The sequence below is a fragment of the Parus major genome, chromosome 3, assembly GCF_001522545.3.
Source record: "Parus major isolate Abel chromosome 3, Parus_major1.1, whole genome shotgun sequence".
NCBI lineage: Eukaryota > Metazoa > Chordata > Aves > Passeriformes > Paridae > Parus > Parus major.
Window position 1 is genome coordinate 5548321 of NC_031770.1, and position 144179 is coordinate 5692499.

The 144179-nt window shown below is 40.5% G+C and overlaps 1 long non-coding RNA gene across 3 annotated transcripts; it reads left to right on the forward strand.

Annotated features, from left to right (window-relative positions):
• Positions 1-15453: 15453 nt before the first annotated feature.
• Positions 15454-78111, forward strand: LOC117244171. 3 transcript variants are annotated; one of them, XR_004496749.1, is made up of 4 exons: positions 15454-15858; positions 60114-60218; positions 71456-71548; positions 77799-78111. It is a non-coding gene; the product is annotated as an uncharacterized LOC117244171 (long non-coding RNA). The 3 variants fall into 3 exon arrangements; XR_004496750.1 differs by lacking the exon at positions 15454-15858 and adding an exon at positions 47680-47752; XR_004496748.1 differs by lacking the exon at positions 15454-15858 and adding an exon at positions 56962-57871.
• Positions 78112-144179: the final 66068 nt, after the last annotated feature.

Below are 144179 nucleotides of genomic sequence, written 5' to 3' on the forward strand. Positions count from 1 at the left end.
CATTACAGCCTGTGAAGAGCTTGGACTGAAAGCCTTAGGAGTTCTGTGGTGTCCTAATACACATATGTACTGCACCTTAAGGATTTTTGAGATGGAGATTTTTCTGTCTGTGTTGAGAGAATTCAGTGAAATCATAGATTATTGGGCAGCAATATACCTTCCCTTCTCCTTGCCTGAAGTGTGAACATGGAGTTTGATGCTGAAATATTTTTTGTTTTCTTGGATTGTACTCTGCCTTCCTCATTACTGTGGCATCAGTAGAAAGTCAGAATTTCTCCTTATCTTGCTTTGTGTGGGACTAACTCTTATTTAAGAGCTTGATATTGCCAAACTGCTGCTGGGGAAATCTTGAAGCCATTATTAATTAATCAACTAATAATGTATTTAATTTTGGGTTTTTTTCCAGAATTTGAGTCAATTACATAGGGGAAAATGCATGTGGGGATCTTGTTCTTATTGACAAGTTTTGAACCAGCTGATACTTTTATAAGGAGGGATAGTTACTCTCTGATTCTCCTATGAGTGTAGGTGATAATCTTTCCTACTGTTAGAGGTTCATTTTCTTAGGCTGCACTGCTGGTAAGTTGGAACAAAAACTTCAAATATTAGTATAGCCAAAATTCAATCAGCCTGACATTTGATCTAGATAAAATGAAAAATTTGTGTTTCAGTGTTCATCTTCTGGCTTCAAACTCTTCATGACTTTAGTGATTTTTTTATTTTTGAAGAAAAAAAATAAAAAATAATTGGATTTTGTGTTTCTGGAGGAAACATGCATTTAGAATGTTTTTCAGAGGGAGAACTAGGTTCTGTTTTATGAACAGAACTTTATTGTTGCCCAAAGACCACCTCTTGGTGAAAATTGTTTTCATAGTTGTTCAGACAAGACTTAAGTGCTGTGACTTGGATTTTACATTTTCAGTTTACACATATTGCCATTCTTTTCCGACCACAGGAATTGTTCTGTAGTTTGCTTTTCACTTTTATCTCTTTGCTTATGGTGATTATTTCTTATTAAAATGCTCACATCAACAGAGCAATTAATTCTCAGTAATTTCCAAGCTGTGTTGGCTTTGTTGGTGGTTAATCTGGTGCAGCATCAGTGGATCAAAGCAGTTGGTGCTGAGCCCCTGTAGCTGTGTGTGCTGAAGGGGAGATGTGCTCTGGATTGAATATATCCCAATGCCTGTGGTCCAAAACCTTTAAGAGAAGGTGCCATACTAAACCATGCTGAAGCAAGCCTGGATGTGATCCAGAATCATGAAATCAGCTAGGCTGGAAGAGATCACCAAGTCCAACCTGTGATCTAACACCACCTTATTGTCCATGGGGGACAATGGGTGCATTTGCTGCAAAATTGCGCTGTCGCTCTGAACACAAATGCTGGGATGGATGCAATGTTCGGTTCTCACAAATGCAGTCTGTGGTATGTAGACCAAAGCCTAGTGGTGGATATCATGTTCTGTGTTCTCTGGAAGCCAGACTATGCTAATCTTGGCTTTACTGGTCTGTGTGTTCTACAGTGATATCCCTCCCTTCTTGTCAGAGACAGGGAACTCTGTCAAACAGCTGGGCTGTCAGTGGCACTACAGATGTTACCTAAAGATTGGTTGGACGTCTCTGAACCAGGATCCTGGGCAATGTTTCCAGTTAGCTGCCAGACAATCAAGCCAGCTCTTTTCCTGCAGTTTTAAAAACCCTCTAATAGTGATTCCCAAAAATGCCACAGCTGCTGGGATTTCCTTGTACAGACACACCAGGTGTCTCCCCTGTGAACCTGCACAGCCAACACTCAAATCTGTTTGTACCTCCAGTGAGTGTTGAGCAGAGCTCATCATGAGATGTGGTGTTGCTCTCTGTGCCTGTCTCCACCTGTGTGTGTCTGGGGACATCTGATTCTTGGGCTCTCTCCTGTCACTCAGGGACAAATGTCTTTCTTATTTGGAGGGGATTTAGGAAACACAAGTTACCAAGTGTGTCAGTGACTCTTATCCCTCCCATTCTGCCTGTTCTTGTGGTTGACTCTTTAATGTATGTTTAGGGATTAAATCGACCCTCTATACAGGCTTAAAAAGCTTCCAGACTTGTATTATAAACTTTTTATCTGGATGGTAACGAGGTTCAAACTCATGTGGTGACTGTCCACAGCTCAGCGTGAAATGAAGACAGATGTGGTCACAGTCCTTGCCTCAAGGCATTTATGGTTTAAAACCAGTGAAGGAGAAGGGTTGGGGTGGCTTGCACAAAAGGAGTACAAGGAATCATCTGCCCACTTGCACTTGAATCCTTCATTCTCTGTCTCTGAGCTGCACTGTCTTCATGTTGGCCTATGCTGCTCTCTTTTCTCTAAAATCATCAGAACCAGCATTTTAAAGTGCTTCTTTAGGCTGCCTCCTTTTCTCCCGTGTCTTCAGCAGCTGGTGTTGATCAGGAAATTCTCACTGACCATTCTTCCCTGGGATTTTTCAGTGTGGTCCTTACTGAGGCCTCTGTTGCCAGCTCCGTCTCCTTGAGCCTAAGGAGGAGGATGTGAGCACTCATTTAGACAGTGGTCCTTTCTCTGCTGGATGGTTTCAAGAGCTGCAAGTTGATTTGGACCCTTCTGCACCTGTGAAGACGTGGGCTCCTCTGGGTGACCACCATCCACAGAAGCACTGACCCACAGAAACTCTTCCCCAGCTCTGGGAGTGGAGACTGCCTGCAGTGAGGAGGGGAACGGGGTGGAGTGAGAAATGTGGATTCATGCACTCACCCTGCAACAGCCTTCCTGGGTGGCCTTGAACATATCACTTACATCTTTCCTGCCCCTCCTTTGCTTCCTTGTGCTTCAGTCTCCCACCTGTAAAATCAGGATGGTAAAACTTCCTGCTGCCCTTCCTCTGGCTTAGCCATTCAGGCGGTCAGCTCTCCACAGCTGATGTTCTCTGTGCAGTGCTGCAGCATTGAAATCAATGAGGCTGTTCTTGGTCATGGGCTAAAGGCTTAAAGATATGCTCATAATGTAGATGTTCAGAAGCCAGGATTTACTGTAGGTTTCTGGGGTGGGATTTTCCATGTTCCTGAAGGCCATGTCAATGTATGGGGGAAACAACAAACTGATCACTTAGCCTAGGAAATTCAAATTTTAAATCCATATTCAGTCCCCTGAATCAGGGGCCTGACTTCAGAAGTGCTCACCACCCAGCAGTCTGCTGTGAATATGGCAGATGTGAATTTGGCAGGGGCTTAATATTTTGGCAGATGCCACAGACTTAGATGGGTTGGGAGCCTTGCTGTAGATGTGTGAGGTTGTGGGGTGGCAGTGGCTCTGTGTGCATATGTGTTTTCTTTTTCCCTTAAACCACTGCTTCAGTTCAAAAACCTAACTCATTCCCAAGGACAGAGTACATGCACTGAGTGCCTTGGTTCATCACTAGATTCCAGACTGCCAAATGCATTTGGTGGTCTTGGGTGTTTTCCAAGTGAAAGAGTCACAGAGACCTGACAGTGTGCACATGTATTTTCACACATAGATATTTTGGCATTTTAGCTGACTGTCTGTGCTCACTCGGTAGAAATGTGGCTCGAGTTGTTGCAGGAGTGAGGGGGTGGTCCCAGAAGGTCAGAGTTCATTCTAGTGGTAGGGCAGGGTGGGGAAGCTTGGATTGCAGCTGCCTACACAAAATTTGACCTCAGATTAACCAGACAGCTTCAGTTTCCACTGCCGCTGTCCCAAAGCCTTCATGAGCAAAAATAACCAAAGTACAAGCAAAGAAAATAGATTTTTGGAGTCCATACAAAATGAAGAAAAACTTATTTATTGTTCTTTATAATTTATGAATTGTCTCTCTCTTTGACTAGCCCCTGCTGAAAGCAAACCTTAGATATTCTGGGGCCAGCATCACAAGGGTGCACGCATTTGTTGGTGCTGAACAGGTTAGGCAAGATCCTGTGCTGATGTTAATCAACAGGGCCCTGTTGAAGTTGTGCCAGTTTGCACCAGTTAAGGATATAATTCCTGAATGTAATAATTTACTGCATTATTCCCTTTAAAGTTTAAACTCCTCTTCTTTATCTTCTAACTCTGAAAGCAGAGCTGTTTTTTATTAGCTAATGGGTTCATAGGAATGGGGTGTTTTTATTAAATATTAAAAATCCAACATTCACCTTGACTGAAAGGCTTGTCTTCATTTAGTCCTGGTTGAAGCTGACAGTGAAGAATGTAGGCTGTTCTTGCCAAGTCCTGATATGGTCCAGAAGCAGAGTTTTGTGAGTGGTGAAGAGTCTCCCTGCTCTGAACTGATCTTACTGAGTTTCCATAATGAAGGACAGACTTTTAGAAAGGCTCAAATTGGCTTGTTTTTCAGAAACTGCTGAGTATTGAGTGCTCATCTTCCTTTGAAAAACTTATGTTCAATTTTATGCCAGAAGCTTCTGAGTGCCAGGCATGCCTAAAAAGCCAGTCTCTGAGAGTCATTGAACGTTCCCACATAACAAATTCTATACATTTTCAGACAATCTGATTTTATTTTTAAACAACAGGGTTGTTAAATGAAGGGTGGCAGTGGTGTGAATAGCATTAAAAAAATCAGAATAGTCCTAAAACTTCATTCATGTCTTGCAGTGAACTTACCTGAACTCTCAGAATATTTTGAAGAACATCTGAGAAGAAAGTTCTGTTTCATGTCTTCATATACCTGTGTGCTCTGTTTGGTTAAAACTGGTGCAAAAACATTTTGCTGAAGAACTTTAATTTCTGGCCTAATCAGCAGGAAGATGCATCATGTAACTTGTTAGACCAATCCAAATGCCACTATATTTAAGCCCAGAAGGCTTTAATTTTTTGCATAATAATTTGTGAAGCTTTCAAAGTTTCTTCAGTAAAATTGGACATTGATCCCATAGACTGTGTGTTTTAGCCCTGCTGACTTTGCCTATAAGAAATTCAAATAATATTTTGGAAAGATATGTAATTGTCTTGTCCCACAGTGTATCAGACCTGATCACTCATCATGGCCTGCTATATTTAAGAACACTCCAGGAGGTGCTCAAACTTCTGCACCTTCTGAAAAATATGACACAAATTTAAATTAGGTGTTTTTTTGTGCACCAGAATTTCATTATTTGACAAAAAATGTAGTGAAACAAGTCCTTCCTTAGGCTTTCATGAATAACTGTTGTTTGAGTGGTGCCACAGACTGAAGCATCCTCAACTTCATATAAACAGGCTTTTTCATTAAAAAGATACTCGTAGACAGTAGATGCAATGAATTATAAAAATGTCTGATAAGAATTGTCAGTAGTCAGAAAATGAAATATTGAACTCTGATCTATATATTTAGATACAACCTAAACATGAAATTCTGCTTTCTAAATTGGCAATAATATTTGTGTTGACTTCATTACACAAAGTTGTTAAAATCAATAGATTTTTTCTCTTATTTTCAAATCAATCCTTCCTGGTTAATATTCAGTATGGTAGGAGTTAGGGAGAGAAATATTCTATTAGAAAGCTTTAAGGTGAAACTCTGAATTTGGTTTCTAGGAACATCTTTCATTGCTATAGCTGCAGGCTTTTCCAAAATTCAAAGTTACCTTCAGAAGTCATCAAGGATAGTAAGAGAGGAATAAATGCACTGGTGAAAGGTATTTGAGGTGAGAGTTTCCTATTCCCACAAAGATAGAATTAAATTTGAGGTACTGTTTTCTTTTCCTGGGGAGGTCTGAGTAAGATATCAGTTATTTATGTGGACAAATATGGTTGGATAGGATATGGTTTCATCCTTCACTCCTCTCCTTCCACAGTGCCCAGGAGCAATCATGGTAAGAATGTTCTTAAAATATGGATTTGTAGCTCTTATGATGCTTGGTCCAATAATCATCCAAAAGAGGATGAGTGACCAGTGCTGTGTTGTCAGGGAGTTGGATTTTGGAGATGGGTTTGAATAGAATTTTTTGGCTGAAATTAAATTGCTGAAATAAAGATCAAGAAATGGGTTTTCAAAAACAGTTTGCACCCAGCGATAACTCACTTGAAGACCATACTAAAGCTCCTTTACACTCATTTCAATCTAACACTTTTCAATACCTTTTCAATATTTTCTAATTGTTTTTTCTAATTTTATTGCTCATATTTGCACTGAATGATATAACTACAAGTTGGGGTTAATCTTCCTATGTCTTCATTATTTGTAAGTGGAAGAATTTATTTCTGCTCCCCTCTGCTTCCTCATCTCTTATTCTGTCTCCATTTGTGATTGTGTGCAACCATCATTTTGGGGGATGAAAGGGAAAATGTGATGTCCATTTACTTTCCTGCAGATAATTTATAAGAGCTCTGCTGCCTGGTATATTCCCACTTTCTAGACAGTGTGTCAGTGTGCAAAGGTGACTTCCAGGCTGTAGATATTTAGCAATGAAGGGAAATAAACAGCGAGTTTTGGCTGATATGTAGAAAAGTATTAGTTTTTAGAATACTAAAGCTGTTTCTTAATATAGAAAATCACCATATTTTTGAAAAATTATGTTGAAATACAATTTTTTTGTATTGACTGAAACAAAGCTAGAAAAGATCTGGGTGGAAAATCCATGATCTGAATGAATTACTCATCCCTACATCTCAGTGTGATGACATAACTTTACAGAGTATCTTAAAACAAAGCAAAGTATTTGCTGCTTCCTCCTTCATTGCTCTTTAACTCAGTAACATCTTCCTTCCCATGACTTGTTCCATTATCTTCAGCGTGGCAAGTTTAGCATGAATTTACTCCCTTCAACATGAGTGAAATGATTAAATCTGCTCTAATTAATTGTTTCAGTATGTTGGAAGAAAGATCTTTCTTCTTGTTTCTTCTCCCCCACCCTCCCCCTCCTTTCCCACATGTTTTTCCAGTAGTTTCTGTAATGGGCCAGGCTCTGCAAAGCATCCCAAAACACACCTGGAGCCAGGTGTTTGGAATTACCTTGGATGTACCTTCCTATCTCAGCACTTCCCTACATCCCTCACTCTCAAGTGTGCCCTGAGACTTCCTACTGCATCCTGGTTTGGGGCACTTTATTTTCTTCCCTTCTTGGGACAGAAATGAGATCTGACCATGCAATTCTCTGGGTGAGGGCCCAGGGCCACAAACCACCCCAGTTAGTTCAGTGGTGTGGGCTTGTGGAAGTTGCCACATGTGACATCTCCATAGGGTAAGGCACTGGCTGTCCAGGCAGACCCATGCCTGACCTTTTGCCCTGGAAAGTGGCAGCACAAGGGCAGTCAGACAGGCTCCCTCAAGATTTAAATGGCTTTAAAAATCTTGATTTACTGCCTGTATGTATGTGTACAGGAAGTAAAGATTTTGAGACAGTCATGTGGAAACCTATAAAATTCCTCCTGTTCAATTATTCTGCTTCAGATAAGTTGATCCACTTTTTGTCTTCCAGTGCAAAGTGCACCTAAACTTTTGAAAATGAAGTTTTAGTGGAACTGTGATTTCAGACAGACATTAATCCTCTGGAAAGGCAGAATCAGTTTTATTAATAAGCTTTCACTATTGTTTTTGTGCCTTTGTTTAATGTGCTTGAATGTTGAATTATGCTAAATTATGTACATGTTAAGTGATAAATTACGTAATGCTCCAATGTGGTGGAAATTAATAGTGGAACTTCCTTAATTTTCTCTTTTGTTTTTTTGCCATATACCCCATTAAATCTCTCTGTTATGTAGATGGCTTTGTCATAAGAAAGGGGAATGGGAAGAGGAGGAAAAACCCCCAAGCCCCAAACCAAGCAGAGCCTTGCTCCCCTTGGACAGATGGTGAGGGCTGAACCATCATAAAATTGTTATTGCCCTAATTGAAATCACATTGGTGTATTGTTCTCAGGCCGTGCCAGGGATGCTCCCTGGGATGGGGCTGCCAGGGGCGGGGAGAAGAGTCCCACCACAGAAATGCAGAGCTGTGAAAATCCTCCAGAAGGCTACGAGAGATTCCAGCACCTCCTGGGCTATTGCTGCTGACCCAGGGTCAGGCACGGGCAGACACCTCACAGCTGCATCGCTTCGCCTTCCTTTTCCCAGTGGAAATTCCTGCAGGGAACGGATCGCCCCAGACAGCGTAGCTGGAGCCTGGGAAAACACGTGCTGCTTCGGAGTAGTTCTTTTAAAATATGGTAAATTAGAGGCAGGTCTTGTAGTCACAAAACCCACTAAATGAAATAAATCAGGGCTAAGTTTGTGCAGCGTTTCAGTTTATCGCTGGTCGATGAATTATGAAAAGATGTTAATGGTGGGTGGGATAAAGAACAGCTTTGATTCCTAGGGCAAACTGTGGAGGTGATGCTCTAGGATGTTCTTCTGATTGCACATCTGGGAACGATATGGAAGTGTGGTTTAATCCTACATGTTGGCAGAATTCCCAGCAGCAGAGAAGGAGCAAGTGCATACATCTATGCATGTCTGTTGCTTGGATGTTGGAGGGACAGTTTTACACAAAAATATAGGATATTTTTAATTTTAGTTAATTCTGTTTATCTTCAATACCTGTGAATTTTGGCCTTAACCTAGTGTGCCCCTTCAAGAATGCTGGTATTGAATACATTATTTCATCATGATTCTGGTGCACATTTGAAGCCAGAGATGAGATTCAGGTCATTGTCACAGGCCTGTGCAATCCAGAGAGTTCAGTGGCTTGAGTTTACTTCCTTTTTCCTCCAGCAGGTCAGAAAAGTTATTCTGTAAGTCCATAAAGCTTAAACTTTGCACTTTAATATTTTTTTCTTTAGCTGACTTTCTTTTGATCATTAATCATCATGAATGGGTCTATCTTATATTCCTGCCAAAAAAAAAAAAAAAAAAAAAAAAAAGTGAGTTTAGGCTTAAAAACCACTAGAGGTTTTGGTATCTCTGATTTAAAATCTCACTGTGTTGCTCAGTCCTCTCCAAGTCCAAGGAAAGAGCAGAGAAAACAAACTACCTTTTTATCTCAGGGATAAAGAATGCTCTCACTGACACTTTATTTTTCATACAGAACTGATCTGTTTTATGGAGAATCTTCCTGTCTGGTAGAAACCAAGAACACACATTACTTAGGTATAAATGATGCAGTGCTCACATATCAGATGTACTTTAATCCTAAAAAGATGCCTTTTATTATAGCTCATATTTTATACATGGATGTTTTTTATGTCAATAACCTTACAGTTGTTGAGTCTTTGGTAATGGATTGCATTGTAACAAGCATAAGAGTACTAATAGTGCAAGTTCAGACTAGAAAAGTTTTCAAAATTAAGAGATATCAGAGTACTTTTCCTTTTTGAAGAAGCTCAGGAAAGAACTTCTTACACTTGGAAAATATCTGACAGAACTTCTGAGTTCTGATTTCAAATTTTGTTCCCTTCTTGATTTTTTTTTTCTTTCTCCTTTTTGTTTTTTGTCACCCTTTATCCTTTTCTCCTTAGTCCCATCATGGAAACAGAAAGAAAGAATAAAAGCGCCTTTCAAAGTTTGAAAGTTAAACTTCCCATTTCCATGGAGTAAAAAAAAAAACTTTCCAAAGTTGGATGCAAAGTTTTTCCATGCTCTTGGTGGCATGAACAGCTGTGTATGTATGTACATATTCATAAAGCTCTGATGGCAGTGTGGAAATTCTCTCCACAGTAGAACAATATAGTTACTTCAGTTTGCTTTCCTTGAAAAAAAAAACAAGCCCCAAGCTTGGCCCTGCCAGAATCAACCAAAAAAATCAGTAATACCAATCATGGAACAGGCATCTAATTTCCAAGTTTAATTAAAAAGGGGATGGATAGACTTATTATCCTTTGTTTTTCAAATTCAGTCATATTTTATGGATTGAAATATGCAGGTTGAGAATAAAACTGTATCTGTTGTATAGAACAAAGTTGAGATTACCCATTAGTGGAAGTACTTCTTTCAGGAATATTTTGAACATCAGATCAGCTACTGAATAAGACATATATATTAACTTTCTCTGTATCTTTTGCACAGCAGACCTCTTGGTGGCTTTTTGACTCTGGTTTATTGTAGTCCTGCTAGATGTATAATCTATCCAGCCAAACTGTAATGTCATGGTGCATTACTCTTGAGGCAGAGCTATGACACTTTTTTCTTACACATGCACCACAAGATGCCAAAAAGCTCAACTTCTTTAGGCTGTGCTTCCGATAAAAAAATGACAAGAAAACACTCTGGTGTGGGAAGCTCACAACTTCCAAGAGGGATCCAGTTTAAGTCACTTATTCCCCCACTACCAGATTACAGTTTGCTTCATGCCCTTCAGCCTTTGTATCTATGAGTTATTGGTGAATGTTGAGGTTGTAGCTAATTCCATGCAGTTCCTAAGAAGTCTTTTAGTATCCCACATCATCCCACAAATGAAGCTCTTTTAGAATGTCTTTCCTGTAGGAAAGTTCCCGCTCCTCTCAGAAGCCTGCCAGCTTCTCTTTGTGCTTTTTGCTTGCTGTCTAACAATTTTAGCTGGACCCACCCTGCTCTCTAGAATCTTCAAACTGACATTATGCAGCTATTCTCAGGAGAGACACAATATTTGCTTTGCCCTGTAGGATGCCACAACCCATGAAGGAGCAGGATGAGCACATGTTTTGACTCCCCCGTTCCTTATTTTAACAGCAAACATGATGCATAGCACCAATACAACAAACTGGAGACAAATTAAGCATTTTTTCCATCTGCTGCACCATCTGAAAACCTTTCAGGCAACAGATGAAGCTTTGCATTTGGATGGTGATTGGGCAAGGGGGCGGTGAATTGGCCTGATGCGTATGAAAGCGTGAATAGGTGCAAGGATGCGAGAGTAAGGGGGGGCTGGGGGAGTCACAGACCTCAAGTGCTACTTTGTCCAGGAAGCACTGCAAGAGGGCTCCTGTGCTGGGAAAGCTGCTGGATTTGCCTGCTGTGGGAGCTGAGATGATAGCTAAGGAAAGGTGGCTGGTGATACAAAACATGGCCCACTCAGCAAGAGGTTTAAAGTGGGAGGTTAAAGGAGTGTCTGTGAAACTGGCCTTAGGCTCTAACTAGAAGTGAGGGAACTGAATGCTATCCTGAATTTCCTGACAGCTCATCAAAAGCCAGAGATATGGGGGGGAGATATCTGGGTAGATTGCTCACTGAGCTGACACAGGCACTTATTTTGAAGTTATTATGAAAAATATGAAGTTAAACTTACTGCGCTGGTTGTCCAAGTCAGAGGCATGGGAGGAGCGCTGGGATTTACTGCCCAGTAAATGCAGAGGTGCTCCTGGAGTGGCACATTCCACAGTGGATGGCTGGTGTCACAGAGGACACTGTGCTGCTCCAGGGTGTTGCTGAATGTGGCCTGCTCCTCTCTTGACACTCAGCTGGAGCCTTGGGTGCTCTGCTCTCTCTGTTGTGTGGAAAAGTGTGCTCCAGGTTCTGAAGGTGACAGTTCACATAGCCCTGGGAGTCAGAGACTGGAAAACATCAGCTCAGGAGCTCCCATGGAGGAGCCATTTATTTGCAGATGCTGTCACCTGGTTTATTATTAGCTCTTGGATTTTCAGTATTTTTCTCTAGCTGTACATACACACACACACACACATTTAGGAAGATTAATGAACTCCAGCTCTATATTACTTTTACCAGTGATGCTTTGTCTGGGAAACTACTGTCCTTAAGAATTATGGATTGCAGGGACTCAAATCTTGGCAGGAACTGCTTAATGCACAGGAGAACACCTTAGCATTGACTATCAGGATTTTTTAATTTAAATTCCAGTTTTTCCCCAAGTTTCTTTTCAGGACAACAGTAGGTCAGTAGATATATTTTCCTCCATTTCCTCTCTCCTCTCCACCTGGAGTGGGCCTTGTCCAGCTCTGTTTATCTTTTTGAATGCTAATCCATATTGAGGTTCCAAGACAGTTTCTCCTCACAAGAAATGAAATTGGTGTGGGGATGCAGGTGTGTGTTTGTGTGTACTCAGTGTTGCTTGCTCATATTCTGCAAAATACCTCAGTCATCTCTCAGGGCCTCTGTAGAGTGTCCCTGTGCCTGCTCCCTTTGGAGCAAGAGCTCTGTGCAAATAGAGAAACCTTCCTCACTGCTTGCAAGACCTTTCCCATTGGAAATGTCTTAAAAATAATATCAATGCAGATTTCCTAAAGACTAAACATGACTCACTGCTGGCGCTTGTGAGACTGTTTCTAACAGCTCCATCCAGTGGCTTTGGCTGTAACATGAATGTGGGGTTTGCCTCACAGGGGTTCAAGACCTTTGGGGCTGGGAAATGCTGCTTTAAGACAGATGATTTGACAGTTATCACCTTGCAGAAGGAAGAGTAATTGATTTAAAATGAGAGATGTGGTGTTTACATTTTGAAATTACCTGTGAGGAATTTTTATTCTCCTTGCAATCAAATGGCTTCCACTTCTTGGTGTGCAAGGGGAGACCGTCCCTCTTCAGTGCCTAGAACATAAATTATGCTTGTTAGGAAGATGAATAGAGTTCCTGTGTACAAGGGATTTCTATTTTTAAAGAGCAAAATATCCCAGGTGAACTCACTCATGCAGGAAAGACCTGCTCTACAGTTCAGAAGAGAATGTTGGAATTGTTCAACAAGTTTTTGATGTCTCATTTTTGTTGAAAAAATGCCAATTTCTTAATACAAAGCCTTTGATTTTCAAAATTATCTTTAATTTTGAAATTTAGTTGTTTCCCTTCACTTCTGAACAAAATATTTTAATCAGTATTTAATTTTAAATCTTGTCACTTTTGTGGGAGTGATGCAAATAGATATTCAGGCTGCAAAAATTTGAGATTTCAATTTTACCGTCTTGGTCAGGATGGGAAAAAAGCTTTCAAAATCTCAAAAATTCTCATGGGTCAGGGGAAAATAAAGGTTTCCCACAGAGCTCTAGTCAATGGGAGTGTTACCATAAACTTCCCTGTGCCTTGGATCAGGCCCTGAGAGCGTATCGGAGATTTTGTCAGCCTCATTGATTGCACAAACCAGCCTTGTTATGAGGAAACATTCCTGGGCCAGACAGAATTCTGACATTTGTCTGTAGCCTTCACATTGAGGAGAGATTATTGTCTCCAGAGGGCCATTCTTAATGATTTAAATCTGAGGTAGATCGTTTTTTCTGGCAGTGTGTGTGTAATCTAATCCATATATTGTTGAAAATAATTGGCGTGAGCACAGAGTTGCTCTGCGGCTGTGGTCAGTCGCTATTGACTGCATCGAAACTTGCTGACTAGGTGGTAGAAATTATAAGAGGACCTGGAAAACCAAAGCAAATAATAACAATAAAAAAATAGTCAAGAAGATATTCAAAGTGGGGAAATGTGGAAGTAGAAATGCTTTCCGCTGGGATCCCTTTGGAAGCAAACAGTCTGAGCTTTAGAAAATTTCCTCCTGATAATTACACGTCAGATAACATCACACAGGCCGTATGACCAAGAGTATGTAAAATCTGTGTTTGTTTCCTTCCCAAAAAGCTGGATGGTGACTTAAGGCTCATCCTCTGAGCAAAGGATGGTGTGTAAACTGCACCACCCAAGGAGCAGCCCCGGGAGGCAGCGTGACTCACAGCCACGCTGCTGAGGCACAGATCCCTCCCTGCTTTCCCTCCACTCCTCAGGCTGTAAAACAGAAAGATTCTGCTCTTCGGGTTGGGTGTTTTCTATTTGTTTGTCCCCCTTAAAGATAAAGTGACTGCAGTGGCACAGCTATCCCAGCTTGTAGTTGGTGTTGGAGGGAGAATGCTTGGAGCAGGGACACCTTCCTTTAGACCAGGCTGCTCCAAGCTCCATCCAGCCAGGCTTTAAACACTTCCAGGGATGAGACAGCCACAGCTGCTCTGAAGAACCCTTTCCAGTGTCTCACCACTCCCAGAGTAAAACCCATGATATCCCATGTAAACCCAAACTCTCAATTTAAAGCCATCACCTCTTGTCCTTGTAAATAGTCCCTCTATCTTTCTTGTAGGTTCCCTTCAAGTACTGGAAAGTTGCAGTTACTTCACCCCAAAGCCTTCTCTTTTCCAGGCTGAAGAATTCCAATTCTCTCAGCCTTTTTTCATCTTCTGGAAGCAGGGATATGAGGACAACTCCAGTTTGTATCATACCCCAGTATCAGAGTAACTTATGGAAGTGAGTTATTTCTCAAGCCTGGCTTAGTAAAGCATTTCAACACACTCTTTAATGCTTTTAAATGTTGATTGGATTTAAATATGTGCTTAAAAATAAGTGCTCTAATGCTTCACCAGAGAAAAATGTTGCTATGAGATTATATTCCTTTGCAAATGTTCCGCACATTGCTTCCACCTCCTCTGCATTCCTGCCCTGTCCTGTGGTGAAAGGGCTTTTTGCTGACTTCAGGTTTGGACACCTCACTACTTGCTAATTAGAAAAATATTTTAGACATTGTTTATTAGGACTTGGCACTATCTGTTAGTGTTGCTTCTGTATACTAATCATATATTTGGATTAAAAACAGAGAAAGGCTGGGGTGGATGGAATATTCTTGGTAGTACCCTACAGAACAAGACATCAACAGCAATCTTTCCCCCTGAGGTACAAGGTCCAGTTTGAGACACATCTCACATGTTGAACTGATTAGAAAGGAAAAAGGCCAAATTTTAGCCAACAGGTTGAATTTTATTTCAGCCCCAAGAGTTAATTTTGCAAAAGAAATCAGGCCTCCCATTTCCTATCCCTTGGCATTCATGCTTCCTCCTTTTCTTTCCATGATTGCAGTAATTGTCAACTGAAAGAGACATTCAATCCATAGGTTAATTCCTTCAACATGAGTAGTTTTAGGGATACTGCTCTTAAACATTCATCATACTTCTAATTTAGCATAAATCTGTTTAAAACACAGCTTTAGGATGTTCTATTGAAACTGCAGTTATAAATATTTCACTCAAATTATTGATCAGTGCTGAAGACAACCTCTTATGCTTGTTAAAAATGTAATAATTTTTATTGACTCTGATTATTAATGAACATTAGCAAACTGAAAAAATCCTTGTCCTGCAGTTTGGTGGGTTTGTTTTGTTTTGGTTTTTTTAACCTTCCACCTATTGAATCTGTTGGTTGTTGAGCATGTAGATGATGGAACATTTGTGTAAAGAAGTGACAGGACCTGAGAGAAGACAGTCTGGAGTACACAACCACTGCTGTCACGTATGTAGGCACAGAAGTCACTTTCATACCAGTGCAAACTCTTTGCTGTGCTACTGTGCATGGTTACATGAGCTATGCCAAGGATTTAAACAGCCTGAGAGACTTTGAAACTATAGTCTTCTGTATTTTACTGGAGGGTAAGCTTGTAGCTGTGCTCTTGACCTCACTGGAGAGTGGTGTGTGGAGCTTCTGCTGCTCGGATCAGAGCATGAAGGAAATCCTGGGTTAGAGACACGTGGTTTTTTTACTGTGGTCCCTTTGCTTCAGAGAAAACTGGCTGTCCCTTTCAACACTCTGGTCCTGTAGTGTTCAGTCCTGAGACTGAATGCTGTGTATAAATCCCTAATTACATCTACCTACGTATTGCTGGGGGATTGCAACCAAGTTTTCCTTAATTGGAAAAGAAAATAATATTTCCTACTCATCTTATGGAGCAGCTTCCACGATGTGACTGATAAAATAAAGGCTTGGTTTAGCGTGATAAAAAGATGTGTTTGCACTGGGAAGTGGAGGGAACTGTGGAGTTTATGATGCTCTTACAGGAGAAAGTCACATTTGTTTACTTGAAATAATTCCTGTTTCCCTGCCTAACATAGGTGAGGACTTAGCTAATGCATTCCACCTGCCAGAGTCACCAGGGGAACTCCAGAGACAAGCTTCAAGCTGCTCTAAAACCGCTTCTAGTAAGACATCTATTGAACTGATAAACAGCAAAGGTATGTGCAAGACAAGATTAGTTAATTTATTGATTTATTTTTAGGTCAGTTTGTTTAAAAAAGAGAAGTTGTGCTCATTGTGGATTGAGCATTTCTCATTTTCAGGTATCACACTGGAGGTAAATGTCAATATTTGAATTTCCATTCACATAACTTTTGGAGCTAGTTAAAGTACAAAATCTTGCACTTTTATATTTAATGGAAACTTTAACTGCCTCCCTCTCCCCTACTCTCCCCTCTGCCCCTCTCATAACATCTCAATAGTTTGAATTTTCCCCTCTTTACACGTGGGACCTTTCAGAAAGGCACAGCTTGATGGATGTCACAAACTGAACAGTGAGTGTCTCATTATTGCACATCTCATATATGAGATTTTCTCCTCTTCCACACCTTGTAGGATTTTGCATCTGGGAGTAAAATTCTCCCATGTTCCCATCAGTGCTGGGTACACTCAGCCAGTACCAGAGTTGCAGAGCTCAGGTTGTAACAAAAGTGACAATGCTGCCATAAGGAAGAGGAATGGAAAGAATTAAGCTTGTGCTGGCTGCGTTGTGGGTATCTCTTAGCATGAGGTAGCAGTGGAGAACAATGTTTATTCATTAAGATATAATTGCTTGGAGCTAGATGCATTTCTGCCTTCCATGCTGGTTTGCTTTGAATGCCTTGTGCTTGGATTTTTCTTTCTCCTCGCTGTAATTTGCTGTGCACTGATGGGGATAAACGTCATCAAAGGTCTGAAGCTTTTGATGTTTCTCATATAAGATGCAAATGTTTAACAGATGAAAATTATTTGCTAATAAGTAAATAAATATCAAAAGCAGCAGTACAAATAAAACCCCCTTGTGTAATAGTGTCTAAAAATTCAAGTGACTTATTTAAACACTAGTCAGGCCCTTCTTTGATGTATGTGAATATTTTCAGGCAGAGGTATTCTCATATTGTTAGACCGTAACTGTTATTTTCATTTTCTTTAGACCTCACTTGAAGCATTCTGGGGCAGCGTAGAACCAGTGAATCTTTCTAGATATATTGGAGCTGAAGGGACAGAGGTAGGAGGGAGGCCTTCAAATGTCAGTGATTCCCATCCACTTATCTGTTCAACTTGGAAGACTTCCTGTCTCTCAAATCTGGCAGAAAGTCTCTGTGTGCTCTGTATAGACTCCTACAAACTTCTTGGATTCAATATTAAGCTCAGGGGGTCCTCATGCATCTCTGAAGCTTTCTGCAGGCTGCTATAATAAATACTGGGCAGCTGAAAACCATCTAAAATCAGGATTTCAGACTGAAAGGTGAACTTGCCTTGACTATGTCACTGGAAGACCTATTTTGCTGCTAATCATTGCAGCCGACTCCGAGCAAGCCAGAAGAGTTGCCTGGCCATTTTTTATCATGACAGCCTGAATCTTTGTAGTACTCCAGCTGAAATCTGGGAAAGGATGTTGGGCTGGACATGTTATATCTTGACTGTTTTTTGGCTGATTGCTGTTTAGGGGTCAAGGTGCTTTGCCCTTTGGGTTTATTCACTTGCAGCTTGGAATGGCTGAAGTATTAAAACCCGTAAGTGCATTTCTTGTCAAGGACCTCTTAAATCAAACACAGCTTAAACGAGTTACTGAAAAGAAACAGTTTCCACTTCCCCCTTAATCTGTCTCCCATGCTCAGTAATTGATGTCTCGTTTCATGAGTCACATTAGCTTGCCCCAGGTTAAATCTCTTGCAGCCTAATCCTGCACATCCTTCCGTAGTTGATGTCTGTGCTGGGAGATGGGGAAGATTTTGCATGAGTGAGGACTGCCAGATGGGTTTCTGCAGGAACTTGTGTTGTTTTTACCTAGAGGGGAAAGAAACTTCAGGAAAAAAAGAGCATCTATAATTCTTTGCCTCTTGGGTGACTGGAGAGGTGCCCTGGGTTGGTCTGGGGATTCCCATGGAGAATCTGTTGATGAGGGGTTCTGTTGTATGAACATGCAAGATATGGAAGCATTTGGGATCTGGTGTTTTAGCACCTAGGAAGCAGCTAAAAACACATGTGAGGCAGGTAAACCAAGCAGAGATTTCAGCAGGGCTAGAGTTAAAAACAGGCATGGCAGCCTGGACTTGATGATCCCTGCAATTGAGTGTGGACTGCCCTGTTTAGGGAGATGGAGTTGGGAATGTGTAAATTATGTTACTTTTGTTTTTGTCACTTCTGCAGGGAGGCTTTTCTGAGCAGGGAAAGATATTCTTAGAATTTCTCAAAATATCTAACAGCCATTCTCTTCTTTGATTTCTTCTGGTCTAGTATTTAGTTATGGAAAAGGGAGAAAAAAGCAGTGAGAAAAAAGCATCTAGTAATGAGAGTTTTGGGTTGTGTTTGGTGCAAAGAAAAATGTGACTGTAGTGCCCATTTTCATTACAAACCAAACTTTCAACAACAAAAATTTGTCATATCGTGGCTGTTTTCATTAATACTGCTGATGAAGAAACAAAATATATTGGAAGACAACAGAGCATCAACATTTTCCTGACTGCTGCCAATCACTCTAATTAACAAAGAGGAAGAAAGTTGTGCTCTTGTCTTCACTTGATTTGCTCCCTCAGTGCTATACATAGTAGAGAATCTGTGTCTCACCCCTTTTGTTTGTTTTATTTATTTTTTCTGTTGTCCCTGTGATTGTTTTCTTTCATAATCAGACCAATTAACTTGTTGACAGAAGAGAACCACTTGTGGAATTTTTTTTTCCCGAGTCTGGAGCAAAGTTGAACAGATAAATAGTCTTGTCTGTAGTGCAAGACAGGATGCTGTGGAGGGGGATTTCACCAGACACGTGTCATTAGTCACTCCCACAAGCCTTACAGGTGTGACATTAATCAGGTTGTGTGCCATGTTCCCAGAGTCTCACAGGGGTCTGACACCATCTGCATGGCTCCTGTGTTCAGGGTCACTAACTGGGTATGCAGAACAAGATCACTTCCTGAGGCATCCCTGCTTTGAACAGGCCCCTTCCACCCCGTGATGGATTCCTCCAACAGCCAGCACCTGAAGGGCATCTCTTTTCCTGCACTGATGGATGTGCCCACAGCTCAGTGAGCACCCCCTCCTCTCCTGAAACTGTCCTGTCATGTGGGCACTGTGTTTGGAGTGCTGAGTTAGTGTGGCAGCGTCTGAGGAAATCAAGCAGGATGCCAATGGTCATATCTAGAGACTTCTCACTTGTCCTACTTTCTTAGAGAATTTTGACAGACACTTATAAAGGGGCAAGGATATATCAGTTTGGGACTTGGTCCTCAGGTCTGTCATACCTTAGCAAGGCTTGGAGAAGAAGTACCTTTAAAAAGATTTTGCAGTGCTTGCTTGCAAAGAAATTTCCCCATGTTACATCACCTGTGGCATCAGAGCTGGGAACGGGCAAGTATTTCCTGCCTCACTTTTCCACCAACCATGTGCAATATCAGTTGTAGGCTAGACAAGTAATTAATTCCTAGTGTTCTCTGTCTTCCTTTCATATCTGACTGTGTATTCATCTCTTGAATTTGCCTGCTTAGTTGGTGGGGATTTTGAATGATGCACCTGCAGGTCAGACATGTCACAAGGTGATACAGAGGGTCCATCTCTTGGGCCATGATTCCCATCAGTTCTACCACAGTGAGATCACTTAGAGAGTCATGAGCATCCAGCCCCAGGCTGCACAGTGGAGAAAAAGCCATCTTTGAGGTAGTTATCTGTATTTTAATTCAATAAAATAACTTGCTGTATTTCTTCCCTTGGGAAAATATCCACTGATACAGATTTAGCTCCAGTCAAACCTTGCAGTGTCAGTATCTAAAGAGACAGACCTAGTTTCCTTTAGGCTTAGGAGTCTAACAACTTGGGAACGGTTTCTCTCCCTCCCTTCCCCCCGAGAGATCTTGCTTGCTAGACGGGCTTTCCCAAATTCTCACAGCTCTAATCTGGATACCATTTAGTGTGACAGCCTTCTTCCCGGGTTCCCACAGCTGGTTAGTGTTTTGAATTCCAGCCTCGTGAACTCATATCAGGCTACATGGGCTAATGCTCCGAGCACAACCTAGAGCAGATATCTCTGATGACAGAGTAATGGAGAAACTGCGGTGCTTTCTGCCTCTTTATTAATGCACAGTCATTTGTGGTGTTCTTCAATTTCTGTGGAGAGGAGCTGACTGCAATGCCTCACAGAGGCATTTAAATGGTAATGGAGGTGAAAGTAAAATCATTCAAGTGTGCTGCTTGCAAGACCAGTAAACCAACCTGCTGCAATGGGAAAAGTTTATCAAATCCCAAGGGTCACAAATATGGCTAAAAATATCACTTAAATAATTACTGTCATATCCAGCTGAATTCTTACAAAGGAAAACCCCAGGAAAATATGTCCTGTTTTCTCTCATAACATCCAGGCTTCATCTTGGCTAAACAGTGTTTCAAATAGCAGGAGGCAAGGGTTGTCAAAGAGTGCAATGGGCACAGCACCCTCTGTCCAAGCCTGATGTGGAAAATGGCATTGAATTCAGTGCCTTGGACTTGTTCAGGGCTGGTTTCAGAAGCAGCCCCTAGTTCAAGAGGGTACCACCAGCCTATGGCTGGATGTGGGGGGGTATTTTGACCCTCTTTGGGTCAAAATGTTAGTTCTGAGGTACAGCTGATTAAAGATGTGACAGAGGAAATTACATGGAGCTGGCTAATTCTTCACATCATCCAGAGTGTTTTGAGTCTGTATCAGGGCAATATCAAATATATGTTGTCCATGCTTTGAGTTTTCTGTTGTTTTTTCTTTAAATTACAAAACAACAACAACAACAAAATAAATCCCTCCTTTAGAATGAAAAGCCACTGTGCATCAAAATGGAAATGATTGGTGGCACGTGTTGAGAGCATGGGAAGCAGTGGGTGGAAGTCAAGCATTTTGCCTGCAATTACACCATTCAGAATGCTATTAGGGAGCTGTTCTACTTAAAATTTGTGGGGGTGAAACTACACTCAGGGCACATGAGAAATGAGACTTCACTCTGAAGCGTTTTCAAAACACTTGAATGTTTGTTTTTCCTTTGATGTTGACACAACTGCATCTTATGACTTGCTCATTCTAATCCAGTAAGTACCAGTCAGGAATCTTGAGTGCTGTGTGCATGGGAATCAGCTTTCTTCCATGGAGAGGATGTCAAGAAGATAGTTCACTGGGAATCTGTAAGTGGATCTCTCTATTTACCATATAAACCCACTCTGGGAGAAGGTCAGATACCTAGAATGTTGTCCAGTTTGTGGCCAGCTCCTGGACTGGATATTTGCTGGGCAGAGAGCAAAGATGATGTGGCCCAATAAAAAATATTACGTTAGTCAGAACTTCAGAGTCTGACCAGGTATAATAAATACCCAAAATTACAGCAAGAAACTAGACCTTTGTGCCTTGAAATACAATCTCCTTCTTTTGCTGTGTATTTGTAGGTTAGTAGAGGCTTTTCCATGTCACACCCTCTTGTATAATCAGGTAGTTCATCTTGAATTATTTTGTGAGTGAGAAATATGACTTACATATGATTGAAGGTAGGACTAGAAGGGATTTGTCCACCAAAAAAAAACCTCTCAGTAAATGATCTGCTCTACAATCCCACTTGTACATTTATCAGGCTGTTTAAATCTGGATGTTTGCCATCTATTGAGGGGCAGTTTCAGAACCTTGCTCCTTGGATACTTTAAAAATCTCATTTCCCCTCTAAATGTGGTAGCACTCAACCTTTTCCAGGTGACAGGATCATCCTGTGAAAACAGGGGTGTTTAACCTGGATATCCTTTAAAATGTGATACATCTCCTCAGCATTTGCGTCAGAGAGGAAGAAGGCGGCTGGTCCCAGTGCTGAATTCCAACCAGGAATTATTCAGGCCTTTAGGAAACATGGGAGAGCAAATGTTTACTGACCGTGTAATTAGCACGATGACTTGCTCTGTCTATTGGCCCTTAGCACCATATTTCCTGTCTGAGCAGTGGAAAGCAAAAATATTAGTTGCTGTTTTACTAGAGGAACAAGTGTCTTCCAAATGAACAAATGATCTATTACCAGTCCTGCAGACTCTTCCCATGGGAATGGGCATTTTGCTTCTTTTTCTACCAGCTAATTTCTTTCATACAGCAGGTTCCCAGACACATCAAATGCCTCACATGTTGAGCTGTTAGTTAAGATTTATGGTCTCTGTGTTATCAGAGTGAATTAAACTGTGGCTGGCAGTCAGACTTCTTCTCATGGGCTCCTGTAAAAATGTATACATAAATTAATAAATTAGGGCTTGATATTTAATGTCTTCCTAAAACACAAGACATTCCAAAGACCACTCTTCAGAGGTTTCTTGCATTTCTGGGCAGCCAATAATCAGTCAATATTAATCCTTTGCTTGTTGAAAGAATAATACATAGGCACAGCTTTGGTGGGTCTTCTGGAGCCAGATGAAAGCTGGTGAAATTTGGAGTGAAATTCCGTGGCTGTACATTACTTTGGTGTTAATAGAGCTCAGCTGGAGTCTTGAGAGGAAAACACAGATTTAGCAGTTTGAAGAAGAAACACTTTGTACATTAGTTTTTTAGTCTAGATCTTCATTACACAGTGGCAGAGTTGGAAGGATGTGAGTGCTTTAATATTAAACTAGGTCATATGAGCCTTCATCGAGTGCTTTTCATTTCTAGTTGTAAGTATGTCATGGAAACTTCTTTGTGGTAACATAAAACATAGAGATTAAAAGCAAAATTTGCTGTTTGAAAAGTGAAATTAGTTTTTTTTGAAAGGTCAAATGAGTTCTTTTAATGTTTCTGTGAAATTTTCTGTAAACTGATTTACTAATTTATGTTTAAATTTATGGGTCAGCTTGGAGCTGAATGGAATGTCACTTCTAAATGTAAGAATCAAGAATTACGTATGGAGGTGCAAGCAAATTGTTAGTTTGGGGGGAAATGGAGAGTAGAATCCATGAGCCTTTGTGGTTCCTCAGGCTCTGCACCTTTGTACCATCTGAGTGATAAGCCAAAAGGAATAAACTTCTTTAAAATAAAGGAAGCTAAGCCTGTACTTCTCTTTCCTCACATCTGTCCTTCAAATCCCTGCTGTCCTTCTGTCCTATCTGCTCTAAAAATTGAATTCTTTAACCTTTAGTTAAATATGTTCTTATGAAAACAAAATCCCCCCCAAAAAACCCAAACTGTATAAAATTTCAATATTTACAAATTTTTTTCAGGGGATTGGTGAGAAAAAGGGTGACACTTTCAAGCCAGAAATGTTCTACAAATTGCAACCAACAAGACTGGGTCATAGCTGACAACTTGGCTCTGCTTTTATCCATTTCAGACAAAGGAAGGAACATTTCTCATTAAAGCCATTCAGGCAGCACTGTGGTACCACATCACATCTGCTTCTGCTCTGCTTCTGTTCTCTGAAGTGTGACCACGAGATCGATTAGACCTGATAGTAAACCTCAGGTCTGAGCTGGTCCAGACCAACAGGGCTGAAGTGCTGATACTTTGGCCACTCATCTGCACTGCCCAGGTGTTTGCTGCCTTTCTTTCAGGTGAGATTTCACACTTGTTTGGTTTCTAAGAATTACACTTTTCAAGGAGCTCATGGCTGTGACATAGTTCCACACAGTTGACATAGTTTATGCAACTCTAAGTCACAATAAGAGTCCTACAGCAGTTCCACAGCATGTTCTACAAAGCTTTAGTGCTGTACACTGGGCTAGTTCAATCATCTTCAGGCCTGGAGACCAGATACTGCTTTAAGTAATAGGTCAAAACTGAGTCTGTTTCATTTGAGTCTTTAAAAGCCATGAACCTGTATCCCAAATGTCATTCCCTGCCTGCACTTCGCCCAGTGGATGATTCCAGCCAAAGAGAGGGCTGGAGGTTGTGGGGGAGTATTTTGCTGGGACCATTTGCCATCTGCCTTACACCTGCTCGCCTTGTTTGTGATTGCTTGCCCAATAATTTGGGGTCTTGATATGACAAAGCATTAAAGCACCTCTGCAGCTGGAGTAATCCAGGTAGCTGTGTTGGAAGTCAGTCATGTGATAGCTGATGCTGTGCTGTGTTGGTTTTTTGTTTTTTTCTTTTTTCAGAGATAGCTTGCTTTCTAATCTTTCTTCTTCTCTGACCCTTAGAGTAATAATAATTTTTGCTTATTTATTTTTATGCTTTTTTTTTCCATCCCCCACAGTTAATATGGTATTTCAGGATGGCCCTTCTTAAAGTGAATACTGTTTGAGAACTTGTTTCCTTATATTGGAGACAAAATAGGAATTTAGTCTAGTGATGTCTACACATGAATTTAAATTTTAATGAGTGAGAGACCCTGCATAAAAATGATCAAATTGTGTTATATAAGTATAGTGGGTTTTTTTTGGTTTGGCTAAATTGTATTCTAAACAAATATTTTATATTGTTCAAGCCTCATAGCACTGCAGAAATTATTCTGCAATAGAAGAACAACCAAAAGAAAGAGAAACAAACTAATACAGGGTTTATATTTGTGTAGGCTGTGTTTATTAGGATACTTCTTTATCTGTATTCTGCAATAATAAAAAATCTTATTTCTACTTTTTTATTGCTTGTAATATTTTGCAACTTGGTGGCATAATGTAAATATGCCAAAATTTGAGAGATTCATATACCACTTTTCAAGCAACAAAAATATATCTTAGTCCAGCAAAGTGAAAGAGAACAAGCAGAACCGGCAGAAAACCAGTATTTTTGTTACTGAAATCTCCCCAGAGTAACAGTTTAAAACCACAATAGATAAAAATTATATTACAGTATTCTACTGAGATGTGGCAGCAGGATTTTAAGAGGGACAGGAATAATAAGGAAAAAATGCCTGCAAGACTTTCCAAAAGGTGCATTTGTCCTCCCCTTTCTGAATTCCTCTCTAGAGTTGGGGAATTTATCGGTGGAAAACCTTGTGCAGTAGATAAGTAGTTCTTCCTTGCATCTAGGAGGGTTAGAAGCTGGATTTTCAACAGTAGCTCAATATGTGAAATCTGATGATTAGACAAAGTTTTGTTGAAGTCTGTGGCATAACCCAAAACCATGTCTTGGAACCACAGCCAGAGACCAAATTTCTGAGTATCTTCATTTGGCCTTCACTGAGAGCTGTCCCTGCCTTCCTTGAGCACTTTTGCTGTGTGTCACAGAGCTCGACAAGTTCATAAGCAACCTTAGAAGAGTCTTATGGGGACAAGAGTTGGACAGTCCTGGTGGCACCTGCCACCTCTCCTGGGGAGGTAATGCCTGGAGGATGATGTTCTGTCCCAAGGTGGTGGGATTTTATTGATGCAAGAGAGTGACTGTAGGAGTGGAAAGGGGAGAAAGTAACTGAATGAAGATGTCTGTAAAAAGGTATTTCATGGACAGAGCATCCAAGCAAAGTGAGGACGAGGTCAACAGAAGGAAAGGACCTCCAGCCTCTCTCTGGTGTGAGTGTGGTAGGAGAACCTCTGGCGGCAGCAGAGTTGCCATTCTCCTCTAATTCACCCTTTGTTTTGCAATGGTTGGCTTCTGGTGCAGGAGAATGTCAGCAATAGTGGGATATTTCAATATTTCTCTACCTCATAAATAATTATCCTGATCAGTTTAGGCAAGGAAATGTGCAAAATGGGATCCCCTAGCAATTTTCCAATTCACAGAAGCCCATGCCAGGTTTACCTCACTATCAGATGAGATAAACTGCGGGACAGAAAGCAAGGAAAAGCCACTTTGTCTTGTCAGGCAGCTTCTCCAACACATTCACTGGAGTGGGATTCTTCCCTCGCAGCGAACACACACGTCATGTGCCAGGCTCTTTCCAGAGGCTGGGAACCTTTCTGCCCCCCATCCTGTTTGGTTCCCAAACAAGTCAGACACCCCGTGAGCACTTGACACATGTAGTTAGTTGGTGGTCTGCCCGCTGCCTTGCACATGGGGCTCTTCCCAGGGGGGTGTGCTCACATGTGGTTTCCATCTCGGAACTCTCAAAACCTTCTCACAGTGCCCCACGTGCCCCTTGGAACAGCTTGGGTAGAGGGCAGCATCTTTCAGGTGCTGGGGCTTTGGTAGCCCTCCCCTTGCCTGGCTGCACCTCTGCAAGTGATGTTCAAAAAATGGGGGGAAGGCATTTTGATTCTCCTTTTGAATGCTGCTCTTGTCTGTGACTGGTGAGCAGTTTTAATCTGTAGCATCTGGTCTGCAGTCTTCTGCACTCTTGCACTGCCAGGTTGTTCTGACATCCCTTTAACATCTGTATTGCTGAGCTTCATATATTTTTTTTATTTTTTTTTTATTTTTTCTGAGGTGATGTGATTCACTGGGCAAGGGTATTGCCCTATAGACAATGTGAGAATATTGCTTTGTTTTTGTGTCTGCCACCTTCCCTTCTGTGTGTGGATATGATAAACCCATGCTTAACCCAATATGAACAGAGTATTCACTAAATATTAATTCATTAGGAGGTATCTTCTTATCCTCCCATTATGTGGCAAGATGTCAGATAAATGTTCTAAAATCAGATTTAATCCTGGATTGGCCCTCTACTGAGGGTGGCAGACCCCAAGAGAGAGGCACTGCTTTGCAGAACTTCTGCTTTTAGTTCTCAGTTCTGCCACTGTCTGTCTGCTCCTGTTGGAGAATCTCTGCTCTCACTGCTCCTCTTGAAGAGATGAATAATGGTTTTTCTTCTCTCCCATCTGTGGTTGCTCACGTCTGCCTTGACTTGCTGCTTGTTTACTTGTGTAATGCCAATCACCGCCTGTCTGTCATTGCATGTAATCTAGGTAATTGCTCTGATAGAAAAATTTTCTTTATGGGGAATGCTCCTCCATATGAGAAACTGCAGCCCTGAGAAAAGGCTAAGCTTTCAGAATCAGACCTTAGAAAGCCTGGGTAATACAAATTTTTGTGGTCTTAGTCAAGATATCTTGGAGCTTTTGCCATACTCTGAAATTACTGTTATTTTTTTTCCTCTCCTTCCCCCCCACCAGTCTTGCAGCTACATCACATTGCTTCTCTTTGGTTTTATGAATGGAATGTCATGATCTGCATCTGCATAAAGATCCTTTCATTAGATGCTCTCTCTGCTCTTAAGACATTTATGGAGGTTAATTTGGGGAAAAAATTCTTTGCGATACGTGACATTTTCCTTCCATTATACTTCAGCTGTCCTGCATTTATGTGAAAAGTTTGCACAAAACATCTTATTTATAAGAATATGTACACTCATCATTCACACAGACAAAACTATTACAATGTATTCTTTCTACAGGGGAAGAGCTCTGGCCAGCCAGCCCAAATTACATCATGGGACTAAACAGTTTGTACCAAAATCCAGAACTGACATAACTAATTTACAACCTTTCTTATGTGCTTTCCCTATCAACCTTACCAAAGAAACAGATGCACAGCTCAAATCATTGCTGACTTTGCCACTGTCTTTTGCCTTCACCTTGGGGTTTTTGGTAACACAAACATTTTCTTCCCAAACCTAGAAAGTCTTGTGGGAAATTGAACCAACTTTTTATTTTAGTTATTTCAGCAGCAGTTTGCTCATCCTTTTTTTTTTTCCCTCTGTTCCCAACATGTTAACAGATGTAAATATGAATCATATTTCATTCTCAGACTCCTTATAAAAATACACTCAGAACAAAAGTTTCTGAGTAATAAAAATTTCTGGATGCATCTCCAAACCACAATGAAACACCCTCTCCCCAAACGAGTCAAGGCTTGGCTTGCACACCTCTGTCTGAAAAGGAGAGGAGAAACCTTTTCGATAGCTTTGCTGTTTATTTTCCTTTTACAGACAAGCAGCACTGACAAACTGGTGCATGTGTGTAGCTTCATGCTTCTGTGTGTTTTTAGGTGTGTGGTTTCCTGCTCTCCTTATCTCCCCTGTCTGTTCTGGATGACTGATCAGCACTGTAGACATTTTTGTGGTTTCGATGGCTAAAATGAGCTGATATTCATTGTTTTCAGTCAGCCTCCTTCCCTTTTCTCTTCCATGCACTTCAAGGGAAATTCAGAATTAGTCTTTCTGAGCTTCTACACCAGGAAAATCAGGATATATTAGTGGTCAGGGATTGCATTTAGGCTACAGAATCTGCTGTGAGTTAGCACATTGCCCATTGTGCAGGGCCTGGGTGCTGGGACTTGGGTGTGAGGCTTGTTTGAATTATTGGAAGGAATCTTGCTGGCTTTGGGCTCATTGTAATGACCTCTAAGACAAAACCCTTCTTTTAAGCTCAAAAGAAACTATTTTCTTTGGTTAATGATCTCGGGATGGATGGGCTACATCCCATCCCAATAAATTGAAAAAGGCTGGGATGGATGTGAGTCTCAGTCCAGGCTCCTGTTGGTTGCTCATGGTGTCTAATTGTTCAACAGCTGAGCAGAGCTCCTGGCACACTTTTAATATTCAGCAAATATCAGTCACCCAAGTGACTTCTGGCCATCTTTTGGGAATAGAGAGTTGCCAAGGTCTGGTCCCAGTGGGTAATATGAATGAGACACCCTCCTGGCGAGGAAAAAAAATTCAGCTTACATGGATATGCATTGTACTGTGCATTCATTGGGCCTGAGGGCTGGAGAACAGGCCCAGCCCACTGTATTTGGTGGCACAGGCACAACTATTGATGTTTTCAATTGAATCTTTGTATTCTGAATATTCCTGTTCTGGGCTCTACATCCCCTTTTCCATGTCAGCAATACACAGAGCGTGGACACCCACATTTAAGGGTTTAGATTTGATACTCTGAGCTGGCAAGCTTCAGTCTCACCTGCTGAAAATATCAGCTGCGTTGAACAGAAAACTCTTAGAGTGGGCTTAATTAAGCATGGACTGTTTGACTTAACTGGGTTTTGATTGTAATGGGTTATTTTTTCTGGCATCAAGCCAGTGTAACAGAGGTTGTTCTTTAAGTGTAAGTGCTCACTTTCATCCTCCCTCACCAATACACAAGCATCTTGCTATTGTGTGTGACCCTGCGGCACTGAAAGGTTCTTGCTTTCTCTGTGGGCTTTGCACAGGCTAAATGTGTGCCTTGTGTCCCCAGAGCTCCAGGAATCCAGGTCAATAGTGGGAACAAACCACAGTCACGGGAGGCTGGGGTGTGCAGAAGCACTTCTGAGGTGAGGAGCAAACTATTCCTCTGTAGTACTTCCTTACATAACCTAAGCCTTCAGTCTTTGTTTAGAACTGAACCTTTAATTGCAGTGGGATTCAATGAAAACTCTTCCAGGAAGAAAAGGGTATTGCTATCACTTGGCTGTAAATGCTCTTGAGGGATTTTTAGTACATATATCTTAACCAAGAAAACACCCACCCTGCTTCACAATGCAACTCCCTTCCCCAAACTAAAAAACCTCTGCAACTCCCTCCCCTGAATCTGCAGAGTCAGGAAAAATGAAAAATGTTTTCTGCTTCATTATGCTCGTTGCATGGGCCAAGGCAAATGCATAGATACTGTCTCTATCCATGAGATAAAGCTGGTTTTTTAAAAAAAAGAAAGAGACAAGGCAATCAGCAATGATTCACTTCTGTGGGAAATGTGCTTCTTTGGTTATTTAGGGATTTAATGTAACTTTGGAATATGTGTGTCTGCAGAAAGAAATAAGGCAATAGGGAGGTTTTAGTCTTAAAAACTTGGTTTTCTAGACGTGGGGCCCAGATGCGATGTGTAGCAGTGTGACATGTCTGCTGGCAAAACAAACTGGAGTAGAGAAAATGTGTCCTGCTGGTTTTCTTCTCATATCAAATCAGTGTTCTGGGAATGCCTAGGATATCCCAGGCTTTATGTAATAAACTGAGTCATCTGAGGATTTTGCTGCTGTAACTGTAGAACATTCATATAGACAGATCTCTTGAAAGTGTTTGTTTTGTGCTTACCATGAACAAACAAGCCAGAGGAGTATGTGGTCAGCATGATGAGGAGGATTTGAAGTACAGAGAAAAGCCAAAATGAGTGTAGACATGATCAAAGCTTTACGCTAAACACGCTCACTAAAAGCACTTTCCCAGTGTTTATGGGAAATGCATTTAAGGACCCTGTGTTAACGGGAAAAGTGTTCGGTCCAGAGCCAGGTTAAATCTGTCCTTACGCAAAATGAGAATCTGGAAGTGAGGCCACCATTACTCCCTTGCTTTTCTCAATTCATTTTTGAATGCATGTCACTGCAAAATTGTAGGGTTTTGTTTTTTTTTTTTTCATGTGTCTTTTTATTAGTGCATGGGGATTGAGCAAGAAGGGAAAGCATTTGGAGGTTCCCTTCTGAAAGCTGTGCCTGGCTGGGCTGCCTGGGCTCAAAAGCTGTCACGAATAGTTTTTACAGGGAAACAGCAATTATTTATTTCACTGTGAACTGGAAGAAATAGCACCTCAGCAATGTGATTCTTAGTCATCATGTTTTGTAAGACCATTTTTTATAGAGCTTTTGTAACAACTCTGTCTATATCCAAATCTGAAATCTACTATTACTCTCATTTTTGCCTGCGAGTGGGTCAATGTGGTGATGAGTTGACTTTTCTCCCCAAAGGAAAAGATTTCTCTTTTTTTTTTTTTCCCCTCACTTGCTGACTTAAAAAATATGTTCCTCCTATCTCTATTGGGCAGACAGAGTGTCAAAATTAGGGCTGAACATTTTCCTCTCAGCACCACCCAACATCTGAGCAGGGAACTCTTTGATATGGACAAGGTTACAACGTTTCCAGAGCAGAGAGTCATCAACTTATTTTGCAATGAGGCAAAACTTCCTTTGGGACTGGTTTTCTCCAGGGCAATGAACCTCTGGAAAGCATCTTCATTAATGATACAGTCAGGAGGATTTTATGTATAGCTGTCTTCATCACCTCCCAAGATCCTCAACAGAGCAATTTATGTACTAGAGGCAAAAGGAATTGGGGAAAGATTGCAATCTTGGGAAAAAAAATCTGAGTGTAGCAGCCAGGCCAACAGTTTTTCCCCTTTCCACCACTTAAGATGCTGAATGGTTTTAAAGCAGTTCTGTGCAACTTAGAGTCTGGTGTTTGGAAGAATTGGTGCTCTGTGCTGCTGGCCTGGGCCTGTGCAGGAGGGAGTAGAGAGAAGATATAGTGACAAGTTTCCTGTTTTGTCTTTCTACTGCTTTGCCAACAGAATTTGGAGAGTAAAAAGTAACCCACAATTTCTATTTTCCATTTATTGAATATGTTCTGTCCACCATTTAACCTGTCAGAATATACCACCTTGGAAGCAGCAGGAATTTTTCTTTCCTCAGAAAGCTTTATAACATCTTTTTTTGTTGTATTTGGGATCTTTTGCTTATACAGAAAACAACATTTGGTGATGCAACAGAGTTTAGTATTCAGTGTGCTCCTGAAATAGTGATTGTATACCTTGGGACAGAATTTAGTAGGGAGTTTATTCAAATTTCTGTCTGGAAAATCTTGCTCAGCATCTGTTTGAGGCTCCTGTAACTCTACAACCCCATGTGGAAGAAGGATCTCATGAGGGCACCTTCCCCTCTGGAGCTGAAACCTGCTTTGATTCTGCTTTGTTTCATCAAAGACCACAGGAGAGCAGCTCCCTGCAGCTCCTGTGCTTCACCTCTGTGATGTAATTCCATTGAATGTCCCTGTCTGCAATGTCTCCCTGTGTCTGAGATGTGATATCACTGATCACTTCCCCTTGTGATGAGGCTTCCCAGCTCCATGGACCTCTCTGACTGCACAGAAGCTTCCCCAGTGTGGTTTTCACTGTTCTTGCACAGTGGCCTACAAGCTGGGATAACAAACCTTCTCTGCAGAATCCCAGGAAATGCAGTGTTGGGAAAACCTCTGCCCTGGCTTGGGGTCTTCCTGACCTAGAAGGCCTTTCCATCCCTCGTTATTGTAATTCTGTTATTTGCATTCTTTAAATTAAATAGCCAGAAGGAAGTTGTGCAAAACGCCTTGCCATTCCCTGGAGTTGCTAATCAAGACATCCATCCTCTTCATCATGAAGCTGCAGGACAGATATTAATGGGGGAAAACACTGGAGGGAGGAAAAATATATCCTCACCAGAGTTATGTATAGTTTTCCACCAACTTTCTTTTGCACTTAGAAATGCAAATTTAGGCCAATCAAAACTTTGGACTCATTTTGAATTCCCTACATTGTTCCACATAAACAGAAAATAAAGTATTAAAAGAATATTCCTTTTTTAATGCCAATAATATCTCAGGCAGCTTTTTCTCTGACAATATTCAATAGCTGAAATTGCAGTGTACAGCAGTGTCCCTTTTTTGTGACAGTGATCTTCTAGTAAATTCTGTGTAAATAAACTTTTCTCACTCATTATAAGATTATGCCCCAGCTGATGTTTTGAGCAAAGTATTGTAACATAAACACACAAATCTGCCTCTTCTGCAATTGCAATTGTGAAAAATCTCTGTTACCTATGTGCAAAATAATTGCACAAAATCCTTCTGCCCTGAGGTGTGTAATAAACACTCCAACCCCTTTGTCCCAGAGGGAAATGCACAAACAGTCATAAACAGAGAGTCTTTCTTTGAACCTGAGTAAGCAGTCTGAAAATACAGTCAATAATTCAGATAAAGCCAAATATGCATGGGGGGGAAAAATAGATGAGCACGAAGAATCTACCTTGATGGCAGGCAAAGCTTTTTTGGGAAATAGAAACTCTTCAAGTAAAAAATTCTTCACTTCCACTCTCCTCAAACCAAAAAACATTCTCTGAACCTGTATGTCTTGGCACAGAAATTGTCTAATTTCCATCATTACTTGGAACAAACGTGACAAATATGTATTTCTTGTCAGGTAGAGGGAGCAGAATCCCATGGAAGAATTGTGAGGAAAGAAGAATTTGAGAAAGTTTTGTTGAACATAGACGAATTCCCTTAAACCTGTGGAGGGCAGCAGCAAAGTCCTTCTGTGCCAGGTGAAAGAGTTCATTGTAATCTAGCAAGCCTTCAACAGGTGGAGAAGTGGGAAAACTCCTGCAGTTGATGCCTCCTGCACCTGAGCATCTGACTTGTTGATTTAATTTATCAAGCTGTGATTATGTACTAATAATTTGCTCCCTAGGATGTTATCAAAGCTGTTTAATTCTGCACCTGATCTGTGAGAGCTGCCCAGGTAATGGCTGGCTCATTTTAACAGTGCTTGCCAGGCCAGGTTTTGAAGGCTTTGTCAAAATATAGAAAAAAGGACACTTGGAGTGTCTGATTCTGTTCATTTATCTCTTCTGTGGTGTGATGGCCAAAGGGAGACAGCACTGACCCATAAGAGATTGTTGCAGGTGTCAAGGTTGCTGTAAAGGAGCATCTGATCCACCTGGAATGTAGCAGATGTGTGGTCTGCTCCAGAAATATTGGGATTCAAGGTCCTGAGACCATCTCACCCCACAGACATGATGTGGCAGCTGAGGGCAGCCTGCTACTAAATTTATCCTGGGCCACTGGTCCCATGCAAAGGATGAGCAAATCCTGTGGATCTTGAGGTTTTCTGCTGCATGACTTGAATTGTTTATCAGAACAGTAAAGACTGGTTTGAGATCAGAAACATTATTTTTCCTGTAATTCCAACCCGTGGTTGGATTAATTTTCTTTTCCTTAACCCTAGAAGTGATTCAACTCCAGATCAAAACTGTACTTTTCCTATATATTGGCTTAGGGTTAGAAAGGTCTCTACAAAGGTAAGCTGAGAGTGTGCCTATATATGTGGCCACCCACCTATCCACATTTTGTTTTCCACTGAATTTATCTGTCTTTCTGTGTCCATCTCCTACAGTAATTCTTTCCTGCCTCTCTTCACACTCAATTCTATTTTTAATTAATTTATATGTGGCTTAGACCATGAGGTATAGTACAAAATCAGTGAAATAAAGGGGATTTTTCCTTACTCTTTTATAGTGATCCTTAGTTGTGCTGCAGCTACTTTTTTTTTTTTTTCATTTTGAGGAGTTCTTCATTATAACTTTTTATTTTGTGTGTGTGAAAAGGATGACAGTCTCCTTGGTTATTTTCCTCAGAAGGTTCATATGAGAAGCACCCATGGAAAATCTAAGCAAATGATAATTCCAAGTTCATTCATATTTATACTCTGATTTTTTTAAAAAAGAGAGATTTAATATATTAGAAAGAAAATGTTTGCAGGATTTGTGCTAGCTGGGAATTTAGATGTTGTACAGCTCCATTCCTAGAAAAACACTCCGGTTAGCTTGAACTCATAACATCTGAGTTTTTACAGTGGTCATTTTTTACCTCCTGAAGCTCCTTTCTTAGGGAAAGTTTCCACTCTTCAACAGTATCAGCTCTTTCCAATTAATTTTTCTACTTATTTATTTGATGGTCCTTAGAGGAATGTCTGATATGTTTACATTTCTAATATTGCCTGTGATTTCTTCAAAGCCACTTCATTTTTCTGAAAAAGTGATGGTTTTTAACTGATTATTCTATGGGAAAATTCTCCATGGAATATGAATTTTTTCTAAGATGTTATGGAAGTGCAGAAGTTTTACTTCATATCATTCTCAATTAATTCAAATTCAGGCTATTAATTCAGAATTTTGGAAGGAGTAAAGGCTGATCCTCTGGAAATCTAGAGCTAACCTCTTTGCTTCTTGTTGCTGTAAGATTTTTGTGCCATCTGTCTTGGTGTCTTGGGACAGTTGTCCTTCAGGTTGTCCTAAGGCATCTGGCTACCTTTTGCTTTTCTCCTTTCCCATGAACTCGGCAATATTTGCGTCGCGTGCTACTTAAATTCTTCAGGCATGATTGCCATTCAGTATTTAGACGTGAATGCATTTGTGTTCTTTATCAGCCAACCAGATTAGGTTTATTTTTTCAGCCTCTCCTTTGTGGCAGGGGATGTCTGGAAGGAGGGCAAGAGAACATTTGTGGTCTGCAGAGCAGAAAACAGGTACCCAGCTGCCAGGTGCCAGTTCAGCCTCTGCAGATGTGACCAGAGAGGGATGTTCACCCCTTTTCTTGTGGAGCACTCTGACATTTGGGGATAGGAGGAAATATAAGATGAAAGTGTAATATAAATGTTGATCACCATATTAGGTACTTCTTTATCATCAGTGATGTTGAGGGTGATGTTTACCTTCCACTGAAAGCTCTGCTTGTTTTCCCAGAGGCTGGGAAATAATTGCAGATTTGACTACTTACCTACATTACAAATACATTAATCTGAAGCCTTGAAGTGCTTGCAGCTTATATGCAAAATGTCTGGCTAATCTTCAGTTTCTGATGTTGATATTGGCTGTCAACATTTAATGCTTTGGTTGTTACCTGCTGCTCTAAGAAAGAACATCTTGTCTATCCCAGCTGGATTTGGTAAAACAATAGATAAAATATTGTACCTACCCATTGAGAAGTTATTGGTAACTGTTCTGTCAAGATTACTTTTGGTAATTCTCACCTGCTTTTTAAAAAGTGTTTCTGTTTCCCAGCCTCCTTTCAACTGTTAGGAAAGACAACTTCTGACTTGATAATATTACAACATTTAACTGAAAAAAAGCCTTAGAACTCACTGATTTTTCTGCATTACCTTGGATGACATTCCATTTATCTTCTCCCCCATGCTCCAAAAATATTTAAAGATCCAAAGTCTCCTTTTGGCATGAGCCTCACTGAGAGAATCCATACAAAAAGCTTTCATGCCTTGTGATCTGACCACAAAGACTGTAGACTTTCCAGTCTCCTTTACTTCCAGCTATATTCTGGCAATATATTCTGGTAATTACTAACACAATATTATGTTTGTTAGGATTTGTAGCACTGCTTGGGCTGTCAGAACCTCCTGATTGCCAAACAGACCTACCAATGATATCAGGTGAGCAGGAACAGAGCAGAATGTGCTGTTTTAGAATGCTCTTTAGGAGCCTGAAAGATGCCAGAGTTTTCTGTAGTCAGAAGAAGTGTCTCTTGAATTCCAGGAGAATATAACTAAGATACACCTGAAGGAAGAAGAGACCCCTAAAGAAATTTGATTTCAGGGCCCTATGTGCTTATTATGCAATTTTGTCTTGGTTTTTGATCATGAGGGTATCTTCAGCTGGACCATGTTGCTCAGAACTCCACCCAACCCTTGTTTCCAGGGATGGGACATCTGCAGCTTCTCTGGGAAAACTGTTCCAGCGTCTCACCACACTCACAGTAAAGAATTTCTTCCTAATATCTAATCTAAACCCCATTGTTGTGTCAGTCTGAAGCCATCCCCCCCTGTCCTATCACTCCATGCCGTTGTAAAAAGTCCCTTTCCATATCTCTTAATGCCTTTTTAGGTACTGGAAGGTGCTCTAACATCCCCCCAGAGCCTTTCCTTCTCCAGGCTGAACATCTCCAACTCTCTCAGCCTGTCCTTGTAGGACAGGTCTTCAGCCTTCTGAGGGTCTCAGATGAAAATAAAGTGCTCTCCAAGTAGAACCAGGTATTTTTGCAACCACATTTTGTGTTTAGGAAGCATAAGACAACTATGAAAACATTTTAGAAGTCTATGTATTTCATATCTCTGAAGTGACTCTAGTAAATTTTGGCGTGTCAGAACTGCTAGAGGCTCTCACCTCAGCTGTTATCAGGCTGATAGTAACCTAGGTTAGAACCATGTCCTAATGCTCAAATAAACCAGAGATTCGTGGTGCACGAGATAACCACAAACTGACTTGCAAGTCTGCCAGCAAATCAAATCCATGTTTTTCTCTACCCTTTCCCCACTCTTCTGCTCATATCCTCATTACTCAAACTGATAGGAGCTTTAGCTGTGGATCTCCTCACACGAGTTAGCACTCACCTTTCATATCTTGGGGACAAGCTCTCTCGGGCAGGCTTTGCATCAGCTCTCTTATGGGCTTGTTGATCCTTGTCAGCTTTCAGCTGGTTGGATGCAAGATCCTCAGCTGATATGGAGGAGCTCGTGCCCAGCTCTGCTTTCTCTACTTGGATTTCTCCCTGTTTTTATTGGAATAGCGTGTTCTTCTGAAGCATCTTAAACTCTTGGGTAGTGGATATTTCAACTGCCAAATAGATAACACATTTCAAAACTGAATGCTGGCCAGGTTAACAGGTTTCTGGCAGATTTTCTGAAAGTCTCATTAGCTCTTGCTGATGAGTTGAATAAAAGATTGTGATTAACAGGAAACGAGCACCCTTAATACAGGCAGTGACCTTGAGATGCTTTTTACTTCACATGACATTAAACATCTGAAACATCTGGAGATCTGTCTGACTTTGGCCTTGCTGAAAGCCCATGAGAAAAAAACCCACCAAAATGAGAACTTTGATTGCCCAGACCTTACAACAGGCACCAAGCTTTGAACCACAATCCCTGAGCTTTATCTCCTTGAAGAGCTTTTTGTTTTATCTGCTCCGGTCACCAACAAGCCACCCTAAATATGACTGGGTTGTTATTTCACATTCTTGTGATAATTTATAGTACACCATGTCCCAAAATACTTTCTGTAGCTTGGAAGCTTTGCTTTTAGGGTCTGATCCAATACTCACTGAAGTCAATAAGTCTCCCTATTGATTTCAGTTGACTTTGGATTAGATCCTTATTTAGGGGCTATAAATACATCACTGGAGGGGAAAATCCCATCCCAGACTTCTTGATAGATTTTTTTCCCCTCAATTTTCTTCTTTCTCACTCGTGTTTTGGTCAAATGAAGTCTGTCAAGCTCCGTTACATTTCCTAATCTTTACTGTTCTGACAGACTTCAGGCCAGCAGAAAGACAAGCTTAAAAATATGGAAATTAAGTGCAATTTTTTATTTTTTCTAAGATGTTTTCAATAAAGCAGAGAGAAAGATCACTTTGCCAGATTGGTGTCATGGTGTTCCAAGGGTTTTGGCTAGTTAGCAGACTTCCAGTAAAAATGCATGTTGCTCTTCAGACCTCTTGTGGGTGATCCACACCTCTCTTGGAGCCTCCTCTTATTGTCTTGTGGCTTCAAATGGAAGAAAGCCTAAATTATTTTGGACCTGTACTAAGAGTTCTCAGTATTATTAATAGCATGCTGAGTGAACTTACTATGTAAAATGCTCTGATTGCCCCTCCTGCTTTTCATATACCGGGCACTTAGAAACCGAAAAATATTGGAGAAGACATGACTTGATGAACCAGCTTCACACAGAGCCAGAAAGTAGGTGAGTATCTGGGAGAGTGAGGCATTTCTGTGAGGAATAAAGAGCATGTGCTGTTCCTGAACTGTGGCAATCAGGCTGAAGCCACTTTCAAACTGATATCCAACATACCTTGGCATTGGAATAATGCTGCACACAACTGTCCACAGCATTCTCACTCCTTTTTCTTGGAGAAAGGAAGGGATTTCTCTTTGTTGTTTTGATTTCAACCTCCCCAAGATGTTTTTTTTTGGGGGGGGTTCTAGCCATTCCATTTTCATATTTTTATGATATAGAAATTAATCACCAGAAGCTTTGCAACCAGCAAAATGATTTCTATCACTTTTTGGTGCTATTGTAGAAGTAATAGGCCAAAAAACCTGCTAAACAGAGTTTATTTTAAGCATTCATAACATACGTGCTAATTGTGTCTGTATTTAGTTCTCCTGATAAATATTATTATCAGTATGTCTAAATCCTCTGCATTTGTATGCATGTGACCCATAATCATGTGATTTTTGATACATGGTTTAAAAAGGAGAAGGTGAAAGAAGAGGAATGTAACAGTTGGAATTAAAAAGGAGCACAAAACGAGAACCCGGACATTCCTCCCTCTAACTGCTGTGTTGGATGGATTTAAAACAGAATTTTTCACCATTATCCAGGGAAAGGAATCTGAAATGTAATAATACTTCTGGCACCACCTTTCAAAAATAAGGCAACTGCATTTACTTAGTAGGCATTCAAAATTCTGCAATAAGATACTTGTAGCACACTTCAGAGACTGCAGCTGACTTCAGAGACATCCTCACTGGACTCTGGGAAGCAGCCAGGATCACTGGAAAACATTTAGGAAGAAAGCAGCAGTATTATGACTTGTTAAAAACCCCCAAACAGCCAAAACAAAAGGCTTGGCCCAATGTGCTCCCCCCCATCCGTGCCCAGAGGCTCACCCAGGTTTCAATGTGTCCACTTGGTGTCCAGGAACTTCAGTACAAGCTGAGCTCCTTCGTGTTGAAGGCTGGATGTGATTTTGGGCAGTGCTTGTAGCTTTTAGGGTGAATGATAGTGTGGTGGAAGGAAAGTTGATTCTGTATATTTTGATGTGTCCCTGGATTCCAGGACTCATCCCTGTGCAGGTGTGGGAGAGACACAGAACATCAGTCTAACTGATAGGGCCTGAATACATTGAAACTTAAGGAACTGTCAAAAATCACTTTCTGCACAATTTTCAAACTACAGAATCACAGAATAGTTTGAAAGGTTCCCTGAAGACCATCTCATTTGAACCCCCACTGCCATGGACAGGACAGCTCCCACCGCACCAGGTTGCTCAGAGCCCCATCCAGCCTGGCCATGAGCACTTCCAGGGATGGGGCATCCACAGCTTCTCTGGAAAACATGTGCCAGGGCCTCAGCACCCTCACAGGGAAGAATTTCCTCCTAACACCTCATCTGGATCTACTCTGTGTCAGTTTGGACCCACTCCCCTTGTCCCATCACAACAGATCCTGATGAAGTGTTCCCTTCCAGCTTCCTGGTAGGACCCTGTGAGGTACTGGAAGGTGCTGTGAGGTTTGCACACAACCTTCTCTTCTCCAGGCTGAACAGCCCCAGCTTCCTCAGCCTGTTTTCTGATAACTACGCTTCAGAAAAGTGAGGGTTAATTGCAGCTTCACATCTAGAGATGATGTATTTATCAAAAGCTTGAGAGCAGAGAGAATACAAAGCCACATTGACAAAAAGGGGCTTGGTGACATCACAAACCCTTGTGACATCAGCAGATCTTCCGGAGTGAATTGCCATCTTTGTCTGCATGGCAGCAGCTTTGCTGGGAGTACAATGCTTTGTAAGAGAGAATGTTTTGCTGGTAGCCTGAAGTGGAGAATGAGGATTGAATCCTGGCTCAGTCAATGCTCACTTTGCTGGATTTGGGGTTTTTCATTAAATCTGTGGAAGATACAGGTAACATTTTATTGAGTTCAAGAGGGATATTGAAAGGTCTTTACAGAACTCTACAGAGAAGTTCTGTGGTTCAAATGTCCTCCTCATCCATGCAGAAATTCAATTATAGTGCTGCACTGAAGTACTGAGTTATTTACTACCTCCTAATGCTTAATTTTTTATAAGTATGTAAAATACATGTTAAGAGACCACTTTAATTGTTCACAAGTAAGACAAATGAGAATCCTTTAAGGTAGAGTATTCCAAGAGAAGCAAAACAACTTTTATTCCTCATCAATCACCCTGTAATCTGCTCAGCATTAAGAGAACAGCAAGTGCATAGCAGAAGAGAAATATTTTAGCACTTTGGGAAATCTGGAATGCAATCAAAACATGGGAGAAAATGATGGTAGTGCAAACAAAATACAAATAGTGTTTTGAATAACTTCTTGCTGCTTCTTTATGGACACCTTCATGGGTCCCCCTTTGTTTTGTTTTGTTTCATTTTTTTTCCTGTAGTGCTCATATTACATATTTTTCAAACAAATTCAGTGTATTGTGATTCCAGGAATTTCTGAGTCATGAATGTGCTCACAAATATTCAGACCCTCATGTACAAAACTTTAACCCCTCCTAAAAGAATTTATCATTAAGCAGGAACTAGTAAGAAGCTATGTAGTTTTCAGAGACAATCATCAAACATTTAAAGATTAAGGTCTTTATTTACAGATTAATCAGAAGCCACATCAAAATAATGATGTTATTACCACAACTACTACTACTAATTGATGTATGGATCACATTGCACATGTCTCAAGGTGCTTTGAAATACAACTGTAAAAATGACACAAAGCCACAAAGGCATAATAAAATGTAATTAGGACAAACAAGAAATCCAGAAGTTGTTAGGACAGTCACATAGAAAATAACTGTAGTTTTAGGAATTACCTTCAAACAGTGATGAGGCAATGGGAGCTGAATTTTCTCTAGCTCTCTTCTTTATTTCTGATGATTCTTCCTGTCAGAAAGGACCAGAATCAAAGAGTCTCAGATTCATTCCTGTTCCTTTTCACATTTCACAGTTGGAGGCTTGGTTTTCAACAACATTCTCCCTGAAATTAGGTAACTAATTTCCATTGCTCAAGGTCACAGAAGGTGTATCTTATACCTTTGGATTAGTGTGCAATATTGGCTCTTTTTATGTTTGAAGCCTTGATTTTCCAAGCATGGGATTTATTTCTCCTTTCTTTTCTTATGTTTATTTCCTGTTGTGACAGGGTTAATAAAATCCAAAAATGAGAGTGGATTTTTTTTCTTTTAATTGTCTATGAAAGTGTTGAGTACTTCCAGTTTTCTTGTTTCATCAAAAGTTCCTTTTTGTTTATTAAAACCTCCCATCTCTTACTATTGAAAGTAAAATTACTTAAATTTGACACTTGCTTGTTTTTGTTTTCTTCCTCTGAAAAAAGGTGGTAAGGTTTGCAATAACATCTTCATAAGAAATTTCTAGAGTACCTTCTGATACTTATATATCACATCTTTCTCAGGAGAGCTTTTCCATTCAATATTCTGAGATTATTTTTGATCACTGTAAATATTTCAGGGCTTCATGTCATCACTGAGATCATATTATTGTAGTTAGAGTTTGTCCTGGGTTACCCATGTCTCCAGGCTCTGTTTTATGCAGCTCTGCTTGCTCTTTCCACAGCCCTGATGTTGTTTGCCAGCTGTTGATAAGGTTGATCCTCTTCCCCTGCCCAGTCTAGGGAATTTTCTAGGGAAAATTCCTGTATTGGGCCACCTTGGGAGGAAAAGTGCTTGGAGCAAGATGGATGTAGAGAAGAACCAAGACCCTGAGCTTTTGGATGCATTTCTGGGTTTTGATTTGTTGTTCTAGTATTTTTCCTGCCTTTAGGTTTTATTTTAATGCATCTGATAATTCTAATCTTGGATGTTGAATCTGAATGTTTCCAGTAAAACAGAAGAAGAATTGGAGTTCATCTGTGCTGTCAAAGTAATGAGCTGACAGAGCCAAATTTTAAATACTATGAGATTTTATTGAGTTTTCCTAGACACAAATCCAAAGATGGCATTTGCATACAGACTTCCAGCAAGAGAAGAATAATGTGTACCAGTGTTTGAAAAGGAGAAAAAGCGTCAAAGCAAAAATTATACTTATTCTGCAGTAGCTCTTGCTTAATCTGAGCATCACTATCTTTGTACACTAGCAGTGTACTTCAGGAATGGAATGAAATCCTTAAGTAATTAAAGACCATGGTAAACTTCTTTCTGATACAAATGCAAAGCTTTTTGTTTTTTAATTATTATTTCTTTAATCTATGTAATTGTAGTTCCATGCACTTTAAATAACTGGGACAGTAGTGTATGGGAGTATTTCATCAGACACACAACTGTTCCCATAAATAATAAATTTTCTTTAGTCTATAAAAATCATAGTGTATGCACTCAAAGTTCAAATAAAACTGGGGCAGAGTGGTGTGATGAAATAGCTCATCAGGTCTGTAACCATCCCCATAAATAAAAATAAGGGGAGCATGAATGATGGAATTTGAGATATCAGACAATGTCACTTAATGCTTTTTGGGAAGGGCCATAGCCATGGTGAGAACCAAAACAGAATGGAAGAGTCATTTTAAAATTCTGATGTATCAATGAATTAACTTCGTTAAAATGGAAAAAAAAAATCAAAATAAAATTTAAAAAATCCATTAATTGCAAGAACTGTATAAAGGCAAAAACAATTATTGGATTTGCTCTGCTCCTGCTAATGCCAAGTAAATTTTTAGCTGTGTTTGACAAAGTGCAGGCATTGCAAAATCCAGGGAAGGTTATCATCTCATGCACTACATTCTTCCAAGCTGGTGAAAAAAATGCTGGTTTAATAAAGGTTTATGATTCAAGTCAGAGACATGACAGCAAGTGTATGATTGCAAAATGCCCCTGCTCTTGATTCTCTATGAACAGACTCAATCCATCTGTCATAAGTATCTGCTCAAGCAAGACTGCCCAGGACAGGTCTGAAACACTTGGAAATCCATGGGAAAATTCCTATCTGCTCTCTTGAGTCCTAGCCCAGCAGGCTGAGGCTTCATTTGTGTTTTATGGGTCTGCTTTTGCTACCCCTATGGAAGAGCTGTAATTAGATGCTCAAATGAACTCATCAAATAATTGCCAGTGATGTTCACAGATTCAGAAAATCAACTAGGTTGGAAATCAATAGTTTTGAGAGTGTTGATATGGTCCCTGATGTCCTCCTGTGAGCTGGTTCTCTTTTGGTGGTGGGGAACAGCTCAAGCCTTGAAGTCATCCAGGTATAAGTGTTCTGTGTGTGCCAGGAAATAAGCTTGGAATAAGGGTTTGGATTGTATTGGAAATTGTCTCCTCATTCCATGATGACTCTGCTTTATTTTATTCAATAATTAGTTTTTCTGTGGAGGTCAAATAAACCTTTCACTGTCATTGAAGAAGTAAATCCCTCTGGCAAAGGCAGAATGGTTTAAAAAAATCAGAACAACCTCAAAACAACAAAAGAAACAATCCTGTCCAGTGGGAGGTCAGCTGCTGGGATGGAGCTGTGGCATCTAAAGGCTGGGGAAGAGATTCAGACTAATCTACTATAATGCCATAGCTGTGAAAATACAGTGATCCTCCATGGTAAAAACATTCCTTGGGATCAGGAAAGCAGATAAAAATAGCTGCTGATAGGAGTCAAGTGTCTGCTGCCTTTTCCTGGGATGTTGTGGGGGCCACTAAGCTGGGAAAGGATAGAGGGGCTGTTACACTGCATTAGCTGAGCTGGCCTGTGATAGTGTGTGCAAGTTCTCTGCTGCTCTGTGATCAAGATCTTCAGTTTTGCACTAATATTTAAAATTTGGAGACTTTTGCCTTACAATCTTTTTGATCCCTTCAGGGTTTTGTGTGATTTTTAAATTATTTTTTTTTAAGTTCTGCAGATTTGGGTCCCATAAAACATCAAGTGAAAAAACTGGTGATTGATTAGAACTAAACCTGTTTGTCTTTAAACCTTTGCTGAAGAGTTTGAGATCATTCATGTAGCAGAATGGTAATTTTTTTAAACATAAATGTGAAGCTGACCATAAAGATACGTACCAGAGTTACTGGAAGAATGTGAGATTTCACTGAAATCACTTTTTTTACTGAAAATACAGTGAATTTGAGAGATATTTTGACAAGAATCTATCAAGGCAAACACATCATCCTTGTTTAATTCTGTAACATCATTAATTATAAAAATTATTTGAGAAGATAATTTTGACATATCTAGAAATCTTTGTCAGCTTGTAAAAAGTATTTCTCTCACTGCTTTATCTATTTAATTTACTTTTCAGATTTCCTTGTAGGAATTGAAATGCTACCATAATACCTCTGCATTTTCCTGGTCAGTTCAAATCTCTTGTTTCTCTTATTTAACACTAGGGACTCTAACTGAAATATTCTGATGTCAAACAACTGATAGAACACATTGGAATTATTGGCTCTAGACTGGTATTTTCTAGAACTATGCAGAAAGATGTCTTGGTCTTAATATTTTTGGGATAACTTCCATTTTTTTCCAACCCCAAAACCTTATATCCTCATCATTCTCCAATCACTGTATTTTCTATGAGCTGTAAAGAGAAAACACGCCTGAATTTCTCTTTGTACCATTATGTGTCTAGAACTAGAATCAGATGTTGTACTTTTACTCCAAACTTGTACATAGTACCCTTGCACCATAATACTGCACCCCTTTTATGTCAAGATGTCAAGTCTCTCTCTATTTTTACTTTCACCTATATGAAAATGTCATCAGGGCTAAAACTGAGCTGTTTTTCACACCCTGAGCCCTATAAAACACAGAAACATTACACTCATTAAATTTTACAGAAGGAATTCTTCTTTCTTATTCCACGGCAAGTAATATTTTGTGGTGTGTTTTTGGTGGTTAAAGGGCAACAGCACTTTGAGGACTAACACCCCATTCTTGCCTTACTAAATCAAGGATATTCCACTTGTTTTGAGTTACAACTTTGTTTTACACTTCAAGGGTGCCCTGGAGAATACTTGACTCGAGGAACACAGAGGATATATGTATATGTATGTATGCATTGAAAGATAACAGGAGTGTGATGAAACGTGGGACATAATGAAATCAGAATTTTTACTGCATAAATAATGACAAGTTCAGATAAGCAAGATTTAAGAAACTGGAAAAAATACTCAATATACTTTGTGAAGAAAGAAAAAGAAAATCACTGCAGTGCTATGAAACTTCATTGGAATGCAGTTATGTCAGCTTTTTGTGATGTGGAATAGCAGGAAAGTTTGAATAGTTATTGCTTGCATGTTTCTGAACACACCATATTATTTTATTGTTATAATATAAAAAATACCTGGTGATGTAAATATAATATCCATTTTAGGATAAAACATATTGAAAATTATCCCTCATTCCGAATGTTTCACTTATTCTGCTGCCAGGTTTGAAAAATGTAATAAATACTATGGCCTAATCTCTGTAGGCATTTTGGGAATAGCAAGCAACAGAAGCCAGCTCTATGCAGTGTATTCTTTTCCTTTAGTGGATAAGGAAGAGCAATTTTACCCTGGACCCCAAATTATCCATTGCTCTCCCTACAGCTTTTCCTCAAGTGAAGCAGCAGCTCTGTCACTGTGATAGTCCAGACTTCTGTGCCCTGGCTCCTGAACATGTCCATGACTTTGGGGTTTATTACTGGTACTGTGGAGTCTGGATTTATTCCAACTCTAGCTACTAGAGTATTGAGATTCTCTATTTGCAGTTATGACTTGAAATGAAACCACTGTTTTTCAAGGAAAATTGCAAAATAATGTGTAGATGAATCTAAAAGATCCAAACCCTGAAAGGGGAAGAATAATTCAGGACACTTGGCTTCTGCAGTTGTCAGATGTGCATTGACTTGATTAATGCTGTTCCAGGGCTTCATTTCAACAGCTCCAATTAGATTCTGCCTTTTGCTAGAAAATGTAAATAGTGTTGTAGCATTAAAGGCTTGGAACACCACGCTCTGAGGAGTTAAATGCCACCTAAAATAGGAATTTAAGAATTTGGCATCTAGACTAAGTGAAATGTTTCGGCTATCTTTGCAGTCACTGTAGAGGGATGACCACCTTTCCAGCCCTTGGGTGATGTTTTTCTCTCTTGAGTATAGAAGAGCCCCATTCTCTCTCTTAGACTGGGTGGTCAAGCTGTGGATGTGGGGAGCAAAAGGAGAATGTTTGGCAGATGGATTGTATGCTGCAAGCACCAGATCAGCAGGTCTGGCCGTGTGCCGTGAGGTTGATCCCTGGGCAGGACAGCTGGGACATGCAGAATGGGAGTTCCCTGCTCCTTGCCTGCTGTCCCAACACGCCTGAGCAGTGGAATTGCTGCAGGTGGGAGCTTTTTAGGCAACAACTGTGCTGGAGGCAGGACCTGGAATCTCTGCTCTTCCATGGAGAAGTTGTTGGATTTATGTCCTCTGCAACGATATGATGAGAAAACAACATCCTAAAGAAGCAAATGCATCCACGGCAGCATTTGGCTGTGAATCTACTAATTTAAGAAAAGTATTTCTAGGACTTTAAGAAGTTGCTATTAATACCTCATTCTTTAAAATTAACTGAGTGATGAGGGCATTTTTAAGAGTCATTAGAATCTATTGTACATAGAATCTGTTTGTTATTTTGGAGCACTTTAAATTGTGTGTTACTGACCTGGGGGACTCTATGGGCGCCACTGTAATGTTTTATATTACCTCATCAACCTTGTTTTATATAGTTAAAATGTTATTTTGCTCACAGCTAAATGCCAGGAGCTTGCCGATGTGGCAACTGGAAAATGTTACCCCCCTGTAACTAGCACAAGGAATTGTTGGCTTCCCCAGGCATCACTGACAAGGATCTTACTGCTAGGGGAGTAAAAGGCCAAGGATCAGTGGGATGGACTTGGGCAAGGTTAGGGCACATCCTCAGTGGCTGTACATTGATGTTGTCCCTGCTGAGGGTCTGTCCCAAAGGCATCACTCCCTGCAGACACACAGCCACCTGTGTAATTGTGAGTGAAACACACGAGCAGGGTGCAGCTATTGCTGCCAAGCTGGGATGAGACGCTGAACTCCATGGGGGGATGGGGTAGATAAGTCAAAAAACATTATGCAGTCATACATAATCTCTGCTTTCATGATATGTGGAGATACGTCATAAGACCTTGCACATTTTGAATATACATGTACTGCTTTGAAGAGCACCTCAGTGTTTTCTGTAACTAATTTAGAACACTTTCAAATAACAATGTTGCAGTTTCCAGAGATCACTGTGTGTGGAAGCAGAAGTATGAGCTGGACATAGAAAAAGGAGATGTCTGTGTTTTCAGTTCTCCAGTATGGGTTTGGCTTGTGAGGATGATAAAAGTGCCACAGGGACTGCAGAAGGTAAAGGCCCCTGTTCATGTCAGTGGGAGAAAGAACACCGTCAGCTTAGAAATAATTCCCTCCTCGTTCTGCCAGACAAAGCTTGTGTAACCTTTCATGGTTTTGTGCTCTCTCAGAGCCTAATGAGAGATTTAGTGAGAGTCCCTCTACTGACTCCAGTGATCTTTGGATCCCTGCAGCTTCACACAATGCAAATTTATGCAGTGAGAGCAAGATCCGTGTTAAAAATTACGTTCTGTTCCAACATTCAGTTGCTGGATTTTATGTCATTTAGTGACTTATTTATGCAAAATTCCAGACTGTCTGATAACACTGTTTTTTGGACCTGAGACTCTGAGAAGAAATAGGGATAAAGGGAATACCAAGGCTCAGTTTCTTGCAGCAAAGGTATTTTAAAGCAAATAAGAACACTTCTGCTTTGTAACTATCTGAATGATTCCATTGTAAATTCAGCTTTCAGATATTTATTTTAAAAGCTTCTGCTGCTTAAATGATTTTCAGTCTGTGCTGATGCATTGTTGCTTTATCTCCATAGTTTATACAGCTGTCAGATACCTGTGGAGGGTCCCTTATAAATCAATTCCCCAGCAGGAATGTGCAATTGGCCTGAAGGGAGGCTCAAGTCACTTAATCTGAGAGGTGCAAAGAGGCATCTTATGTATTATTTGGTTTTATTTATTTTTGTAAGACTTAAGGCTACTTGAAGCTTTTGTAAAATAAAAAGGGAGGTTTTTGCCTGAAGGAAATACTATGAACTGTCACTAAATCACTTTGCATTTTCTCAAAACATACCTTTCTTTATTTTGAAGCTCTCCACTTTTATTCTGGTCACGTGTCTGTCTCTGCCAGCTGCTGCAGTTGGGAAAAGGATCTGGATCCTGACTAGGATTCTCTCAGGAAAGCACCATGTTTAAGGAAGTACCTGCAGAAAATTCTGCAGCAACATAATTTTATGAGTGTCTGGGAAGAGGAGATTTGATCTCTTTACTTCCTAAATAACTTACTTTGTAGTGTGTCTGTCTCTGCATGCACTTATGTACAAGTAAAAGGAATTGAAAGGAGAAGCGGTAGAAAGAACCGCTGGAAAATTAAGGGCTGACTTTCCAGCATTTCCTTTTTATGATAGCATATTTTATTTTATTTTGTTTGGCACAGTATTTGCTTGGGAACTGCTGCTCAGAGGCAGCATTTGGCTTTAGTGGTGCCATGTGTGTGTCTGTGTGACCATTTTACAGATGGAAAAATGGAGGCACAGGAAGATAAAGACCTGCACAGGGTTCTGTGGTGAATCACTGGCTCAGCCAAAATTAGGGTTTTCCTTCTTACTCTTAATACTTCTTAGATCCAATTCATCCCACCTCTCAAACTCGACTGCTCAGCAGGTTTTTAAATTGAGGAATGATGGCCCAGGTTTAAAGAATGCAACCAGACTTTTATTTAATTTTTGGTTGGATTTGTCAAATGTGCTGTCATTCCATTCTTGTGCAAACTGTGTGTGTGTGTAAAACAATATGGATGTGCTGCAGAGCCCGCTCCAAAACTCAGTAAGGTACTGGGAACCTTCCCATGGAGTCCTCTGAGATTTGGACCAGACCTCAGCCATATATAAAAATTATTTCAAAGGGAGAACCAAGATGTAAACACAAATCATTTCACATCCATGTGTCACAAGAACCTTAATGTGCTGTGAACTTGAATATCTATTGTTCAAACCTCTTAATGTTTATCCTTTGTTTCTCTGGGTATTGTTGTACTTTGGAGACCCTATGTGTGGCTGAAGCATCACCACTGAAGTGTGCTCCTTTTAGGAACTGAATCCCATCAGAAGGCCACAACTTGTGTTAATTTGGCCTCATAAATGTCACCCTGATACATAAAAAGGACTGTAAAAATAGGGAAACATATGTACTAAACATGAACATTACTTGACATACAAATACTAGAATGCATTCCCACACACTGTATAGAAGATTTTATTGTTATCACAGTTTTCTTTTAGGAGTACTAATCCAGTGGTGATGAAAATAAGTTCCAAATTCAATGTTGTAAATAAATTCACATTCACAGGCAGAATAAGTTTCTGCTTTGTGACAGGAGAGAGTTTAGCCCTTGATCTTAAAGTCCAATTGCCCTTTTGCCATACTCTGTCAAATGGGACCAGTTCTCACCTGTGATGTTGGCATATGAGAGAAAACTGGGCTGCCCAGTGGCAGCTACTGGTAAGAAAAGAAATAAATGAGGTTTTCCATCCTTCAGCATGTTGCAAACACACACTACTCACTGTCTACCTTAGTGACCTTTGTTCTTTGAGAAATTCTGTAGGCTTAGATTATGACATACATTTAAATACATGAGCATGTTTTAATAGGCATTAAATAACATGTGGTATTAGTTCTGCAACTTTTATTGTATGAATTGATCTAGCAAAATATCTGAACTGAGCTCTAAGTATGTGAAGTCAATTAAGCTGCACACACACTTGTACTTGAGAGCACACGTGTTCTGGTAAATTAGAAACACAGTTTGAGGCAAGAAGGCAGATCTGGAGTTTGAAGCAGCTTTTTTCTGACTAGTGTTTCAAAACATCTATTACTTTTTTCCCCTTGTTTCTTGAAAATAAGGAATGGTAAAATGTGCTCTTGCATTTATAGCTCTACTGAATTTTTTTAGCAAATTTTTGGGCACAAAGGATGGTCAGAGTGGGAGGATACCTGCCTCTTAGCCCTGAAAGGTGAAGTCAGCAGGATTCAGTGGGGATGGTGGAGATGGACTTCTTGCTGCTATTGTGTAAATCCTGTGCTTCCCCACAGATGCACAGTGAAGATATTTTCGAATAACAGCTTCATAGAAAAAACACATAAGTAAATTTGGAGCTGTTCATAAAAGCCTATTTTGGTCCCTGTTATTTCTAACAGTTTGTTCCCAAACTTTTCTGATCAAGGTCTGTGTATTTCAGCTGATTTAGTTTCTAGGTATTTCAAATACTCCAAAAATATTACAGCAAACTAATTCTTTCTGACCTCTTGGGGAGGAGTAGGGATGATTAATTCTACAATGCCCTTTGGTAGTGAGTCAGCAAGTTTCTTACTCATTTGGTTTTCATACATGCTTTTTTGTTAGTGAATGGGAATTTCCTCTTTTCTCCCTTCTCACACCTAGTGAATAACCCCACAGCTGAGCAGGATTCTCTAAATACCTTGACCAGTCCTAAAACCCCCATATTATGTTCATCTTTTCCTAGCTGAATTGCCTGCTCCTAAGGAATATATCAAAATGTCCAAAACCTCCAAACTCCAAGAAAGTGCTCACATTTCTCTCTTCTTTTTTACTTCATTATCCCTTGAACTTGGAGCTCAACCAAGGAGAAGGGTCAATACTTCTTTGCATGTATTTACTTTTCCCCTGATGTAATAGTTTTGCCATGGGCAGTTATTTCCATTCTCACTTTCTAGGCTCCAGTTCTCGATACCTCCCTGTATATTATTTTCTTGAAGGGAATGAATAATCCTCCATAATGCTCTTTGCTGAGGTCGTTGCTGCTTTGAAACAATTAATGTGAATAGTGAACAGTCTTTCACCTTCATCAGGGGCTCCTGGCATGCTCTGAAAGAAGCACTGACTGCAGGAAATGTGGTGATAGTTGCTGTTACCTTCACAAATTAAATTTTCTGACACTTGATAAATCATGTCTGACACTTATAACAATGTTAAAAATTAAAATATTCCGTTTTCACAAAAACTGTGCAAAGACATGCAGGCACTGGATATGCTCACTAGAATTCCTTTGTAAATGTGGGTTGATGCTCTTAATTTCCCACTGGCTGTAAAGGAAAATGGCAAATGAGATTATACATTGGGTTAGAAATTTTCTGCTTTTTAGATTTTTTTTCTATGTAGTGATGTAAAATCTTATTTTGCCCAAGGAGATATTTGAATACACATTTGATTAAGCCATGCAACAGTTTTGTTATGTCACCTATTATTTACCCCTCTTTCTGTATCTATTTTAGCCCTGGGTTCTCATAGTTACTGCTTTTAGCCAAGTTAGTTGGTGTAAGGTTTTGTTAGTAAATGGCTTTTTTTCCTGCACATTTGGACTCATTCCACAGTGGAAATGATGATGATTATCATTATCATTATTATTGCTTGACAATAAGCTACACAAAACTTAATTCAAATTATACCCCACTTGAAACCTCTTCAGGTTCAGTCTTTTCCATGAAGCAGGGTTTCTATGTGTCCTAGATGATCTATACATTTGTTTGGGGTTTGAACTTTCCATCAGAATCTGGGATTCCTTCTGGATTCACTGTTAGAGGTTTCTCCACGTACTTTCGAGGTGAGAAAGGAAAAGTCTCCTCTGTTTTGAGCTTGGTTGTTGCATTCTAAATAAAGCATAAATACTGAGATTAACAATGACTTACTCCTATGCCCATCACACTCCTGGACTGCTGTTTGGAAAGTGAAAGACATTCTACTCATTCTGTTACAGCCACAACTAGAAGTATGAGAAGGGGATTTCTGCAAGAATAGAGAAGAGGTGTAGTTTATTAACACCCTTCTAGTTAGAATGAGGAAAGGGAGAAATGGTAAAATGCTGAATTTCAGGGACAGGAGATTTCTCTAGTGGTAGACACAATAAATAAAGTTTGTTTAAGAGAGAAAAAGAAGCCAAGAGGATATGCATGCCTGATGCCAGAGAACAGCCAGTGTGCTTGACACACTGGAGAAATTGTTTCAGAACCATCCATCCATGGGAAAATATGACCCTTATCATATTACCAAGGTCACTGAAATCCACAGTGGCTCGCTGAGGAAGGGGTTCACTGGGCAAATGAGAGATGCCTCGGGTGGGATGCTGTCCTGGGACCTGCTCCATGTAAGATTTTCAGAATTTAAAATACAGGGATGAATTTATAATTAATAGATTTTCTCTTTGTTCTCTCTTTCAAAATCCTACTGAATTTCTATAGGAAGAAAAAAATCCAGAGGAAAGAAGGAATTGTTACATATGTACTGAATCAAAGCAACGTTGGGGGAAATATCCCCTCAGTAGTTTTTAAGTTAATTTCATATTAATTAAATCTCTTGTAAATTTGCCTTGAAGAAGTTTGGCTGAAGCAAAATCTGGAATTAGGATAAGTCAAGGAATCATTTCAGGCAGTGAAAGGAAAATCTTAATTTTTATAAAGAAGAAAAATCTTTTTATGGAAAACCTCATGATGGGAAGCCTGTTAGATTAGAAAATTTACATAAATGCACTTTTGCATGCAATATAGAGGACGCAGCTTAGCAGCAGAAAAAAAGTCAAACTCTTGCAGAGTGTACTGTAGTGAAGGGTGATCTGTAAAGATTTTTGGTCTCATGGTTTCTAGGATTTGGTGCAAATTTTCTCTGTGACTCTTTGCTGTGACCTGCAGACAGTACAGACCTGTCAGAACACTATAGAAGAACATCTGTCACATAGAAGAAAGGCAGAATTCCATGGCAAAAGCAAGGAATACAAATAAAAAAAAACAAATTGAAAACCTCAGCATCTGCAAAAAGTAGGATTTCACTCAAGGGAACTGTGTGAAAAGTGCACTATTATCTGTTGTGCAAGTTGCCACAGGGATGGCTACACTGAATAATTAAAGCCTTGCAGTTTTAATCTACTTTAATTATTAAATATCTTTAGTGGCCTGTAATTCAGTGTAAACCCAGAAATGTAAGCATTTGGGTATATTTAGTCTATACTGGCACTTTGGTCAAGAGATAAAACGTTGTCATCAGTTGCCAGTGTACAGGTTGGATTTTTGGTGGTGCCTGTATGGTTTTTCCAGGCTCTGGAATAGCAGAAGTTTAGACTGACCCGAGGTTGTTATTCAGATTCCTGTGATGAGCACCCCACCTTGCTCATCAGTGGAGTTATGTTGGCATTATAATGAGGATTTTAAAGCTGGACTGAAGGTGGCAGAGTCTGGCCCAGCAGGCACAGGGTGGGAATTTGGGAAGTTCTTACCTTTGCCAGTGAACCATTGTGGTAGCAGGTCTGTGTAGGTCAAGTAGCACCGCAATCTCCAAGGATTCCTGTTTAAATCAACACCTTAGCCATGTGTTAGCATGAGCAGTGTGGGAAACAGGGCTGGAGTCTGGCTTGTAATAACTTGGGCTGCTGGGAATGGTATCCACACACTCACTGGGAGAAGTCATGTGGGACAGGAAAGTTTTTCCAGGATTTGGGCCACAATTAGATTAATGAATATTTTAGCATGTTCTTTGTGGCAGTTTTAGTATAAAGCACATGTCCATGTATTCAAATGCCAGGGATGTTTGAGTATTTTCTTGTCTTTTGAGTAGTGCTGCTATAAATACAAAATGCATGGTCTTGTCAACAAAGGGGTTTTCAGTTTAAATTAAAACTGAACAAAGAATCTGACCTACACTGTTCCACTTTTTATTTTTCAAGGAAGTTCCTTCTCTAAAAAAAAAAAAAAAAGATAAATAAAAAAAGGACTTTTTGTAGTGGTGAAAATGCAAGATTCAATTTTTTTCCTTCAGGAGGTTCGTGCAGTCACTGCCCATCAACCCTCTGATATCACCAAGAACGATTGCTAAATTCTTTTTAGACACTTCCATTTTTACAGAAGTTTTCTTGCTCTACTTTATCAGGAAAAGGTTTTGGCTTCAAACCAAGAGGGCCATTTGGATTTAAATTCTGACAGGTTTAAAAAAAAAAATAAATCTCATTTTGAAATACATAAACCCATAAATAAAAGATTAAGTTGTATTTTGAATAGGACTTTTCTTCCAGCTGAGGTAGAGGAGCTGGAGAAATGTACTGAACTGTGGAGTTTCTGCAGCTCCAGGGGTGGAAATCCCAAAATGTCCTGGAAGAACTCTGCAGTGGCATTAGAATGGGAAGGATTGGGAAGTACTTGTGCACCACTGGGCCAAGAGCTGATGTGAAATGCTGGTGCCATGAGAAAACTGCCAAGTTATCTTGGCATTAAGAAATGTTTCTGTGAGACATGGGTATCAGCCCACTGATAAGGTACCACAAAACAAAAGCCATCTCCACCCTTTGCAACAGCAGCTCTGGCTCAGTGGCTGAGAGAAGGCAGCAAGAGGAGCTTGGTGAGCTGAAAGGGAAAGGTGAGTTGCAGGCAGGATGAAATTTGATAAAGGAGGTGAGAGAGAAAATGATGTGAAAGTTTTGTTCTGGCCTTTGGGTGCCAGGGTTCACAGAGCTGAAATGTGTGAAGGTTCCCACTAGGAAATGAGTGTTTACACCTCCCTAGGCTCAGAAAACTGGACGGATAAGATGCCTTCCTTTTGACGTGAAAAAGACTGAAAAGGGAGTTGCTATTTTAGACAATGAGCAGCTGTTCTCTACAGCCCAAAAAGGGTGGGGAAGAAAACACAAAGTCGTAGGATGTGTTGCAGTTTCCCTCCAGGTTTTCTTCATGAATCATATAACATTTTCTGATTTTTTAAGCAAAGAGGATGAAGGAATACCACATTAACCCAAGCAGCCTAACTGACACATGCATTTATTCATTTGGAGAGTTTCTTTTTCATCATTCTGTATGCAAACAGATTGGCACTGTTTTAATGCTAAGTGTTTTCTTTGCTAATCTGGGTGAGATTGATGCATGAAATGCAGAGCTCTCTAGCCAAGTGCTCTTAGAGGAAAGAACCATGGCCCATGAATAATAAATTTTAGGCAAGACTAAAGATACAAGATGCTGCTCAAACCCAGGCCAAATGGTTTCTCCGCTCTGAACAACAGCTGTAAACATAGCATGGCTTCACTCACAGATTTAGGAGATTTAAATTACGCGATTTATGCCTGGGAATTTTGGAGCCATGGTGTTCATATCTACCTCTCCCTCCTCCTCAGCAAAATCTTACCTTTTATCTCTGGAATTTTAAAATTATGACTTCCTAATAATGCATAGAATTCAAAGAACTAAATCTTGTCCTTGCAGAGCAGTTGTCTTGAAAATAAATATGAAGGTTATGTTAACCATATTCAGGTCTGTGAATGCACAGCCCTGTGTTCATTTTTCCCAGTGTCTTAGCAGGAACATTTCTGGAAGTCTTCTCTTTCAGCTCATACCTGGCACAGCCAGAGCTCTGTGTCTCCATGGGCTGAAGGCTCAGTGTCCAAGGTACTGGTAGCAATAATTGCCCAGGTTTTTCTATTAGTTAACATTTTATAAATTAATATTTTTAATTTTTAACATTTTATAAATTAATTAACAATTTATAAATTTATATTAGTTAACATTAATAAAACATTTTGGTAGTCTTTCCAATGGTCCCCATCAGAGCTGCTGAGTGCTGCTCTCTCATTTTGATCCTTGTTTTGGATCCAGACAGAAATTCCATTGTGTTGGCATTTGCTTATCTAAAGACTTTATGTGCATATTCCATGCTCTGTTCCTCTTTCTTTTTGTGTTGGGAATTTTTGAATAATCAAATTTAATATCCAATTAAAGGGCATTTTGTGGCCTTTTTAAAGTTTCTCATAGGGTGCCCACTAGAAAAGGTATCGTTGGCTTTTCTAAATTGCTGAAATAAGAAATTCTAAATCCTTTCCATTACGGTTTATTAGGGTCTCTGTGGTTTTGGTTAATTGTCACAGTCTCGTTTACTGTAGGTGGAGGAATTTTAATGTATAGAGCAAGATGGTTTATTAAATCAAAAATATTTTATGGGAAGTTGCTATGAGCTGAAGGAAGTAGTGTAAAATGCACTCTTGGGGGCCCAGCTTTCTTAGTCTCATGTAAGAAACAAAGAAAGAACATCTATAAACTAAAAGTAGAAAACTCTAGGTCACAAACCAGGACTGCCTCTTCTTTCTTGGGTTGTTTGTGTACCAAAACTAATTTTTCATCACTGCCTACAATACTGAGCTGCAGCAGATCTTCCCAGTGTGGTGCCTGCACATTAAGGAATTGCTTTGTTTAATCCAAAGGCAGAATACAGCCCCAGTCAGCCAGAGAAAAACCAAAATTTCCGTGAAATCAGACCTGGAGTCTGGTGGTGATGAATTCACAGTGCTGATGGAAAAGGGCCTGGGAGAAGGGTCTGGTGTGTCCTTGGACCCCTGCCAGTAGGACCTTGGCCATGAACACCTTGGCTGCAGTTTGCCATTCCAGGTTTCCAAATCAGCTGCTGCTGATAGGAAGTAGTTGGTTTTATCTGGATTTTGGAGGGCAGAGGGGGAGGAAAGAAGAAAACAATTTACTTTTTGGTTTTCTGCTTAAATTAAGGCTGTCAGGTGGCTTTAACTGAGAGTGGGGAAATCCCCACTGTAGGTCCACATGGACCCACTTGACCCATTTTCCTAATGCACTTAAAAGAGGGTTATGTTTGTTTTTAATGAATCCCTTCAGAATACAGGAAAATTGAGGTTTTGTGACAGCCTGATAATAGAAGTGCACTCTCCTACATCAGTGGCTTTTCAAGGTGGGCCCTACATCTCCAGGCAAAGCAATCTGTCCTTTCTTTTATTTCTATAGAATAATTATTCCCAACTGCTTATGTTTTCCTGCATCTCTCATGTGGTTTTTGCTTTGTAATTCTGTAGGTATTTATAGAGCCTTCGCTGCTGTCCTCTGTGAACACCTCTGAGTGAGCCTTGAGTTTTATCCTGGGGATTTCCTATGGGGTAATGAAAAATTTCAAGAGAGATATGATGTATGGGAAATCTGTGTCCAACCTTGGAAGCAAGTGCTGTTCTCTGATCCCAGGCTAGTGCCTGCTGCAGTGAAGTATCGTTCTGTTCCACAGTGTGTGTCATTTCTTCTTGATATTTTTCTACTCAGTGGCTGATGTCATCTGCTTTTTTCCTCCTCAATTATGCTTCTAACATAGAAAATAATTGCAGGGAGCAAGAGATAAAAAGCTTCTGAGAATTCCCATGGATTCCCTTCTGCTTCAGACAAGTAAAGATCCCTCTGGCATCATTGGAATTTTCTTGCCTGCTGGTATTGAGAAGTCCTGAGGACTGTGTACAAAGAAATAGAAAGGCTGCATTTTAGTAGTGGGAATTTTAACAGTACAGTCTGACTCGAGTCAGAGACACTATCTCATCTGGGGCCCAATCCTGCTGTCAGTACAATTCAGAGGGATAAGATCAAGCCTTGAGCTGGTGGTGCAGTGACAACAGCCCTCACACAAAACCTTTTGAAGGGACTCTTTGTGTTCTACAGGCCCTGGCAAACTGAGTCCCAGTGGCAAGTATGGAGGGAAGACAGAGCTGATGAAGTTGCCAGGGTCTGTGATAAACCCAAGGACAGAACATAGCAAGCATCACAGTAGTCTACGAAGTACAGTAAAAAGGAAAAAAAAAAGGCTATAAATAAGTTGAAGATGATGTTTCAGATAGGAATGGGGCACAATTTGTCCCTGACAAGGCACCTGGAATGCTTGATCCTAAAGCTGCAGTGATTTGAATTGAATTCCTGTGATCTGCCTGTGGGAACAGCCAGGATGGCATTTTTCACCTTCCTCTGGGTAAGACACTGCTGTAGGGGAAAGAGGACCACACAATTTTTCAGCAGGATGAGCTGAGTGGGAAAACAGAGCAAAACTGAGGGGTTTACTTGCCTTACTCAGGTTTGAAGCTGGAACCAATCATTGATTTCACTTGCAAGTGAAAATTGAGGGCTTTGACTTGTCTCTCTTTTTTAATTTCTTTATATTTGTATGTAGGTAGCTTCAAACATCTCTTCTTTAAAGTGTAAATCAGACTGCTGTAATGAAAACACTGAAAACTTTTCATACACCTTGCAACAAAAAATGTCTTATTTACAAGCTGGCTGCTTTGTGCTGAAAGGCCACACATAAAATATTAAACCCCCATATTTATTGTCATTTTGGCATAGCATTTTGCTTCCCTATCCTCTTGCAAACATCATTGATAAATTTCAATGTATCAAGTACATAAATTTCAATGTAGCAGCACAGGGAGCATAACGCCACATATCTCTAAAAAACACCAAACAAAAACACTAAGGCAATTCAAATATGCAAATGATTCTCTAATGACTTTTTTTGCAGACAGTTAGAATTGAGGAGTAATACCCATTAAATCAGTTTGGGAATGTTGGCCCTATACAATACATATCAGAGGAAGGACTTTGGCTGAAATCAGTCATACTGCAGACACAGCAGGCAGGGCTCCATCCATCTTCTGGAAATTGTAATCCTGTGTGCTAAGTTTTTATGTAAATTTTGCTTGAATTGTTAATCAAATAAGATACTCACCAGCTGCTGCTCTTCATGGTATAATCAGCAGCTCTTAAAGGGAATTCCATAAAAGAGAAAGGCCAAAACTGTAATTATCTCACAGAAGCAGAATTTTTCTCTCATGAGAACAGATTTTTTTCCATTGAAAATGAATCCATTTGCAAACATAATGATTGTAATTCACATGAAGAAATTAATTTTCAGTTACATACTCAGCTGTACCTGTCACTGCCTTTTAATTCTGTTCCCAGGTCTCTAATGAGTCTGGTGATATATTTTAAGTGAAAGAAAGGTTCTCAGAAGAGATGGAAAATTTAAAATTAGCTCCAAGAGCTGGACATCAAACACCTACTTGGAGTTCCACTGAATCTTTCTCTGGTTCTTAGAAATAAGTAATTTACAATTGTAATGAGAATCTAAGGTGAAACTACAGAACAGAGGAGTGACAGGGATTTTTTTAGAAGGAACAAGGTTTTTCTCTGTTATTTTGAGCTCTGAGTATGTCTATGAGTGCACACATAATATATAATATTCTGCCTACATGTCAAAGCCAGGCTGATTCTCTTATTCACACCATAATCTCAGATACAGTAGTTGAATACTTCTGATTTGATCATGTGCAGAGGGATAGTTGGGAGCTGAAAACACAGATCAGGGTGAATTTTGCTATCAATTAATTCTGTGAGTGTCAGATCACACCTATACATTTCTTAATAAAGATAAAATTAATATATTCTTGCATAGCTCAGGTTTCTATGCAGCTGCTATGTAAAGCATAAACCTGATGAGAGGGAGCAAAATGCCAGCTGAGGTGAAACCAACTATATCTTGTCTGCAGAGGTTTTCTTCAAATTCAGTCTTCCTAGACAAGTTCCTAAACTCAGCAATACTCTTCAGGTCCTTCTCTGGATTAGTTTAACCCACATTACATATGGCAAAATAACCCCCACTACACGTGGCAGAACCCAACTCTTGCTTCACTTGGGTTCTGCCCTGGAGTCCAGCTCCTCTCTCACTGTAACATTGTGTATCTGTCACTCTGAGGAAAGAATGGGGAAACTTGTCACATCTTTTGTTTTCAAGTTCATCCTTTCCTGCTATTTTGAACTTTTTTTTAATTTTTTTTCCTCCTTTGAGGTCTGTTCTACACCTTGTGTCTGGTGTTTGGTTTCTACCATTTGACCTCTGTTCCATTCGCAAGGAAAAGAGATGCTGGTGGGACACATCTGCACCATGTTTGCTCTTTCCATATTTCATCTTTTTTATTCATGGTGAAAATAATGAAAACACAAAATGGCTTGGATTGGAGGGGACCTTAAGGATCATCCAGTTCCAACTCCCCTGCCATGGGCAGGGACACATTCCACTGGGGCAGGTTGCTCAGAGCCCCATCCAGCCTGGCCTGGAACACTTCCAGGGACAAGCCAGTCTGTAACTGAGGGCTGATGGATGTTTCATCTTTCTGCAAATAGACATAAATAAGTTGTTTGGTTTTTCTGTTTTACAGCCTTATTTCATAATTGGAATTAATGACTTTTCCTGGAAGAAAATCAGGCAGTGAGCAATGATTATCTTAGTCCTTGGTTAGGACTCCTGCACATTCTGATAATGGGTGAGTATCATTTCTTTTTACTGGCTTAAAAATTCCATTTCAGTTTTTAAAAAACTAAAATCTGAAAAAGAAAAAAAGCAAATGACATATCCCACGTTCCCAAACCCCCAAATCCCTCCATATGGTAAGTTTTGTTTTCTTGGACTGTTTGCTTTGCAAATTTGTTTTCAAAATATGAATTATCGCTCAGGCTAAAAAATAAAAGAACAAGTATTTTTAATTTAAGTCACTGAAAAACATTCTTTTCATCACAATTCTTGGCTTAAATAATGAGATGAAAAGTGGTAATTATCAAAATAAACATTTTGAAAAATTAATTTTTAAAAAGAAAATATTTATCCTTAGTTGTCCATAAGATTTTCTGGAGCACAGATGTATCTTGATGTAGTGTGTGATGAATGTGAAAAACAAGATAGAATTGTGTGCTATTTATCTTGTGAGTGGAAAAGAAATCCCACATCTAGCAATGCAGCAATAGTAGTAGATTATAAAAACATTTTGAAAAAGAACAAGTCACGTGTACTCTACAATTTTTTTAAAGAAAATATTCTTTGTTTTATAAACTCTGTGAAGCTTTTCAGAGTTGTGACATAGTCTATAAGCCACTTACACCAAATTTCTTGTCTTTACCCTATGAAACTTTAACCAGAGAGAGAGAGGTTTTACATGATTTTTCAAAAAACCTGGAAAGGTGTCATTGGAGGATGATCCAAAGTACAGTTTGTTACTGAAAGGATATGGCTTATTCTCTCAATATATGACTGGGAGAAATCTATGCAGATAAATGTGAATGAAACTTGCTGGCAAAGAGTGTTTGCAAACAAATTTTTCAACACTGTTTTGCAGAAAAATTAATCTTTCTTAGAATTGTTTGCAGTAGTGGTAGCTTAATCCAATTTTTCTGTGAATTGTATTTCTGTGAAGCAGTCCTCCCCATAAGCATTTTCTCCTAAATTGCTGAAGGAATGTGTTTAAAAAATTCTAAGAGCAATTAAAGCAGGAGGAATTTTTCTCTTCATTCTTGGAACCCCTTATTGGTAATGTCAAAAGAGGTTTATTTTTCCTGAATCTAATGATTAACAATAAAGCTATAGAAACAGCAAGTCCTACCTAAGGGGTCAACAATTAGTGAACTGCACATAGGTTTAGACAGATGGAAGCAGTTACAGCTCAACCATGGGGCAGCAGAAACTGAACTCAATGGCCACACTTCCAAAAAGACTGCAAGATATAAAATGCTCCACCTATAAAATATGTAATAAAATATTTACAGAATTCCACAAGATCATTCAAATCTCAGTATAAAAAAAAACCAAAAAAGGGTGTGGAAGGGGAAATAAAATCTGCCTCTTGCAAAACTTGCTGCTGATACCATGGAAGGGAACTCCATTTTCCTTTTAATTTCCAGGAGGGAATGTGCTCTGAGTCACAGGGTGCTATAGGGCAAACATCCTCATGGAACAAAGAGTGTTCCTGACACAAGTGAGAGCAGTTGCCAAGGTAAAAAAGCTACACAAAGACTCACCTGGTTCCATTGTGTAGAAGAATGTTGAAGCAATCTTTATGCATTAACTTGCTATCAAAAAAATACGAAGTCTAAAAAGGAAGAATGTCTTAAAGCCTGTGGAAATGTAACCAGTGAGCTAACACTGAGTAATCCTCCTGCCTCTGCCAAACTAAGCATTTCCTATCTGATAGATTAAATTCTAAAGATAAATGCTAAACATCAAGTGCAGCAGCCTAAAAATATCAGGCAGTGATTTGAACAAAACACTCAATTGTTTGTTCATACCTTCAAATGGGTGTTTTCCAGAGTGTTGTAGGAACAACCATCCCTTCCCTAACAATGAAATCCATAATGATAAATGATCTTCCCTCTTGCACACACAAAATGAGCTTTAATTCTGTCCATAGGATACACATTGCATGCTGTGCAGGTCGCTGCTGAGGATGTATTTTCCAGGGTAGCATTAATGAACTGTGTTTTGATGTGAGATGGGATGTTCAGGAGGAAAATCCTGAAGGATCAGAATGCCTAGTGAAAGAATCATTTTGGCTGTCTTGTAGTCTTCTGAGAAGTTCCACATCACTCTTGGCCAAGAACATTAGGAGGAGTAACAGAGATGAGTGTGAAGGAGTAGCCAACAGGAATTGCTCCCTTGCAGGTTATGGCATGATCCTACTTGGTTTTAACCCTTTCTGTGTGTCCAAGTGTTTTCAGAATGGGATAAGCTATAGGGTGATGACAGCTGGAGTACAATCCCAGGGAAATGCTTCTGCCCACTTCCCTCAAGACTTGTGATGAGCTTTAAACTTTGTTTCCTTCTTTTGGAGAAGAGAAGGTTGTGTGGAGAGCTCATAGTGGCCTGCCAGTATCTGAAGGGGTCCTATAAGGAAAGCTGGAGGACCCTTCATTCAGGCACTGGAGTGACAGGACAAGAGGGAAGCCCTGGGACATGGGACAGCCTGAGAGTAGGTTTAGAGTAGATGTTAGGAAGAAAGGTTTGACTCTGAGGGGAATGAAGCACTGGCACAGGTTGTCCAGATAATCTGTAGCTGCCCCATTCCTGGAAGTGCTTGAGGGCAGGCTGGGTCAGGCAGAGAGCAGCCATTGCTTAGTCTAGGGGAAGGTGTTCCTGCCCACAGCAGGGAGATTGGAACCAGATGATCCTTAAGGTTCCTTCCAGCCAAACCATTCTATGATCCTAAATTTAGCAAGAATTTGAAATGGAATCTTGATGGCCAAGTGAATCTATAAGCAGAATTGTCTCAATTCTGGGACTTTATCTTGATTTTCAAATGTATTCAAATGCTCCAAAATACAAGGTGCTGAAACCCAGACTCCCAGGCTGTTTGGATACCTACTTCTGCTTTAAATAAAGAGGAGTAAACCTAACTCTGAGAATTTTGTTCCAAGTGTGCTCTGTCAAGGAATCCATCGAAAAGCTACAGATTACCTTCAGCTCAATAATGCCTTTCTATCAGAAAAAGCAGCAAGAATGAACAATAATTGAAATAATTATTCCATGAGGTGTTTAGTTCTGTTTAGTTCTTTTTGAAGTTTAATTCTGTTTGTAAGGCATTGTACAAGCCATGGAAGGGAATTCCCACTGTTTCTCTTGTCAGGTGGATAACAGCTCCAACCAAATCCAATGGTCTCGTTTTCAGTGTGCCACAGCCACCACCCCGTGCCCCAAGTGACTGCACTGAGCTGAGCTGCACAGGGCTACAACCCAGTCAACTTTAAGGTCCAATCCCACAGTCAATGGGAGTGTTGTCTGTTTAAGGACTGCAGAATCTGGCCTGTCTCCAAGTTTTTACAGGTCAAATAACATAAGGGAATATTTTAGTCTGAACCACTTCCTGAATTCCCAATGAAGAATGTAGAGTCAAAATATAATGAATGGTGACGGCATTCTACTCTAAACAATAGCTGCTATTTACCAAACAGTGCGTAGTGTGTAAATTAAATGTGAGATTTCCCCCTGGTCTTTTGACTTCTTAGAAACTTTTCCTTCTTAACACTTGGGATTTGGACTGACTACAGAATTTCCTAGAGATGCATATGGATACTGCAGTGAAGGGTTTCAGAGACGTTAGCCTTCCGTGCAAGGCAGATTCCTGCATGATTTGAATACCACACATACAGAGCATACACTGACATAACCCATTCTCTTTTGCTCAAAATTTGTCTTCCTAATGAAAACAAGCACTTCATCACACTTTGCTGGATTTTTGTGCACACCCTCACAATCGTTGCTTCCCCAGTAGCTTTTTTCCTCAGTGAGAAAATAAATGGCAAATAAAATGAAGGGACAGCACTTTGATCTGCATGCAGGTCCATTACATCTTCATGGCATAGAACTCGTGTCTACCAGCTTTGGTTACAACACTGTAAACTGTGACATCCATTTTATGGAGGTAATGAGGGAATGCCCTAAGTACCTTACAGCAAGATTTGTGTGACCTCCTTCACTTCAAAATGGTATCAAGACTGAAGATGCTCTAGTGAACTCTGAGATTTAAATTAAACTCTGTCTGATTAGTTTTCTGCAGGAATTTTTAACTGTTATAGTCTTGCAGGTTGTATGAAAATAGGCAATATGTTTTTAGATTTAACAGAGCTGTGTGTGTCACTTCACACTAGTATAAATTTAAGGACTTGTGAAAATGACTACACAGAGTGGACAGGCAGAGCTTCAGGCCATCTTTGCACAACTTAAAAAAAAAAAAGTCTAATTACTTATTTACTGAATGTGTGTTTCAAAATATTACAGAAAAGCACGTAAGTGCCAGGTGAACTGTTGCTTCATTTCATGAAATGAATAATGATTGCATTAATGGGGGACTCATGCACTTGAAGGTGAGCGTGTGTTGAAGTACCTTGCCAAATCTGAAACAGTCATTAATTTTAGCTGCCAAACTATTTTTGTGGTTTTGGACTGCAAATTGGAATACTCAAAGAGATCAGATATCAGTATCCCATGGGAACAAATGAATACATAGGAATATCAATGTCTTCTTGGACTTAACACAGGGGATAAAAAATGAGCTATAGATCCAACATCTTAGGTCACTGTAAAGGGCTTTGGAATAAAAACCATGCAGGAGACATGCTTTGCCTGTAATGGTGTGAAGCTGGCGCCGTCCATAACATTTCTACAACGAATCCATTTCAATTAGTATGAACCAATATGGGATTTTAATATGGAGTTTATCCCTGGAAGTGTTCAAGGCCAGGTTGGATGGGGCATTGAGCAACATGGTCTAGTGGGAGGAGTCCCTGCCCATGGCAGGTGAGATACAAGATGAGCTTTAAGGCCCCTTCGGACCCAAAACATTCCATGAGTCTAAAGTGAGTGAGTCAATATTAATTTTCCTCTTGATGTGTTTTCTTAGTAGTGATTAACTCATTTTATGAAGCCTTCAGGATTGACCATCAAGTCAGGAGGTGCAGTTTTTTTGCCAGAGAAGGCTGGAACCTTCTGTTCAGTTTTTGCAATTGCCTCCTGGCAGTCCTGTGGATTGCAGTCCCTATAGTCATTATTCACTTGACCAATTCCAATGGTTTCAATGGATTTACTTACAGTAAGAAATGCTCTGCACCCTCTGGCAATGTCCTGTTTCTGTATGGATATGGATCTTTAATTGCTCTTTCAGAGGCAGAGGTGAGTGATGCAGCTGAACCACTTGTGGCTGGCACAGGCACGTGTCCCTGAAAAGCCATTTTTTTGATTTTAACACCAATATTTCTATCCAGAGTCTGCAATTTCATGTATAGATCTAGTTTATAAGTGTGTGATGTTACTTCCAGACTGCAGCACAAGTTTCTTCAGTGTAGCTTGGCTTTGAACTGTTTGACTTTTGTAAGCATGGTTTCCAGTTGTAGAGTACAGCTTTGAAAGACCACTGCATTATTGCTGAGCTGGTCAGGAAATCTTTCAATACCTGCATTAGAAGGTAAAACAGCAAATTAAATGACAATTTTAATTGGAAAGTCAAAACCCATGACTGTTTCTTCAGTTTGCAGCAAGCAAATGCATTTTCAGGTGAGAAGTGCCAAAGCCTGTAAAAGTTTGGAGGAAAAACACTTGAAGCAGAAAAGAGAAACATAATAGTAGCAAACACTTTTAAACAAAAGATTAATGGCTTATTTGGGAGCCAATCAGTCTCTCTCTGCAGTGCACAGCAAAAGAACAAATAAAAATATAATTTAAAAACGCCAATTTTCTGACACATGAAAGTTTAGTTTTCTAAGCAGCTTAGCAACAATTGCAAATGCTGCTAACCCCCAGACAGTTTGGGCTGGGTGGCAAGTTTTAATTTAAAGAGCAGCTATTTGGGCACACCAGCTTGATGGAGCTGCAAAAATGCATTGGCAGGAAACAAATCCCTCTCCCACCCTTTATTTGATCTTTCATCCCTTTTTCCTCAGTGATGGAGAGGTAAGGCCTGAACATCTCCCTCAGTCTTCTGTTTCAGGCTTTTTCAACTAAGTCAGGATTTTATTAACACTTACCATGACAGGAGAGGAATGATTTACCCATAAAATGGTATCCAAGAAGGTCCTGTGCTTCTTTCTGACAACTTTGCCTAAAATACATTCAGAATAATTTCTGATGAAAATCTAGCATTTCTATGACAAATCCAGTGTTTCCTGAAAGATTGCATCTCCTTTACAGAGCATAATGGAGTTTGTGGACTTCAAATGGGATTCTCAAGGGTTTTTCTCAGTCCTTTTGGTGAAATTGTTTTTTTAGTAGATCTGATGTTGAATATTTTAGGGTTAGATGGCAGCTTTCTCCTCAATCCGTGTGTGTGAGTGCTCAGCAAACACAACACCAAGACAGGGGTGCAGGATGCTCTCTGCAAGGGAACACATGGACCACACTGCTGCTTCCCTGATCATCCACATCAGCCACAGGGATGTGAAAAGAGAGCTCTTAAAATGTTTCCCTGTTGGTCTGGGTATAGGCACCCAGAGATTTGGCAGGGAACTTTGAGGGACCAAGTTGATGCACATCCATTGGTCAGGCACAGATCTGTGATGATTTGTTTGACATAATGGACATGGTAGAGGATTTGTCTGACATAGCTGAGTTATAAGGAACATATGACTGTAAACAGGAACATTATTCTTCTTTCATATGATTATTTTAATATATAGCCAGCTAAATATATAATAAAATACCCAACTTTGAAAGTTGTTTGTTTTTCTTTCCTCCTCATATTAGGCTTCATCTGCTTGTGCAGCTAATTCTTTGGGAAGGATTCTCCCCCACATTTAATTTTATAGGTCATTTGATGCAGACTTGCTACATCAGAGACATATAACAACATGAAAAAAATTGGTGTTTTTAAACTGTTTTCTTATTTATACATTTTTTTCTTTTTTGCTTTGTTCTTATGCAGCAGACTACAAACAGAGGTTTTATTTCTTTATATTCCAAACAGTGGCAGATCTATATTAGCATGGTCTCCATGCCAATTTTCTGTCTGCTGAGCTCATCTAACTTTTCTAAAGTGCCCATCAAACAATTTATCCAAAGAACAGAATATTCAATAAGTGCAACATTGCTTAAGATCTTTGATGCCTAATCAGCACAAGTAGCTCTAAAACATTTGTATGATATTGCCTTCTAAGCTTCTAGTTTGTGGCAGCAATGGTTTCAATTAATCTGCAGCTATCCATTAACATGTCATGTGTCTTTGATTAAATGTAGGCTTGGTTGTTGGTATTTTTCCTAAGGACTGCAGTTCATTGTCCCATCAGTACACTTGGTGTCATGTGGGTTTTATGCAATGGGAGCAGGAGTTGAAATAGGCTAGATTGCCAGAATCTGCTCTTGAATTCAGTGCAGTTAGATCAGGATTTTGCTTGACTTTTCCCCATCTTCTCATGGACACCCAGAATCAGTGTTACCCACAGGTGACATTTTTGGAGGCTTCATGTGGCTTTCTGGTATAGCATTTCAAGTGTATTACTCTGGCTTTAGGTTTCCTGAAGATTTCCATTAATGATTTTTCAGGCACTTTTTTTTTGAGATGCATTACAGAGGTTCATGCTTTTATACAGAAGCACAGGGATATTTAATTATTAGAGTAATAATAGCACTGTATTTCCTCCTTCCACAGAATGCCATTCAATAAAGGAAATGTTTCTCTTGGTCTGCTGGCATCAACATTGTTCTTTCCTCTCTCTTTTACTCCAGAACATCACTGTTTTTACAAAACACTATTATTCTGCTGAAGCTTGACCTAAAAATTGTTGCTGAACATTGATATCTCTTTGGACAGAGGGGTTTCCAGAGAGATGGACATTGTTATTTGAATATTTATATTAATTGTCAGTTCCATTATACATTAATAGATTAGGAAAAAATAATTATCTTGGCTCAAATGATACCTTGAGGTTTTGCTGTAACCTTTATGCTCCAGGCTGCTGTGATCACTACTTTGTACTGCTCTGCCTCTAGATCCTCATGGGAATGCATCAATCAATCTTGTCTCACAGCTAGCTGGATCACCCCCAAAATATCTCTGCCACCAAACTCCTCTTCCTGCCTTCCTGTAATCCATACAACCCAGCCCTCATTATTCTGTGTTGTCAAGATCTTTCTGCTTTATACTTGGCATGCTGCTCTGTAGAATTGGAAGTAATCTCAGTTTTTATTCCATCCTTTACAAGTTAGAAACATGTTATGATGTGGGCAGGTTTTTCTAGCAAGTGCACAAAGAGCAGTAATGTGCACATATGGATGTCTGCTTTAGAACAAATAAGGGTACAGAGACTGAGATGCCACCGGACAATCACAAGAGGGATGTTCAATCAATCTCTAAATCACATCCTCCTCCTCAGACCAGGAATAATTCTTGTCTCACACAAGTGGAAATTGAAGAAGATTAAATGAGTTTCCTAAAGCCATTCTGAGCACAGGTATTACACTGAATGTTCTGCTTTAAGGGTACAAAGTTCTGCCAGAGGACTAGACTTTTGGAAGTTTGCCCTGAATTATTCCCCTTCTCCTGTTATCCACTTTGTTGTAGTCAGTGCCAGGCTTTAGATTCATTAACTCTCTCTTACACAAACGGTGGCCAACACCAGGACAGCTCAGGTCCTTTGATTGAATAGCCTATCTAAAATAAAATTCAGATTTAATTCTATAATAAATGACATCCACTCTTAGAACAGTAGCTGGACTGAAAAAGAGAGTTGAGTTGCTGTCTGCTTTCCAGGATCTTGCTTCAGAAAAGAGGCAACAAATGGATCTCAATAAATGGAGTTGAGACATAAATTTCTGAACATGGTTTTCAGGGTAGCTGTATATGTTTTATGTGAAACACATGAGAAATGTTGTCATAAAAAGTCCAAATGGACAGTCCATACACATAATAACCATTTGGAAAGGCATGTCTGGGAATATCACCTTGATGTACTCGGCTGCACAGCAGCAGAGTTTTGTTTGAAAAAGACCTTTTATACTGACTGGGGGTCTTTAGTTGCCTGGAAGTGTAAAACTGGTTCTTGGGTAGCTGTTTTGACATGTGGCAAAAATGAAGAATAATGCTTTATAATCTCCCTGGAATTTGAAATCTGGTTAACTGGAAGCCCTTAGTATTTGCAGGTCCTTGGACGGCAGCCACTGCAGTTACATAAATGCAAAATATTATTGGAATAGGTAGTAGGTGTCCTTCCTTCCTTAGGAATTGCCCCACTTAAAACCTCAGTTCCTGTCCAGTCCCAAAAGTTCTTTTTAGTCTTGTTTTTTTAAGCTATGACTCAGTTCCCCTGCCTTCTCCTCTTCTAGGTTGAATCCAAGGTTGTCCAATTCTTTTCCCTACATGGTCTGGAGCAGTGGATATGATGTATTCTTGTTTACAGTATGCTAAAGCAGAATATTTCTGAGATGTTTACAGGTACTTCCTGCCCCAGAGGAAGAATATAGGATTTCCATCCTCCTCAGCAGCAGTGCCTTGGCCTTACTGGAGCCAAGGAACTCAAGCTGTGTGATCTCTCCCTTCCTGTTTCTTTTACTTGACGCAACGTGGTCGAGTTGTTTGATGTCTAGAGCGAAGGATACAGAAACTCCAGCTTGCTAAATTCACCACTTATTTCCTTTATTATGTTCCTTACTAGGAAGTTGTGAGGATTAACCTTTTTTCTTTGCAAGTTAAATGAGGTCCAAGATACACTTGAAACACTTAGCAGCTTTTCTCTTTTGTGTCAGGAAAGCTGGACTCTTAAGGCTGCCTGTCTTCACTTCATGCGAGTTTGGGGTATAACTAAACATTTTCAAACACTTTTGTGTATCTTCCTTCAGGGGATTTTTCCTTTAACTCTCACAGGAGACTTCTAGGTGGAACTGGCAGCTTAAGTACTTAAATACTCTGGAACTTCACCTCATATTTATTTTCAGCTTAACTTCTTTGCAGAAGAAGGTTTCTGTGTCCATTATTTGTAGGAAGGTTTTTTAAGCCCTTCTCAGACTCTAAATTATTCTGTCTGCTGTTACTCTGTAGTGCTCTGGGTCCCTGTTTCTCACTGTAGATTTCCTCATCCTGGTAAATATGGCATTTGACTGATCCTGCCCCACCCATCAAATCCTGCATCTCAGCCAAAGAGCCCAAGGATGCAAATGACAGGATGTGGCTTTCTAAATACTGAGTCTCTGTGTCAAATTGTTCCATGCTAATGACAAATATTTTCATTATCACTGCTGTAATCATTTGCCATCTGTGGCCATCGTCATCCTTGTGGCAGCCTGGCACCACTCCTGCCTTAAAAGGAAGGTTCAGACTTCAGGTTTGAGCAAGAGGGTGGACCTATGGAATTGAAGAATCAGTGTAGGAGTTGGCTTATGCATTTTAATCCCATCCTGCAGCAGTGAAGGGTTCAGTCCATGAAGTCCAAACCCATTGTCTTCCTGGTGTTTGACATTCTTGTGCAGGTAACAAAGACACCAACATAAAGCTCCAGATTTACCTTGGTGTTCCTCCCCTTGGAGCTGCAGTGCTGCTGCCTTCAGGGTTTAATATATCTCAGGGGAATATCCTGAGCAGTGTCCTATGAGGCATGGGCAGTACCAAATGGATCACTACTTCAGCCAAATCTGCTCGTATTTCATATCCGTACCTACATCAGCTTTAGGAACAGGATACCCAGACAAGCACTGCCACAAAAAATAATGCAAATTCATGAATTGTGGCTGTGTGGTATAGAAACAGTGTATATAACTCTGTGGAAGAAGGGTTGGTTTGTTGCACTCCTGCAACATGGCTCTTGCTGGCACATCAGCTTCTTTTATTGCAAGAATAATATATTAAGCTGACTTGTTTCTTTATTTGAGTGACTGCCTCAGCCATGCCTTACCTTGTGGTAAATTTGGGTCAAACCTTTGATAGTGTTTCCATTATAGTTAAGGAGTCCAAATAGGGCCTGAAACATTGTTCTGCATGTTTTCTGATTGTTTTTTCTTATCTCAAGTGTAAAATAAATTGCTTTGACATTTCCAGAAAGTCTTTCTAAAGCCAGACAGAAAAATAATAGAGAATATTTGATTCTGTTTTTTGGACAGAGATCTAAATGTGTGAGCTTGAATACTTATATGGGTGTGATTTTGGTTCAGATTCTTTTGGCACTAATACTGAAATATTTGGATTCTTCTACTCAGAACATTCTAAAGGATGCATCCTTTTCTTCAAGTCTGAGTGCTTAATGCCTTTTTCTGTTTTCATAGATCTGACCTTCTATCCAAGCAAGTTCATGCTCCCTCTGGATACTGAAGGAGACGTTTTGAGCACATTAGAAGGCTACTAGGAAGAAGCTGATGGTGATTACATCTGATGTAAAGAAAATAACGAGGCCTTTAGCTTGCTGCCTGCAGCCCTGTACTAGTTTGCCATACTGTATTGCTCTGGACTCCATATTCTGGAGCTGTTCAACCCACATCCAGATTTTATTTCCACCAACTTCCTTTCATGGTGTTTGTGTAGGGGTGTCAGGATGATGGATAACTTGGAACTGATTTGGAAGCTATTTTTTTTGATTGAGCCTTAAATCAGGACTGTTAGTGCAGCCCAGCTTCCCTGTGTGATGGTAACAAACATCCTTGGTGGGCACGGGTTCAGGTCCTAAGATTTTGCTGCTGTTGGAGAAAGGTCTCTTCAGCAAACACTGTTCAATGCTTCAGCTGGTAGAATTCAGCTGAATTTTGCAACAGCACTTAAGTGAATCCTGATGTTCTGTTGGACTTACCTCTGGCACATTTTCCATTTTGCAAACCTAGAGGATAAAAACACCATTGACAGAGAACAAGCCTTGGCATGGGTTGTGCAGAGTAAAAGGTGAAGGATTCAAAGGAAATTCAAATTGTGGGGGCTTTCCAATGTGAAAGGAAGGTCTAATGCAAACTACAGGATCCTTTTTGGGTGTTTTAAAGTAGTGTATGTGGGATGGCTTTCAGAGCAACATGGTGTCTTGTACAAATACACAGAGAGCTTTAAATGCTCCTAAATCTGCTGGGTCTTTGCTGAGAGCCTTTGTGCAAGAATTTTTGGTGTTTGTGATGAAAACAGGGTGTAATCATAGCTTAAGTGAAGAGCCATAACCATGATTAGACAGTATTAACTTCTAGCAAAAATTCCTGGCTTTTATGACTTTCTTCCTCATCACCTTTGGGATGTGATTTGTCTTGGTGACACCCAACACCACAGCACCAGAGATGGTCCATAGGTAGAGGATGATGTCTGATAAAGGAGAGGCAGATGGAGCCAGTGGAAACAGCCTCTGTGCAGGGGGAACTTGGGACATAATGACACAGGATGGGTTTCTGTAATAGGCAAATTAAATATGTTCTGAATTAACCAAACACCTGCAATAGTGTTTGCTTGATACAATATCAACAAAAAGTATAATCTCCCTTATCTGGTAGATATTTTCTCTATGTTTTCACATCCTTTGTGGATAGAAAGCACTTCAGGATGGCTTCTGTGGCAAGATTTCATTACTGCAGCTATGGCCAAAAAAAAAAATAAATCAGCTTTCCATCACTTAATTACAAAATACATCACAAAAATCTTTAATTCTTCAATTAAAGCTGGAGACTTTTTTATACTGCTGTTCCCATTAGTTCCCTACAAAGGGGGTGAGGTCTTGGCAATGTATGTCTCCATCTGTTTCTTACATGTGAATGCAGTGGTTTCAAAATCCATAATGTGCAGGACCTGCTTTACATTCTGCTCACAAATGCCTGAGTAATGCTATAAAATGATGTGGAAAAAAATAAGCTTCTTTTCATGCTGATGCACTGTAAGTCAGACATTTGGATAGATTCTGAGGTCAGAAAGGACCATTATGGTTATGGTGCCAGACCTACAGGCCATAGCATTTCACCTAGTGATTTCCATATGGAGCTGAAGAACTAGGAAATACTTATTTAAAGGAAAATCCACTCTAGTCTTGAAATGCATCAATGCAGTTCCTCTAAAAGGGATATCTTGAGTGTATTTTTATATAAAAGTACAAACTGGGAGCTTTTCATGTGAATATAACAATATCAAATTTAATAAATCATTGTTAGGTGTATTTTATGCTACATAGTAAGATGGTGACAAAAACAGGACAGAAAAAAAAAAGCTTTTAAATCAGAAAGCTCCTAACTTCAAAATATGGATGTAAATCCATATCATAACCAACTTGAAATAAGAGTGAAGGGTGATTGGGAGTGACCAGCACATCCTTTGTCAAGGTAGAAATGGCTCTGAGGTAATGAGAGAGCTGACACATGATTAAAAATTGCAAGAGATTCAACCCCTTTTTAAGTAACATAACCAGGATTCACATGTGTGTATATTTTCAGAAATGTTATCCTCTGTACAGTGGCAATACTCTCAAGTGTGATCAGTGATTATCAAGCATGATTTATCAAGATATTCAGATTCTATGGCTCATAGATGTGTAGATGAATTCCCAACCTCTTAAAATTCACCAGCAGCTTTGTCCTGAAGTGACACTCTTACACAAACAGCTAGCTGCATTTGAAGACTAAGTCTTAAATTTTATACTGCCTTGAGCATTTCTGTGATTCCCTGGCTTAATGGTTGATATTGAACATTGATAGACACAAATGCAGATGCAGTGTGTCATAGATGTCCAGACTTCTTTCACACAATTGAGTCATTCTTGAATAATAGGTCTATCATTTACTCATCATCAATTTATTTAATGAATAAAGAGTGAATTGGAAATTAGTGTTAGTAGAAGTTCAGAGCAAGAGGAATATTCTAATCCAAAATGCTAAAAATGATAGAATGTTTCCTACAAAATTCACCTGAAGAGATAAGAAAATACAAATTGCTTCCTAATAACACTCCCTAAAAACAAATTTTCTCCCTTGGAGGATGTACACATTTTAAAAGAAACTTGGGCAATGCTAGACTTTGTACAATCTCTCCTGATCCATAAAAGATGTAACAAGTCTTTTGGGTGGAGGAGCACCCAAACTTCTTTTTTGATTTCTGTGTGGCAGATGTTGTTGTCTCCTCTAACGTGACTCTAAAGTTACTCTTCAACCACTTTATCTGGAAGTTTTATGGCCAAATGTAGCAGCTTCTAACTTTCTGCAGAGTCAACATAGCAGGACAATTTGGCATTCCTGGAAAAACCTCTGTGAGCCCACACGGGATCATTTCCGCTTTGACAGAGCGATCTAATTGCAGGTTATGGCTTTGGATTTCCCATCCTTACCCATCCTGGACAAAAGCAGGGACTGGCCTTTCCTTGGGATGTTTCTGACTGACAGAACTTAAAGAGATACCACAATACTGCAACATGCCAGTGATTATATTGGTGTGCAGTAATTGGGAGAGGATTTTTGGACTGTTCTAGCTCAGCTGCACCAGACAGATCACTGTGCAGGGTGACACTGAGTGAGCCTTGCAGGAACTTTCCATCTTTGCTTCTGCTAAACAGATTGTCCCTCTTCTGCCCTGGAGGACATGGCCCTTTCTTTGGGGACAGCTATCAATCTTATTAAGCTCATTGCTGTAATCATTTCTGGTGGAGCCCACAGGCTAAATATAAGTTGCCTAAATATATGTTGTGTAATTACACATTGTGTTAAGAAAGACAGAAAGGAATAAGACTTGTTTTCTCCCCTCCCCATTTTAAATGTTTAAACATGAAATGTTGTGATGACTTTTTGGATTTCCTAGGAAGTTTTTGGGTACTTTTTTCCCTTCTCTTTGCTTAGAGAGCTTCCTTATGTCCTAGGGCATGTTTTGGAGTCTAGGTGTCTTTTTATTAATAAAGAGGCTTCCCCCTCTTCTGCTTCCTGGGAATTGCAAGGCATCTTCTCATGAATTTTTGTGTCATGACATTTGACAACAGAAAATATATAGATATATTTTTATATATATAAAAAACAGCCATGTGTTCCTTGGCTTCACCCGCCATGGCTGGTTGCCATATTTGTTTGTTGGCCTGAAGAGCTGCTTGAAGGACATGACAAGATCATAGAAATCCCCTTTCTGTCACGCTTCCTCTGGGAAGAAGCTCTTTAGGAGCTAAAGCCCTCAGAATAATTTAAAATAGAGGTATTCTTTCAGAGATCCACCCACTTAAATGGAACTCACTGTCTTTTCTTGGGAAGGAAAGTTCCCTAATATCTCCATCTTCCTTGCAAATACGTGTGATACAAGTCCTCTTTATAGCTGGCCTAACCCTGTTACTTTTTTATACTCTTCTTCCTCTAATTGCCAGGAAACCTTTTACAGCTCTTTGAGAGTCAAGCACTAGGGTTTTCCCAAACAGAGTTGTGCCAAGATATTTAGACCCTAATTCCCCCCACATTACGCAACTGTTAGTTGGGAAAGATCAGCAGCAGACAGCTCGCTGTGGGACATTCAATCCCCACTTCTTGTAGCAGCACGTATAATCTTTGGGAGATGGTTCACGGACTCTCTGCTTGCAATACTTGGCAGTTCCCAAGCAGTTGCTGGGCTGGGAAGAAGTATTGCTGATTGTCAACCTCAAGGGTTTAAGCAAATATGCCTGAAACGTCTATTTGTGGAAAGAAAAACTCTCGTCATTCTTACAGCACCAAGTCCTGGGAACGAGCGTGGATTTCAGAGATCTATACCAGCATGACCCTGTGCATCACAGGATGTTTCTGCAGCTTGTGTTGGGTAGAAACATTAAATCTGTGACTTTTGTGTACTGCAGTTACCAAAAGATCCTTGTCCGGGTGGCTGTGGCTGTACGATTGAAAGAATCTAGAGGATGATCTGAAAGAAACAGCTGAGAGGGGATCACATCAATGCCTGTCAGTGTCTGAAGGGAGGTGGCAGGGGATGGATCCAGGCTCTGTTCCATGGTGCCAAGCAATAGGACAAGAGGCAACGGGCAGAAACTGAGGCACAGGAAATTCCAGCTGAACATGAGGGAGAACTGCTTTACTGTGCAGAGGCTGAGCAGGAACAGATCACCCAGAGAGGGTGTGCAGTCTCCCTCACTGGAGATATTCCTGAGCCATCTGGACACAATCCTGTGCCATGTGCTCTGGCATGACCCAGCTTAAGCAGGGAGGTGGGACCAGATGACCCACCCTGTGATTCCTTCCAAACTGACCCATTCTGTGCAAGAAATGTCCTCATTGCAAGCTGCAGGAATAGCAGGTTATACTAGTTATAAAAGGTTATACTAGTGCTGCAGATGTAGAGGAAAAGGAAGCAGAGCGTGTCCAACAAAGCAAATTTTCCCAGTGAATCAGGTTTGATAGGTCACTGCTTTTTCTAGACTAATGTAAAAATGAAGCTTGGTTATTCTGCAACCAAGTGAACCTACAGAATCCTCCAAGATCAGATCCTGGCTCTAAGTGTCCATCTATGACTCAGAGTAATCTTCAGCTTTGTAGATGGCCTAGAGCAGGAGATTACTGGAATAACAGAGAACATGTAAAATGATAAATCTTCCAGAAAATGTGCATGTATTTTGGGATAAATTCTCTCCCAGTTTTGCTTCATCTCTTCAGGTTTACACACTCATCATCATCCATTCTTAAATTCGCTTCCATGATTGTCCTTTGATGCTTTCAGAGTTTTTGCAATATTGTCATGGCAGCTGGTACTAATAGTATTGTGAAACTTCCTCACACCAATTCCTGCACAGCCCTAATGCCCCTGTTCTCACTGGAGGGATCATCTGCATGATTCCATCCATGGGAGAGTGGAATCAGGCTCCTTAATGTGAATGCAATTGTAAATATGTTTATTTTACTCTCCCTTTATTTATCAGTGATGTAAAAAATAAATGGGAATCAGGTCTGCGGTAACCACCTGAAAGTTAGAAAAAATGTTATTTTTCTAAATTGTGATCTTATTTGTCTGTCTTCCTGCAAAAGAAAGTCTTTGAGAGCTGGTTAACTTCTATTTAATTATTTGCCTCTAAGGTTCAAATAACTAAGTGGAGTAAAAGAAAAAATAAAAAAAAAGAAGGAAAATTAATAATAATAAAAAAGTCTTTCCATGTCTTGCTAGCTGAAAAGAAAAAAAAACCCCAAGGAGTTGTGGCCTGAGGGATCCAGCTTCAAAACCAGTTTCTGATGTGACACAACCTTTCCTAAGCACATTTAGCTCTGCTGCTGCTAATAGCATCAAAATTGTTAAAATGGATTTAAGGGCATAAACTGTTGTTGCTACAGAAATAGCAGTAAGCAAGTAATTAAAATGCACAACTTTCTTAGGGGAATGGAAAGCATTGCAAGATACAGATGTAAGTCATTCTTCCTAAGTGCAATAGTCCGTGTTTAAAACAGATTTTGGACTTGAAATTCATCAATCTTCTGTAATAAGATGAGAGTGGGCTTTGGTATTGAGAGCCTAAGCTATTCCTTAGGCTTCACTGACAGAAACCAAATGAAAACCAGGCAAAAACTCCTCACTAAAAGTGAGTCCATCTGGGGCTGGGAGGTAACAAGAATAGTCTACATCATGGGGAAAAGCTGAAGGCCAGCCAGGACATCAACAGGTAGATCATGTTTCCACAGCAAATTTTTGAGTCATCAAAACCCTTTCCTCTCCCAGGGAGAAGATTGGACAGCAGTATCACCACTTGCTGTTCTTTGGAATTACGACCGTGAGCTCTGGGGACTGACACGTACCTGATACACAGAAGGGAAGGCTGTGCATATCAGCATCAGCCTGCTTCCACCTCATTATTCCCTCAGAATGGGTGTTTCCATCCAAGTGATTATTTGAGAGCTTTTGACTGAAATGTGGGCACACAGGTCTTTCCTCCCAAGCTTCCATTATAACCATGGTCTGGAATTTGTTATCGGTAAGTGCAGGATAAAATTGCACAAAATTAATTTTTTTTTAAGGTTGACCTTGATCTTTTCTTTCTGTTACCCTTGATTGCCTGTTGGTTGCCTTCCATTATTCTTGTTGAAATGACAGAAGAAGAGGGAACAGCTATTAATGTTGATATGTGAAGTAAGGGTCAGGTTGCAGAGGATGAGGAGGTGGGAGGGAGGCAATAGTGTTGGAAGGCAGCAAAAAAGACATTATTTTGGTACAGTGCATAATCAATTTATGGCTCTTGCCTCCCTCATACTTATGAGGCCTGAAATTTTGAAGGATTCTGTTTCTAAGGCTAATGAGATTGTTTGCAATTTAAAGATCAGGAATGAAAGAAAATCATGTTTATGAAGTCAGGGTAGAAGCCAAATGGTTTTTGGGGCATCATGGGGTGGAATGTGGCTCCCTCTCAGCATTTTTTCACTGGTTGTCTCTGGAATATCTTGCACCTTCCTCTGAAGGGCTTGTGTTGGTGGTGGTGTGATCATGCCAGACACATTGCTGCTCCAATCTGGGTTCCTGTAATTGTCTGTTTATTTAGGGCTTGGTTTCAGTTGCAGTGATTTGGAGCAGAGCTGTTATTTTGGTTTCAGAATTAAAGATTCTGAATAAATTAATTTGATCTGTCTGCCTGAGTTAATCTGTTGGACTGCCTGTAACTAGGCAGTCTGGAAAGGAGTGGAATGGCAATACCCACACTGTTCCCTACCCTTCTGGAGAGGGAGCCCCTTTTCCATTGGTAACTTCATACCAAGGAGGCCAATTTATCAAGGAAAGGAGAGGATTCTGGTTCTCTCTCACACACAGAACTCATTTTACTACATGCACAGCCTACACCCTTCCAGGAAACAATTGTGGAACCTGGAACTGTCCTAAGCAAACCAGGAGACCTGGTCATATTGAACTCTAATACTGAATTTTTCCACTGTAACTCAATTCCACTCTGACTTGCCAAAAGTTTCAGTCACTGGTTTCTTGCTTTCATGCTCTTATTCTGCAGTGCTCTTGACCATAGTAAAGAGTAATTTAAAAATACATGAATATGAAAGAGCAGAGGATTATAAACCAGGGTAATATTTGTTCAAAAATTGCATAATATGTTGAGGGATTTGAAACTGTTTTACAGCCATTAGTGAACTCTGCCTGACAATGAACTGATAGGGTGGGAAATCATTATTTTAAAGATCTACTGCAGTGGGTAAAAAGAAATATTTCTTTATTTCTTGGTAAAGGCAGATGAATAAACTCAATCTATTACATATACAGGGTATTTTAAAATCTCTCTGCCTGGTAGCCAGTGAGAGGTCAAAATCAGGTTTCCTATCTGCTAGTGCTTGGTCAAAGAAGTGTACAGGGTGTTAATTTAGCTCAAAGATGTCTGGGTAAATCTGTAGGAAGGAAGTTTGCAGACAGGAAGGAGGGGTGTGGATGGGAAAGGCTTGCCCTGTGCTGGGCTGCATTGAATGCAGTCTCAAATCACAGCACATGGATAAGAAAGAATTTAGAAATTAATGTGCAATCTTAAGAATTAAATTCTCTATCAAGCGACCTTAGAGTCTGGCAGCTGTTCTGGAGCTGATAAGGAGGGGACCAGCTGAAACGTTCCCATGGAAGGCTCTTGTCCCTGGCTGGCATTACAAGAGTGCAGAGCATGAATCAGAGTCTAATTCTGTCAGCCAGTGATAGGGCCTGCGAGGCACTGGCCTGTGCCTCAGCTGAACAATATACTCCCTTGAGTTATGGGAATCGTAGAGTCCCTTTTGCTTTTTGCTTTTTTCCTTGCTTTTTTTTTTCCCCTCTCTTTCCCCCCCACCCCCCTTCAGCCTGTTTTTCCCACACTGTCTCCTGTCCTTTTCATTCCAGAGCATGTAGTGCATAAATACATGTGTGCATTAGCTCATGTGTATAGTATATCAAAGTGCATTTGGAAATGACTTAGCACAACACTGTTATCGTAGCCAGTGGAAGCAGCCCAATGCCACAGGACATATTGACTGTGTTTTTGACAGCAGGGCTCCAAGGATAACAAAATCATGTGTCTTGGTTTATGGGTGGGCAAATCTTAAAAAGCTCAGCTTGCACAGGCAGTGAGATCGAAGTGAATCTCCTCCCTCCTCCCCCTTTTCCTGATTTTTCCGATCGACCCAGGTTCGGTGTCATCGGGCCTGCCAGGCTTTTATCGCGTGCGACAAAGTAAACACCAGTGTGGTGACAGCGAGTAAAAATGCTGTGGGAGAAATAATTTGGTTTATTTTAACCTCACAGAAACTAAACTGTATGAAACTGAAAGTGTTCAATTGACTCTGCCTGCAGCCAAATGCCAGAGACACATTAAAACATCTGTTTGCGTTTATAACCTGATTGACTTTGCCAGTGATAAAATGGATTTTAATATGATAATTTGAGTGCCCAGAGAAGTGGTATTAAATAGTTTGCTATTTTTGCCCCAGGTTACTAATCTTTTGAGTCCTAATCCAAAGCTCCCTGAAGTCAAAGGGTATTTTCTTGCTGTCGGTCATTGGGTGAGGTACATTTCTGCCTGAGTGCCATATAAATGTGCTCGATCACATTGTTGTTAGCACAGCAGTTCTGCTGGGTAAGGATTCATGCTGAGCAGAATTTCTGATGAGGTTTCAACATTTCTGACTTCCTACGTTTCAAAATAATCAGAATACAGAAAGCAGATACTGTGGCATGTTATCTTTACATAGAAACACTGAATTGGGGAAAATGTAACTGAAACATCATTTTGGTTTGCTTCAAAGTCGGATGAAGGTCAGTAATCAACTCATAATCAATTATCTAATCCTCTTTCTATAAGAAACCAGGCTGAAAATCCCATCAAAAAGGCCTTTCTCCAAATATGCTTTCTTTAATCTGTTATTCTGTTCTGGATCAAAGATGAATGGATTCTACCACAACTTGGGCCTAGTTCTGAAGGTGTTCTGGATTAGCAATGAATGATCATAATACAATGGAAATACAGACTCAATATTATGTCCTGCAGACAGTTTTTTTGGTTAGCAGTGTCTTATACAGGTGCTGTTCTGTAAGGGTAAACTCATTCCCAAATGCTGTGCCAAAGAAACCCCCCCTCTCCTCACCAGAACCATCTGTAAATTGAGTTTCCCAAATGCTGATAGGGATGGTTGAGTGTGAGAATGTGTGATGCTGGAAACTCGGTGAAGGCCTTGCAGAGCAGAGTACCACAGGTATTTTGTTGGTTTTTCTTGGCAGCAGTGTGTCTGCTTAGAATGTAGGATTCATGAAAGCCTCCAGCTCAGAGCAATGGGCTGTATCTTTCATTCAAAAGTGACATTATTCAAAGGTTCATGAGTCTGAATGGCATAGGGGAGATTTGGGACTACTCTCATCTGAATTCTGAGCACAAGGCAGAGATTGAATTCCTGATGGTTTAGGATGGGGCTGGAACTTCAGCTTGAGCTAAAATGTCAGCATCAGAAATGCATCAAACTTTCTGCTCAAGAAGTGACTGGAGAATCTCTAGGCAGGTTATTACTCTCTAGTAATGTGCTTGTGTGTTAACTTTGACTTTCCTCTTCTAATTTTTAGGACCAGGTTAAGTTTTTGTAGTAGACACTGTTAGCTAATGGTGTTGATGAAACTTTTTGATTCATGTGTAGTGTTAAACTTCTTCTACTCTTTAGATCATTCATCAACAGAATTAATATGAATGTGAATTTCATGCATGAGTATTTGCCAAATAGTTCAGAGGATTTATTTGCAATGAATGAATTATTTGCAGCCTACGCATTTTGATTCTGATGTATGATTTTAATAGGCTAAAATCTTCTATTTTATTAATACTTTCTAAATAATTTTCTGCTATAAAATGAAATAGAAAAATGAATAATAGCTACTCTGAAAAGAAAAATGAGTATTGAACTGAGTAAGTAGTTTAGGATGACTCATTACATGTGATGCACAAAAACACACAAAAAAAGAATGCCTTTAAAACAAGATCATGTAAACCTAAAGGAAATCAAGGCAAGCTGGGTAACTGAATCAGCTCTCTAACAAAGATATCTAATGATTACTAATATGCCATTAAAAAATCTAGTCAATTCAGTGTCCTTGCTAATCAATATGTTTGCATGGTCGTGAGTTACCTCTCTAACCAATGTCCATGGCCACCTTTAACACATGGGCTGGAATCACATGTCACTGCAGCCCAGCTTCCAGGCCCTTCACGTGGACAAGCTTTTCTCCTGGCTGGAGCCTGCCAGCGAGGCTTTCAGTCCTGCTTTAGCAGAACTGGTGCCAAGCACTTTTTTGGTGTGAATGTAACAGATCTTTACAGGACCCAGGCTGGGGAAACCCCATACAAGCTCTGCAGCAAAACCCATGGAAATCAGATTTTGATCAGGCTAAGGCTTTAAAAGGAAACAATCTGGACACAAATACTTTTCATTTTTTCCCCTTCCCCCTTTCTAACATGAGGCATCCCTTCTTTTTTCCCTGCATAGTTTGAGGGAAATATCTCAGTAAGCAATTACAGGATTTTATGCAGCGAACAGGGATCTCACAGTGTGATGTTTTTCATCTGGCATGTCTTTGTTACTCTCATTGTGGGCCGTTGTGCTGAGTAGAAGGCAGACATTACTCAGAATGAGAGTGGAGACTGTCTGTTTCTGAGTGCTGGGGCTTTATTTGAAATGCATGCTTTGCCAGTGAAGCCTGCATGTGCCTCTCTTTTATACTGCAGCCCCTCAGATGTTTGTTACAGGGCTGAAATAGTGCACAGATCCTCTGCCTTCCAACAGGCACAAACATTACACTTTTTACTAAATACACCATGAACAAGTGAGAGAGGGAATCACTGAAACTGAATCAACTTACCTGCTGCTCCTGCAGTGCACGAAATTGAGGTTTCTGCCAAACATTTGGCAGGACAAGAGGTACACTTTCTTTTTTTGAGCTGAAGCGGTTCTTGTTCCAATAAAAAATATATAGATTAAAAATGTGTAATTAAATAAACCTTGAAACACTTTCACAGCACTTACACATGTGTCAGTCTGCATGGACTCTGGCTTTAGCTACACAGTTGGATTAGCATGGGCCATGCTCACATCGGGGATTCTGAGTGGTAAAACATGGATTGTGCAATGGAAAGAACCAAAACCAGAGAACCCAAAATGTCTTGCTCACTCTTGTCACCTCTTATCACCTGGGTGCATTTACACCTGGTGTTCTTCTTTCTGTCTTTGGCCATGATAATGTGCCATTCATGAAAATGACTGGGGTTCATAAAACAGAACCAGGATGTGCCACAGGGAGAAATTGGACTTTGGTGCCATTGTTTGCTGGGACAGCCTGGCAATACAAAACAGCCTCAAATAGGACAGAGCTTGCCATAATGGCCAAAATTAGAAAATATAGGGATGGAAGAGTTATCTGTCCCACCTTCCTTTCTCTGTCTTTTTTTCCATTAAAATTCTTATTTTATTATTCTTATTTAATGCAATTTTAAAATAGACTTCCAGTACAAGCTATAGATACCCCTGGAACTTGTTTAAATAAAATTTATGCATGCTTTGCTCTTCTTTCTTACAAAAGAGTTCCCTTGCATCCAACATTTATTTGCAGCAAGAATACGTGCAGCTCATCAGAGTGTGTGCATAGCATAGCAAAAGGAAAAAATACATAAAAATTGGCAGTTGTCAGAGTTAGCATCAAGCCAAATGCACGAAGCTGAAGCTCTGTCAGTGACCCAAGAGTGGGTGTAGCACACAGAGGGGATGTGTGTCCCCAGCTGCCTCACACTTGTGCTTCAGAGCTGATCTGTGGCACTGATGTGAGCAGCAGCAACTCCTGTGACAATAATGACACTCACACCGGAGTCTGCATTTAGTGTTTTGACTCTTCCTTAGGAGCAATGGGCACCGGAGTGAATCATGCTCCTGAAATATATATATTTTTTCCTTATGTTCCTTATTGAAACCACAGGTTCATTTTACTCAGGTCAGTGAATGGTGCCATATTTTTGATGAGTCAGTTTGGGATAAACCTGAAAAGTTGCATCAATTTCAGCATTTTAGAAGGCAGTTGTCATTCAGACATCTCTGAACTGTCTGTATCTTTTGCAAAATACCTGAATTTTATCAACAATTTGGCCTGGGCTTTTTTCTCAGATAAGTAATTCATCAGTGTGATTCATTTTGCTTGTGTGGAGGTGTTGAACATAAACTTTTTTCATACAATGCTCTGAGACCTTACAAATGCTATCCAGGAGAAAAATGTTACCTTAGGCAGCTTGAAAACACAGAGCTGAATTCACTGTAGAGAGGACACATCTAATTCTTGGAAAGGCCAGTGAAGCTGGCAATGTCTAATAAAAATCCCAAGTACAGGACTTGGATTTAACTCAGGCTGCAGTGATTCATGGTTTAAGGTTCCTGGCTCAGTCCCTGGTGCTAGGCATGGTGAGAGACATCCTGCTGCTTAATAATCCTACAACTGAGCTGGATTTTGCTTGGCAAAATACAAGGTGTTGCAGATGATTTCATGTGCCCACCTTAATACCAGGTAAACAGATAAAGTATAGGTTAAAGGTTATTTAAAATGATATTTGAGAATGTCAGAGTGTTACAGAAGAAATGCAATGCTAATAGAGAGGCTTAGCCTGTATTTGTTAACTCTGAAGTGGAAGGAGCTGTTTTTTACACTGAACTGGAGAATTTGAAGGACTAGCAGGAAGTGATGGCTACAGGATACAAAGGGGTGGGGGAAGCCATCAAGTTTTATTGCTGTTCAGTAAAAATGATCACATCACTCCCAAGTGGCAGAGCTGCATATGTAGAATAGGTTTTCATCTAGCAAGCAACCTTGAAAATGCCATACCTGACTACATGATCCATGTTTTGTCCATGTCTTGCATCTGTGGTACCTCAGTGTCTTCTCTTTTCTTTCCTTTTTCCCTTTTCTTTTATTATGCAGGCATTATTACTGGATGAGTATGGTTATCACAGCATGAATTCAATTTATTTTAAGGTTTCTTTGCTAGAGATATTTATGTGCTCATTATTCTCATATTTCATATTCTTTTTGTTAGAGATGGGGCTGAATTCAGCTTATGAAGTTAATATTTCTGAACTTTACATTTCTTAATTCTGTGATGTTGTTTTTAGAGTTACTTGTGTGTGTCTCCATCTTAAGAGCTTAAAAAGCCCACCAAATGACTTTTCCTGTGAAGCCAACTGCACTTGGACTCCAGGCACTGGGTTTGCAAAGGATTCCCTTTCCCCAGGCAGGCTGTGTAATCAGGGCCATGCTAAGCACTGTGCAGTTTGGGATCACACAATCACACAAATTTAGCACGAACACAGCATGGGAAACCCAGCAGATCAGTCCACCTCAGGGTTTTAGTACTTTTTCCTCCTGTTCAGCTGCTTTTTTGCCAGAAAGCCAGCTTTCTTCAACCTTCCCTGTGACCCAGATCCCTTCCCCTATGGAGAGAGCTTTGGAAAACCCAGTCTGTTATTCTCCAACACCATGTTTCTTCTTTACTGATGGAACACATGAACTTGATTTTGACTGTTGGAAAACTTTACTTAGTTTCATTTTGGTTTGGCTGAAACCTTCCCCTCCTCCAATTAATGAACATGAGACTTTTCCTGAGATGTTTCCCTCCCATCTCAGGAGGGGAGAGGTGTCTTGGGTCTGTTGTTAGTCACTGGTGTAGGAGAGGGGAAAGCTTCGCACAGCAATTCTCTTTCCATTACAGACTCAAAGGGTGTGATTTGTTCCCTCTTTCTCTTTTGGAAACTGAAGTGTTCATCTCTGCTTTTCATTGGGGAAAGTGTCTTATGGTGAATATTTTCGAGCTGTTTCAGTGTTTCATGTTCAAACTTGGATAGATTAGAGCTTTTTGGGCTTCCTACCCATGCTTGACATCACTTTGGCAATGAGAACTCCTTGGGCCAGCCTGTGAGAGAGAGTCTGTAGAGAATTCCTGCTGGAATGCTGTGCTGCTCTGCTCTCTACTGAGTGATTCTTCCCGGCAAGATGTGCATTAGGAAAAATGTATTCCAGTTTCTTTGTAACTAGCAGTTTTATTATGTCTAGTAAAAAAAAAAAAAAAAAAAAAAAAAAGAAGAAAAAGGAAAAAGGAAAAGTGGAAAAAAAAATCTACTCTATTTATATTGAGAATATTGTAGCTCTTATACCTCAATTTCTTTAACCTATCAAGTGTTATTTTAACCGAAGAATCTCAGTTTTAGGGAAAAGCTTTATATCTAAAGAGGTAAAATACAGAAGGGGAATAAGAAAATATTGAGAATGTATTCACTGATAGATTTTGAGGCTTGAGTTTTTGAGGCTTTCAAGGTCAGGAGCACAAGCACAGCTCAGAAGAACTCATTTCAGTAAGGTCCATGAAGCATAGATTTAATACTCCTTGCATCTCTGACAGTTTTTTAACTTTATATCCCCAGTCAGAAACCATTTTCAGAGGATTATAGGTAAAATAGTTTTGAAATCAAGCCAGGAAGTTACAGACTTTGGCTGTTTTGGGCAAGAGAAGGGAGAAATTTCAGTGGCTGGTGGTCCATAGATAAAGCATTTTGCCAATAATCACCGTTTATTGCTTTGAATACAGATCTGAACTTCAGTCCCACATGAGTCATGGTCTCTAACATGGACAGTTTTCAGCTCAGAATCAACTGCTGGTATTTAAACTTGAGTGCAAACATTGTCAGAACATTGCAAAGATGAACATGTTTTGAAAATTGAGGGTTGCAACTGTTAATTTTACAGCCATAGCATTTTGGGTAGTATTTAAAAAGTCTAAAAGCTTAAAAGTGATGCATCAAAGAATGTTGTTGTGGAGGTTTCAGAGAAGAGGAACCTTATGCAAGAATACTAATAAAGTAATTCTGTGCCCTTTTAATCCTTTTCCATGATTCAGTATAACTTTGGGACTACTTGGGTAGAATAAATTGTATCCATTTGGTGAGTTGAAAGAATTTATTCTCTTGAGAGGGGGGAAATAGATTTTCTGGCACAGTTTTCAAGATGGTGATTGTTGATAGTGGTGTGCCAAGTCAGGTTCTAGCATAGTGATGATCACTGCCTGTCTCAAGGGAATTTTTTCTCAGGCTAAACTTCCAAGGCAGTTAGCTACTTGGACTTCAGCAGGAATTTTAATCTTCTCTGAACTCTACTGGAACTCAGTAGGAACTCTGCCTGACTTTGGATGCCTGTAAGAGCCTGAGCTGGTACTTTGGTGTGCTTCAGACACCTTTGGAAATCCATCCATTACAAACTGTTACAAACTGAGCAGAAGTTTTGGAGCACTGCCCCAGAATGGACACCATGTTTTAGCCAGGAGACTGCTCCATTTCTGTGGTGGGAGAAGGGATGCTTAGATAAATAGTCTGTCAATTTGTTAAGCATGAGGGATCCATAAAAATCAAAGTTATTATTGCAGCAGGAATTTTCCCACAGCAAAAACAAAACAGAACTGACTTTCATCCATAAAAATATTGCAAGTGAACCACTTGTTTGCCTCTTACCTCTGTTAGCTTGTTTTATATAAGCCGGTGTACTCCTTTATGAGGACTTAGGCACAGGCATGTTGATCCTTGCATCCACACAAGAATTCTATGAGCTAAACACACGTTCTGCCATTGGCACATTGCTGCTGTCCTGCCAAAACCCTCCTCCGTGCTTGGCTTCCGCAGCAATGAGCATGGGTGGAGGAAGGAAGGAACAGCTGGGAGGTGATTATGGTTTCCTGATGCCCTGCCCCACCCATGGCACAGGTTAGCTCAGTTCTGAGTCTCAGGCAGCTGGTAGAAATCCCCAGGAGACTCTCCATTCATCCCCTGCTTTATCTCCACCCAGTACCTGGCACGCATCCTCTGCAGCAGGCGGCTGCTGTTGCTGCTGCTGCTGCTGAAGGAATTGCTTTTCCCAGTTCCATCCTCCCTCCTTCAGCTCTTTCTCTCTTTGGGACGTTGCTTGGAAGAAGAACAGACTCAGTTCTGTTCTTTGGATTTCGGGATAAGTTTGATTTTAATAGGACTTGTGTGCATGAAGTTTTATCTGGAAGCCCAGGGGGCCCCAGCTGATTTATTCTAGTTATTTGAAGGGTATGTTTCTGGAACTAATTCCAGTTAAAAAGTTGAGGTCCAAGAAGAGCACAAAAGTATTCACTGAGGAGGGAGAGAAAATGTGCTGGGAGAAGCAGAATGAAATTTCCAAAGAACACTGTCTACCTCTGTCCTGTTGGAAAGTTCACCTTTCCCAACACAGAGGTTATCTTGAGCACTGAATGACAGATAAAGCTTGTGCCATTTAAAATACTCCTTGTATTGTCTGCAAATAATACACCCTGCCACAAATTTGTCAGCCATTTACAAGGCCAAATTCAGAATCAATCAATTTAGCAGTCTCTAATATCCCTTTGGCTGATAAATAAAGTATTTCAATACCAACAAAGTGGTGAGACCAGTTTCACAGACTGGTGCTGAACCATTTGACAGCCCAGCAGAAAGCAGAGTGAATTCTGGATCAAAGGGTGACCAGTGCTAAATCCAGGACTATGAGCTGCAGTTATCTGATGTCCTGGTGAAGGGCGAGCCACAAACAGAGCTATTGGCTGACACCCCTGGAAAGTAGTAGTAATAATAAACATCTGGAGGGTTTGACATACTCATGGTTGCCAGTAAATAATCCCTGGCTCTGAAGCAATTCCTTTGGAGAAGCAGTTGGAGATATGGAGAATCTAAAAAGTAATTGTGTGGTGGAATGATGGACAATATCCTGATAAATCAAGACTGCTTGTGTGTTGGTATAAGTAGTGAACAGGGTCATAGGAAAAGGGGGAAAAAGGGATCAGGTTGCAGCATTCAGTGATAGGAGTCAGCCATGGAGGGAGGGAGAAGAACCACCAAGTGGCACCTCATCCCTCTGGAGCAGCTACAAATGCAGCCCTTTGTTCCTCAGAGGGACCAACAGCAAAACCAATGGAGGGGGCCCGTGCAGCCAAGAAGAGAAATGTTTGTGTTCACTGAGGATTTGAAGCAGATTTGATTGAGTTCAGTATAAATCCCCAAGGAAGTGCTAAGAGACTGAGATCTGACCTGCAGAGTTGCCTGTTTACATCCCAACCTGCAAACATGAGTCCACATGCCCAAAGCAGCACTTCACACTTTGGTGTTTACTCCCAGCCATTCTCAGACACAGATTCCTTTTGATGAACTCCCCAATTATCTGCCTGCTGCAGCTTTCATCTAATTTTCTGTGGCTGTCTTTTCCACTGGATATCATGAACACACTGGTGGTGCTGCTGTCACGTATTGAGGACACCTTGGTCTGGTTTTCTCCTTTCTTCTCCCCCAGCAACCCATTTGAGGCAATCAGGGCGTATGTGCAGATGAAATCGGTCTCATGCACCCGCACCAGCGTTATTCTCTTGCATTATAGCCTCATACCCAAGGTATTCATAACGTAATTGAGGCTGGTGGGAGCCCTGCTGTGCAAACCCATGGGGCTGCTTCCCTTCTGGTAAACCCTGTTGACAGGCAAAAGGTTACTGCTTGTAGAGGCAAGTTCCTTGCCCCAGTGCACATAGTGCTGCAGATACATCATCAGATTAGTCAAATGTCTGTGGAAAGGAGTCTGTCTCCAAGGTTCCAGTTGCTCCTTGCCTGCCTTTGATATTCCTGTGCTTGCACAAGGAGTTTGACCATGCTAGCATTACGCAGGCCTCTCTCACAGAGAGCTCATTGTCTGTGTCCTTCTCCCAGCAAAGCGCTAAGGTGTGGGGCTTAAGCACAGGTGTGGGATGTGCTTCCCATTCCAATCAAAAATCAAAATATATTTGCTGCCTTTTAGCTGCAGTATCAATAACCTGATAAGATAGCTTTTACTGAAAGGAAAAAAAAAAATTGCTCTGTCCAGTGTTTGGGGTTACAGATGAAGCAATTTAGAGCTGGAAGGACACTGCTATCATTACAGCCATAGGGGTTTCCTGAAAAGAATCCTATGAATTTAATGAATCCCAATTATTCATTAAATGGCATGTAATAATAAAAAATAAAAAAACAAACCAAAAATGGTCTTACGACACTGATGATGTTTTATGCACTCACAAAAGTGCCATAGAGAGGTTCCAAGGTGTCCTCATCATTGCAAACAGCACTTGAATTCACACAGTCCACTGCCTGGGCTTGTTTAAGAGGTATATTTTTATTTATTTTGACATGGAATTTTGCTTATTCTTATTTTTCTTTTTCTTTTTTTTTTCTTTTACTTTTTTGTTGTAATTTAATATTAAATGCTATTGATAAAATTTAATACTCATACTGCATTTAGTATTCTATGTCTATATCATGCTCTGAGTAACATTATATTTAGATTTTAATGTTTTAAAGACAAGTCTTTTGAGGAAACCTTCATACTGGAAAAAAGTTTTATTTGTTCCGAGTCAGAGCACAAAACATGTTTAGGAACACTGGAATTTCCCATGGGGCAGAGATCCTGTTTTCCAACCAACTCTGGGCTAGGAGAACTCTTTCTGATTTGCCCAAAGAAGACTTGGCTCATGACCCCTTCTGAAGTTTATTCAAGGGCAAAAGATGGGGTGATTATTGTGAAGAAATCTCATTTTGGTTAATTCCCAGAAGACCAAAGTTAAAGCCAGCAAAGAGCTTGATGTTGTCTCACCCACCAGCTGTCATTTTGAACCCAGATGCTCCACATCCCTTGCCAGCTTCTTGCTGGGGAATGGGAGGAGGAAGGCAGGGCTCAAAAATAAAATAATTTTAAAAAGAAGAGAAGGAAAATTGCATATTGTTTGAACAAACTATGAGCTGATGCAAAGTGGAGCATAAATGGCAACCTGAGGTAGCCACATGAGCCACATGAGTATTTCCAACCTTATGACAAACTGTGTCCAGCTTTGCATATCAATGGAAGTGTTTAATGATGAATTCCTTCTAGCTTTTTGCTATGGATCTTTCCATTTCATGTTTTGAGGAATTCCTGTGTGTAGATACATATGTGGTTCCCATCACTTCATTAACTAAGCACAGATTAGCAGAGCTGTCCTTGCAACACTTGGGTGGTAAAATGTTACCTCCACTTTATGGATGCAGACCCAGAGATGCTGAGATTTTTAAAGGCCTCATCCAAAGCCTGTAGGAATTAGTGGGAATTTTTTCCTTGATTTCAATGGCTGTGGATCATGTCCCTAGTAACTTGCCTGAAGGAACTGCTGTGATGACTCAGTCAAGGTGCTCATTGAGCATTTCATATCTTTAAAAAGTTTTTTTTCTGTCCAGCAACAAAATCTGAGTATTTATTTTCTACAGTATATCTAAAATTATGTTTTAAACTCATAACTTTGTTCTTAATGCCTTTCCTCTCAACAGGAAGAGAGCAGAACAATTGATAAGGCCACTATCTTTCAAATTTTGTCAGTTATAATATAGTGCCTAAAAATACTGAAATATTTCAAAAATTACTAGTTCTGGTTAGCCTCAAAGCTGAGGATGTGTGAGGATAGCTCATTGTAAAGATAAAAATCAGAGTGGTCTGTCTTTCTCTTTTTCTGCATATCATGAGTCTACATACTTTTTCAAAACCATTATTAGGTTTACTAAAAATACTTGAAGAATTTATATTAAAATTATGCAGATGACAAATATCCTTTGTCCCAGCACTGGAAATTCAAATTACTTGCTTTACAAAACATTGTGCTACCAGTACAGCTTGCACTCAAGTCTTTAACAGAAGTCTAAAATGTGGTTCCTTGATGAAAGCTGGAGCAAGCCTGATCTTTTCCTGGTCTCTGAGCTTTGCTGTGTTTAGATGGTTGTCAGCTCTTAGCGGGTGTGAAGTGATGCACAGCCAGCTGCCCACGAGTAATAACTGAATGCAAAGCCTCCAGACTGAATGGATTTCACCTGATACACAGGAGTTTTAATTATAATTAATGGGGTAAAACTGAGAAAAAGGCATACTTAGGCTGGATGTCAGGAAAACGTTTCTGGTGGTAAAAGCTGTCATGGTATATTCTCCCAAGGGAAGCAGTAGTAGCAATTTAAATCACAAAACAATAGTTTGTAAAGATGGAACTATTTTTGGGCTGATGAGGACTGGTTGATTTGACTGCAAAGTTCATTACTAAGCTTTTTCCTCCTCGGTCCCACGATTCATTTTATATTCTGAGTGTACCATAGAATTATAGCTTGGTTTGGGACAATAAACCAAAATTGATAGGCCTGGAAATAAAATATTATGTATCTGTTCCATTATTCCATGTTTATAATGTTTGTTTAGGTAACTTAAAAAAAATAAATAAATCCCATGTAAACTTTTTCATGATTATTTCAATTGCTCATGGGTATTAATTCATAAAAAAGAACAAACTCCTCTGTGACACTGAGATTTTGTACCATGTGTGCTTAATGGTACAGACCTGACCAAAGAGAAAGATTGTGTTTCTTCAGCTTCATAGGATCTGTGGTAGAACCCCTTTCAGATGCTGACCTCAGCACCTAAACCATACATTCCCAGTGAGGTAACTGGTCTGGAGTGGGACAGAATGAAGCAGCAGTGACTAAGCAGTGTTTTTGGTGTTCACCAGGTTCCTTCTTTCATGCCCCAGATGCCTGAGGAGTGGTATAACCACGGCTCTGACTGTGACAAATGGTTACTGTCTCTACAGGGTGCAAAATAAAATGGTGCTGCTTTGTGAAGCTGCATTGTGAGCTCTTGGCTGAGACCGTGACGGAAATGCTTCCAGAGGAAAAAAACCCAGAGAAAAGAAAGGCTAAAGATGTCTTCATTAACTATGCAGATGAGTCAGTTTCCGTTTGAAAATGGAGAATCCCTGCTTTATTTCTCTTGCTGTGGAGGTTAGGGACCAGTTGTTCCAGCTGGAGTTACGAGGCAGTTTTAGTGAGGGCATATATTTATACAATATGTAGTTCAGTGACACTTGGAGTAAAGCATTTGAGGGTATGGAGAACAAATTATGTATAGCAGTAGCAATTGATTTGTCTGTGTGACATTTCAGTGTCACATGATAGGCCTTTCTTCAAAATCATGAAATGAAAATTGTGTTTTTTCTTATTTCTAGTAGGAAACACTCAATAGAAAGTAAACCCTGTTCTTTTGCAATGTCATATAATGAACTTGTTTTATCTACCCCAACTTTTATGCCATTAATCTTTTGCTTTCCATTAATATTTTCAGCCTTACTTTTCCCTTAGGTAGCACATCCCCTTTTTGTTGTCCCCAGAAAATAGCAGAAGTTTGGTAATTTCTATACCAGGACTATAAAACAGACCCAGTATCTTAATTTGAGAAGTCATGAAGCTGCTCATGTTGTAAGTCAAGCACTGACATTTTTGGACATGGCATTAGGATGCTCTGTTCTTCTCTGTTCTACCACAACCACCTCACAGAGCTGTTCTGTCTAATAAAATTGAAGGAAAAAAAAAAAAAAGAAAGAAAAAAAAAAGGAAAAAAGGAAAGGGACCTCTGAAATCTGGGATCCTGTTTGCATTTGCCCAGATTCACTGAGGCATATGGGAACATACATTGACTGTGCAAGAACTAAATGTCCTTGTGCCTCTGTCCCTGGGGGACCGTGGTGAGAGTCCTGGTAACACTGCAAATCAGGATCTAAGGAACAAAATGCTGGATTTTGTCTTAGCACTATTAAAAGAAATAACATTTTAATGATATGTGCTATTGGCGTAATCCTTCCAAAATGGACAATGATTTATATATTTCATGTGAGGACAGGATTCCTTAGGGGATGACTCATTGTTTTAGTCTGGAATAATTCCAGTGGGAACCTTTTTCAGAACTAGTTGATACATACCTTACATGGTCTTAGTTTGGGATTTTTTTGTCTTTCATTTTGTCTGATATGTGTGCTTGGCCTATTAAAATTAAACTGTCTCTTTCCCTTCCGAGTCAAATACAGTTAGTATTTACCAAGACCTTATATGGAGAGGGGAGTATACATATATACACACACATATATGTATATAGATATATATGTGTGTATATATATATATATATATACACATATATATATATAAAAAATACATGCATACATAAATGTTTTTATGTATGTACATAGACACGGCAGAAAAAAGAGCTGGATCTATTGCAAAGGCAATGTTTATTTTTTAGTAAAGGGGTGAATTTTGCTATAAGCACATCTTTTCACATCTTAGTTTGACCCAAAGACAACAATGGCCAGCATAACTTCTTCCATTTATAGAAATAATTCCATACTGTAGTTGTGGGACTGCATGGATGCTGTGGCCTCTAAACACTGAATTAACAGCCAGTGGAAGTAGGACAGACTTGGATCATCTGATCTGGGAACAGATTGGGTTCACTCACACTCCTGGTCGGGGTGGCACATTTTGTCCCCTTTCTAAATTCATGTTACCATTGTTATGGATCAGTGCAGCCAAGAGACTTCTGTAGCATGGACAATAAGGAACCAGGAAGCAGAGTTGCCCTGGGGAGTCCTCTAAAGTGTTCCAGTAAAGGCCCTACTGCATCAAGGATTTGAGGTCATCTCCCATTAGTTTCTCTTTCTGAAAACAGGCCAAATATTTGCCTTTCTTCAGTCATTGGGGGACCTCCCTCTGTCTCCATAACATTCCATCAATGATAGGAGAGTGTCCCTGCCAGTGGTCACTGCTCTCTTGCCTCCATCCCTTCTGGTAGAATGGGGTCATCATTTCTTAAGAGATCCCTGACTTTGCTTTGACTGCTTAGAACTTCTTCTGCTCTTGAGCCCTATTTGCAAGTGAAAAGGTTGGATAGGCCTTGCTGGTGAAACCTGAGGCATAGGAAACATTGGGCACCTCAGCCTTGCCTGCGTGTGCTCTTGTAAAATTCACCCACCCCTTTTGACAGCGGAACCACTTCCTTTTCTTCCTTCCGCTACTGAAGTGATTCTAGAAGCTCTTGTTGTTTTCAACATGCCAGTTTGGGCTCTTTGACTTTACTAAAAGCATCTTTTTGTGCCTGAGTAATGTTTCTGTGTTTGTCCTTTGTGGCCTGTCCTTGCCTCTGTCATGTGCAGTGGATTTTTGCACTGGAACTCTGTCAGGATTTCTCAGTTTAGCCAAGACGCTCTGCTGATATGCAGAGCACAGGGCTGGAACTTTCTTGTGCTGAGAAGAATGTGACTTTGGAGACAACCTCAGTCTTTCAGAGCCCACAGGATGCCACCCAACAGTTTCCTACAACAGAAATCATCTGCTTTCCTGAAGTTTGGGATCTGTGCTCTGCTACTTGCCCTCCTCATGCTCCTCAGGACCTTGAATTCTGCTGGATATTAGTGAAAGCCAAAGGTAATTCTTTTACATGTGGGTCAAAATGGTTAAAGTTCAATTAAAATGTTTTTAATATTGGTTGCAAATGTCAGATTTTTGTATGAAGTTCTTCCTATACATCACATTACACTGGTAGTGCTGGGTTAATGGTAGAACTTGATCGTAAAGGTCGCTTCCAGCCTCAATGATTCATGGAAAACAGTGAATGAGGAAGAGAAATGTGAAGAATCAGTTCCAAAAGACACATAGAAAATGATGGTGTCAGTCAACCAGCCCTAACTATAAAAAGATTTCCAGTCTTGGGGACCAAAATCTCAAGACAGCAGGTTACGAGATTTCATGCTACGTGATTCAAGTTTAGAAGGTTTCATCAACATCAGGTCTATACGAGAACCCCAGCCCTGATTTGGTCATGAAACCAAACCCCAAACCACGGGCTAAGCCTAGTTTAGATCTGTATCTGAGCACCCACTTCCTTCCCTTCATTTCCAATCAAAACAGGTTTCAGTTTTGGTTGGTTTGAATTCTTTGGTGAAATCTCTTGTTGGTTATTGTTGACTTTTTTCTCCCATCACTGTCTGCGATCTTAAAAAAACCCCAAACAAACAAACAAATGAAAATATCAGACCAGAAAACAATCCCCTCTCCTTTTCACAGGCCTCGTGTTTCAATTAACCAAAACCACTGTCAGCAAATGAAAGTATGACAAAGCAGTGGTGGTTTCCTAGCCTGTATTATTATCATTATTAATTATATTTGGTTTTGGTCCTAAAATGAGATGTAAATATTTCATAAATCAGGTGAATTTGGTTTTTTTATGCTTACACTTTATTGGATAAGTGACAGATATATTTAAGTGGGCATAGATTCTACCCAAATATTTTAAGTGGTTGTGTTAGCAGTCTGTCGCAGATGTGTTTATTAATTCTGGCATACAGATAAGGATTAAAAACTTGTTCTTCTCTCCATGTACTATGCCTTAAAAAAGCAAATCTTGGGACAACTGACACACATCTGACTTAAGGCCCAGTTTTGAGTATAAATCCTAATGACTTCATTAAAATGAGTAGGAGAATAGGACAGTCAATATAGCAATAGATTTATTGATCTTGTTCAGTCTTGTATACCCTCATGGAAATCACAGATGCTTTTATGGTATATTGATAAAAGGAATTGAAAGCCAAGTCCAATTGGTATTCTGTCTCTGATCTTATTACTGCCAAGCACCTTTGTTTTCAGACATCTCTATTTGTCTCTAATGAGCACCCATCATGAACTTCTTTTTTTAAAAAAAAAAAAAGTGTGCTTTTTCTTCCTTTGTTTTATGTGGTCATGCAAATAAATAGAATAATTGGCAACTAAAAAATTCTTTCTTTTATTGTGGTTCCCTTTGGAAACAGTAAAATGGATGCTCTAGAGGAGGTAGTCAGCTCCTTAGGCATCTCTGGAGTACCCACAAGGTGTTCTATTTGAACACATTTGTTTAAGAATTAATAGTACATTGGTGAGGAATAAAAATCTATCCTGAAGTGCAGATACAGGTAGGTAAGATACCTAATGTAACACACCAGAGGAAAACGTGGAAACCCAGAACATCAATCTGTTTAAGGGATTAAATAGATTTGGACACTGTCTCTTCCCAAAACAGGTGAAAGAAGCCGGCAAGATATGGCCAAAGTTTTTTCTTATTCACTGTGGGGAAGGAAGAACTTTGGCGAATAAAATAGAATAGAATACAATACAACATAATACAATAAAGTATTAGTCTGTGGTGTGAGGATATAATAAAGATTGTGGAGAAGGGAATCTGGAATTCCTGGTTGTTCCTAGTGGGGTGCAGCTTAATCCCCTCCCTTTACCTCCTAACACACCATTTAACCCTCACACAACAGCCTTAGCATGAAATTTTAACATTTTATTACTCAGGACAGAGGAAGCAGCTGTTTCTTTGGGCTCTGTTCTGATCTGTGTTTTGAGTGAGCCATCCCTTAACTTGGTGGAATTTGGTGATCAAGACCAGAGCCCACGCAGGGCTGCCAGGACCTGTTGCTGAGATGGAGGCACCGAGAACAGGGAGCCCGCGATTTGTTTTACATGACAAATCCACGGCCGCTAGAAAGCGTTTTTAAAAAATTATGATTTTTAGAGAGTCAGACAGTGTTTACATACACAATACTAGTCTGTATGCAGACAGAGGCTGGCATTATGCCAAATGCCTACAAATTCAGAACCCCATCCTCAGCTGGTACGTATCACTGTAGCTCCATTGACTTCAATGAACTGGCGCCAGTTTACATTAACTGAGGAGCTGTTGCATTATGTGGAACAATTTTTTATTTTTTTTAATGAAAAACGTGGATATGTCATTCTTGTTATCTCACAGAACCCCTTATTTGGGAGACCTTCCTCTTCTCCTTTGATATTCTTTCTTTTCTCCTTTGATTATTTCTATTTCTACCAAATTTAAGATACATTCACAATAGTTTTCTGAAGGTAGTGTATTGGGGGTGCCTTATGCTTCTCGAACTACCCCTGAGGGACTCACATAGAATTTTTTTAAGTTGAAATCTCAGAGCTGTAGGCTAATAATTCCTTACCCTGTGATTAAAATATGCATTATATCATTGAAGTGGTATCCCTTTCACATTGCTGTGATACTTAAGCATATCCCACAAAAGAGCAATCAGATGAATATTTTTGGTCATTTCCCAGGAGCTCATGGAAGCAGTGGCTGAAGGGAGGCTGCTGACCAAAAGCAGCCAAAAAAGATCCTTCTCCTAAATTTAAACTCTTTCAAGGCAATATATAATAAAATGAAAGCTGGCTCAAGCTATGATGCTGTTGGCTGAAATGGGTAATGAAATCTGTAATCAGCTTTGTCACACAGTGCTTTGGCCCAGGAAATGTACATTTATATGTGTAGCTTCCACTCCTGTCCTTTCATGTAAAAGTAAGTCTGACCTGTGTAAATATTTCCTCTACATAAACATATGTTCACATGTCCATTTAATGTCCAGCAGGTCTCACAAAAGAGAGAATCTTTCCTTTCCTGAACTGACTGAAGTGTTTTAATCTAGTAACTGGTGTGCAATTGCTTAAAGGATGTTTCATACTGGTTTTGAATTTCTTTTTAAAAGCTTTTTGAACTCTAAGGATGCCTTTTCATAAGTGTTTCTTCCTTAATCATTATGCTGTTGTCTGTTTTCCTTGAGAAGATGGATGTTTTGGATACTTTCTCTGTTCTATGTAAAAATTCTGCTTTATCTTTCTCTTTGCCATAACAGTTTTGGACGTTTTCCAATTTTAAATGAACTTGTAGTTAGCAATGAGTGTTTGAAGAAGGACTTCATGAATAATATTGAATGAGTGTCTGAATTTTTTCTCCTAATCTTTTGTTGCTCTCTTACCTACCCTGTATTTTCTCATGCAGTCATCTTGAGTCACATACCCACAGTCTGGCCAGATGTTCAGAAGAGCTCTGCTTCTATTTTGGCATTTTAATAAGTAGCCAGATTTTGTAAAGTCCCTGCCGTGTGCCTGAAATCAGAGTTTCTGGGCAACGTAAACTCTTGAAAATTAATGTTACATGCCTAAATAGAAGAGAATTTTTTTGAAAAGCAGGCTGAGATTAGGAGTTCCTGAATTACTCGAAATCTACGTCATATAATTTCCCTACTATAACTTTTCAACTTGAGGTATCAGCGGCCTTCTCACAAGTGTTGTGTTTTCCTCAAAACTTAAGTGCATGGAAAGAAATTCCTAGATATAGGGAGGCATGGAAAAAAAGCAACTGTTGACAACACAACAATTCATTCATTTCCTAACATCACAGGTCATGTACTGTATTTTAAGTCAAACAATAAGGCCATTGTTCGCACGGGAAAACAAGCACAGTTTGTGTAAAGGTTAAAAGACTGGAAAGGTTAAAGGCTGGTTTGTTTTTGGCAAGCTGTGGTTTGCTCCTCTCAGGTGAAATGGGGAGGTTTCATGCTCTGGCAATTTGCTGGAGTGCCTGCAGAGGAGAGGAGAGGCAGCTGATGTTCTTTGCCATGGCCAATCTCACCTCACTGTTTCCTCGTGCTGTATCCAGCCCCACAGTTTCCAGTTCTGTTGGAAACTTTGCATGAAGGGACTGCCTCCATCCTGTGTGTTTATGTGGTGCCTTATTCCATGCAAGCCAGATTTCATCCCAAAGCCTTCTTTTCCTTCATGACATTTTAATAGGTACAAGGAGGCTTTCAGTGTTATAAAGGGGGTGCAGGGATCAAAATCCTTGACATTTCGGTGAAATTGGCTGCTTAACTGCCCTTCAGAGTCTCTCTTCTTTGTTTTTTCCGCTGACAGGCAGCTTGGGGTGGGAGTTTTTATTGAGTCACTCTCTAAAGCCTGTTTCTTTAAGGGACTTTGGATGAGGACTTGTAGTTTTCCAGCCACTTGGATTTATCAGCATCTGAGAGGAATTATAAGGATCACCCCACATCAGAAATCGCTTGTGTCATGACTGATAAAGTGATATTAAAAGCTGCAGCAGTTTTCATCTATCAACTCCTATCTTCTCTATCAGCTGTACTTGTCAATTTCAACTGTTTTACCTTCTAGAGTATCCTGCAAATGATATTTTATAGCCAGGGTAAAAAACCCCCACAACTTAATTGTTAAAAACTGTTTTTGTTCTAGATGGAAATTACAGAAAATAATTTGTATTCCTAATTGGAAGTGAGGTATACAAGTATTGTTTATTCAGAGGTATGGATGGAGAGAAGAGCTCAAATGTAATATTGATGTTTATGCTAGCAAGAAAAATTTAATATTTTACATTGCATATATATTAAAAAAGTATAGGGAAGACTGGAAAACTGGAAGCCTGTAAGATACTGATTTTGAAATTTAGTGCTGATGGTGTTTATACTATTGTGTAAATATTACAATTCTGTCATTAAGTTTGCAAAAACAAGTGCTCAAATTTTGGCAGCATGAAGCAGATTTTCTAAGACATTTGTGAGTCTAATTGTGCAGAGACAAGGGTTTCAGTAGTTGTTTGTTCAGCCTGGCTATTATTGGCTCTGCCTTTTTGCTCCAGTGGTATCTGAGAGATCCCAGCACTTCTGAAAGTCAATCTACACTACTGTAGGTACTCCAACAGGTATGGAAAACTTGGGTTGCTTTCCAGACTTGGCTTAGCACCTGGGTATATCCAGTGTTTGTATGTTCTTGTACACAGCACTTTAAAGAATAAGAAAATGCACGGTTTAATAAACCTGGTTTAGACTTGCATCCGCCCTCCTGCCATGCAGGGCGAAGTACAATGACTCCCCTCTGTTCCAGCTGTATTTCCCACATACCACCGCCCTGTCCCACACACAACAGGTAAAAATAGAGCCAGGGCTTTGGAGGCTGGCCCTGCTGTGATGTGAAATTTCAGTATAGTCCCACTGCAGGCTGCTGTTTACACAGCCATACTGTCCTGGGACAGAGAGTCGCACAGATTGCAAGCATTCTTGCTGCGAGGAATCCGGCTCTGACAGGAATAGCCGATTCCCAAAGCTCAGCTCTGTCTAGAAAACTGGCTCTATTATCCAAGATTATGGCAGAAGAGCAAACACTCCTCCAGTTTACCATAGCTTTACCATCAAAAGGAGCTTTCTTTTAGGAGTCTGAGTTCCCAAACAGAGTGTGTTTTCCCAGGGATGTTTGGTTCAAAGTTGACAGGCAGGGTCTCACTATCAGTGCAGCATGGTTTAAGCTGGGTTTATTCCAAAGGCTCCCAGTGCAGCATGTGGCAGAGACATCTCACCAGACCACACCAGCTCCCTGCACAGGGAAGTAGCTGGCTGAGTACTTTTATGGATTCATCCTGGCTAATGATTCCTGCTGAGAGGGAGTTTTGGCACGTGCCCTTTCAGTGTTGGTTTGGCACTGGGCAGCCTCTCCCTGCTGTGGGTCAAACCCCACATTTAAAGGTACCCTCAGAGACATTTGCTCTGAGGGACATGATGCCATACATACAGTAACCAGAAAGCTGCTGACTTTAAATGCTATCTTTTATTGTCAAACATCCTCTTTCAAAACAAAAACCTTCTGTGATTTCTCTGGAGAAGCAGAGTGTGTTTGGTGTGCGAGGGGGGACTGCTGTATGTCAGCACACTCCACGTTCGGAGTATTGCCCCTCAGCCATATTCCTGCTGGGGAGAGATTACTGTTAGAATCATAGTTCAATGAAAATATGGTTCTTCTTAGCAGATGCTCAACCCCTACATAGCAATTACTGCCTAATGTTTATTTTGCAGTGGTTACTGAGAGCTGTTGAGTCACTGACATCTTTGTTGAGAGTCTTGGTTTAGGTTTTTTTTGTTTTTTTTTTACATAGTGCCATTTGATGAAGCCAAAATCCAGTTCTCAATGCCTATTGTTTCTCATGGGCTTTTGGAGAACTCCCCCCATAAAAGGCAGCATTAACTGGTTAGGGGCCAGTTAGCAAGGCCAGACAGAAACACCAGCAGAGTGTGTGAATTCTGACTGTCGTCTTCATACATGCAGAGGTCAAGAGACTGACACAGCATATGCAGATAACAAGCCTTAAATATTTGCAAAAAGCATAAATGTATTTTTAGCATGATCCTTGGTAACCCTCTGCTTATTTTCAAAAATGACTAAGTGAATTAAGAATCTATATTCCATTGTTTTCTTGAGATGTTATACCAAAATCCTTTGAAAAGGTGGTTTAGGATTCTGATTTGTTTATCTATTGCTGGACACGTTAGGCAGTGTGCCTAAGGGAAGAATAGGGCTGAGTCAAGAGATCTGGATGCAATTTTGAACTGTCACAGGGACTTTGTACTGCCTTGAATAAGTCATGCAGAGATTGCTTGAGAAAAGGATATGAACTTATGACTGGTGCCCACATTTTCTGTATTAGAAAATTTTTGAAAATCCCCATTTACCTGTCATACAAGCCTGAAGGTATCTCTCTTTCTGCTGATGATTTTCAGGGGAATTATCTGGGTATCTGATAATCCAGTGCCGTGGCCAGCACTGCTTGACTCTCAATGCTTGCAGCAATTGAGGAACTCATGACTCAGCTGCCCTTGTAGGCTCTGGGGCCTGGCTTCCCTGAGTGTTCCCTGCATGGACAGGGGCTCCCCTCAAAGGCAGGAGATAGATGGCTCTCCAAACTCAGAGCTAGGTTTGCTGATTTCTCTGAACATTTCTGAAGGAAAATAAACAGCAAGTAACCACTGTAGTGGGTATGAGATGGTTACTCACATGGTTCTTTCAGTTTCCTACTCTGGAGTCCATAATGTGCATTCTTCTGTCAAGAGCTACTGTTGATGCAGCACCACAATACCACAGATTTAAAAAAGGAAGTAAAAAGAATCAATTAGATGCAATTATAATTAAAGTCTACTGACTGCAAGTTTGTTCTGGCTGATTGGACAAGCTGAATGAGAAATTTCTTGATCATGAAATTTTGTATCATACCACCACATGTACGATTGTTTGTTTACACAGAAACCTCCATATTATGCTCTGTTTATTTTAAAAATCAAGTTCTATTTTTGCAATATAATGACATGTCAGTAAAACCAAAGGAAGCTTTGGCATATTCACTCACTCACAGCCTCCTTTAGTTACCGTCTTTCCCCCAGCAGATAAAATAGAAATTCATGCCTTCTAATAGGTTCATTTGTGAGCTCAGCGGATGTGGGAAAATGAGGGGCAAGCGAGGCAGCTGCATGATCAGGATTCCTGACTTGTGAAAGTAGATTTTTGGCAGTGGCAACCAGGTCTTTGGTTTGTTTTGCTTTGGCTGGTCTCTAATAAGGCCCCGATTTCCTCCTTGTTCTGGCTGCTGCTGAATCTGTAAGGGCATCTCGGGGTCATCTGGCTGAGGGTTTGAGGGAGCCTGAACACCCCAAAACGGACTGATTTCACTGGGTTTTACCTGGTTCCCTTAAGCAGGATAACCTGTCAGATGCTATTTTCCAATAACTCTTAGACACTTCTGGGGACTTGCAAACAAAATCCCCTGCTAGATTTTCCCACTGTGGTTTTATCTGCTCTTCTGTATTCCAGTCAAGATGCGGTGTCTTTCTCAAATGGCCACTTGGCTGAGCTGGGAGCTGTGGGGTTGGTGTTTGACTCAGTGAAACCATATCAGAGCTCTTCCACAGTGATACAGTTTAGGCTCCTTTGGTGCCAAGGATGAGATGGTATTTTTAGGAACTGCTGGAGACTTGACACTAAGAAGTGTAAGCTCAGCACTCCAGAAAACCTCCAGCAGGATCCTGTCGAGGACTGGTAAGCCTGGATCAGCCTGTACTTTTACAATAATTGCTCTGAGAAAGCTAATTCTCAACAGGCCTGTATTTGTGCAGTGTTGGTTGCTTTAAAAGGAAAAAAATAAAAAAAAGAAAAAATAGAAAAAATGTCAGAATTATTCTGTTAGACTGCAGTGACTGTGTGCTTGCCCAGCTCCAGGTGGTGTGGGCATTTGCCTTGTGAAACAACCCCACGTTTCAGAGGCTGGCACAATATGATTGCTGTATTCAGCAGCCCAGGCTTCTTGGAGTTGCAAAGGACCATCCATTGAAGAGTGACAAGAGATCATGAGAAAGTTTGTGGGTGTTTACAGGAATTTGCAAATTTCCCATTCATTTTCTATGAGATACTCACACGGGCTGGCATTTCCTGACCCAAAAAAAAAAAATAAAAAGGAGGGGGGTGCTGGGAGGGAAAGAAAGCACTTGTCATATCACTAATCATGTATTCAGAGCTGCAGGAGGTACAGAAAGACACTGAATAGGTCCATGTGGATAATGGGGCAGATACTCATGTGTCTGTACTCAAGCCAGGCTGGGATCTCGTGGCGTGCAGATGGACTGGACTGCTGTGGGATTTTCAGAGATGAGGTGGTCTGTGGCCCTGGCTCCTCCTGCACATTGCTGCTCTTGGATGTCAAGATTGCATTCACAGTTCCCAAGTTCAAACCTCAGCATACTACACACCCACAGATTCCCACAGCTTGGTGCTGCAAAATGTGCCCTCTAACAGAAACCTCCCAGTCTTTGTGTGCTTTTTGTTGTTTTTTTTCACCCCTGCAATGAACCATTTTGTTTTGAACAGAAGATTGAACACAGCTAATATTCCCACCTGTGATCTGGTCTCTCATGTGCTAAACTTGCAGTAAACAAGTATTAAATGATCCCACCACCTTGATTCTCACTTGCAGTGGGATGTTTATGACAGTGGCACGTCTAAATGACCTGGAAAATATTTCAGCCTTTTTGCCTGCCTCCCTCAGTTGTTCTTGAGAAAACAGGCACAGATTTTGCTTATTGCTCCTGAAGGAATATCTTCAAAGGAATAACTCAATTAGTACAAGAAAAACAAAACAAAACCAAAGCAAAAAATCACACCTATTCTTTCTTTACTTACCTCTGCTGGTTTAATTTTCCTGAACAGAATGTGTATTTACTGATCAGTCACAAACCACAAATCTTTAATAATATAAAATTTTGGGAACATCAATTAATGTTCACCAAGGTCCTTTTTAGTGAAACACAGGCCCATTGCTCTAAAGAACTGGAAACTTTAGTAGAAAAAGGCTGGTGTGTGAAGGGAAATAAGGAGCAGTGGCCAGAGCTGCAGAAACAATGACAGAATACATCCAAGTGTTGTTTGTGAAAATGTTGCTCTGTGTCCCTTTCATGTGACTCTGCTCACCTGTTTAGCACAGTGGATCTTGTTCTTTGCAAAGCACAGCCTTCTGCTCAGCTGAAGGACATGTACAGTCAGTCCATCTGGGGCTGAGGACTCTCCTTATGCAAAGAACCATATGTGGGTGTGGGATTTGTGAGATATTACAGCAGCACTTAGGCTCCTTCAAAATCAAAATCAGGAAAGAATATTTAGATAGTTTATCCATAGCAAATAACTCAGCAAGTCTGTCACCAGTGCCCTTCTGGTCTGTGCAGATACTGCACACAGTAATTCATCTCTATAGAAAGAGCCCATCAGTAAAGGCCACCCATTCTTTCCCAGTGAAGACCACCAATCCTTCGGTTGTCACGACTTCTCTGAGCCCATTGTTCCTCACTTCCTTTCTCATATAATAATTCTGACTTCCGTGACCTTTCTGTCTGCTCCTCCAACATGGATTTTAGAGCACCTACCACAGAAACAACACTGAATCCCAATGATTATTGGTCTTCATTCCTTTCACCCTAGATGGAATTGTATTTTCCTTTCACTCCATTTCCGTTTAGACTTTCTTTTCCAATTCCTTTAAACAGTCTGTCTTGGCTGCCGAGTTTGCAAAGGCCTCTTGTTCTCTTTACTGTGTTTTTCTCACACCCCTCTGAAAGCCACAGGGTCAAAACAATGCTTCTAATCTCATTTGAAATCCCTTGTGTACTTTGTTTAGTTACGTTTTTGTGCCAGTGTTTTTGACAGATTTTTTCTTGTAAGTGGGGGTTGCAGTTTCTTCTCTGGGGTTGAAATTCTGGTTTCATAGAAATCAATGTAAATCAGACCAGGATTATGTTGAGAATCCTGAAAGAAGAAAGATTGTTATTGCTTCTTGTTCCCACATTTCTAGAGTTTTAGTAGACTGTATAGAATTTTGAGAAATAGGAAAAACATTCTAGGTGAGAGTATAGGTAAGAACAAAATTTCTTTCACCTTGTCTCAGGAACATTGGTTTGAATTTTTTTCAGATGTATTGAACCACAGTGGATTTTTTTCCTTTAGCTATAAATAGTACATTTGTTTTTTCTGCCATTCTGCCATCTTTATTTATACTGAGTGTGCTCCAAACCCCTCTGTAGTTAGTGGAAACACTTTCAGTGAACTCAGTGAACTCATCTCAGAGTTTCCCTACTCCACCTGAAGTCAGAGGGAAATTAGAAAGGCTGCCTGTGGCATGAGAGACTGATGGTTTCAGGAGAGAGAAGTCTGCCTTTATTCAGTGCTCTTTTTCCCATTTGAGGGAATGTTGCTTTAGGATGTAAGAGGACTCTTCTTCTGCTTCAGTCCCAATCTGTCTCGATCTTATGTTTTGTACTAATGGCAGATACTAAATCCATATTCTTCTGATTCTTGTAAAATAGCTAAAGGCAATAAAGGCCAAAATACATTAAATTATATTTATTTTTACTCTTTTGGGCTTCAGTCTCCTTTTGCTGCTTTTTAAAACATTTTTTTTGTGTAATAAATCCATCTGGAATAGATAGATTACAGTCACATTTACATCTCCCTCTGAACCACGCAGGAAAAAATTAAGAGGTGATGCTTTGAGTGCAGGCAGAGGTAAGAAATGGTGGTGGGGACTCACCTGTCTATTTCTTTCTATATACCATGGAATTCTTATTTGGGACACTTGGCAAAAATTGTATAGTGGAAAAATAAGCATTATCATTATGAGCTCTCTCTAAACATGGACAAGAACAGGTGAGAAATTAAAAATTTAAAAAAAAATGCAGCAAGTCTTTCACAGGATGATTCTTTTGTAACAGGAAGCTCATTCCTAACTAGAACTGTGCATGAGACACCAGGCACTCCAAGCTGAATTTGTTGCACTAACTGTGCCCTGGGGGGCTGCTGACCAGTTAGGAGGATCAGCAGAAGAAACAATAAAGCATTTTTATTAGCCTTGAAGTCAGACCAGTGGGAATTTTCCAGAGAAGGGCCTACCCTAGTCCTCTTTCATTAACTTCCTCCAAACTATGAAAACAATCAGAAGAAGGGGGGCCAGAAAACCCCATCGTTTGTTAATTACGTGGGTGTTTTGGAACTGTCAAAATGTGGTAGCTCCACAGCACTTGTCTCAACCACTGGGTATAAGTGCTTGTGGATATCTTGTCCCCATGTCAGGAAACTGCACTGCTCTTTGGAGATGAACTGTATTTTGCTAATGGCTTATTATGGAATGGTTTGGGTCAGAAGGGACCTTAAACACCACATGGTTCCAGCTTCACCTTCCACCAGACCAGGTTGCTGAAAGCTTCGTCCAGTCTGCACTGGAACACCTCCAGGGATGGGACAGCATTCCACTTCCATCCACAGTTTCTCTGGGCTGTTCCAGTGTCTCACCACCCTCACAGTAGAGAATTTCTTCCTGGTACCTAATTTAACCTTGCCCTCTGTCAGTTTAAAGCCACCCCCCCTTGCCCTGCCACCTCATCATGATGATCATCGCGGCCAAAGGTCTCAGACAAAACAAAGGCACAGTGCAAATGTGCACTGAGAGACAGAGATTTCAACAGAAGAAATGCTTTGAGTTATTACTTGCATCTGATATTCTCACTGGTAGGGCTGTATCTGCTGCTGTCAGGTCAAAGAGTTTTTTGTTTCTCTCACTGTCCAGGAATGCTGCAGCAGCAGCAGCAGTCATCCCAGGTGAGGGATGATGGCCCTCTGCTTAGTTTGCTGCCCTCTGGTTCAAGCTCTGAGTATTTTAATCTGACAGAAATAAAGATCAGGAATCTCCAAGAGTGCTATTTGCTGACAGATAACAACACTTCTAGAAACTTCTGTGAGTTACAATTTTCCTCTTGTGTCTTACTCTGGTCTGCTGTAAAGGATAAACACCTAAACCCTTGATTTCATTGGGAAATAGATACATAAATACCTTTAAAGATTTGATTTAACACTGGATCTAATAGGCTCTGAAATAACAGCATGCCCTGAATTGATTTTTGCTGAGCATACTCAGATCCTTTTAAACTAATGCTGCAGCTGAAGCTTTAGGCACTGCAGAAATGTGATTCTAAACCAGGGTTCTTAAGGTCACCTGGTTTTTAGGATTGTCTTTCAGTGAAGGTGAAACTACTTTATTTTTTTTATATTTTTTTTTAAACCAAAGGCAAGTGCTTCTCAAAAGTTGTTACTACTTAAAGGTAGCATCAATGGTTCAGCAAAACTTTTACTGTGACTGCTGACTTGAATTTTGAGAGGTTTTCTTGTATATCAAAGCCAAGAGACAGCTTATGGGTAGCTCTGTGCAATTTCTTGACATTTGGTTTTGAAGATGACCATAAGGATTTCAGACCAATATAGTTAATCTAACTGTACACTATTCTTTCTTCAGTGTCTTTGCATGCTTAAAATAACCCAAAATTATTTCTGACTAAATATGCTTGTCAAAAAACTGGAAATACCACAGTTGATGAAATGAGAACAGGTTGGGCCAACTTTTTTTTTTTCTCTCCTTATAATTGCCAGTTATTGACTTCCTTTTTTTCAAGGTCACCAGAAAGCTATGGAAAACTTTATCCCAGAATATTGGGTTTACTGTCATTTTATGAAGAAAAAACTTAAAATACGTGAAGAACTTGCAGAGTCTCTGCCCTCAAGTCTCTTTACAAGAAACTATTTTTGTGATTAGATGCTGGACCAAGCTGCTCTGCAATTTTTCCACTGCTATTAACTGTAAATAACTTCCAGCCTTGGATTAACCCTTTTAGCTCCTGACAAGCAAAACTGTTCTGTATCTGCTGGGCATAATGAGAGAAACAGATGAGCTGGGAATTTGAAGCTGGGTCTGAGACAGAGCTCTTTTTTGTTGGAACTGTGTTTATGAACCCTTCTGTAACTTTCTCATTCCTGACTCCCCTTAGAGAGTGCAAGTATTTTTATCGGGTAGAACATTTTTGGGAAACACATCCATGGTCGTGGCTGGATTTTGATCTTGTGCCTGCTGAAGCAAATGACAACGTTCTTGCTGGCCTTTGGGAAATGGTTGTGTGCTCTGCAGACATTGACCTGAAAAGACTTTAGGATCTCTCTGATAGGCCCAAGCTGGAAAGCCGTAGCTCTGAATTCAGTTTTTAATTCTGTGTAGTTGTCCAAAGGCAGCAGGACCTCAGATATGAGTGGGAGTGGATCCCGTAAATGCTAAAAAAAAAATGCTGATAGGAATAAAAATAGGAATACTGGCTGAGTTAAGGAGTAAGGCAGCTCCTTTTGAGCAAGTCTTGAGAGGCAAATTATCTAGTCCTGTGCATTGCCTTCTGGAATGTTCATATAATGCCAAGATCATGTCTCAGTCCTGACTCCTAAATCCTCTACCATGGCTTAGTTACAGAGTGGAATCTGGCTGAGAATTTTCAGATGCCTTTGTGGACACTAAAGACGATGGAAATACAAGGAAAAAGTCCATGCTTCAAAGTGTGTGATGATTTGGACTCTAAACATTCCAAGATTAAAGATGCTGCAATACTATGGAGTCCTGTGTACCTGTCAGGCTGCAGCTGAGCTGATCTGTGTTTTAAATGCTCCAGTCACCCATACAAAGCTGAAGAGTGACCCTATCATGGATTTAAGAGATGCAGGCTTCCCTTTGCAGGGCAGGTTTCCACCTCTTCTTTATCCACACCAGTGCTGTGAGGTCTCCTATGAAACACAGAGAGTTCTTTTCACATTAAAACTCTTATCAGAGAAATACAGTATGAAATGGATTAATTGAAGATCAATCTTATGCCATATATTATGGGTTGAGAAAGTTTTATATCTACTCTCACTTTGCCACAAAAGAGGGGAAAAGACCATAAAAAAATTCTTGCGCTAAAAACATTCCCAGGCACTTTTGGGTTTTTGTTTGGTTTTTTTTTTTTTAATTTTCCTTTTTAATGGGAATTATGCCACAGACGAGCTGGCTTATAAAGTTCATTAGGTTTTAAAACTATGTTTCAGCCTCTCCGTCAGACAAAATTAAAAATTGGCAGGAGATCACGTGGGAAAATTCTGGCAGAGCTGGAAAGTGGTTCCAGTCTCCCCATGGTCTTTGGAGAAAGATTCTGGCTTTTCTCTTTCCTTCTGGGAGCTGGACAAAGTTCTCCAATTCAGCACCCATCAGCAGGACATTACCACTGGCTTGAATAAAAATCAGGTTGTGTATCAAAATGATGAATAAATGTGTTATCACTAATTACCTGAACTGCACCCAACTACCCTGGCTGGAATGCTGGTCCTTAGGGCTTTCCATAGGATTTTTTATTCTCATTCAGGTCATGAGCATCTGTAGTGGAACTTCTGGATTTTGCAACCAAAATGTGGCTTTTCTTTCAAAACTAAACCTGTCAGCTTTCTGTTTCAACTGTGAGGAGAGGACTGAGGCCTCTTAAGTCTGTCCTCTATGTCTCTGCCAGCTACTTTCCTTCCACAGTGTTCCGACCCCCAAAAAGAATCATGACAGCCAAAATAACTTGTCTTCATTGGAAGTTGTGATCAAAAAGAAATATTACTAAATCTATATTTTTACTGCTTGTTTTTTTTCAGAACACCACTCCCCAGGCTTCAGATCACTGCCTGGGACACTGCTATGGTTGGAGCTGGATAAATCTTCTGTCCCATCCTCTTTGTTTAATCTGGGATTCTGAAATATATTTACGCATCAGAAAAGGTAAATGTAAATCTTTTTGTGTTTTCATCCTGCAGCTTGGTTGTGCTGCTCATAAGGATGAGCCTGTAAGGTTTTGGGAGCCAGTTGGACTGGGGGTTCTGAGATGGAAATTGTTGTTTGTGCTGAGCCCCATGCAGCAGAACAGATCCCATTACAGGTTTGGGGCTGCATCACAGGGGAAACAGCAGATGGTTGAAATGGACATAAAGAGGAGGGGAGATCAAAGGAGAAGAACTGGGAAACGTTAAGGTTGACTTAGGCTGGCTCTCTCTAGCCCAATCCCAATATGATGTTTTGTTTTTCTGTCTTCTGTGGAGGAGTAGAAAGGAATAAACAATGAAAAAAAACTTTAAAGTGTGGTGGTGGTGGTGGGAAGTAGGGCAGATTGAAAACTATTAAGTTATATTATTGGTGCAGAAACCTTGGCTACATATGGAGCCCAAAACTGTTATAATTTTCCTTCTCAGAGGCAAGGCAACTGTGTATCCAAATTAAGCATCAAGGAGAAAATATTTTCTTTTCCAGATTAAGCTAGAAGACTAACATTTGGTGCTGGAAAGATACACTTCTCTGCTATGGTTTCTTCCTGATGAGTTTGCAAACCTTCCCTGAATTGTTAATTCACCCTTTCCATTTGAAATTTGAAAGGCAAAAGGTTTTATTTTACCATTTTGTCTATGCACACATGTCAGGGTGAAAAAGGGGGAAGGAGGAAGCAAGGCATGGAGATGGGCTCTTGTGTTTTGCTTTAAAGTCATGTGTTAAACATAATCCCTTTGCATTCATCTGTAGAAACAGTGTCAGTATCCACAGGGGGCTGCTGTGTCTGAACAAGACTGCTCAATTTGTTTTTGATTAAGCATAATTATTTATTGCAAGATATGGAGGTACTGGTAATACCATCTGAGTCCTGGCAGGGAAGGTGTGTGTTATGATTTGGGTTTGTTGTTTGTCTTGGCTTAAATTTATCTCCATCACCCAATTTTTTTTTGGACAAACAAACAGGGATGTATTTTTGGGATGCAACTTAAAAAGCATTATTTATCCTGATCCAAAGACCAGCAAAAAGAGCAACCTTCAAAGATTTTTCTATAATGGAAATGAAACAATCAACACAGAAATATGAGGAAGAAATTACACCCATTAAATACATCTAGACTGATGAATGATATGATGGCTGCCTATTCAAGTTGGAAATTTTACACATGATTGAAGCTTTATTTAGTCTAATGAAATGTGCTTCCTGAATGCTGCATCTGAGTGACGGCGTGACCTAGAGCACAAAAGAAAGTATTATGTGATTAGACTGAGATCATTCTCATTTAAAGTCATTGTGATATAATTTTACATTTTTAATTAGCAGCATATACTTTTGTGTCCATTGCCTCTTTTATTGCGAATACCTTTTCAGGTCTTGTCCTTCCACAGGCTTGTTTGAAGCTCAGAACAGATTAACAGCAAAGGGGTTTGGAGTTCATTGATCCTTTTTTTTTTAAATCCCCCCCCTGAAGTGGTGAATGGTGGGAGGGGAGAAAGCTGATCTTTCAGAATAGGCTCATCTTGTGCTGAATTTTTCCTGAGTTCCATAGGACACTCTATATATTTTAGCTTGAAATACAGCTTAAATACCTTGCTTGACCCATGAAAATATTGATAGTCACAAAATCAGTGAAATCAGAGTTACTGGTGAAGCAACTGATTCTAGAGATATTCCCCTCAGGATCTTGGCTCTGCCAGCTGGGATTTCATGAGGGTTGTGGCATTATGCTGACTTACATCACAGGGAGTTTGGACCTACATCCTCTACACCACACATTTCTTACCCAATTCACCTTTATGAGCTGGGCCTTTACTTTGAAGCTGTTTTGTGTACCAGGCTAGAAGGTAACTCCCCACACAGAAATCCAGTGTTTGGATTAAAAGCTATTAAAACACACTTGACTCGAGCAAAATTTAACGTGGTTCATAATACAATTTTATGAGCTATTGAGATTTCTGGCACCATAAAATGAGTTTGTTAATGGGTTTCATCAGTTGTTACTTAAAGTGATGTTAAAAAGTAATGAAGGGGGAAAAGTAAATGCAAGGGGTGGACTTGCTTCTCAAGTCTGCAGTTCTTTCCTTTCCTGGAGCATTAAGAGGGGTAAGCAAGCATTAAACAGGTTCAGTGTGCTGCCTTTGTGTGAAAGAGCTCGCTGCAGACCCCATATTTTCAGATGAATATGAACTTGCTGACCACAATCCTGACTTTTAGCTTGTTAGTGAAGTTGACTGATGAACACCCAGGACCAGACAGATAAGCCAGACACTTAATCTATCTACTGTATGTGTTCAGTCAGACTAAAGCTTTATCAACCATTTCAAACTGCATTTCAAGAGCATATTGTATAGCTTCTCATTACCATAAATCACTGAATTTGGAGGCAGTAGCAATTTAACCATCTCATTCATGAGGCATCTGAAGGTGTCCACAAACCTGTAAGTACCTTAATTTGTGCCTGTGTGGAAGATTCATAATTCCTTAGCACATTTCCTGTTTCTATTAGAGCCTGTAGTTGAAATTTGTGAGGGCAAAAGAAAAAGTCAGGAACAGCCTTTCAGTAACAGTGTTTAAAATATTTCAATTTGAAATTTAGGCTCATTTTCTTAGATCCTTTTTAATTCACTGCATAGTTATCTTCTTAATCTGGCTTGTATTTCCTGCTACAATGAAAGGAATAAAGTGAAAAAAGTATTATAAATGCATTTGTCAATTGCAGAATAAAATCTAATGCTGAGAGAGACAAAAATTTATCCTTTCTTAAATGAGACTTCCCTATTTTTTGCCTGTCTTTTTAAACTTTTTAAACTCTGTTTTTACACATACAGTTGTGTAGGCTAACCATATATTTCATGAAAGCAAGGCAGAATGTTTGCAGGTAGGGAGGGCAAATTTGCCTGATCATTTTTTGTGCTATTTATGGAATTTAAGCTTTAGATGTGCTCCGATCATTTTTGTTCTGTTTCAGTTATTGTGTGGCTTAAACTTCAAGACATGAGGTCCAATAGCCATTCCAAAATCTCATGTTAGCATTCCAAATCTCACATTAGCACTCTGGATTGGGACAGACTTAGGTACTTCCAACCAAGAGAGATTTGACTCCTTTTGGAGCCTTGCTGAGATGGCCACACCTACAGGCATAGACAACAGCCCAACCATTGGCTCCCAGGAATAAATTAAATACCATGGCCAAATTATTAGAAGCCTCCATATTTATGTCATCAGAATGTCATTGTTTTCATTGTTTTTTAGGTATTTTTGTACCTTTTTTTTCCTTGGTGACCGTAGTAAGTGTACATTGGCATGGTATGTGAGAAACTGGTGCAGCCTGTTTGAAGTCATAAAACAATTGCGTATGTTACAGCTTATCAAACCCAAGGGTTTTTTCATTATTTTCCCCTCAAATTACATTTTGCAGCCTATTAAGCATCATTTTCTGATAATTGGTGAAGTCTGAGTGCAGTCTCTGTAGTTTATGGCTGGTCTAGATTTGGGGCAGGCTTTGTGCATTATAAACCTGTCAACAAATCTTGTTTTCAGCTGTGGTGTAGCACTGAAGGGCAGCTGAGGAGGAGCCATGATAAAGTCTTTGGGACAAATTACACATCACAAATTAATTATATGTAATGCTTGGCATAACAAACATGAATTTTGGGCATGACCATAATACTTGTTTTTACTGCCAACGATTATCATCTGCTTTAAGTCATGTCTTGGATGAGGAGTGGATCTTGTGATGTTACGGTAAATGCACAGAATATGAATAAGCAGACACCTATGTGTTTAAGCTCTGCATGAGGAGATTAAGTACTTGACTGTGGATATACTTCAGGTGCATTCAGAGAAATTTGGTTTCCCATGTTAACTGCAGTGAACGAGGGGAATTATTTCCATGGGTTTCCGTGAACTTTTGGATTGAGGCCCAGAGCCTGATCTCATACTTTGCCTAGAGGAGATTTCTGAGAACATGCAGACTTGGGCATCCAAGGGACTAGCAATGCCAGAGTGGTTGTAAAGAGCCACAGCCAGGCCCTTTATTTACAAGTTAAATGACTTCCCCAATGTGTTCTGGGGAGCTTTAGGCAGCTCATGGTTTGTTTCACCTACTTAACATCACACTGAGGAAGAGTTGAGTCCCCGTCCTTTGACAGACAACAGATCAGCTGGTTACAAATGTTGATCAGCTGTATAAAAACAGAGGGTGAGAGTACACTAGGACTGAACTTTTGGCTCTGTGGACTGTGGGAAAATTAGTTATACAGAATTTTGGGTCTCCTCTGCTGAAATGCAGCTCTTGATCACTGTAATTTTGGATGATGCCTAAATGGTTTCTCGGACTGTGCAAACCACAGGCCATCCTGAGCTTTGCCAAAGAATGAAGAGTGGCTGAGTGGCTGTGCTTCTTCACAGCATGTTTCTGAGATTTGTCAGTTCTGTCACACTCCTCAGGCCTGTGGAAAGGAAGGGAAAGGGGTTTCCAGAGATATTCTGTTCATAATTATGAGGAAATTCACAGCCACACCACATAAAAACCTTCTAATGGTTCTTGCATTGGCACATAAATGGTAGTGAGAAGGATGTAGTTTAAAAATACAACACAGACTTTTTTTCTTATAAAACATTTCAGGAAATCCTGCATTTTAGTGGGAATCTCTCACCTTTGAAGAATGCTGCATTTGAAGAATTTATAATGCTCTATTATCTCTGAGCCTAATTTGCAGTGTACTTATGTAAAGTGAAACTCAGTCTGCAAAGATACTTCTTTCTGAGCGTTCTTATTGCATAGCTATGTAAATGTTCCTATGCAAGTAGAGACAATAATTATGGCTTAAGGCTGTATACATTACAAGCAGGGAATTCCTCATGCATTTAAATACATATTTTAGAAGCAAATCTGGATCTGGTTTCAAAATCCAGAGTGGATTGACACCAGTTTACATCATCAGTATCTGGCCTTTCGAAATTCAGAGAACCCATTACAAATAAAACTTGTGGTGGGGGGAGACTGGAGTTGTATCATATAGCAAGTGAGCACAGGAATGGCTGGCAGGAGAATGGTATGCTGCAGATGAACTGGATGGGGGACAGATTTGCACTGTTGTGAAACACATGGGAAAAGTCCCTTCTGTTTATTTCTTTTTTTTCACCCCCTTATTAATTTACCGCAACCACAGGCCATGTGTTCCAGTTCCTGTCTGGGAAAAGGGGCTGGGTAGGCTGTGTTGTGACTTAGTCAAACCAAGGATCTGAAAGCAGCCGGAAAACCCCAAGAAATTCTGAATTTCTCATAAAATTGCCCAGGAGAATTGTTTGTAAACCACTCAGCACTAGGGACAAGGCCACTCTGGTCATATTGTGCTCCCTGTTTGGTGTTCACAGCTGGAATGAAGGGCATCAGCTAAAGATCAAGTGGACCAAATATCTTCAATGAAAGCTTATGCCTTAAAATCGTTGGATTCATAGTGCAGCCAAAAATTTATGTTCAGTGTTAGCAGAGCAGTGATTTGTGTGAAATATCCCAGCACCTATGTACTTTGGAAAGAGCTGCTGTGCTTCATGTAGATCATATTGGTAATTGATAATACAAAATTGATAACTGATAATACAGAAGAGCTCCTGCTTAAGCTCCTCCTTTCCTTTCTTGCTCTCAAGGTGAGATGAGCATGTTGCTGTTCCTTATATAACACAGATAATTTCCTCTGATAAAGGATCTGACAGGCTTGAAGCTCCCTCTGGTTCTTTTTCTTTACAACCACTCCTGTAAGATCAAGCCTCTCACCTGCCCTCAGATAAAACTTTGCAGCATCCTAGATAGGGATGGAGATATGTTTATTGCCTGGCTTGTAAAGTAAAATTTATTTAAAAAATTCATAAACTATTGGTTTAGCAGGCTTAAAATCCAATATATTGCTTTTTATGTGGCTCACCTGTGATAAAGATATGATGAGTAAAGTTAACCTCTCACCTAAGCACTCTCCCTGTGGCTTTAGAAGGCTGAGCATGGTAAGAGCAAGAGCACAGCTAGGTAAGTGGAAATATATCTGGGAATTAGTATAATCTTACCTACTGCTGCTGGTGAGACAGCAGTGAAATTACTTCTCTCTGATAAGATTGATTAGGGTTGTTGAGACATAGTTTTAAACTTCTGTTGTAGGTTTAAATATCTACTTTTTATCCAGTGTTTATGTTAAACTTCAGCATTTTCTTCTTTTTTTTTTTTTTTAATTAACTCTAGCCCTTTTTTTTTTTTTTTTTCCCCTGAGTGCCTATTTATATTTTGCTACCAATTGTGAATTTAAAAGAAATGTTTACCTTTTGGATTTCTCTATCCCAGGCTTAATCCTTCCCCAAGACTCAAATGAGATCAAGGTCAGGTTTTGTCATTAAAGATGGAGAGGGCACATTTCTTTCCTAGTGTGCCTCAGCCACATACAACTTAAGTGGTTTGGTCAGTGTGAAAGACTGGATGGATTTAGTAACTCTGGTATAAAGGAGGAACTGTTATTTCATAATTTTTCACTTAAATTTGAAAGACCTAAAACATTTAGAATAGAGGGTAATTGGTGTGTGTTGCAAAGACAGACCATTCAACAAAGAGCCTTAATATTTACTCTTGGCACTAATGCACTGTTTGTCAAAGAAAATTTGGAATCCTTGCTGAAATATATTTAAATTTGAATTGCGTATATAGTATATAATTACATCCATAATGACTATATCATGTATGTGTGCACATATATTTTGTAGTGTTATTTTTACTCATATCTGGAGCTGAGACTAAAAACACTTTCAAACTCAATGACTTTGATAACAAAAATGAGAGAATTTTTACTTTTTAACACCAATATGGAATTTTGTTAAGTCATTTCCTTGAGGGGGAAATTCTGAGTTTGGAGAGGGATGTTGTACTGTGACAGTACTCCTGGTTTAGGAGACTGGTTAGGCTGGTATTAATAGGCATCTGGACTTGTATATATTCTACCTCTTTCCCTTTTTTTTTGTGAAGAAATTAGTTTTCAGATGTTTTGTTGCTCCTCCTTCTCACACAGACTCAAATCTGCACATGCTGCTGAGTCAGAAAATGTGTTTGGGTGCTGTTTGTTAAACACGTATTTACTTCTGTCTGTGCCTTAAGACACAGACTCACTCTTTGAAGAGTAAAATGTTCCCAAACATGAGGAATTGCCTTGATTGGAACACTGTGTATGTGGAGATGCTGCAGTTCAGGACCCTGCAGGTGTGTCAGTCCATGTTTGAGCCCATGTAGGTGACACAGCTGATCACCAAGTGAGCCAGAGCTGGGGTCTGTAATGCTCCATCTGTTGTTCAGCCCACAGCTAACAGCCCATGGCTACTGGGGCTCATGGAAAAGGTTCCTCTGGTACAAAAATAGAAGGAACAGCCTTCTGACAAGAGCTGGCACCTTCATGACAGCCACATCCTTTGACACCGTGGTGTAATGCAGTTCAGCGTGCTTTGAAGGCCCAGTTTGGTGGTGGTCCTGCCTTATCTCTCAGTAGATACTGATCCTTATCACAGAGTCATAACAAACTGTTTGGGGGAGTTGGAGGGGGTGAGAGAAGCCTTTGGCTTCATTTAGAACAAGCCTGACGTGAGCATTGAGATATTCTGTACTTTTGGGTGGCTGGCCTTTTTCATGTCAAGTTTTAAGCAGTTTGTAAAAATCAATGCAAAGTTAGACCTGCTCCATTTATCCTACTGGAATTCTTGTAGTCAAGAACATTCTGTTTAATTCTTTTGTGACTGCATCTGAATGATAGGAAATGGTGTTCTAGAGCAATTTCTCAGGCAAATGCAAGGTTGTCTTAGTAACTTGTGACCCCCTTGACTCAGAGTTTGAGGAGAGAAAAGAAGAGGTTGTTCAGTGATTGGAGGAAAGCGGGGCAAAGAGTTATCTCAGAGCTGTGATATTTGGCTTCCAGTGGGCGCAGAAACTTGACACACATCAAATGTCAAACTAGCTGATAGCAGACAGGAAGGATTAGTGTTGACACAGCAGAGCTGACCCCTGCCAGCAGCGAGGCTGTGTTTAAATACAGCCACGTCGCTCTGAAGTCACCCCGGGCGTGCGAGCGGTACGAACTGGAGGTGAAGGTATAGGAAACACGGGGTGTTGGGACATTCTCCTGCCTAATTGGGCTGACAGCTCAGTCTGGATGGAGGACAGTGTTTATTTACTCATTGTTGTGTGATGAGCAAATAGAAAGATATGCCTGCTTTAGCCCATGCTGATATTGGTGCTAACACTGTCTGGCTCCAGCTGCCGTAAGCCAGGACAATACAACACAAAAACTTCCTATTCACCATCACTTCTGAGTCTGTCCTGGCACAGATATGCAATGACCTCAGACCACAGTTGGGTCTAATAAGGAATTTATCTTCATGGAAATGTGACCTCTTGCTACCAGAAGGCTACAAAAATACGAGTAACAATGGGTAAATGAAGATAAAGGTTTATCCTGGCCAACTGTTGCATTTTCAAAACAGTTCAACCCTGCCATGAAAAAAACTACTGTTTGACATAGGACACTGTCTGAAACTCTTAAAAAAGTTATCCAGGTCACTGTGGAAAGAACATGGTCTTAGTATTGTTTTTATAAGTGAAAATTACTGGATTGATTCTTTTTTCTTTTGAGTGATGCAGACATTCAATATCAGTTTTCAATTCCCAGAATCCACTTTGGATACAGGAAAAGAGATTTCAGGAAATTCAGTTTTTCACCAAGGAATTAGGCTTTTTCCTTTCTTAACCTCCACCCTCCACACTAGGAGTTCACACTCTGTATGTGCTTTTAATCTTGACTTCAATATATTTTACTGTGGCCGGCTTTTAGTTACAGTTTAATAACTTCAGCTTTATTTTGCCCCAGGCCATATTATAATGAATAAAAAGCTTTTTCTATGATTTAGCTGAATTTATGCAGCTGCCCTTGAAACAGCTGCATAACTTTTCCTACTGACTAGGAAGGGTAGCAGTTTACTCAGCACAGACTGATCAGCTGAATTCTACTTCCAAACTCAGTTTTGCCAAAAAATCACGTGAAAAAGAATGCAGATCCATGACCATGCTTCCAGATACCTTGTGAAATGTTGATATTTCTTAAATTAAAATTGTCCTCACCCCCAGAAGCAATTTAGACTGAATAAGGACCATATTTTTATATGGTTCTGCATGTTACTTTGCACCATGAAATCTTTAATCTGATGAGGGCCCTCTGATACACCCAAAAGAGCTGCTTCCCAGTTTCCAGTCTTATGAAGGAAACAGTGAGTGGATATGGGAAGAAGCTTGCATCAGCCATTGGTTATTTTACATTTGATCACTTCTAGGTTGGCTCTTCCTGTGAGCCCAACTTACAAGCAGGTGTGATCCATCAGTGGCTGCATCAAAATCTACAGAGAGATGTCAAAAGTGAGTCTGCAGAGCCTGTGTGGTGGTTCTGACAGGAATGACATGGCCAGCCCAAAGCAGACATTGAGCCCTTCACCTTGTTCATTTTGTGTCTTAAAATCCTGCATCTGAAAGGGAATACTAATCCAGGAGCCTGTGTGGATTCCAGCCTAGCAGACAGCGAGGAGGTTGGATATACACTCTGTGTGGGAACCTGCCTACAAATTGAAGGATGGCAGATAGGATGGAAGAGGCAAGAGGTCAGTAGTATGCAGCTTAGGGAGCACGTGGTTTGAATGCAGCTGTGAAACCTAAGACACCTCATCAATTTGTGAGGCTTCTTTAATAAGGGCCCAGCTTCATCTTTATGCAGGGAATCCTCTCCAGAATTCCAGACACATGAAAGACATTAACTCATAATGCCTAGTAGTCTCCTGAGTACCTGTTAATAATTATGGCTGGCCTTTTTGGCCTTAAGAAGCTTTCTATTACCTGGTGTTAAACCTTTTAGAGTAAACTGGCAACCAGCATAGGATGGTGAATGTGAAAAGGTGTGTTTGTTAATACTTCTGTGCACTGACAAATCTGAACCAAGTGCATGGTTCTTACTCATTCAGGATTAAAATTATCAAATTGAAATGAAGAACAGCTATTTACATGTACTTAAAATGGCAGGTTTAAAAGAAATCTTGTAAAGGAAAGAAAAAAAAAAAGCAGCAATAAACTCTAGTCTGAGATCATACTATTAAACAGAAATATTATTAAAAGAACAGTTTTCAGAAGAATGAGAATGATCAGTTTGCCCAGCTGTTCTAGTAGCAAGGAAAATGTTAATTAAAAAATAATTCTGCACACATACAATTTTTCTCAGTATAAAAAAAATGGTAAATAAAGAAAGCAAGGCAGATTAGATCCTGGTGTAGAATGTATGTTCTAACTAAACTCAAAAAGATTGTAAAATGTATAATCTTATAATTAAAGATAAAGCACCCCCCCCTGAAGAGCAAGAGCACATTGAGTCATGAAATGAACCTTTTATTCATTACAGCTCTGAAAAATTCAGGGTCAGTTCTCCATTCCTTTATAAAGGAGACTTAAATGTAGTGTTTCTGTAATATATGTTCAGTTAAAAGCCCTCCTCCCAGCTTTTCACTGCCAGAATGAGGTAAAGAATCTGGAGGTTTTAGAACTAATAAGCCAAGCAGTAAAATGGTGCACATTTGTGTAGAGCCTGATGAGGGATGGGAATGCACCCAGGGAAGGCTTGGCTGCTTCAGCACAGACGCTGACGGGTGGACACACCAGGACTTCATTCAATGAATCAACCTTGGCAAATTCCACCCATGAAAATTCAAAGAGGGGGGGAAAAGGCAAGAAAAACCTGACTCCAGTTGTTACAAACTGTACAGGATGAAAGCTGGACAAGCCATCCACCTGCAAACCAACCGCTAAACCTTAGGAAACTGGGAAAGAGGAGCTGAAGAAATCTTAGAGAGTAGTGCTGGAGTACCTGGACATCTTTGACTTTGAATGATGTGGGAGGAAAAAAAAAGTAAAAAATGCACTTTCTCTGGGCAGGAAAGACCATGTAATTACAGAATAATGTCATACTGCACTGAACAAAAAAGCTCAGTAAAACAACTGCTATCAAATATTCCAGCTCTCACTTTGTGAGCCTCTGAGATCGGAGAGGTGAGACAGATGTTCCACACCCCACCCTGAACTGCAGTTCAGGCCTTTCCACAGCACTGGGATCTGCTGTGGGATCAGATGGATCAGGAAATCACTCCTTCTGATGCAAAGATCTCTTCAGAACCCTCATTTGCTTCATTAGTGAAAAGACTTTGATAATAATCAACCTCATTTAAACATTCTGAATGCTCTCGTTAAACATACTGGGTAAGAAAAATGTAAAGTAATAAGGTAGGGAATAAAAACAATTCTTGCATTCTTAATGTGATTGAAAGTATAGTCTTTCCTTACAGATTTAATTCTTCCTATGAATGTCCACACTGGATTTGCAATATTTAAAAAAAAAAAAAAACTGGATAGAATCACGCTGGAGTGAGTGTTTGTGAAGTTAATAGAAAATTCTGGGCCTTCAACTCTGATAAATGTAACTCTAGAGTCCTATGAAAAATTTCATTTTCAAGGAAGCCTTGCCTTTTTATGGGAACTTAGTCCAGCTGAAAAATTTTACTGGCTCTACTCCTTATTCCCAGTTATGGACCAGATTTGGAAATACCTGTGAAAAACAATATATTGGTTTCAAGGAAATGCATGGATGAAAGCATTGTAATTGAGGACATCCAGATCTGTTCTTACAGAAATGCTTTGTATTTACATGGTCCATTACTTACATGTTCTGAAGAGCATTACAAGCATAGAAAACTCCAAAAGGGTGAAAGTTAGCCAAGAAAACCAGCTGTGCAGGACTTTGAGTCCTATCCCAAACACTTGGAATACATCTGTATGGCTCATCAATGCATCTGTATTGCTCTACTTGCAATGTGACTGGTTTGCTCCTAGAACTACTGAGACAGAGCAGTGGAGGTATATAAAACCAGGGCAGTCACGGAAAAAGGAAATTTCAGTGTCTTTGTGCACAAAATTGTTTGTGTTCAGAATCAGCAAGATGGGTTACAGATGTATGTCAGAGAAACAGGGCAATTCGCTTGGACTTTTACAGAGCATTCTCTTAAAAATTCTTTGCAAGGCTTTAAAAAGATGGGGAGGGGGAAAGAAGGAAATATATTTTATATATGTATATATATAATCCTGAGAGTGACTGCAATCCTCAAGGCCCTGCAAGTGGTTTGTACCTATAATCATTAAGGTATCCTAGAGCTGATGAGAAGTTAGGCTGGGTAGGAAAAACACAGGGCAGGAAGCTGAGAGATTTGTCTTCAATTCCAACTTCAGGACAGAATTCCCATGTGATCATGGGCCTCTCATTTGGACCCATGTTTACCTACACGATGGAAACACAGAGTGTTTCACCCAAACTGTTGCTGAAACATTGTTCTGAAATAAAAATAGTGCTGAGCCACTCTGGAGTGCAGACCTACCTCTTCTGGCTGGAAAAGCTATGGGCATTTTGCTTTTTCCTGCAGAAGGAGTAACATAGGACTTGCTCTAAATTAGAAATAACACCTCCTCCCTCTTCCTGCAGTTCTTTTGCTAGGTGGATTGCAATCCCAGCTTCTGAGTCTGGTCTAGAATAGTAAGTATTAGATTTTAACTTTACATTAAGTTACACTGAGTACATTACTTTTGCATTAAATCCCTGTGAGTGTTGTGTAAAGAGACTGTAGGTTCTACATCATTATAGTGCCATTTCTGGGTATTCTAGGTCTGGGTCCTTCCCATCCACCTTCAGGGACCATGTTGTTGTGCCAAATTTAGGAACCACATTACAAGGCTAGGCTGGTGAAGTGATCACTTGTGAGTATCCCTTGTTCTCTGCACCATGGACACAACCAGCTTTCTAATTGAAAGGCACTGGTTAGTAACTGATCCAGGAGTACTCTTCCAGAATATCATTGGCTTAGTTTAAATTATTTCCCCAATGACAACAATAATCTGAAAAAGAGAGGTAGAATAAATGTTTACATATGTGCAGCTATAGAAGGGAATGTGCAGAGTAACTAATTTCACATCCTACCTTCACATAAATTTTTTTTTGTACACTAGTCTGTTGTAATTGATTCAGCCTTTAACAGAGTTTGTTGGATTAAATCTGGCATGAAAGTTGCCAATTCTGAGTTTGCTAAATCTTGAAATATGGATCCATTTGGGGCCTCCTCTTCAAACAGCAGTTGTTCAGCTTTACTGGACTTGCTGGTTGAAGTCACCATCAGATTTCCATTCTGTGGAAAAAGCACTTGTTATAAATCTCAAATAGTCAGTAATTGATCACAGCCTGGAATTGTAAAACGCCATCTCAGTGCCTGAAATAGCACATGTTTGTGGTGTGGTATGTGGTTTCAGTCCCTGTTGAGATAAAGGGAGACCTTGGAAAATATGAAAGTCTTAAGGAGCTTTCCACTAATAGAAGGGTCAAGGGACAGCACAGTCAAAGCATCCCCTCGTTAAAGCTGTGTGGGGAAACAAACTGCTTTCGACCTCCAGTGTCTCAGCTGTCAGTCACAGGAGATGAACACTCCTTTTGTTCAGATCCCTGAGAAAATCCCTTGATTCTCCTCCCTTTTATGCCCCCCACACTGGGTGCCATGCCAGTGTGCTTTCTGGCAGGAGTGATCAGCCATGATCCAGCCATGCCAGCTTGACTGAATTTCCCCAAAGCATCATGCTGAAGTGATGAAAATTAACACAACTTCCCCTGAAATGGAACTGCAGACTTCTCATGGGTGCCTGAAATATGGCAGCTGTAGTGAGTTGTGGTAAAAACTGAGATTACTTGGACATTTGAGAAACTAAATATTGCCATGAGAAATTTAGTTTTGTGGCTTTAAAAAAACCCAAACAAACAATCAAGCAAAAAACCAGCAGTTTCATCTCTGTTTTTGTTTTTAACAAATTTTCAATGAGATCACCTTGTGGCTTTTAATTTGTTCTGAATATAATTTATTTTTGGCATTGAGATCTCCATCAATTTGGTCGATAGGACAGTTTGGGATCACTGATACTTGAAGCTTTCACAATTTTTTATGGATAAAACCTTTTTGAGTAATTTACCCATGTTTTTTTTAATAAATGAGAACTAAGACTTCTCTATCATCTTGAACCAACAAGAAATCTTCAGATGTTGCCTGATAGAGGGACTTTACAATCTTCCATGTGCTGAGAGTGAGTGCAAAAGGATCCTCTGCTCTGGAGCCACCACAGATTCATTAACATTTTGCTTTCTATAGGTTTCTTATCAAAAACCTCTTTACTTAGTAAATATTTTTTAATAACAATTTGAAAGGATTAATCAATCCTAACAATTTGAAAGGATTAATCAATCCTAATATTAAAACTTTACTGCCTTTGTAATGGATTGCCCTTTGTACCCAGCTAGATTCTAAAAGGTGTTACAGAAGTAAAGCAGTAGCAGGATGCCACAGGTCCTTTTAAATCAAATACCCTACTCCTTGCTTGAGGCAAGTCTCTGTTTTTTGGGGAGAGGCCTTCAGATGGAGCATTCCAGATATGCATGGCAGAGTTTATGTAGCTTGTTTAAGGCTTTAAAATAAAAAAACTGTGTTTTAAATCCCAATGGTCTTTAATACCTTTGAGAAAAAATTAACTGGGAATGGAAAAAAGGGATATTCTGACATATGGATTAGCAATCAGCTATAAAGTGAAGTTTCAGTTAAACAACGCAGTTCCATTTTTTCTTGTACTTTCTTTGCAGTTCTGTGGCATATTTTCAGGGTAACACTGGCTGGAGTGGGCTACAGTTCAAGTCTGTAGAAAGTTAGAAGGTACGTGTTCATCTTCACTGGTAACGCTGCTTAGCACAGCTCAAACAGGGTGCATGATTACAAGAATTATCTCCTAAAAATGTGTTTATTTAGGGTGGCTATATTTAGAGCTATCCTGTCTTAAAGGACTTCTAGTAAACTGTCCTCCTCCTCCTCACTGATGAGGGTGACCCTTTATCAGCACAGCAAATGGTCAGACTTTCAAACCTTCCAGCAATCCTGAATCAATTCAAGTTTCAAGAAGTCACAGTTGGTCCCTCTGATTTTTGTTATTTTTTTTCCAGCTGCTGAGGAATAAAGAATACACTCAGCTGAAGGGCTGACAAACAAGAAAGGCTTTGCAGCTGGTGGTGGCCCTGGTATCCAGCCTGGTGTAGCAGTCTGCCACGCAGATGAAGAGGAGGGTGGTCTAATCCTAAGCGAGTTAAAGGCAAGCAGAGTGACATCTACGACTGCCTTCAGCCCTAAACCTGTTAGGGGGGAGGAGGTACTGTTGTTATTGTTGATGCCAATTAGGACAAACCTCTTTCTTGGCAGTAAGCAATGGAGGGTGCCTACAGAGAAATCCAGCTGCTGGAATGCCACCAAGTGTCTGGTGGAGAGCCTGCATTCCAGATGTGTAACTCCATGCCCGTCCATCTGCTGAGCACTCTGTATGCTGGTACTGGTTTAGGAAAGGCTACAGAAAGTTATGGTTTTCTTACTGATAACTACACATCTCAGTGTTTTAAACCTACAGGCAAAACCTAAAACAGTTCTGAATTCCTCTGGGTTCAGTTCATTAACAAAATTCCTCTCACAAGGAAAGGAGGGTCAGGTTTTCTCTAGGCAGCGGTAAATCAGGAATAAATCAACGGGATTACAACATCCAGGAGCAGTAGGGTAAGTTTAGTCAGGCCTTGTTTTGAGGACCAACATGATTCTGATGTCACAATGTTCTGCTTGCAAGATGTCCTTTAAACAGAAATTTTCCTGTTTTTCTTCTTCAGTTTTCCCTAGTTCAGTTAAAGGGAAGGCAAATAAAAGTAAGAATGAGGGAAAACCCAACATGGCAACTGAGGACAAATAAATGCAGATTATGGAGACTAAAATCACAGTTTTTTACTCCAGAGGGCCCATGTCTCCTTTGCTGTATCAGTGTCTCTAAAAACAAGAGATGCAGAGAGCAGACCCTGTGCCCAAAGAGAAGTGGCACAAACTGGTGCACACTAAGCTCTTGTTAGAGGAGGGTTGTGCTCCTGTTTCATGGCATTTTGGACTGGGATTCATCTGGTCCCTGTGAGTTCCTGGAGGGTCCTACAGAATGAGTATTTGAGTGTTTTTTCCTGGTATCAGGCCCCTGAAGCACAGTGGTGCTGCATTCCTGTTCTCACATACGTTGCTGCTCCAGCATGAAACTGGAGATAGGTGCACAGGGCTGTGGCACAGGGGCACGTGGCAGTGCCTGGGGGTGTAAAGCCTGCTGGGGTGGCACTGCAGGGCTTCTGAGGTGGTCAAACCACATCATGAATGTGCTGCTTTGGAGCAGTCCCCAAAGTGTGATATTGCTGGCCTGGGCCTGGGCATGGCACTGGAGTGAGCTACCTGGAGGAGCCTGGATATGATCAGGGAGTAAAATGACAATTACATGTCATGGATGCACATGGTTCCAGTGTTTGAACTCACCTCTAGAATCTCTTTTGTTTAACTGAATAAAGACATACCTAGAGATGGTACAGAAAGGAGCTGCTGCTCTAGAGCTGCCTCCTTGACCTGGAATCTGTGCAGCACAGCAGCATGGTTTTCCCAGGGAGCCCTTCTCCTCACATGTGGACATGGTTCCCCAGATGAGGACCTTTTTTCCACCTTCCCAGTGTCTGAATGGAGCCCAGGTATAAGAGTGTTAACCATGGTTTTTGCACATTTTGTTATGAAGCATAGAAACTGGATATAAAACCTTATTCATGAGGGAGCTGGTTTTATTCTCATCTCTGTGCTGTCTTTTTATCTCTCTTACTTCTCCATGGTTGTTCTGGCTGCGGTGGCACCATTTTTGTGAGGCACTGGGTGATCTCATTAAAGGAAATCCGTACTGGCTGTTATTAATCTTGGATGCCAAACACTGGCTTTGTCCTTTAACTTTTCCTTTGACACACTGAAAGTGGTCACTACATGACTGGCTAGGAAAAGGATGGTGTTTTTCAGGGAATAGGGGTTGATTTAGCATGAGCTGCATAGGAAACTGTGGGTGTCATAAGCTTTAGTGAAATCTGAAGGAAAATTGCCATGATTCATCCACAGTTGTTAATATGACAAAGCCCAGATCCATACAAAAGAACACCTGGCCTGCTAGTGAACATATCTCTAGAGAGCAGCATTTGCCCACATGTTTGTTGCTCTAGCAACAAGCCTGAATGTGGATCACTATTTTTTGAAACACCACAAGAAAGAACAGATTCCACTATGGGAAATTTTCTGTCATAAAGAAAATTATATTTGCTCTACAAACACTGAGTTCTCCCACTTTGTAAGGACTGACTGTCACTCTCTGAATCACTGAAAAACACAGAGGCCCATTTCTTGACTCTTGAGAATCTAAAGATGTGCCAAAACATACAGGGATTTCATATTTTCCAGTAGCTACAAATCAGCCCCTTTCTCTCAAGAAGATCCCAGTATAGAACAGTCTCCTAGGTCACTTTGCAAACTCAAAGTGAACTAACTTTAGAAAGTAAAATAATTTCCTTATAGGGTGAATTTTACCCCTCTGCTCAAAGCTTTTTCATCACCTTTCCTTTCCGGGTAGGTTTCAGATGGTGGCTTGCACTCTCTCCTCTGCTCTCTTGCAAAATGCCTCTGTAGAGGAGCAAGTGTGAGTGTTAACGTGGTGATGCATCACTAGCTTTGATTTTAGTTGCTCTGGTTCCCACTCCTCCAACTTTAAAAAGCTGTAGATGCACGTATCTATCTATATATGTGTACATATACACATAAAACAAGGCTGAGAGGAGCTTGGCTGCCCTGTGAAACACCTGTGTTAAAAGATGTTTCATAATCTATTCTAATGTTCTTCTATTTCTTCTGCCTGGGTTCCTACTCTGGTAGACAGACCAGCTTTGTTAATTTTCCCTGTTTCTCTTCTGATTCCTGGTTTTACATTTCTTCCCCTGGTAATACTCTGCCAGTACAATAAGGATTTATTTTTTTTTTAAGGCTGGACAACAAGGAGGATAAAAATGGTGAGAGAGAGAGAGAGAGAGATACTTTGAATCCCAGAGGTTACTAATTTCTGTCTGAACTGAATAAATGGCTGCATATAAATGTGTTTCTTCTTCTTTCAAAAAAGGGTTTGCTTTTTTTTCTGCTGACCCTGGGTGAGTCTGGAGTTACCTGAAACTGTTTGTAGCTGTTCAGAAATCACAAGCTTTCCCACCTGAATTCCTCCCCTCTCAGCTGGAGGGGGCTTTCAGGTGGGTGTTTGTTTCATTGTGCCTCAAAGAGATCCGTTCCTGTGCTGAAAGACAAGCCCAGGACAATGTTTTACAGAGCAGAAGATATTGTGAGGGACCAATTATCACATAAGTGGTTCTCACGGCTTGGGCTGGTACTGTGTGCCAGGTTGCACATTAACTTCTTTCACTGCTTTTTACCCAGTTTACTCAACATTCTCAAGTGGTGGCTTTGTCAATTGTTTCTCCTGCTGATATTTTGACAGATGATAGCCCCCTGATGCCAGCTTAGCCCAGCTAGTAAGAAATAGGCCAACGTGAAACTCTAGACCAAGTGACTGCTCTCATGGTATGGAGGAGCTGTAGGTTTGGTTCTGGTTTGGAATTGTTATTAATTTCCATCTGAAAAATAGATCTCCCAACCTTGCTCTTGCAATACACTATGTACTCCTTAAAAAAAAAAAACAAAAACCAACATGGAGACTTTATTATATTTTTTTTCTCTGCCACACCATGCTTAAGTATCCTCTAATGAGTGTCAGGGTACACTTGGGGAGTATGTCTGAATCATATGAGCACAAATGTTTTTAAAGATTTATAGTGTTTCATTGATTCCAAAGGAATGTATAATGACCAGGCAATTTTCAGTGCAGTTTTCCTATATAAATCTTACCAAAATTGCTGACACTGTGTTATTAACACTTGGGGCTGGTGTTGCTGCAAAGTGAAGAGATTTATGTGGAGGATAAAGCAGAGATCTTTAGAAAGTGGGGTTTGCTAATTCATCTGGCTGTTCATTAGTTTAAGAGCTTTCTGTAGTTTGTGTATTGCACTGACTTCTTGGTTCTTTCTTCTTATGGTTGGAGGTGTTATATAAAAAAAGGATAATTCATTTTTTCCTAGCAGTTCAGGCTGCATTTTGACTATATTCTTTCAAGTCTTTTCCTTAGTTTAATCCTGTTAGGTTCTGAATGATTTCAATGGTTTCAAAATAATGTAGGAGCTGAACACAGGCAGGCCTTATTGTTGTCAGACCTTTATTTTCCATCCTTCAGGGGCTTTTTTTTTGCAAGAAGTGACACAGAAGAGCTGAGAAAATGATGCTTAGAACTGAAACCGTTCTTAATATGTAAAAGTATACATAGGTAAATGTGTATTTGTGGTAATACTAACCCTAACCTTAACCCTGCAATATTATTAATTTTAATAGTTTTTAGACAGCAAAGATTTTAGAAAAAAATAAGTTTATCTATTGTTGCTTATACTATTGTGTTAATGTTTTTTCAAACTTAGCTGGGAAAATTAATTTACATGAAACTCATTTTATTTTTTCTTATCTTCGCTTAATTTCTCTTTTGAAGCTGAAGGACCATTTAATGGCATATCAAAAGCTCTGCTTTCAGAAAAAATTAAGGACTGCCAATGAGAAGGAGGAACTTTAACTTCCATTTCTTTGATTACAGAATCCAAATTCTTTCTCAGACAGACCTGAGAACGTCCAGGGAGAAGGAACAGGCTTGTGATGTGGTAGTGGGAGCTTTTCTCATCCTTTTCCTTTGCATGTGTTTTCATGTGTGTGTTTGTGTGTTTTGAGGTCTCCCTTACGAGGAACATTCTGCAAAGCGTTCCTGGTTACTACACGTGGTCTGTTAAATCATTCAAGTCAGCTGAGTGTACTTTTGCCTGAAGTTAAGCATGAGCTTGGAATCAAGCACATGCTAAAGTCAGGGCCTGTATCCAGGAGCATTAAGCTCCATGGACTCTGTGTTTGTTGGATAAGGAGACTCTCAGAGGTTACAGAAATTTGAGGTCCCTGAGCTCCTCACTGAGTTCAGGAGACATCTGCAGAAGGGCCTACTTAAGGAACTATGATTAAACTTTTATTTCTTATCATGCTGGGGTCTGGAAGAGTATTTTTTGCTATCTGGTTGACTGATGGGTCTGAGAGGTCCTACTCTGAGAGGCTCATAATTCCAACCAAAGGGAAAACATACTGGAAAAACCTCCAACAAGGACTTTTAAAAAAATCTCTTTTCTCACATATTTAGCCTGAACTAGCAATAACAACTTCGATGCAGGGCATTTCCTGAGGATTAATGACTGTCTGGGGTCATCATCTCCTCCCAGTTAGTTATTAATCCCCAGGAAATACTCTGTGCCTTGATCATTATTGCTTAATTAGCATTGAGAATGTGGGGGGTTTAGGTTTCTTTTCATGCATCCTGTGAATTGCTGGGGTGGGGGTTTCTTTCATTAACTTGCCCTTTTCAGCCTGGATGGGAGCATGGGCTTTGCTTACAGTTTGCAGGTTTGAGGATTTAGTCACAGGGTTAAACCTTCTCAAGCAATTTGAGTTCCATGTGAAAGCACCACTAACAGCCCACATCTGCAGCGCATCAAGAAATGTCCCCCCTCCCCTCAGCCCTGCTGGAAAACATCGGGTGCCATGGGGGCAGTAGCCCAAGTCTGGGAGCTGGGGATGCTGAAAAAGGGCAGGGAAATTGGGGGGTGGAGGAGGGAGAAGAAAAGGGAAGGAGGGAAGCTCGAAGGAGTGGAGAAGTTAGGCGCTGCCAATCTCAACAATTTCATCAGCCACCGAAACAAGTTCTCGTGTCATACGGAATTTTGGGAAAGTGTTGGAGTCCAAGCAGTCTTCAAGGAAACTCTGCCTGATTCAAATGGCCCTGACTGCAGCAAGCCAAATCTATTTAGTTATAAGAGCAGGGAGAATAAATTCAGACTTTATTCTGCCTTTCCCATCCCTGGAGGAGAGGAAGATGATGGACAAAGTCCTTTTTCGAGCACTGTGTGGTGGGACTGAGCTCAGGAGGGCTGTTCCCACCAACCACTCCATTACTCCATCGTTATTCCCTGACAGACTGGCAGCTACAGAACTGGGAGATCCCCACTGCATGGTGTATTTAGGGTTGTTTATGGGATGTGTGACTCCAGCCACACAACTCCAGGAGTGATGGACACAGCTTGACCCCAGGGATGTGGGCACTGCAACTCTGGGTGCCCCCAGGCACGATGTGGTTCCATCTGTTGATCTGTTTGTTATGGATGTAGTCTTCAGTATATTTTGAAAAGAAAATTAATTTTAAAAAGGAAATATCAAGTTTTCTGCTCCAAACAAAGCCATAATAGGAGTTTTTCAAGACTTTTTTCTAAAAACATTTTTGTAGGACTCCAGTGAGGAGACAGTTGGAGACATGTAGTGACATTTTCCTAGCCAGCTGTTCTTCAGATCTCATTACTCTCCTCTGCTGTGGGAACCTCTCTCCAAGTCTCCTTGAAGGTCTTTTGGGTCCTGTATGTTTAAGTGAATATTTTAGCAATTTGGCCTTTATGTTTGGGACCAGAGGTGCAAATCAGTTTCATGCCTCACAGGAAAAGCCCTTATCCTAAACAAATATCTGGCCTCACAAATATTTCTATGGCTGTGGTGAAAATATGCAAACTTTGGTCCCTAAGTTCTACTCTTTTTACTTTCCTACCTAAATATTTGTATTTTGGGGTAAAATACACTTCTCTTAGTGTTGGAAAAAACATTTTCTTGAGAATAGGGCATATTGTAAAAGAAATGGGTGCTTAGTTGTTGGTTTGAAGAATTAGTTTGAAGAGATTTGGAAGAAAAATGTATTTTCTTTTTTTTTGAAGTCAGCTGAGTATTTGTGACCTTTAAATTTTTGCCTGGAAAACCCCAGACAGATACATATAATATCATATAAAATCAATGCAAATAATTATTTCCAGTTATTTTGAAAATAGCTTTAGAAAAACACAGGACCCACTGGCACTGAAATAACTCCACCTAACCACATAGTGTTTATAATTAATTCAATAGATATAAAGAGATGTGACTGGTTTTGACCTTCACCCTGATCAACATTAAATCTAATCCTCATTTCAGCTCATTTCTTAAATATGGAAAAAGGCTTTTGACAGAGTCAGTGGCCGCTATATATTTAAATTCTCCATAGTGTGTCCTGCAATGTTCTCATCCAAATCTTGTTCTTGTAACCGACCTCTGACAGTCAATGTATGGTCAATGTCAAACCATAAAAGGCATAAAAAGGGGAGAGGGAATAGAAAAAGACTCATTATGCAGATGATATATAAATGCCCATTAATGAGACATTCTTTTGAACTTTGAAGTTCATAGCAAAGTTAGACATTGAATAGGTCTCAGGGGTTTTAAGGCCTCATCACACATATTTTTGCATGGCCTTATTCTTACCAAAAAACAAAAAAGAAGAGACCTTGGTAAAGTGAAGAGGCTATAGCCTTAGATAAGATCAAAATAAAATGTATGGGAAGAAATTTCTGTGTGCTTGGGAGACAAAACAACATCATAAATATTGGGGGGTAATAATCTGCTGTAATAAGGCCAGTCTGAGTGGAAGTCTGAAACTACAGTCACCAAAACCATTTCTGCAAAAAAAGAAAAGTTACAACATCAGAGGAAGTACAGCCTAAGGTGAGCAGCCAGGAACCTGTGGTGATATCTGACCGTGACTGTGTGCACACCTGAGCCCAGGGATCTCATTGGCATTCCTGGGAAAGCCAAAGCTGTAGGAAGTGTGTGGGCCCATACCCACTGGGAGCCCAGGTCTCACAGGCCCAGAGATTTTCATGGCTCTGGCCTGTGGCCCTTGTACCCTCTGTTTGCCTTCTCTCACCTCTTAGCAGTAAGACTGGGCTCCTCAGAAGTAATTATGTGCCTCTCACAAAAACCAGTCTACGTTCCCCTGAAGCTCTGAGGACAGAGGATCCCCTCTATGGTGGGTTAGAAAAGATGCAGTCCAGCAGTGCCCTGGCTTGAGGCCTCTGGTACGGGAAGGTGAACAAGAGTCAGTAAAAATAGCTGTAGGGAAAGGCAAATCTTTGAGGATTTAGCATGCAGAGTCATGGGTAGGAGCTGTCCCTCTGCCTCTGACTTCCCCACAGCCTCGAAGTTTCCAGCACACCTGCTGGCAGCTGGGCCTGAATGTGCTCAGATGAATTAGTACAGAATTAGTCAGAGCAGGAAGTCTCAGGGTCTGCATCCTGATTAAAGCCTAACATGAAAGCACTCTGGGAACAAATTTCCATACTTTTATCCATATTGGGTAGCTATTCTATCTCCCAGTTGCAGTGAGATGAGATCTGACTGGGGTTTTGCAGGTCTGTAAATCAAATTGTGGAATTATTCTAGAGCTTTCTGAAGAGGTTACAGTCAGTAATTCTCTTTGGCCAACATGATTCCAAATTTTTAAAATACATAATGGCCAGGAAAGATGTGCTAAAGTTCCATTTGTTGCAGTATGGTTTGAAGAAGAATCTGAACTCCCAATTTTGCACCCTTAGATTGCAATGCTATTCAACTACAGGATGGAAAGAACTACTAGAAATTGTGTACTCACTGAGGTCAGGGGAAGGCTTGCATTGCTTGGAGTGAAGGCAGTGTTTTATTCTCCATCAAACATAACAGTTTATATTATTTTTAATCCACTCACCTCTGGAGAAAAGTTTCATTCCACTTCTTGAGATAAGAATGTGTTACTTCTCTCTTGCTGCCTCTCCGCTCACCTCAAAGGGGTCTGCTCAGAAAGCTTTCTAGGAAGTGTAGGGCTGTTTGATCTGCTCAGTGAAAGGCAGTAATGAAGAGAAGATGACCTGAATCAGGGCTTCTGGGTTTTGTGCTCTGATGGTGGCAAACCAGGTCTGCATCAAACTTGTGAGATTTATTTCCTGTAATTCTGGTTCTCTGCCTTCTGTTTCCTCATCTTTCTTGTACTACAGGCATGGAATGTCTCAGTGTGTGTGTTCTGTCTGAATTGACCCATTTTAGAGAAGCACTGAATTCCTAGATCCACATTAAACATACTGGTTAAGAAAAAAGTGGACAGGAATAGTGAAACCATTGTTTGTCTTTGAAAATCTGCCCGTGCTTATTCAGTAGTGCTCAAAAAGCCAGATTTGGGATTATTCTCTTTTTATTTCTTTTTTTTTCCCCCATTTTCTTCTTGTTTTGGAAGGCAAAAATGTTATCTTTCTGATCTGTACATGGTCTGAAAACCAGATGTTATCATCACTTGGTTGTAGCTCTGCTGGTACAGCATGTTTTTCTTATTAAAGCAAAGACATGGTTGAAATTAGATCTGTGTGATGCATGTCATCAAGCTTTATGTATTTGCAAATAATAAACAGTTTGCAAAGCGTGGCTTGAGCTTGCAGCTTACTGTCACTTTGACAGAGGTTTCAGAACACTACTGGCAGTGTAGGGTCTGTGTCTAAGCTGGAAAGCACCTTAGAAAAAATAAGAAAGGCACATTTTACCTACAGCTTTCTTTGTTAGGAAAGATGGACTCTGTCTCGTGGCAGCTGTAGTTTAAGTAAACATAAACTCTGGCCCAAATTTCATAACCATCATTTCCTCAAAGCTAGCAACACTAAACCAAACTATAGTTTTATTTGGCTAACCCCAAAGTAGGATGTGGTTGCCAGCCTCTGGAGCCACATGATCAGGTTTCAAGCAGACGCCACCAGAACTGTGTCGTTGTCTTAGTCAGGAAAGTCCTGGATGTGTGAGCCCCAACGCCATCGTTATGTTTAACAAATAAATGTAACCATAACAACAGGTGTGCTCCAATTAAAGCCTGCCTGCTCCTTATCCAGCACTGGGACAGTCCAGGAGTGCCACCACACTGCTGGGCTCAGGGAGGAAAAAGGTGTTAAAAAGGGAAGATTGCCAAGGGAAAAGGCCAGGTCATAAGGGGGAACCTCATTGCTCTCTACAGCTACCTGGAAGGAGGTTGCAATGAGGTATTGGACTCTTCTCCAGCAACAAGTGACAGAAGAAGAGGAAATAGCCTCCACTTTTTGTCATGGGAAGTTTAGATTGCATGTTAAGAAATGTTTCTTCACTCAAAGGGTGGTCAAGCATTGGAACAGGCTGCCCAGGGAAGCTGCTGTGTCGCCATCCCTGGAAGTCTTCAAAACCACATGGAAATGGCACTTGGAAGTTTAGTGGTGACCATGGGACTACCCTGCTAATGATTGGACCCAATTATCTTAGAGGTCTTTTCCTTTCCAATCTAAGTGATCCTATGATTCCATGACTCTCAACAGACTTCCCGCTCTGCCATAAGCACGGGTCTCTGCACAGTGCTGCCAGACATGGAGCACAAGCCCAGGACAGCTGCTGTCTGGAGGACTTTCCCAGAGTGCAGGCAGAAAGTTCCCTTTCCCAGATAGGAAGGTTGAAACATAAAGACTTTCCCAGAACGCAGGCAGAAAGTTCCCTTTCCCAAATAGGAAGGTTGAAACATAAAGACTGTTGGCATGTGGCTGCAAGGTGCTGAACTGCTCCCATTTTCCTGCCCATGCAGAGCATCCGTGTTCAGACCAACCACCTGCCAGCTGATTCCCACTGGTGATGGGCAAGAGCTTCAGAACGCTGCCAAGCCAAAGGCCGGATCCCGCTGGTACAAGTGGCTGTTGCTTCATTGTTTGAGGTGGAAATAAGCTGATTTTGTCTCACTGAGAAAAAAGCTCCTCAGGCTCTTCCGTTCTCACTTTCTCCCCACCCGCTTAGCTTTTCCTTTTCTATTGGAAACACCTCAGTGAGCTGAAGGGATGAACAGATGATGGAGTCAGTGCCCCTAGTTAATGACCAGCACTATATTCACAACCTCGTTTGGTTTTGTTCCCATTCGCTGCTTCAATGGTGCTGATGAGAAGGAATTAATTTTATTGAAGACAACTCAGTGAATTAAATGAAAAACTGCTCACTTGGCTGGAAAGGCTTTGACAGACGGCACAGCAGCCGGTCAGATTTGAAAAACTTTACATCTCCTGGACGTGGGGAGAGAAGGAGGCAAGAGAAAGGAGGGGAGGGAAGGTCATTGCAGATAAGCTGCAAGGCGACTATTTCAAGGCTTCTGAAAAACAACAGAGCAAGCTGCAGTCTCTTATTTTGATTCATGGGTCTCCCCTCCCTTTTGTTTCTTGATGCACTAAATCTGTTCCTTAGCCCCCCTCATTTCAATAAACACCCAATAAGAAACTAATCGTCGTATGGTGAATTAGAGAAGAAGAAAAGATGCTCAGAAGAAATGTTATGGTCATGGAAAACTCTTCTGCATTGTAACCATCTGGTGCACCACAATTACTATGAATGGGATAATTGAGTCCCAAATAACTTCTTTTGGGTACAAATAATAGCCGTCACCCTGATTTGTATTCTTCACAACAGCATCGCCCCATCATTTCACATCACATCTGCACATTTCTTTGATTGGGCACTCTGCTACCAATAAGTTACTACACTTAATTAAGCCCACATAATTCTCTTCAAATGAGCAGAAAAGTTTGTGTATAGGCCAGAAAAGAAAGGGGGCTGCAAATGAGACTTTAGTGACTCCACTTTGTATGAGGTATTGAGATTGATGGTGATCCCATGCCACCAAGGTTTTCCTTCAACACTGGAAAACTGTGAAAGCATTAGGCAGCTCAACAGCTGTGTATAATCTGAGGAAGGCCTGATTTCAGACAAACATTCTCCCGGAGGTGACTGAAACCCCATTGTAGCATAATCTTGCTTTTCAGAAAGTGTTACAATACATTTGATTTGATTTCTCGGGTGTCTGGCTTTCACAGCATCATTAAAAACTCTGTAAGAAACTGGGAAATGGAGTCCTCTGCAAAGCAGCATTGTCTGCTCCTCAAACGTGTTTCGCTCCAGTGCTGGCAGAAAGAAATGACAGACAACAGGCAAACATAAGCCTTGGAGTAAATATTACAGCAAATAAAAAACTTAGAGATCAGCCTGCTCGATGGGGATGGATGAAGATGCAAAATCTTGAAAGAGATTTTTTTTTTAAATTTTATTTTTTGCTGCGGTTCCCTATTTACTAGATGAAGCAGGGAAGAGCACATTCCTTCAGTCTGCATCACTGATGTGTTATCAATTCACATGGCTTATTAGATCTTCATGAACTCTTCACACCTCAGAATGACAGCCCACACAGATTGTCCTGGCAAATAAGGCACCAGGAATGTGCTGGCGAGTCCAGTTGCTCAGGATCAAGCCCAAGAAGCCTTACTGGAATGTCAGGGTCTATGGGAAGCACAATAGTAAACAAAGAACAGGGTTACAGAGAGAGAAACAACTTAAAAGAAAGTGAGAATAAACCCCTGTCCTGCTCAAAGAGATTTTTTTTTTTAAATCAATGTTTTCACATTCCACCCAAGCAAATCTAGAGCGGTTTGAATAAGTTTTCAGAACAAGTGGCAAAATATCCCGTGAATGCTGCAGAGGTCACTTCACACACTCGCTCTGCCCCTCATTTGTTTATCTAAATGCTGACAAATTGCAGCATTTTAACAACATATCTCTGGTACTGAACTTCATGTGCATGGCTTGCCCTCTATCATTGAGCTGATAATGAGGCTAAGCATAAAGCCTTCATTCACTGCTACAAAGGCTTCTGACAGTGATGAATACCAAGTAGAAGAATTAGGTGGTTTATAGGAGAATATGCTATTGTGTAAAACCTCCGTGCCTTTTATCAACCCTTCTGCTCATTTTCAGTTCCTTCACGTAAGCCCTCTCCACAAGCGCTTCTGTGAGCTTTCCTCTCCTTACTTTTACTTCTAACAAGGCTGTCTTCCTGCAAGTGCCAGCTAAGATGTTGTGTCAGCATTTATTCCCGGTTATCCACTCTCTGAAATGCCCGAGACCCCTTTCATTTCACCAGAATGATGATAAACATTTAAAATAGCGATGCCTGAGCCGTTTCTCTGCGAGGTAATTCCTGCGCCAGCCCCGTGCGTGGCACGGAGCAGCAGCTGTCTGTCACTGGGACATCTTTCTTACAACAAAAGCAGCCTTGTCTTGGCATTTCTTTGCAAAAGCATCAACTAATATCCCTTTTAGATGGGTGTGTTTGTAGAAGAGGTGACTTCTGGGATGTTTTTTTTGAAATTGCTGGCTGCAATGAATCCGATTAACATTTCATTGTTCAGGTCTGAGCTCGCGGCTGGTTCTGGGAGCTGAGGGAAATGTGGGGAAAGGATGCTGGCAGATCCCAACAGAATATCTAATTTGACTAACTAAGGACCTCCCCCAGTGCTTTTATCCTTTGGGCCATGAAGTTTGTGATCCTGTCTCCCCCAGTATCACCCACCTGTGAGCACAACTGTGAAGCATTCTACTCTAAATAGGATCTGGATATGTCTCAGTTTGTGCTGGTCCTGCAATGATTTGACTAAGCTTCATCTGTGCCAGAAGGACACAAGTGTAGAGGCATGGACACTGCCCTGGGACACTTATTTCCTACCTTCTTTACTTTTTTTGTTGTCTTCTGCCTGAATTGTCCAGGTGTGCAGTTCTATCTACTTCTTGTCCCTCTGACTATGCCACTTTTCTTTCCATTTCCCTTTTATGCTTTTCCTCTGGCTCCTCTCTGCTATCAGTGTTGCCTCCTGGCTCCCTTCCTGCTTTTGGCCAGAAGCCTGCAAGTTTAATGCTGTCCCTGGGCTGGAAGAAAGGCTCGTGGAGTGGAGGCACTGACAGTGACATCTCCTTCCAGTTTTCAGAGGCAGCTGGAAGCATCCCAGACATTTTCCAAAGGTCCTTCAAACATGGCTGGAAGACACAGAAATGCTCAGTGACCCATGTGCTTGCTGCTTGTCACTTCTGTTGGCTCTTTTGGAAACCTCTGGTTATTAACTGCTTCAGAATTTCTTTCCCTTTCTACACCAAGAATATTCATATCACTTTAAAACACATCTTCCCTTTTAAAAAAAAAGTGAGGACAGAGAGGGGAATAGCATTTTATTAAGTGTACATGACACTGAGGATACAAAAACACCAGCATGGGATGAATTTACTAATCAAATGCAGACTTGGTCTGCATTGTAGTGTGACACTGGAAAGGAAATATCTCTTCAAAAGGTTTATTTTAACTCCAAAGGAAAATTAAGGGAGAGAATGTTGAAATACAGAGGAGTCCAGGGGGTGGCAGGGAGGGAAGCTGGAGAATAATTGATGCAAGTAGGGAAGCGGAGCCTCATCCCAGGGCAGTAGGAATAGCGGAGGGTCCATCCTGCATACAGAGTGCTTCAATCCAATTACTGTGCCTGGAGAGGCAAAGCAATGCTTACAGCTGGGAAAAGCTCAGCCATTCTCCCACTGCTTGCACTGGAGGAATTTTGGAGGGTTAGCAGTGCAGACCCTTCATTCCTTACCCCCAATGTCGCTGTGGAACCCGCTACCGCAGGCCACAGCCGCGGCAGGAATAGCGGTGTAAGGACCTTCTCTGCCAGGTGCTCATGTCCCCCTCCTGAGCCCCACAGACCTTCTTTAAACCAAAACCAGTGAATTGATCTGGGTTCATCCTTTCCCAGGTTTATTTTTAAGCCTGGATCCACTCAGTGCCACGGTTTACGGGCTGCTCCCACAATCTGCTGGCACGTCCCAGCCAGGGGGCTGCAGGCGGGGTTCAGCGCTGGGAACCAGCACGTGTGGGGTGGGCACAGGCTCCGTGAGCTGGTGTGGCTGCTGGTCCCCCACGTCCTCTGCTGGAACCATAATTGCTTTTTTCACAGGCTTTGGTGGGAAGTTCCAATTCTTATTGTTCATCCTTGATCTGCCTTTCATTATGACGGCTCTTGGGTCCCCTCGTTGCTGTAATGAGAACCAAGAAAAACATAACAATTCAAAGGGAAATGTGAAAATGCTCTTCAAAATCAGATGTGTCAAACATCATGAAAAGATATATGTGAAGTGCTTGTTAGAGGATGCTGGAGCAAAGGCAGCTTAGAAGTTGTTTTTTTTCCTCTTTCCATTATTCTCCAGAAGGATGAATTCTAATTTTTGTTTCATGCGAAGTCTCTGAGCACTTTGAGCAGTATTTTTTTTGTGTTGCGAAGTTGAAGAGAGCTATTTTCACTTTAAAACTTTATTTCTTGGAGTCTCTGTTTCTTGGACTTGTGAGACATGGGATTTGGAAATGGAAACAGCTTTCACCCTGTATTTCTCTCTGTCTTCAGGCAGAAAAGTCACAGGTTTACAAGTGGGAAAATTGACACAGACTATGTGGGGCAAATATATTGATTCTCTTTCCTCTTCAGAAGACTTTTCCAAATGCTGTTGGTTGGTTGTTTTACTTCTCAGAAAGCGCTGGTGTATTCCACATGGCACATCACATTTGCCATACAGTCCCTCTGAAATGCTTATGGGCAACCATCCTGCTCCTTTGCTCTTTGACACCACTGAGTCAGTTTTCTCTGCAGCATCTTTGCACATGCTGTGAATCCTGCCCCCTGAAAATGGATGTGGTGGGGGCCTGTTGGATTGTGTTATGTGAGAGGAAGCTGTGCACACCACATTTTCAAAGGGGAGGCATGCCTTCTGAAGAGGGCAGGAGGGGTTTCTGTGGATCACAGCAGGGCAACCCTGTGTAGAAAACCAGCCATTCTTGCTGGCTTCTTATAAGCTGCCCACAGAGCACAGACAATGCTAGACATATGATGTATGGATTTTATTCCTTAAAAAGAAAAGGTAATAAACCCCCTTCAAATTGTAAACTAGGTTACATTTTTCAGACACTCTTCCTGCAACAAATTCTCTTTGGTCTTATTTATGAGAAACCAGTGACTTCTGTAAATGTAGATGGCTGAGTCCCAAGTTCTCGAGGTCTGCTAGGAGAAAGAGCTTTCAACAAAGCTGCAGTGGCAATGGGCTGTCCCTTACACCAATGAATCAGGGGGGAAATCTGCCATGCCTCTGTCAGAGCAGGTCCCTTTCTCAGCCACTGCCTGCAGTGCCTGAAGGCAGCAGAGCCCATGGCAGGGTGGTGCTGGAATAACAAAAACAGGGGTGCCACAGCTCTGGCTGGAACCTCACCCTCGTGCCCATGTGATGTCCAGCCTCACCCTCCCGATGGGCAGAGCTAGCCTTTGGGTGCCAGGAGCACAGTGGGATTGAGCAACACTGGCTCAGTCTCAGCCCTGAGTGTGACTCTGCCTTTGGTACCAGCAGAGTCAGGCCCCATGCACGAGAGCCCTTTGCTCTTTCTCTGCTGCTTCTGCTCCTTTGCAGGGAAACCCAAAAGTTTGTAACGCAGGCAAAGTCTGCCTCCACTCCTCCCCCTTGCTCTCAGCAACAGAGATGTGTTGTAACGGAGACGATTTCAAAGGGATTTAATCAATCAGGGTGCCAAAGTACTCCATGTGAGAGAGTTCTGTGTAATGGGAAAGCCTTTTAATGAGGAGGATATGTGCAGCTTCAGGTTTCACTGCTGGATGTGCAGGAGAGCAAACCTTGGCGCTGAGCAGCGTGTGACTTCACATCCCCGTGCAGCTCTTAAGGATGTTTAAACTTCAGCAGGTAGTTGGACTCACAAAATGTTTAAAAATAAGGAGAAAAGTAGATCGTGTGTAGCAGGCTGTCAGTCAGCAGAAGGACTCAGCCATGGCTTTTTACTCTGTTTTGGTAAGGGAAGGTCAGGAAGGAGATTTGAACCACAAGCTGATTCAAAAATGTTTTATTTTTTGTAAACAACTCCATCTGGAACTAGTAAACTTTCAAAGTCTGAGCCAGCCCCTCACCACCTCCACACACCCCAGCCTGCCTGAAATGAATCCAGCAGCAACCATTGATTTCCATTGCCTTACAGAGCTGGGATATGACCACATCACCTCTGGGCCAGAAGAGAATACAATCACTCACTCTGAGTCATTACATAAGCTAAAGTATGTGATTTATTAAACCACAAAAAGTAGGTTGTACTAACATCCAGAGTCTGACTTGAAACCACAGGAGGAGCGACATGCGGAGTTAAGGCTGGGACTCCCTCTTTAACCCATCTTGTGGTGCCTGGGCATTGTGTGTGACCTGTGAAATCACCCCTGCTTTGGAGACTCCCTGAAAGGCAGCACACACAGGCAAGGATGGCATTTGAGCCCTAAGGCTGATTTTTCTTGCTTTTGTGGGCTTGAGTTGTGTTTAGCAAAGTGACGATTTAATTTTCTTTTCTGGTTTGGTTGGATCCTGTTCTAGTCTTCCTAGACTTGGCCCATTAACTTGGAATTCAAAAGAACAAATATATAAAATGATAAATAATAGGAAACATTTGGAAATCTAAAATGTTTCAGTGAAATACACAGGCAGCTCTCCCAAAGAAAGAGTCTGTGTTTTATTTCTCATTTTCAGTCTCTGTGGAGCTATATGAGACACAACCTATTAATGATTTCTTAGGGATTCCTTACTCTGTAGGTCACTGCACCAAGAGCACATAGAGTTTCCAAAGGGCAAGCAGCAAACAGCATCTTTGGTCTTTTCCTGCATGCAGAATGTGCCCAGGTTGTTCCCTGTTTCTCGTCCTCTGCCCCTAGGTCTGGGTTACCAGTCCTTGTCCTTGGAGACAGGATCAGTTCTGGGGCTGGGTGGGACCCTGTCCCAGTGTGGCTGTCACTGTGCTGTTCACAGACTTTTTTGGAGAGGCTGAGTGCTCATCAGTGCATGTGTTTAGGGTAAGGGGGTTGCAGCAGTGGGTTTGCATCCACAAGTGTTGGTGCAACACAAGGATGTTACTGAGTGTTGCAACTGTCAGCTTCTGGTCCATGTTAGTGAGCATGAGATATTAGTTAGAGACAGGGTTTTACAGTCCTGCCATCCCACTTAGACAAGCAGACTTGCACAAAGAAAACATTGAGCATTTCTGTGTGTTAGAGCACAAAATCCTCCTGGGGTTAGGTGAAAACCTAAGGGATGGTGATCCCTGGCTTTTTTGGCATGGAAGTGACTCAGACAACACAGAACATAGTGTCAAACCTGAGCAGATGAGGGCTGCATCCCCACTCCTCCATGAGCCTGAGACCCTGATGGAAATCAATTTTGTAGTAGCTGCTGAGTTTGGCTTTTCCTGCTGACTATGAGGCTCTGATGAAGCAGCAGATAGGATACTTAGGACTGGAGTAGAATTTGGGTGGAAGTAAGAGCTGTTTTACTCACCCCTGTTCTTCAAGTATGTTTGTGCTTTATGGGACTGTTCTGCATGAAAAGGAAGC